Here is a 144,179-nt window from a genome sequence, read left to right on the forward strand (position 1 = left end):
TTTTCTCCTCCTCATCTTTGGTATGTCTGTTGTCTCCTGACATTCTTTTGGTAGCAGAGTTTTAGGGTATAAGCATGGATCCTGACATCCCTAACAAGCTTGGCTCAGCCAACTATCCCTAATGAGCCAATTAAAGGGACACACAATAGTGAAAAGCAGAGAAAGGAGATTTGATGTATCCAATGTAACAACATTGGGAAGAGGAACGAATAAAGAGGTTTGGTCATACACAAAGTCTATCTTTGAATTAGTACCATGAGGTTTTAGCTTGAAGAGAGGGTAAGAGTTATGTATAACTAGGTAATCCTGGTCAGGGTGTGGTTCTGTCCATGACTGACCCATAATTGTCAGTGTCATTGTTCCTGATTCACAGTCTGACTTACAGGTTGTCAGAACTGTGAGAAATCTCTTCCTGAGAGACATGTTCCTCCTTTGGCTTGTCCCAGGGCCTCAGCAGAAGATTCCTGCAGAAATCTAATTCATCAGGGTCCACAGGAGGTACTCTCTGTAGAATATCTTCATTCCAGGAAAGTCACACTTTCTGCCTATGACATCTCATCCTGTTCCATGACTCTAAGTTGCAGGGTTCACTGATGGCTTTCACGTTTCCATCTCTAGCCACACTTCTCTACTGATCTGCAGACTTCCATGTCACATGCGTATGATATATTTACTTAACTGTCGAACCAACAACACAAAGGTGCCTTGCCAATAAGTATTGATTCCTCCCATATCACCCCATACAAGCCTACATCTCCCTTGCTCTCTTGCCTAGGTGAACATTACCACGAATCACTTATAACCAAATCCCAGGGAATGGCCTCCATTCCTTTCCCCTTTATTTTCTAACTCCAAACTAGAAGTGTTTCCTGTAATCTCTATCTCCAAAGTTTAATGTCTCTCAAATGTCCCCTCTTCTCACTTCCTCCAATGTCCCCACTGTAGTCCAAGCCATCATCACTTTTTGACCTGCAACAACCACCTGTGTCATTCAGGGTATTAGTAGCACACTGGAAAGAGTACTTAATGGTTCAGCTATTACACAAGGTGCTGGCAAGGGTAACCAAACAGTCAGGGGAGCAGGAAACACCAAGAGCAGGAAATGAAACAACACAAGGGTAGCCAGCACCTGGTTGATAAGGGAAGGCAGTAGATTCAGGAGTGGTGGTAATGAGGCCCCTCCCATTTCTTCCCCAGCCTTGTAATCAACTAGTGGTTCCTGTGGTAGGTGTGTTTGACCAGAATCCAGTCATCAAAGGAGCTTGGGAGATGCTGTCTGCAGGAGTCAGTCTTCAGGGTCAAAGAAGGACTTAGAATGTCACAAGTCAAAGAGGGAAAGTAGTTAAAGGGAAAAAGCCAAGCCCTTCTCACTGGTCACTTTGTTTCTTCCTATCTTTCCCTCCTCCAATCGCCCAATTTATTTACCACTGAGCAATTGGTGTCCTTTTATAATGTAAATCCAATCATTCTGTGTGTTGGAAGGGTTTGCCTCCAGTTGCTTCTTTTTACCCTCAAAAATCAAAACTCTTCCCATGGCCTTTTATTCCACCCCCACCACTTTTCCCTTGCTCACTAAGTTGTCATGCGTGAGCTCATGCCAGTCTTGGTCTTTGCCTCACTTTCTTTGTGTGCAATAGTCTTCCTACAGCTTACAACTTGGCTTGCAACTCATTAATCATTCAAGTAGCAACATTTATACAAATTACTGGAGATCTTGATGTGTGTGTGTGTGCATGTGTGTGTTTGTGTGTGTGCGTGCTTGTGTGTGTGTGTGTGTGTTAGGGTTTCTATTACTGTAAAGATACATCATGACCATGGCAACTCTTATAAAGGAAAACATTTAATTGGGACTAGCTGATAGCTTCGAATGTTTAGTCCATTATCATCATGGTGGGATATGGCAGTGTGCAGGCAGACATGGTGCTGGAGAAGGAGTTGAGAGTCCTACATCTTGATCCACAGTCAGCAGAAGGAGACTGTCTGCCATACTGGGCATAACTTGAACATTATGTGCTTCTAGTGGGACAGACCTCAAATTCAATCATTGGTTATCTCCATATAGTTACTGACAATGTTGCACTAGTAGGTACACCCGACCTGGCTAGTCAGTTTTGTAGTATGCAGGGTCCAGCAGTGGGCAAGACCATTGGTGAGTTTTTTCCTCGCCAGCGGTCTGCAAAACGTTTTCTAGCACTCTGAAAGCTAGCCAGCAGGAAGACAGTTTTCTGGTCAGTTCCAGATTGATTTTTCTGTGTCTTACCACTAAAGTATGTGTTGTCTTCAGCAATAGGGTCTACTATGGTGCAACCAAGAGCAACGATAGCAGCCTTTGATCTTTAGGGGGTTTCTAGGGCTTTTCTAACTAATAGAGTTCTTTCTGTCATTGTTTCAGGCTTTGGAACCTTTTTTTTTAATTTGGGAGTTTAGAAATCAGGGCTGTAGAATAATTATCTGCCATGTGCAATGTGCAGGGTCAAGTTTCAGCACTGCAAAAAGAAATTATATTTAATTAGTTAAATTTAATTTTATGCATAATAAAATTGTAATTTGCTTGCTCATTGAATTTAGGCCCATATATACCATGTGTAAACAGCACCCCAATCAAGCTAGAAAGCATTTCTATTACTTTTTCATATTTTCTATCAGGCAATTACCCCTTTCTAATAAGGCACTTGATATTTCTATCCTACCGGTGAGTTTTATCTATTCTTGAACTTCATATAAATGGAAGCATGTATTTACACTGGCTGCTTTTCTCAGTTCAACATTGCTTTTGATATTCATCAATGACCTTTTACCTTGTGACACATGGTAAATGTACATGGGACACAACCCAGAGGCCTATCTGGGCTACAGAGATCTATCCAGATCATTGTACGTATCAACAGTTGTTTCCTTTGCCTGATTAGTAGTAACACTTCATATTAATATACCACAACTTTCCCTTTCTCCTGTTGATGTGTGTCTCAGTCCCTCACCTCTTACTATTGAGTATATGAGTAAGAATAATTAGCATTCTTCTATGAGTTTCTTTGCGGATAAAAATGCACTGAAGATTTATCTTGGGTAAGTATCTAGGAATGGAATTGTTAGGTGGATAAATGCAGAACTTTGTAAGGCTATATTGAACAGTTTTCCAAAGTCGTTAAGCATTTTACCTTCCCATAAACATTGCATGAAGGTTCCTATTGCTTCACAGTTTTGCTGTTATTCATTTTCTATTATTTTCTACAGACAGTCTCTTTTGAGTCCAGCCATTCTACAGGGTGTGAAATGTCATTTCATTTTAGTTTTAGCTTGTGTTTCCCTGGGGTTTAATAATGTGGGCCATACTTTTGTGTGTTTTGTGGTCCTTTGTGCATTTCTCTTTGTAGTGCCCATTCAATTCTCTTGTCCATTCTTTTTTTGTTTTGTTTTGTTTTTACGAGATAGGGTTTCTCTGTATTGTTTTGGAGGCTGTCGGTCCAGCCCGGCCTCGAACTCACAGAGATCCGCCTGCCTCTGCCTCCTGAGTGCTGGGATTAAAGGCGTGCGCCACCACTGCCCGGCTCTCTTGTCCATTCTTACTGAGGTTTTGTCTTTGGTATTTTGTTAGTTATATAGTGTAAATAATTTTTACCAGTTTTCATTTTTAATGGTGTAATTTTATGAGGAATACTTAAAAATTTTTTGAGACAGGGATTCACTTTGTTTCTCTGGCTGGCATTGAACTCACAGAGGTCTGATTTCCTCTGCCTCCTGATACTGGGATCAAAGAAGGTATGTGCCACCATGTCCAGCCTAGATTTTATTTTGATTGTTTTATGTATTACTTTTTCATTTTATGGTCAGTATTTCCTGTATCTTCTCTAATAAATTTGTTGATTTGCTTGCCTACATAGTCTTTTTTCCCTTTTGGATTTTCAAAACAGGGCTTTGTTGTGGAACATGATTTGTAGACCAGGCTGGTCTAGAACTCAGAGATCTGCCTGTCCCCACCCCCAAGTGCTAGGATGAAAGTTGTGTGCCACTATGCCCAACCTTATCTATCTATCTATCTATCTATCTATCTATCTATCTATCTATCTATCCATCCATCCATCCATCCATCCATCCATCCATCCATCCATCCATCCATCTATCTATCTATCTATCTATCTATCTATCTATCTTTTCCCCCACTCCATTGCATTCAGGCTAAGAATCCAATAACTGAGTACTGACTATTTTCACAGTACTGTGGTAGATTCATTGACTGTTCACATAGATAGCTTTTGGCCTCCAGAGCCCCTCAAGTTCTCACGCTATGCTATATATAGTCTGGAGAGCTCATAAAGTGTCCTGCTCTAGGACCACAGCCTCCAGAATGGTCAGCTCTTTGCTTGGCTCTGCAGGGTACTTTACAAGGAGCTCAGAATTCTTGGATAAACAAACTGGGTGCATTTACAAATCTTTTGGGCTGTTAATATGCTTTAGAGGAAATAGCAATGTTTTACAATGATATCTACATATTTCACATTTTCCCAGTGAGATAGTATCATATATTCCTTTCATTAACCAATTATCAGCAAAGTTCTGAGAAACTGATCTTTGGATCGATGTGATGACATTTTTAAGATTTGAGAGGAAAATTTTTCATATGTTATTCTAAAAACAAAAAAGCAAACGTCTCATTTCTTCATTTATAGCACTGGAGTGTATTACTTACACTTAATCTGTGTTTAGCAATCTGAAATAGGGCTATAAGAGTGTTTGGATTCCTGGACTTCTTTCACATTTCTGAACTTCAACTGAGTGAGATGAACACATTACCAAAGCAGCAATCTGTAAACAAGCAAAATCAACCCATATTAAGCAATTGTAGAATGTGGGTCAGATAACATTCCAATTTTGAACTGGAGTTCTAGCTAAATTAATGAATCCAGCTAAATTACTCAACTTTCCTGATTCTTGGGCTCTCCATCTTCTAAAACGGAATCAATATGATTGTTAAGATAACCAAATGCATGTAATATGCTAACAAATATAGAGCTTTCCAATAAGAGACTGTGACATCACTCTCACGAATCACTATTTGTTCCCTCCCCACTTTGATTCTGGAGACTGAATTTTACACCTCACACATGTTAGCATTGAGCTACATCTCCAGGTCACCAATCACATTATTTGAAGCAAAGAGAATAATTTTGTCTTCCAATTACAAATTATAAATTACATTTATATAAAATGTTTAAGAAGATAAATGAAATTGAACATTTAGAACAAATGAATCTGCTGAGTAGTACTCCATTGTGTAAATGTACCATATTTTCTCTATCCACTCTTCAGTTGTGGGGTATCTAGGTTGCTTCCAGGTTCTGGCTATTACAAATAATGCTGCTATGAACATAGTGGAGCAGATACCCTTGTTGTATGAATTTGCCTCATTTGGATATATGCCTAAGAGTGTAATTGCTGGGTCTTGTGGTAGATTGATTCCCATTTTCCTGAGGAATCTCCATACTGATTTCCAAAGTGGGTATACAAGTTGGCATTCCCACCAACAGTGGAGAAATGTTCCCCTTTCTCCACGTCTTCTCCAGCATAAACTGTCATTGGTGTTTTTGATTTTAGCCATTCTGACAGGAGTGAGATGGTATCTGAGAGTTGTTTTGATTTGCATTTCCATGATGGCTAAGGATGTTGAGCACTTTCTCAAGTGTCTCTTGGCCATTTTAGACTTCTTTATTGAGGATTCTCTATTTAATTCTGTATCCCAATTTTTAATTGGATCCTTTGGTGTTCTGGAGACTTGCTTCTTGAGTTCTTTGTAAATTTTGGAGATCAGCCCTCTGTCAGATGTGGGGTTTAACCTAGATGCCCCACAACTAAAGAGTGGATAGAGAAAATGTGGTACATTTACACGATGGAGTACTACTCAGCAGAAAAAACAATGAAATTTTGAAATTTGCAGGCAAATGGATGGCACTAAAGGAAACCATCCTGAATGAGTAACCCAGTCACAAAAATAGTTATACTCACTCATATATTGATTTTAGACATAAAGCAGGGCATTGCTAGCCTACCATCCCACCGCCAGAGAGTCTGGGATGCAGGGAGGACCCTAAGAGAGATATGCATGGTAACCTGGAGAAGGGTTATGGGACAAGATCTCCTAATTGGATTGGGGGAGAGAAAGGGAGGGCAGAAGGAGATGGGAGAAAGAGAGGGAGAAAAGAGGAGGGAAGAGGAGGACATGAGAGAGCAGGAAGGCTGAGCCAGGGTAAGAATAGAGGAGAAAAGAATGGGAGATACCATAAAAGAAGAAGCCAATATAAGTTGGAGGAGAGATCTGGCACTAGTGAGATCTTCACTGATATACAAGAATGACACCAACTGGCATTAAATTTACCTTAATTGCCCTCCCATGATAATGAGAATGATGACTACCTTATATGCCATCCTAGAACTCTCATCCAGTGGCTGACAGAGGCAGAGGCAGACACCCATAGCTGGGAACCGAATTGAACTCCTGGAACCCAGTTGCAAAAAGGAGTGATGAGCAAAGGAATCAAGATCAGCCTGGCGAAACCCCCAGAGGCAGCTGACCTAAACAAGGGGGGAACACATGGACCCCAGACTGATGACTGAGGGCCCAGCGTGGGACTGATCCAGACACCCACTCCCACCAAACTTGGGGGTCCTAGAGGAGGCCTCAGCAATGTCTGGAACCTTGGTGAGTAGAGCAGTATTTATTCCTGGCATACAGATGGAGTGGGGGTGGGGGTTGGGAGGTTTGGGGGTGGGGGAGGAGGGGAGGGAGAGAGAATTGAGAGTGACATGTGTAAAAAGTTAAATAAAAATATATGAATAAAAAAGGACAAATGAATCTTGTGGTATATAAATATGATTTTCGTTCTTTTTAAAAAATTCTCTCATATATTATATCTGAACCACAGTTTTTCTTCACCCTCCTCCCCCTCCCAGTCATTCTCACTCCCCATCTTTGCCTCTTCCTTTCCCATTAGAAAAGGGCAGACCTCCTAGGAATATCAACCAAACTGGCATATTAAGCTTCAATAAGACTAGGCAACCCAGTAAGAGGAAAAGCGTTCTAAAAGCAGGTAAAAGTGTCAGATATGATCTTTCTTAGCCAAGATGCTTTCTAAAAATTTAAATTGAATACAATGTCTTTAATCTAGCAGAAGAAATTTCTCTTAGGGTCTTAAGCCTGGAAAACCATGGTTTATCTTATCATCAAGATAAATTTAGTCTTGCTTCTTTTTTCTCTGGGTCCACCAGAAAGTCTCTAGATATGTTTGTGATCCTCTTGTGGTGGCATTTTATTATAGAGTTTTAACTTTATTTTCAGTTTCATTTTATTTTCCTATCCATGTTTTCTCTTGGTCATGAATTCAATCTATTCATAACTCTTTATTGTATTACCTAACTTGATATGACTTACCTCATTTCTTATTTGAACAAAGGCAGGATATAACTGATTAAGCCACCACCTCAGTTACTCAGGAACTAAAAGGAAGGCAGTACAAACCCAAGATGGAGGTACTCTTTCTCCAAGTTATTTTAGAGAGTGAAAAGGAAATGGACTTAGGTTCCTTTTGGCCCACTAGGTGTGTGTCCTAGTTAGTTTTAAATATCAACTTGACACAACTTAGAGTGATCTGAGAAAGATATCTCAATTGAGTGATTACCCCAAATCAGGCTAACCTATGGGTATATCTGTGGGGAATTGCCTTGACTGTCAGTTGGTATGGGAGGGCTCAGCCCACTGTTGGCAGCACCATTCCCTGGGCAGGTGAACCTGGGATGAATCAGAAAGCTAGCTAAGCTTTTGGGTAAGCCCATGAGCCTTTGGGTAATCCACTGTTTCTGTTTCAAAAATCACTTGAGTTCCTGACCTGACTTCCCTCAATGTAAAAGAAAGTAACCCTTCCTCCCTTAAGTTGCTGTTGGTCTGAGTGACAGGAACAACACTAGAACACTAGGTAACTGGGTTGTGAGGCTCTACAACAAGAGGTCTGCATTTAGTCACCAGATTCATGTATCTAGTTGAATATCTTTCAAATGTTTATAGTAAAACATTAGTAAAAGCTAATGTATAATTCCTTCAGCTATTTTTCATTTCTCCCTGATGCCCCATACCTATTGAAAGTTGACAGAAATGAGGGTTGAGGAACCAAGACAAAAAAAAAAAACAAAAGATTCATGCCCTTGGAAAAAGACTTGAATTCCTCACTGTGGGTAGAAAGGCTAGTCTTTGTTTCTCCAAGCCCATTTCTTTCTGTTTTCTCTCTTGCTCTATGGGCCACATTGGCCTCCTTATGTCTTATCTTTTCCCATCTCAGAGACTTCAGAATTTTTTCTTGCCACTGTTGGAAGATTATTTGCTCAGTACTGGCTACACAGAGTCCCTCTTCACTCATGAAGCCTCACCTGAAATAGCACCTCTTAGAAAAGATCTTTTCTGGTCACTCTATGTACCTTCATTTGTTTCTCTTTTAAATGTATTTTCTGTGTTTGAATGTTTTGCCTGAATGTATATATGTGTACCACATGTACGCAGCACCCATGGAGGCCAGAAGAAGACATCACTTCTCTTGGGATTAGAGTTATGGGCAGTTGTGAACTTCCATGTGAGTACTGGGATTGAGCCCATGTCCTCTACAATAGCAGCCAGTGTCCTTAACCTCGGAGACATCTCTCCTACCCAATTGTTTCTTTCTTTCTTTTAAAAAATATCCTACAGTAGAAGTTTTCAATTTGTCTACTTGCACTTACTGCCGCCTTCAGTAGACAGCAAATTTCTTAAACACAAGGAGTGTGTCTGTTTGGATCATTTCCATATCCCCAGTATTGACACTAGCTTAGCTTTTAGATTTAGGCCTAAATGATTGGCACCTGAACCTGTTCCTGAGTGAACACTGCATAATTGGGGGTAGGATGGCGGGGGAGATCCCATGTAGCTCAGGTTTGCCTTAAAGTCCTTTTATAGCTGAACATGACCTTGAACTCCTGCTCCTCATACTTCCACATTCTCAGTACTATGATAACAGGCATGTATCACTCCACCTGTCTGTGCCATGCTGGGAATCAGACACAGAGCTTCAAGCATGCTAGGTAAGAACTCTACCAACAATTTTAATGGTTGGGTTTATTTAAAAGCTTAGTCATGGGATGAGGGTGTAGCTCAATGGTACAGCATTTGTCTAGATGTGCAAGGCCCTGGATTCCATCCTCTCAGCATTGCAAAAACAAAACAAAAATCTATACTTAGCCTGACTCATGACCTTTCCCACTTGAATATGTGTAGAAAATTTGACCTGCAGTGTCCAAGAAGAATCAGGCAGGGAGCATACAGACTAAATTATATTGTCACTGGTTTTCAACTAGAACAAAACCAAGTTTTTGTTCTTATTTCCTAATATACTGATGCAGAATTCCTCTGGCACCTCTTATTGACAGTTATATACCTTAAAAGTTTACTTTGTGGGCACTTTGCCTCTTGAATTATTGCTTTCTCAAATTTCAACTAAGAATTGTGGTTCTGCACCAAATTCTATTAAAATACCTTATATGAAATTATTCAGATCCAGCTTTTGTAATTATGGATTTGATTTGGTCTCTTTGCTGAAGATAAAATGGAGTCATAGAAACTCTGCACTCTTAGGCCAAAGCAAACTGAGCTCTCGCCACTGTCTCTCTAACAATTATGCGCATCACTGCTACAGATCTTATCTGTGCTTTGGAGGCATATAAAGCCTGATTTCCATAAGAATAACACGTCTCCCCATTCTGCCCCCTTTTTTCATGAGGACAGAGGGAGAGACAACAGTGATGTGACTATTATTCTTTTGCCATCTAAGAAAGCGGTCGTTTTTATAAATATGTATCACCTTAGGAACCAGAAAGAATGCAATTTGGCTTTGTGAGATGTATGTTAAGATATATTCATTTATTCATTCAACAGATACCCAGAGAGATCCTGTTGATAGAGCAATGACCAAAACAAAGTCCCTACTCTGTAATTGCATTCTAAGGAGACTCCTAATGGAAAAAGGCCTTCATGAGTATGAGTTTTTAAATTGAGAATGAGCTGAATATGTTTTATTGAATTTATCTGCCAAGTTAGACTCAGGAAACCCCTCATTATTTCTGGTCAAGATTATGATGACACCATCCTTTAATTAAATCTCAACTCTCTCCAGTATATCATGTTCACAGTCTTCAGTATGTCTGGAGTTAAATTTTAGTAACAAAAACTATGTATCAGTAGGCTGTAACAACACAAAAATGATTCAGAATTAAAATTCATATAATGAAAATCTTCAGTCCTCCTGCCCATCCTTACCACACCCTACTTCCGCCCCATAGAAGCAGCCACAGAAATATTTTTAACTGTTTCTTTTAGTTAAACCCACATTCCTTTACAGTGGGGTTTTCTTGGTATTTCTACACTCATCCATTTCAGATATCATCTATCAGTTTCTTGTTATGCTAGAAAAGCATTAGCCAGATGAAAATATGAGAATCTTATTCTAGTTAGTTGCACTGCCTTGTTTTTTACTGTGTTATGAAAGAATACAAACATTTGCAATGTTACAACTAAGTGAATATCATGCATTTTCAAGTGAAGCCATATAATGAGTATTTTTCTTGGCTTATAATATATTGTCCCACGTTCACTTAGCATCTTTCATCTTATTTTCTTTTCCTTTATCTCTCACCTGCACATCTGAACTCCTTCACAACTTCTCTATGCTATTAAATATTCTAACAAGCCCCCCTCTTTTTCTCAAGCACCACCTTTCTAGAGACAACCAGATGAAAATCTAAATCTTGTTCTAGTTAGTTGCTAATCTTGCCTGTTTGTTCTCCAAGCCAGCTGTGCAGTTGCAACTCTGAACCTTCCCCATGCCACTCAGATGCAATCCAGTTTCTTTCTTTTTTATCCAGCATAATATTCTATTGATTATTTGAGAATTCACATAATGCACCCAGATTCTGCTCATTGGCCGGTCCTCCCAGGTGAGACTGGAGAAGGACTCTGTTTTCTTTATGGGGCTGGTCACTGGGAGTTTGACTATGCTCCAGTGAATATATTGGATCCAGTTTTTGAGTCACATTTCTTCCCTGTTCTCGTGTTAGTCCTTGTTTCGCAGCACATATCCTCCAGTAGCCTCTAAGAAGGGGACCTGAGTCCCCCTGCCCTTTTCTCATCATTATTCTTTACATGCCTTACATTCCTCCCCATGTTTTCTCACGAGATTTTTAAGAATAAAGAAATCCCTAGCCAAGCAACAAAACCTAAACTGTCCCATATTCCAGTAGATTTCAATGACAGTTTTTAATGACATCCGGTGCAACTCTAAGAGGAACAATAGAACTATTAGGAATTGCATGTGGGATGGTACACAGATTTCTACAATAGCAAGGCCACTAGCATCTTAACTTACCAAGCAGAGGGCGTTACTACTGTTTAGATAATAAGACTCATCTTATTGGGAAAATGTTTTTTCTCCTTTTTTCTATACTCTGTATGCGTAGTTTGGTTTAGTAATAAATAAAGATTCTAGAAGTCACTGAGTCTCTTGTATTTCTAAAATGATGTCTACACTCATATTTGGTTAGTCTTGTAACTGGAAATAGAATTCTGGACTGAATATTATATGTCCGTATGTTTTTAAAGATTTGTTTATTTTTATTTATCATGCAAGTATATGGTGTATGTGTGTGAGTTCACACATACCATGGCACATATGTTGAGATCAAAGGACAGCTGCATGGAATTGGTTCTCTCTCTATCTTTAAGTATCACGTGGGGATTGAACTTGTATCACCTGGCGTGTGTCGTGTGTGCTTTTACTTGCTGACCCGTGCTTTCAGCCCTCCATTACATTTAGACATTTTATTTATCGCATGTGTTGTATATGTGTGTGCATGTGCATGCACATGTCATGGTTTATGAGTGGAAGTCGGAGAACAATTTGCAGCAGTCGGCTTACTCCTTCCACTTCTGATGATTCGTTGACTTGTTCTCACTTTCCTCCATGTACAGTAGCCATTGATGAAAATGTGCTGGCCATACTAAAAACTTGAGATGGTGGATTTCCAAATTCAGGGTTTGCTTCTACCCCCGTGCACAGTGCTTTTTCAATGTCTGTGAGATAGAGAAATCTTCAAATTCTTAAAGTATGGAAAAATTCCATCACATTTGAACAGATTCCTAGGGATATTTATATACTAGACAATTATCCCATTTAAAATGCACCACTCACTGGTTTTTAGTATATTCAAGTGGTGCGTTTATCACCATGATCATTTGTAAAAACATTTATAAAAAGACTCTTCTAAAAGAAGCTCTGAAGTCATTAGTAGACACTTTCCTACTTCTCCCTTTTCAATCTTCCCTGGAAAACACTAATGTGCTCTCCATCCCTATAGATTTGCTTCTCCTGGATATCTTATTTCAGTAGACTACTTAGTATGTGACATTTTACCTGATTTCTTTCACTTAGCACAATGGTAAAGAAATTCCATCCATGTGGCAATATATATCAGTATGCCATTCCTTTTTAATTTTTATTTTCTGCTTGATCAAAAAATTTTAATCAAGTTCCTGGTCAGCAGTAAAATTGCAGTATCACTGGGATTGACGTGTAAAGCAAGCTTGTTTCTAATTTAAATAAAAAATTATAATTTCATGCAGAGTCCTGGATTGTATGTGTTGAAACTGGGCATCACTATCTTTACTTGTGAGGTGTTGAAGGTGGGACCCATTCTTAAATCTTCTTTCTAATGATTGGAATAAGGTACAGATGTGCCACTCACATTGAAATTATGGTTTGCCCAAATGAATTTATGAGCAGTGGGTGTTTGTGTTATTAGAAGGTCTTCAGTCCTGCAGTGAAGCCAATGATGCCATTTCAGGAGGTACCATATTTTCATCCATAGCCCAGAATGTGCTTTTGCTGTTCATTTCAGTGGCATATAGAACCCACTGGTGTTAGCCCAAATGGCTTGTTGTCCCCCCAAAGTATTTGTTTCCATATTTGTCTTCTTTTCCATTCCCCACTAATGTACTAACCCTTATACTATTTGTCCTGAAGAAAATGTTAAGGTAGGGCTAATGAGGTAAGGGAGGAGATAAAGGCACCTGCCACCAACCCTGGCATCTTCCATTTGATTCATGGGACCTACGTGGTAGAAGGAGAGAGCTGATTGCTATAATGAATTGCCCTTTCACCCCCACATGTACCCCGTTGCATAGGTACACCAACATGCATACACATATACAGTTAAGAAATAAAGTATTAAAAGCCCAGGACCTTTTCCAGCCTCCTTGTCATTCATGTAGCCTAGGATGGCCTTGCAGTTGAGGATGACTCTACACCATTTATCCTCCTGCTTCTACATTCCTAGTTTGGTATTATAAGCATGCCCAATGCTAATAAACACTACTCTAATCATATGAGTATTCCATACTTTTAAGTATTCATCAGTTGAGACACTGGTGGTATTTTCACTTTGGAACTATTATGAACAATGTTTCTCTCAACATTACTTCATCAGACATATTTCTCACTTTTCTTTTGTCTATATAGTTAGACATAGAATTGATTCTTCATATAGTAACTCCATGGGCAGCATTTTGTTTTGAGACAGGGTTTTAATATATATTTGAATTTCTAGAAATAAGCCACCATTTCTGGCCCATAATCAACCTTTTGAGGACCAACTAACAGTTTTCCACATCAGCTGTACCATCTTGCAATTTCATCAATACAGCACACATTCCAATTTCTACATTCCCCCCAGGTGCTAGTGCCTGTGTTTGGTGTTATTTTAGTAGGTGCGAAACAGTTTCATGTGTTTAATGTTTCCTCAGTAACTGGTGATATTGGACATCTCATGTGCTTATTGGCCTTTTGCTTATCACCTTTGGAGAATTATCTATTCTGTTCCTTTGTTGATCAAAGTATTTCTAGAGTAAAATATACAGAAAGTAAAGGTTATCGTTCTAACCATTCCAAGTATACAGTTTAGTGGTACATTAACATCACTGTGCAGCCATCAGAACTCATGTCTAGGACTGCTTTCATCATACCAAACTGACAGTGTACTCATTGAATAAATCTCCCTCCCCCATCCCCTGACAACCATCATTTTACACCCTTTGTGGTTCCTTTTGGTCTATATTTGAGGACTAGCTTTACATGCCTTCAGAAGAAGGTTATTGAAATTTTGCTGGAGTTTGCATTTAATTTTAGGTCAGTTCAGATGTTGTTCCCATCTTAAAACCAGTAAATATTTTGTTCTTTGGACTCAGATGCCTTTGCATTGGTTTAGGTACTTAATCACTTTATATTTAACACATATTTGTATATAATAGATACATACTGTGCTTTTAGAGCCCAAACTTTACATCTTTCCCGTCAAAAGGATAATGATTTTATTATCTTTATGTGATTTTTGTATTGTTACTGTAACATTTGGAATAAGTATTTTTAACAAGAAAGCATTGTTTTCAACCTCTGAGTTTACAATCAAAGGTTGTGACTTTTCAGGTTGTTGTTTTCAGAGATTCCAATATTTTCAAATGACCCATACTGTAATAAGCCTTAAAAATGAGATTATCTCATTAGTGTATTTAGTAATGTGGAAAAAATCAACTTCACTAATGAACTTAACAACATCATAAAATTCCAGATCTGTCCCATCCTATTAGAGGATGGTGAATGTGAGACTTCGGTTGTCTCTGGAACTTGTTTGCTAGTACTTTAAATAGTACTTTAAATATTTAAATATTTAATATGCTCCTTGGGTGAGTGGGTTTTGCTGAAATTCCAATCCTTTTCAAAAGGACATGGAAAATTCCTGGGTGCTGGTATTAACCTCTCCCTTTTTTTAATGGACTGAAAAAATTGAATCCAATGAGATGAAAATATTTTCAAGGGCCAAGATCAGGACTCAGCTGTTACTGTTCTGGGTGAATTTGGGTTTCAGGAGTAGACATGAATTCATACCAACCTCTCAATTAGAGGTTTATTCCTTCATTTTTCTTCATCCTGGCCTTAAAAACATCCCAGCTAGCATTCTTCTCTTTAAATTTCCAGCTCCCCTTATTTTATGCTTAATTAAGGGATAAACAATTTTATTAAAACATCTAGTATACTGGTCAGAATTCAAGTATGTGGTAAATACAGTTTTGTTTTACTTGAAGCAATATTTTCTTTTGTTCTTAAAAAAAGTTTCTATGTTAATCAGGAGTTTAAAATGTTTATGCGCATTTTATACCAACTTATAAAAAGAAATTTGACAGGCTGGGGGCATTTGAGAAGTTGTGAGGTACCTTAGAAGCCAGGGCAAGGGTCTGTGAGCCAAGTTCAGTTTGGAGACATGTTTTATTTGGCCATCCTGATATTTTTAAAATAACCAGAAGTTGCCAGCATCTAAAAAAATCAGATTGTTTCACATAAAAATTTGGGCTCGTGATTTCTCTTACTATCTCTAGCCCTCATTCATTTCAGTGTGTGTCATTCTGAGGTCCCAGGCTGCAGTTTGCTGAGGTCCTCCTCTGTCCCATTACATTCAGGACATGAAATGGTGGCTGCGGGGGTGGGGTGGAGGGACTAAGACTCTGTTTCCTAAGCTATTCATTAATCCCCTTCTGAAGTTTAGAGACTACAACTCAAAGTTACTTGATAGATAATTACTTATCCGTTTCCTAATATTTTTTGAACTCTGATGCCAAGAAAACAGATCGTGTTAAGGAAGGGCTAGCTAACTATTCTACATTTTCGAAGGATTGTCTTGCTTAGATGGCATCGTTATGGATGTATTTAGGTTTTCTATATAATTCATTGACAGAGGTTCTAAAGAAGCAACAGGTAATCAAGTTGGTCATGTTTATACCCAATGAGTCCTTATTTTAACCTGGATTTACAGGTTTAATCTGGCTTCTTTAAGTTTTTCTCTCTTTTTATCTGCCCTCCTCTTTCAAACACCAATGACTTCCTTGCATATTCAGGTTACAAGTAGGCTAGTAAGTAATCCCCTGTCTAGTCTATAGTTATATAATGGGACTATGGATGCGACAAGGTAGTAGACCATGTATCTAGCAGGCAGGAGACCCTGGGTCCCATACACAGCACTGCAACTGCTACAGCAAAAGAAGTACATGTTTGAGCACTTATTAGATAGCAGGTGCTGTTCTAGGTACTTGGGATGGTATAGCACTCCAAAGAGACAAAACTCCTTTTTAAAATTTAAATTAGAAACAAGCTTGTTTCACATGTGAATTACAGCTCCCTCTCCCTCCCCTCCCCTATCCGCCACCAACCTCCAGCCCCCCACCCAATTCCCACTCCACTCTCCAGGGAGGGTAAGGGCCTTCATGGGGGATCTCCAAAGTCTGTTATATCATCCAGGGCAGGGCCTAGGCTCTCCCCCATGTGAACAAGCTGAGAGAGCATCCCTTCATGCAGAATGGGCTCCCAAAGTTCATTCAGATGCCAGGGATAAATACTGATCTAGTACCCGAGGCCCCAAAGATTGCCGAGGCCTCCTCACTGACACCATGTTCAGGGGGTCTAGATCAGTCCCATGCTGGCCTCTCAGCCATCAGTCTGGAGTCCATGATCTCCCCTTCATTCAGGTAAGCTATTTCTGTGGGTTTCGCCAGCCCAGTCGTGACCCCTTTGCTCATTGCCCCTCCTTCTCTGCAACTGGATTCCAGGAGATCAGTTCAGTGTTAAGCAATGTCTGCCTCTGCTTCCATCAGCCACTGGATGAAGGCTCTAGGATGGCATTTAAGGTAGTAGTCAAACTCATTATCATGGAGAGGCATTTAAGGTAGCCTCTCCACTGTTGCTTAGATTGCCAGTTGATGTCATCCTTGTAGATCTCTGGGAATCTCACTAGTGCCAGGACTCTCCTCAAACCTATAATGACTCCTTCTATTACAGTATCTCTCATCCTGCTCTCCTCTATTCTTCCCTCAACTCAACCTTCCTGATCCCCCATGTCCTCCTCTCCTCTCCCCCCTCTCTTCTCCCCCTCATTTTCTTCCAGCTCCCTCTCCCCTCCCCACATGCTCCAAGTCCACACAGGAGACCCTGTCCCATTTCCCTTCTCTGGGGTACCATGCATATCTCTCTTAGGGTCCTCCCTGTTTCCCAGACTCTCTGTGGTGGGAATGTAGACTGGCACTCCCCTGCTTCATGCCTAAAATCCATATATGAGTGAGTATATACCATGCTTGTCTTTTTGTGGTTGGGTTACCACACTCAGGATGGTTTCTTCTAGTGCCATCCATTTGCCTGCAAATTTCAAGATTCCATTGTTTTTTTCCCTCTGAGTAGTACTCCATTGTGTAAATGTACCATATTTTCTCTATCCACTCTTCAGTTGAGGGGCATCTAGGTTGCTTCCAGGATCTGGCTATTACAAATAATGCTGCTATGAACATTGTGGGACAGATGTCCTTGTTGTATGAATGTGCATCTTTTGGATATATGCCTAAGAGTGGAATTGCTGGATCTTGTGGTAAACTGATTCCCATTTTCCTGAAGAATCTCCACACTGATTTCCAAAGTGGGTGTACGAGTTGTCACTCCCACCAGCTGTGGAAGAGTATTCCCCTTTCTCCACATCCTCTCCAGCATAAACTATCAGTGGTGTTTTTTGATTTTAGGCATTCTGGCAGGAGTGAGAGGGTATCTCAGAATTGTTTTTATTCACATTTAAATGGTGGCTAGGGATGTTGAACACTTTCTTAAGTGTTCAACTTAAGTTTCTTAAGTGTCTCTCAGCCATTTTAGACTCCTCTATTGAGAACTCTTTATTTAGCACTGTACCTCACTTTTTAATTGGACCCTTTGGTGTTTTGGAGACTTGCTTCTTGAGTTCTTTGTAAATTTTGGAGATCAGTCCTCTGTCAGGTGTGGGGTTAGTGAATATCTTTTACTATTCTGTGGGCTGCCTTTTTGTCTTGTTGACTGTGTCCTTTGTCTTACAGAAATTTCTCAGTTTCAGGAGGTCCCATTTATTAATTGTCAGTTTCAGTGTCTATGCTACTAGTGTGATGTTCAGGAAGTGGTCTCCTGTACCAATTCATTTTAGGGTACCTCCCACTTTCTCTTCTAAGAGTTTCAGTATGTCTGGATTTATGTTGAGGTCTTTGATCCATTTGGACTTAAGTTTTGTGCATGGCGACAGACAGCGATCTATCTATCTGTAGTCTTCTGCATGCCAGCTTTCAGTTATGCCAGCACCATTTGTTGAAGATGCTATCTTTTTTCTATTGTATAATTTTAGTTTCTTTGTCAAAAATCAAGTGTTCATAGGTGTGTGGGTCCATATCAGGGTTTTCGATTTATTCCATTGGTCTACCTGTCTATTTTTGTGCTAATACCAAGCTGTTTTCAGTACTATAAGCTCTATAATAGAGCTTGAAGTCAGGGAAGGTGATGCCTCCAGAAGTTCCTTTATTGTACAGGGTTGTTTTGGCTATCCTGGGTCTTTTGTTTTTTCATATAAAGATGATTTCAAGGTCTGTGAAGAATTGTAACTGTATTTTGATGGGGATTGCATTCAATCTGTAGATTGCTTTGGCAAGATCGCCATTTTTACTATGCTGATCCTACCTATCCAAGAGCATGGGATATTTTTCCATTTTCTGGTATCTTCTTTAATTTCTTTCTTTAAAGACTCAAAGTCTTTCTAACTTTAAAGCATGGTGGTCTGATAAGATACAGGGAGTTATTCCAATTTTTTGTACCAGTTGAAGTTTGCTATGTTGCCAAGTGTGTGGTCAATTTTAGAGAAGGTTCCATGTGGCACTGAGAAGAAGATATATTCTTTTGTGTTTGGATGGAATGTCCTATGTATGTCTGTTAAACCCAGTTGGGTCATAACTTCTGTTAGTTCCTTTGTTTCTTTGTTAAGTTTCTGTCTGTGGTGAGAGTGGGGTGTTGAAGTCTCCCACTGTAACTGTGTGAGGTCTTATGTGTACTTTGAGTTTTAGTAATGTTTCTTTTACAAACATGAGTGCCTTTATATTTGGGGCATAGATGTTCAGAATTGAGACTTCTTCCTGATGAATTTTTCCTATGATGAATATGAAATGACTGTCTTCATCTCCTTTGATTGACTTTAGTTTGAATTTTAATTTGTTCGATAATAGGATAGCTACACCAGCTTGTTTCTTAGGTCCATTTGTTTGGAGCATCTTACCCAACCCTTTACTCTGAGGTAATGTCTGTCTTTGAAGTTAAGGTGTGTTTCTTGTATGCAGCAGAAGGATGGATTTTTGTCTTCATATTCATTCTGTTAGCCTGTGTTTTTTATAGACAAATTAATACCATTAATATTGGGGGAGATTAAGGACCATTGAGTCTTAATTCTTTTTTGTTTTTGATTTGTTGTTGGGAGTGTTATTGTTTGTGAATTTATCCTGCTTTTTCTTTTGGCAAAGTTGGATTATCTATTGCCTATGTTTTTGTGAGCATAGTTACCTTCCTTAGGTTGAAGTTTTCCTTCCAATACTTTCTATAGGGCTGGATTAGTAGATATGCATTGTTTAAATCTGGTTTTGTCGTGGAATATCTTGATTTCTCCATCTATAGTGATTGAAAGCTTTGCTGGGCATAATAGTCTGGGCTGGCATCCGTGGTCTCTTAGTGTTTGTAGAATATCTATCCCAGGACCCTCTGGCTTTCAGAGTTTCCACGGAGAAGTCAGGTATGATTCTGATATGTTTGCCTTTATATGTTACTTGGCCTTTTTCCTTTGCTGCTCTTAATATTCTGTCTTTATTCTGTATGTTTGGGGTTTTGATTTTTATGTGTCGAGGGGACTTTTTTGTGTGGTCCACTCTATTTGGTGTTCTGTAGGCTTCTTGTACTTTCATTGGCATGTCTTTCTTTAGGTTGAGAAAGTTTTCTTCCATGATTTTATTGAATATGTTTTCTGTAACTTTAAATTGGGTTTCTTCACCTTCTTCTATCCCTATTATTCTTAGATTTGGTCTTTTCACGGTGTCCCTTATTTCCTGGATATTTTGTGTTAGGAATTTGTTGGACTTAAGATTTTCTTTGATCAATGAATCTATTTCTCCTAGTGAATTTTCAATGCCCGAGATTCTCTCTTCCAACTCTTGTATTCTGTTGGCTATGCTTGCATCTGTTGTTCCTGATTGTTTACTCACCTTTTCTAATTCCAGCATTCTTTCAGTCTGTGTTTTTTATTGTCTCTATTTCAGCTTTCAAAACTTGTACTGTTTGAGTTGTTTCTTGCAATTTTTGGTTTGTCTTTTCTTCCATTTCTTTAAGGGATTTTCTCATTTCCTCTTTTAGAGTCTCTATCATCTTCATGAAGTTGTTTTTAAGGTTGTTCTCTTCTGCTTCATTTGTGTTGGAATGTTCAGGTCTTGCTGGTGTACAGTCCCTAGACTCTGGAGGTGTCATATTGGTTTTTCTGCTGTTGAATGTGTTCTTATATTGTCATCTTCCATCCCTTCTTCCAGTGGGTACAGGTGGGGTCTCTTCCTTTCCTGCTGGGTATGGGTCCAAGGTTCTCTTCAGGTGGGTACAAACAGGTCCAATACTCTGATGGGTCGGTCCCATGGTGGGTGCAGGTGGGTCTGAGGCACTCCATCTCCTGGTGGGTGGGAGCTGGATTAGCACAGTGATGTTCAGAAGACTGGAGGTTGCTTGGTGAGCCAGGGTGAGTCGACCTGCCTGCAGTCCCCAGACCAGGAGATCCCAGAGAGGGCAAATGGAAGGAAGTTGGGACTGAGGTGGGCTGGAGCTCACCTCTGCCCTGAGTGGTGGCGGGGGTAGACCCGCACTCTCAGTAAGCTCCTGGTTGCTTGGTCCTTGGGGGCAAGTCGACCTGCCTGCAGGGTTACTTGGTCCTTGGGGGCAAGTCGACCTGCCTGCAGTCTCCAGGCCAAGAGATCCCAGAGAGCAAGACAAAACTCCTTTATAAGGCAATGTGCTGGTGGGAGAGAAGAGAAGACAAACAGATCCATTCTGAGGGTTGAAGTCAGAATTAAGATGCAAACGTGGGTTTCTGTGAGTGTGACCTAGGCTTGGGAGTGTTATTTTGATAGGACAGTAGTGAATCAGTCAGTACTCTTCCAGTGGACAATCCTCTGGAAACAGGCTTACGTGAGGGACCTATAATGTCAGGGTTTAGGAAAGCCACATTGCAAGAGATGGTTTCTATAGAATAAAGGAACTTCTTCAGTCTATATGTACTTGTGGGGTCATGTGACACTCTACAGAAAATAAAGACAGGAAGATGATGGTACCAGTGTCATTAGTGTCTCTTCTCTGGAGTAGATAAGATAGAAGGAAGAGGAGTGGGAACTGATGGGACATCAATTTTTGACTGTGGGCAAGAATTTTGCATGACTCAGAAAGAACTGTGAGTGACAGGTGGTTGTGGGTGGTGAGTGCACATGGACACATGTCGAACTTTCGAAATAGTGTATCAGTTAATGCAGAAACTTCATAACAGAGGTGAAAGCAGTCAATATGGGTCACATCTCCCATCACTGACTTTTCAAAGTGGCAGAGAAAAGGGGATCAGGTCTGTCTGTGACTAAAAAGTACCCCCCATGGCCATGTAAGCCAATAGTAAAGGTACAGTTCAGCACCTCTATGGAAACTTCAGTGCCATGGACAGGAACACATATAATATCAATTGTAGTGGAATACGTCTGGGCCTAAATACCAGTGACCCCCTTTGATTACTGTGGTCTCATCCAAGCTCTACTCCACTGCACCTTTGGTTTCTTCAAATGTAACTTCTTGAAGTTACTGTAAGTAAGAAATGAGATCATTTACCCCTAACATTTTTGATAATGTCAGACAGGGGCATCAACAAAAAATATCTGTTGTTTGTGTCTTCCTTCCTGCTTTGGTTTTTGAAAGGCACAGAAATAAGGTAGTTTAGATTTCTATTGCTTTCCTAGCAATTAATAGTATGCCATATGAGTTGAGTTTTCTAGGGAAGTGACAATAGGAAAAAACTAGACTCCTTCAAGGATGACCGTTTCACATCATGACTTAACAGGGAAGTACCTCTTGAGCAATTCCCAAATATAGGCCGAATCTTGACCAAAAAATGATTCATACTCCTAAATCTTTCCACCCTAGAAAACAAGTCAAGAATTAATTTTCATCCGTTTATGTTCATAAGGGCTGAGCAATAAATTCTCTAAAGCTTGAGAATTCAAAGGCCATTAAATTTGCCACCTCTAAGCATAATTTCCTCCCAGGCTGAGAAGAACTAGGCGTATTCGTACCATAAGCATGTAGGGTAGAGGTCTTCATGCAGTAATCTGGACACAGCATAGGTTCTACCTCCACAAAGGAAAAACCTCTAAATCCCTACTTGGCTCTGGCTCATTAGAGCTCTCTGGCTTCTCTCAGTTCCCACAATTCCATAAAGGTAATATCAGCCTGTACTGTCTGTGACCTTATTTTGAAAAAAAAAACATCCATTGCTGACATTTCTCAGTGGCTTTCATTTCTGAAGTAACAGGGAAAAAATGGCTGAAAATAACACTGCCTTATTCTAATGTATGTATATCCTTGTTTTAAGTTGCCTTTACTACAGTGGTATGTTTGTGTTTAAACAGTCAACAATGCAAATATTAATGGATTAAAAATACTGTTTAATTAAGCAGCTTTTATCAGACTCCATGTCACCAGCCCTATTTAGCAACTGAACTAATGGCGAAAGCTGCTGCAGAATTAGTCAGCACATCTGCCTGTTAGATAGCAAAGAGCAGAGGACGCCTTTTGTCTCCTCATTGAACAAGAGACTGAAAGTGCATCTAATTTTAGCATCTCTAGAGCAGGATAAAAGATGTGAAACACAATAATCAGGAAAAATGTCATGCGCAGTCGAAGTCCACATTCGTCAGAGAAGACATTCTGTGAGGGTGGCAACAGAAGAGGTCTGCCCAGGAGCTAGAATTCATCATCATGAGTGAACACTTTAAATAGTTTACCATTAAAAGACAAACCAAAACAAGGCTTCAGGTCCTAGGGAAACAATACTGAACATTGAGTAGGTGGCAGGGATATTTTTTTCTAGAAGTGATTTCAGCTTTTGACGACATCATTCGTACAATTGAAGGGAAGGATGAGAGAAATGAAAGATTTCTTTCCAGGGTGACCTTTTACTTCCTTGAGAGTCTTTTATTTTGAGAGAGTACTACTAGGTGAATCCAGGTAGCAGGGAGGAGGAGGTGAGCGAGATGCAGATCTCTTTGAATCCAGCCTTCCTGGTATATTTACAAGGTTTCTACTATATTAGGAAGGCAAATTTCCCATTCTTACACAGAGCATAAAAATAATCTTGAGCTTTGAACAGGTGTGAGAATGTATTTTGAAATTTTAGTATTTCAAGAACCTGGATTGGTACAGAGTTCCCTCGATAAGTATTCATTGGTTATGGGGAACATAGCTCAGCGGTAGAGCCCTTGCCTAGCAATCAGCCCTGGATTTTACCTCCAGCGCGACAAAAAGAAAAAATGCTGAAGAAATAAACAAATGGTCTTATGGTGAAACCAAGGTAAAATGAGTATATGCATGACTCTTCCAATATTATCACAGTGATCTATGAAGACTTTCAAAATATATTTAAAAGCCTGAAATTGTCAAATGATAGAGGAAGGTTTTCACAGATCCAAACAGAGACAGCAGTAAGCCAGGAGCAGCTGGTGGTAGGGTTACAAATCCATGAGAATGTTCCTTGCAGTGAGAAATCAGGGCCCAGCATTACTTCTCACTATTCGACCTGCACACCAGGATTTGTCCAGAATTTCAGGCTTAAACTCTAGCTGTTGTGAGACCTCTACCTATTTTTGTGCCATATATATATATGTATACATGAACGCTAGCCTGCTAAATCTTGTGGGAGGAAGCAATGATCTAAGCTATTGGTAGATTGAAGGCCGGAACTGAGGCCATTGAAAATCTACTTTCATGAACATGGTCATGTACAGGAAAATCTCCATAGAAAATTGATTCTCAACAAAATGACAGTTTCCAAGCATGGTGGGCACCATGAAGAGCGACTTACAGGCCAGCATCTGAGGAAATGAACCAAACAGAATGATCTAAAGAGTACTTGACTTTCCTTAAATTTTAAAGTATGGTTTGAATACATCTTAACGTAAATCTTGTGTTTGCAAGATAGAAAATACTATCTATAATATTGCCTTAGTTGGGGTACTTCTATGAAGAAACACCATGACCAAAAGCATGTGGGGGAGGAAGGAGGAAACGGTTTATTTGGCTTACACTTCCACATCACTGTTCATCAGCGAAGGAAGTCAGGACAGGAGTGATCTGGGCCCTCCTCCATCAATCACTAATTAAGAAAATGCCCAGCAGCCTGACCTTATGGAAGCATTTCCTCAGTTGAGCTTCCCTTCTCTCAGATGACTCTAGCTTGTGTCAAGTTAACATAAAAACTGAACCAGGGCAAATATGTTGCCATTTAGGTAAGACTAAAGGGGAAGTACACAGATATGTATCTGCCAATATCTGCCCATAATGTTTTACAGATAAAACTAACCAGAAATTAAGGAAATTGCTTGCCTAAAGGGAGTATTTGCTAATGGGATTCAAGGGATAATTCTGTTTGTTTTTGTATATTTTGTTTTATAATTGCATTAATATTTACATATAAAACAAAATCGAATATAAAAATTTGATTCCTCATAAACACATTTATTTATTATATTACAGAAAAAATACAGGTATGCACCAAATTAAAAACTAACACAGTAACTTGTTGCACAGCACTTTCATTGTGGATATTCAGTGACATATATAGACTAAAAAGAAGCCAATCAGGTTGGGAAGTGGTGGTGCATGCCTTTAACCCCAACACTTCAGAAGCAGAGGCAGGTGGAACTCTGTGAGTTCAAGGCCAGCCTGGTCTACAGAGTGAGTTCCAGGACAGCCAGGACCACACAGAGAAACCTTGTCTTGAAAAACAGATAGATAGATAGATAGATAGATAGATAGATAGATAGATAGATAGATGATAAACAGGTAGATGGATAAGCTCCAAAAGTAGTTCTTTATTGAAGAGTACCATAGTAATAACTGAGCCAGACAAGGAGTGTATCTCTCTCCACCTACATTTTTGTTATTTACCACTTTGTTTTTAGTTGAGATATACTTCACCTTCTGTAGAAATGAATAGTTTATATAAGTTTGGTATAGTGACAAAGTGGTACAAACAGCACCATCATCTAATTCCAGGACATTTTCATTGCCCTAAAAGGAAGGCTGCGCCTATTCATTCTCCATATTCCATCTTCTCCCTAGATATTGGCAACCATTTATCTACTTCCTGTCTCTATGGGTTTCCTATTCTTGATATTTCATATAAATCAATTCAGCAACATACGTAATATCTTGGTTTTATTTTTAATACTTTGAGACAGAGCCTCACTATGTAGCCCATCCAAGGCTAGCCTCAAAGTCAAGATCCTTATGTTTCATTCTGCTGTATACTGAAACAAGCATGTACTACTATGAATGCCTAACTTTTATGGTTTTCTATGAATTTTGTTGTCTCAGCTCTTAGATTTGTTATATACTTGGTTCTTTTTCTTATTGTGGTTAATTTGTTTTCTTTTAATTTTTATGCATATGAGTTGTGGACAGAATTTTCTGTCCCACCTGGTCCTGTAGTTGTTGAGTCCTAAAGAAACACACAGAGGCTTATATTAATTATAAACTGTTTGGCCAATGGCTCAGGCTTCTTATTGGCTAGCTCTCTTTTAAGTAATAACCCATTTCTATTACTCTGGTGATCTCTATGTGATCTTGGCTTACTGGAGAATGCTCGGGCTTCCTACCTTCCTGGTAGCTACACGGTGCCTTGCTGACTCCACCTACTACCTTTCTCTATCTCTATTTGGATTTATCCCCTGGCTAAATCTTGTCTGTCCATTGGCAAAAACAGCTTTATTATCAACTAATAAGGGACACATATATTCACATCATACAGAAGGACATCTCCCATTGATAAATGGCGTGCCTGCATGTACGTCTATATACCACATGTAAGCCTGGTGGTGTTCATAGAAGCCAGAATGGGGGGTGGATTCCCTTGGAATGGAGCTACAGACAGTTATGAGGTGCCATGTGAGTGCTGGGAATTGAACCAAGATCCTTTGCAAGAACAGCTAGTGTTCTATGCTCTTAACTGCTGAGCCATCTCTCCAGTCTCTCTTGATCAGTTTTGAATGAATTTATATGCATGCTAAGAAGAAGGGGTCCAGTTTCATTTTTATGTATATACATATATACAATTATCCCACCACAACTATTAAATTGAATTATCATTCTCTCTCTGTCTCTGTCTCTGTTTTTGTTTGAGCCTAGCTTATTAGCAACGACAAATCCCAGGCTTTGACCCTAAAATCTCCAGTAACACAAAACATATATATCCTTATGGTAAAAGAAAATGTTTAATTTTAATTTTCTTGCAAAGAAATATATCAATAAACCAGGTATGATGCCATATGTATATTTTCTCAGCACTTGAGAAGTGAAGGCAGAATGGTTAGAAGTTTAAGGTTACTTTCATTTACTTAGTGAGTTAGAAGTCCACCTGAGCTATATAAGACCCTGTCTCAAAAAAAGGACATATTACCTGGCAGGGGAGATACCATGAATAGGAAGGTGGTTTTCCCAGGATAAGGTTTCCCATTGCACTGTGGGTGTGCTGATTATTGTGATTTCTCCCAATATGGAAAACGACTAAATCATTTATGATAGTGAGAGACTCTGTTCATGCTCTCCCTACTAAAAATGGTCTATGTCATATGATCAAATCCAGACTCATATGTATACAACGTGTTACATTAGGACAGACCTCTGTTACAGAAGGAGAAAATAAGGAGAACAATGTGAAATATTCAAATGTTAAAGAAGTTAATGACCTATATTTAAGTGCCTGCTTCTGGGTATGAGCTGTAGTATTTAGATTTGACTGGATAGATACAATAACGTGATGTAGCAAATTTTACTATAGAATGTAAATATTTGCAATAGATCGAAAATAGATTCTTGTTTGTTGCTATCTGAAAATGGAGTGAAAGTTTTCTATATATCAATTTATAATATACAGGGAAGGGCATACAGATTGCTGAATTTATTGTAGAATGCATGCCAGCAAAAATGTTTGAAGATACATGAGTTTATAAATTTCCCTGAACCACATAACAAACAGGAGGTCATAATCACACTTGAGCACATGTTTACAGTAGTTTTCTACTATCCCTGAAGGAAATGCAAATCTATGGATTTTAATTTTGTTTATAAATTCTATTTAGTTCAGGAATAAATTATGTTGTTGCTCAGTATTATTAGTAAGGCCTTGTTCTTGGTGCCAAGAGGAGAACACAGAGGAGTAAAATGTGTTACTTAATTTGTAGGAGCTGGAACTTTATAGGGAGATAAACTGTCTTTACAATCTTAACATAAAATCCATGTAATAAGGGCAAGAAGTCTTGATGACAACTTCTGTGGGAAAAGGACTTCTGTGGGAAAAGGGAGAGATTGTTTTGGACTGGGTCATCATGGAAGAGTTCAAGTAGGTTCTTTGTAAAATGGGCAGAATTTGGACTGGAGAAAAGAGAGTAATGAGAATTTATTTATTCACACACCTATCCATTCATTCATGAAGGAAACATTATCTAAAAACATGGTAGTACTTGTCATTAAATGGGCCTTTAATATACTATGTTTGGAAGAAATAAACTGCATAAAAACATTTATGAAACATTTAGGGAATTCTGAAACCTAGCTATTTGTTGACAGTAAGTATTTTTTTTAGTTAATTCATCTTAGATGTGATGATATTGTGCTTTTGTTAAAAAGAAAGTCTTTATCTTTTAGCAATGTGTAATGGGGTAATTTTTATGGGATGATACTATGCATTTCATTTTAAATAGTCCAGAGCGTGTGTTTTGGAAACAATGGGTGTAAGTTTAAATAAAATAAAATGAATCATATGTAGATAATTTTTATAGGAAATGTTTAAAGCCACATGGTGGTGGTCACACCTTTAATCCCAGCACTTGGGAGGTAGAGGCAGGCAGATCTCTGTGAGTTCAAGGCCAGCCTGGTATACACAGTTCCAGGACAGACAAGGCTACAAAGGGAAATCCTGTCTCAAAAGAAAAGAAAAGAAAATGTTTGATACATGGAAGTTTATTATACTATTTTCTCTATTTTGCCTCTAAGAAATATCTTTAAAGGAACTTCCAGGTTCCAAGAAACTAGAGGAAGTTATAAACAGGAAAGACGTGTTACATTGTCCATCATTTTGTAGTGGAAATAGACACATGAAATTACCTGGTATGTCACCATTATCTGCGGTGCTAATGGCATGATCCAAATGCCATGGGATCAGTAGATTCTGTCTGAGATGCTAAGGGGCAGTTTGGAAGAGGGAATGAGGCTTTACTATTTGAGAGAAAGGATTTACCAGACTTTGTAATTTATTGGATATGGAATCGAAAGTAATGGGAATTTTGATTTTGAATGATTGGAGTGACATGTCCACAATGGAGACAGAATATATAGGAGAAATAGGTTGTGAAGGGAATTGGCACAGAGTTCAACCCCAGAGCTCCAGAAGCTGAGCTATTCTGGAAATGTAGTAATGGTAAGGAACTCAAACAATTCTAGCCAGAATGCACTTCAGTGATAAAAATATAGTAAGGGAAATGCACAGACTACATTTCATAGTCCTTCTAGTCTCCAGGGTGATGCAGCATAGGCTCTGAATGCATAGCATGGTTGGCTGGAGAAGTAGATGCACTCACAGAGTGAGAGATCTCCATCATTGCCATGGGGCTTGAAGAACCTGAAATGGATCAAGTGTTTTAAGTCTTAAGCGCTCTTGTGGAAGAGGATCGTGATGCTCAAGAATGACACTTTCAGAAAATAAATCACTAACCTGAAATAAATAACCAACTGGGATTGGTAAAAAGTGATCAACACTCTTCATTTGTTGTTTTGGAATTACAGTTTATTGGATTGTGAGCTCTGTAGCCTCTGTGTTTTATTTTTAAATCCCAACTTCAAAGTTAATTAGCCTCACTCTTCTCTGTAAGGTAGGAATCATAGTATCAAATATGAGAATAAGTCAGATGGTGAATATAAACTACTGATATCTCAGATAACTTCTCCTCCTCCTTCCCTCCTTCCCCCGCCTTCCCTCCCCTCCTCCCTCATTCCCGCCCTCCCTTTCTCTCACAGTGAAGGTCTCATGGTAGGCAGGTACTCTACCACTGAGCTATTTTCTTAGCCCTCTCTCTATCAGTACTTTTTCAAGAGAAGGTGAAGGACTTGATAGTTTTGTGTGTTAAATGCTCCATATTTCCTTCCAACAGGCTTTAAGTTCTACTGAAATTGAATGCCCATTGTAGATAGCAGTTTCTGTCCCATCCGGTCCTGCAGCCATTCAGTCCCAAATAAACACACAGAGGCTTATATTAATTATAAACTGTTCGGCCTATTGCTCAGGCTTATTACTAACAAACTCTTACAACTTAAATTAACCCATCATTCTTATCTATGTTTAGTCACGTGGCTTGGTACCTTTTCTCAGTAAAGCATTCTCATCTTGCTTCCTCTGCATCTGGCCGGTGACTCCCTTTCCTCTTCCCAGAATTCTCCTAGTCTGATAGTGCTGCTTATACTTCCTCACTGGCCGCTGGTCAATCAGCATTTTATTTATTTATTTATTTATTTATTTTGGTTTTTACGAGACATGGTTTCTCTGTATTGTTTTGGAGGCTCTCCGTCCAGCCTGGCCTCGAACTCACAGAGATCCACCTGCCTCTGCCACCCGAGTGCTGGGATTGAAGGCGTGCGCCACCACCGCCCGGCCAATCAGCATTTTATTAAACCAATATGAGTGACAAAGCTTTACAGTGAACAAGAACACTATCCCACATCAACTCCTTTCCTTATTTCTATTACATTAATCAAAACCAAAACAAATAAAAGCCAAGCTTACTCAGTTCTGGGATTTATGCTATCTGAAGCTAGCCTATGATATTTTTTTATCTTCACATTTGAACATTACAAAAATGTTCTAACACAAACACTCCACTTGAAGAACTCTTTTCCTTCTATCTTGGTCATTCAGCAACACTACCACAGTTCTTTAAGTGAAACAATGTGTTTCTGTGATCTCCAGAAGTTGAATTCCAATGTAAGAAGATGAAGTGTTAAGAAGGCGGCAGGGTTGGCTTTGGGTGCAGATTTAGCTGGGGTGATGTGAGAGATGGGGCCAGATGCCTTAGACCTACAGGGAGATAGATGAATGTCTACAAAATGAGGAGAGTAAGAAAGAAAGAAGCAGGAAGGAAGGTGTGGGCAGAGATCTGGTGAGGATTGAAGGAGGACAGGAAAGAAGGAAGGGTGAAGAAATAAAAGGGAAGAAAGGGACAATTAATACCAATTGAGCAATGGGAGGTTCCCTAAGAAAGGATCTATTGAATCTCTGTGAGTTGGAGGTCAGCCTGGTCTACAAAGTGAGTTCCAGGATAGGCAGAGCTGTTACACAGAGAAACAGAGAAACCCTGTCTTGAAAAGTAAGGAAGGAAGGAAAGGGAAGGGAAGGGAAGGAAAGGAAAGAAAAGGAAAGGAAAGGAAAGGAAGACTAACTTCTGTCAGAAGATTTATTCTAAAGACAGACACTTGTGCCCCTCCCTTTGGCTAGCAGAATAGTGAAATTGTCACAATCTTCCTAGGAATCTCATGCTGGGTGAAGGGAAAGGTTGAAGGAGGAACCTGTTTTCCAAGAAGAGAATTCACACTGTTTTGACAACTTATGGTCAGACTGCCTTGCAGGATACATTGGAGCCTAGTGATGTGTCAATGATAGTCAGATCACACACAACCAGCACTGCTTAGCTACACACACCTCTTGCTCTCTATTCCATCCCAATCCTCATGTTAGACGGACTTGAGGGTCACTAGACCTCTTTATTTGTTCCTTTTCTCAATGTGGCTACATAGAGTAAATCTCCTTCCTTTGTCTGCTTTTCACTCTTTCTTGTGTCTTTAATTGGCATAAGCAGAGACAGGTGGTAGAGCCAATCTTGTTAGGACTGCCAGAGCCTAGGCTTTGATCCTAAAATCTCCAGTAACAGGCTCTCTGTCCAGAGCTTTCCATTGGGAATGCTCTTGACCATTTCATTCCGGCTGAGCCTGTGATGGTATGCCGGGAGCTGCTTGAAGTGGAGCTAATTGTTCAGTGCTTTCCCATGATGGCCTGGGGCAGATCTTTTCCTAAGCAATGTGTAGCAAGACTTACTTTGCTAATCCAGAAATACCAAACCCCAGTGATTCTAAGGGCTCAGAATGAGAAAAGAAAACTCGGCTCTGGGTAGCAAGGGGGGGAAAAAGACATTTTGAAAGTATCTATTGGCTCTCTGGTAAAAGAGGCCACCACCTGGTTTATGAAGCATGGGGAAAACAGCAATGTTTAGACTGTTTGCTTGGTTTAAACACACAGCTGCTCCACCTCTCAGCAACATTTGCTTCTGCATAAAGGACCAATTCTCTCCTTTAAATCCAGCCTTCATTTTGTAGCAAGACTTTGGACTCCTTCAACGAACCTTTCTCCTGCCACACCAGATATCCCCTACAGACGATTGCCACCTTCCACACTCACAGCCGAAAATTAAAAATTTCCTCGACCCTACTCATACCCTCTGGTCATTTTCCTTTCTGTTCCTCTTTACAAGGAAAGATTTCAAAGCTTTCTCTAGTTCACCTGCAATTCTCTCAATATTCTTCTATCAAGTCCTTCCCCTTCAGTTCACTGGCATGGTAGTTTTCTCCTGTAATTTTTTTTTTGTCTCTGCTCCTTCTGTCTGGGAAGTTTTCCTTGATTCTTTATATGGTACTGTTTTTATAGCATCCAAAGCTTAGATTAAATGTCACATTCTTACATTATTTGCAACCTCATCTTATCCTGCAGTGTATCTAAATATGATTATTTTCTCGCTTACTCATATTTTCTTGCTCCATTAGTAAGGCAGAGTGTGCACAACTGCGATGTATCTACATTTGGCACAGTACTTGGCACATGGTGAGGGCTCGGCTCGCTGAACTGAAGGAGTAAAAGAATTAGTCACTACGTGAACTCTGCCTGTCCTTAAGTGCTTGAGGAATGAAGGAAGACCCTCTGGATACAGGCTCTTTTCGTTCTGTCCTGCATGTTAGTAATGGGAGAGGGAATCGGTGGGTCTCTCCGCATGATGAAAACCAAGCGGGCTGTAATGGGGTGTGCAGGTCAGCGAGGCCCCCGGAGAGGCGAGAGGCCACCTTGGCTGCCTCTCTTTGTTGCTCCCATCTCCTGGGCTCTGGCCGCGGCTGCCCGCAGTGACTCGTGACTCCCCAGCAGCCCGCCGAGGCCCGTGCCCGCGAGGGAGGAGGCGGCAGTCGCCCCCAGCCCGCCCTCCGCGTGCCCTTTGGACGCTGGCGGGTGCTCAGGAAAGCCGCGCCACCGCGGGCTCGCGGCCACCTCCGGCGCGCACCCGCGCACGCCTTGCAGGCAGCGGGGCCTCTCCCGAGGCGGGGCCCACGCAGCCGCACCCCCCTTCCCGCGCTTGCCCGACCGGCTCCCGCGCGCACGCGCGCGCGCGAGGTTTCCCCGCATCGCAGCCCCCGAGCCACGGGCAGAGCCCAAGCGGACGCGCGCTCCGCCCCGCCCCGCCCCGCCCCGAGTGGGCCGCGCCCGCCCCCGCCCCCGCGCGTGCTCCCTCCTTCCCTCCCACTCTCGTGCGCCCCTCCCCGCGCGCCCTACATCCACCGCCCGGCCGAGGGGGCTCAGTCCGCAGTCGCCGCTGTCGCCGCCGGGCTTTGGACTCGGAGCTGGCAGCGGACACCGGTGCCGCCGCCTAGACAGCTGCACGGGTGAGCATCCCCAGACAGTAAGCCCGCTTTCCCTCCCTCCGCGTGTGCGTGGGTGTGCGCCTCCCGCGTCCCCGGGGAGCCGCAGCGCTGTGCTCCGCAGCCGCCACTCCGGGGCTGCGTCGACCTGCAGGGCTTGGGTACCTGCGGCCTCCGGTCTCGGCGGCCTCGCCCACGCTGGGGGTTGCGGAACCCGGGGCTCCAAGGTCCCTTAGGGTGCGTGCCTCGGCCTCCTCCCCAAGGCTTTCGCTCCCCTGGGGGGGAAGCGGGATTCAGAGGGGGTGGCTCTGGGTCTTTCCCCTGCAAGGATGGTCGGTGGGCGTAAAAGAGGGGGCTTTTGGTTTTCTCACCCAGGATGGCGGGCAGTGGGGGTGGGGCGAGGTGGGGACACCTTTAGATTTCTTTTTTTTTTTAAAGGATAGCAGCAGTTGAGAGTAGCAGGGGATGATGATGACGATGACGATGGGGGGGTGTGCTTCACTGGTTTTCCATTAAGGATGGCGCCAGTTGGGCTGGGGAGGAAGGTGGGACCTGCCTTAGCTCCTTCCATGGAGATGTTGAGGGAGCTGCGTGGTGGTTTCGCCTTTGGGGATGCTGGGGGTGGAAGGGAGGGAGTGCTAGTAGAATAGTGAGGGAGGGAGAGGGCTGGTTGCTTGGTTCTGTTCTCCAAGGGGAAGGGCAGTGATGTGGGGAATGGGGGTGGGGAGAGGGGACTGGATCTCAGCTCTAGCATGGAAGCACGAGGAAGGTTCCAGCATTTAGGTTGAGTCTTGGTTGAGCCTTGGCAAGGTGGGTTAGGAAAACTGTTGGGTGTGACCTTTCTATTTCAAAAGAGCCTGAAATTCCTACTACGTGCTGTCCTGGGCTATGGGGAAGAGGTTTCTGCTTCCGAACTTCCCATTGCTTGGCCTTCCACAACTAGGTGGAGGTTTGAATCAGAAAGGCTAAGGGAAACACTGATAATGCTGTATTATTTTCTGCATTTGGGCCTTTTGAGTTTCTCAGTCTTATTCTGGTTACAAGGACCCCAACAACTAGGGAGGCACATTGGGAACAGGAGACAAGAAAGTGTATGAATGTGATTTCGGATTTGGTGTTTGAATTTCCTGAAGGACAAGAGTGGGACAAATGTATTTGGTGGAAATCCTCTGTACTCTTCATTTAAATTATGCCATAGGGACTATCTGAGCCTCCTTTGATTTGAATTTGGAATAGATCCAGTTTTCCTAATTGGAGCTATCATTTGGTAATTACTTGTAATTCTCCATGTTATCAAATGTACTTGGAGTTTATAAAATACTGGGAATATTTTTGTTATCTTGATTAAGACTGTTTTAATATAAATGTAATGGTCCTTGGAAATGAGAACATTTACAGAATAGCACAAGTTTAAATTATGGGTCACGTGGCATTGGGTAAAGAGTTTGCATCCTCGTCTATCTCTAGTAACCAGCCGCTCCCCATTCCATGCACTTGAAAAAACATCAAGGGCCTGGAGTTGGTAGTTTTGTCTTTAGAAATTCATGCCCATATTTGCTTTTAAAAATTGCATTAAAAAACTGTGGGCCTTAAATGTGCTAGGACTATAATGTTTTCCCATCTTGGTTACATAAGGTTCCAATCTAGCCTACCTTCGGTCTTTAAAAACATATATTTAACATTTTTAAGGGCAAATAGGATCTTTATGCAACAGGAAATTTGATAGATAGGCCATGATTTGTACAAACCACCACACAGTAAGTACGCATTCTAATAGTACCATATAGACTCTGTAACCATTCATGGCTTTTGAAATTCTAGGCTTCCATTCCAATATTCAATTTTTTTAGAGAAGGAAAATATTTTTCCAAGCAAGTCTGGATTTGGGGATGAAACAAAAAAGGTAACATGCAAATTGGTAAAAATTCTTCTTTCATGAGTTCTTTGGAGATAATTGAATATGATTAAATAAATTGATCACTTGAATAAGACACTGACTTTGTTTACTGCAAATGTTAAAAGTAGAAATGTTGAAGGGGAAGTACAGCATGCATGATTAACAAGAATGCATTTACTTATGCTGCAGTGCGTCCCATTCTAACGTTTATGTGATGTGTGTTCTGCATCAGTGCAGTAGTGAGAAAGAACATTATTTTCTCAATAATTTAAGCCTGGTGTTTTTTCCTCTGAGAACTAAGAATGATGAAAATGGTTTTAAAAAATCTCTTAAAAGGAGCAGTATGTTGGTGGGAAAATGGGCCTTAAGTTTCTCTCTAAACAAAAGGAGCAAAGGGAGTCTTTACTTGGCTTTTTGAGAACCTGTTGTAAGATGGGAGGAAAAAAAAGATGGAAGAACTTTCAGAAATTAACAATCTAATGAAATAGTTGTTCTAAATAATCTTAAAGATTTGACTAGTTATCTATTGGGAAAGTAACTTGCAAATCAAGCCTTTGTGTGAGAAGCTCAGCACCAGGCCTTCAGTTTGAATATTTCTTTATTTATTAATTTCTTGTACTGGGGATGGAACCCAGGGCCTCACACATGCAGAACAGGCGCCATTATCATGGAACAACTTCCCTAGCCCAAGTTTAGACATTAAAAACAAATAATTTGTTGAAGGCATGGCAGCTAATCTCCTGAGGCTGTACCCTATTTTCCTGATCTCTTCCTCCTGGTTCTCCTTTCCCCCCTCACCAGCCAGCCCCCTTCCCCCCCTCTAGTGTGCCAGCTTCATTGGCTTTTATAACCTTGTGGGAGTTGAACAAATGTTCCTGCTTGCTTGAACTTTAGTCCTTATCTGGTAAGCTGCTCTCCTTAACTTTTGTCTACACATTACTTTTTGTTGTTGTTGTTGTTAACTGAACTACCCAGTTGTTTGGATTTGGGATAAAAGGGAGTATATTGTTGCTATTTTTTCTTAAGAGATTTTTTTTTCTTTCTGCTCCTGTTGAACATAGCAAAAAAGTTTCCCTCCCTCCCTCCCTCCCTCTCTCCTGCCTTCCCTCCCTCTCTTCCTCTCTCTGTCTCTGTCTCTCTCTGCCAGCACAGTGCCTAAGTAAGTAGAATATATGACCACTCCTTTCTCCAACAGACATTTACATAGTCAGCCCCTCTCATGGAGGCACTCATACCTGGTGCCCAGATACCAAGTATATAAGAAATCTCTCCTGCCTTTCTGGTGTGATTATGGAAAGGTAAAGTATAGACAGTTAATCTGTTGTGAATAATTAAGACATATCTGGAGCCTTTTGACTATCCCCGTAGTAGCTGTGTATATGCTAAACATTCTTCAGTCCTACAAGCAGTGAAATCATTTCTTTCCAGTGCCTTTGTTTGAGACATAGTTTTCATTTTGGGTAATATAAATACCTTTGGATTCAACCAATCAGCTGTGGAAAATATTTACAAAATGTCAATCTTTATTAAGCATTTATAGACTTTTCTTTGTTGTACGAAAACTGCATAGCATCCGTACGGTATTGACTGTACTAAGTAAGTTAAGAAGATTTAAAGTATATGAGAAAATGGTGTAGCTTACGTGCAAATACAATGTAATTATATATGAAAAATTTGATCATATATGGGTTTTGCTGTCTATAGGTTCTGGAGCTAGTCACCCATGGATATTGAAAGACTGTCTTATAGTCTATGGATTTTCTCTTTTAAATTGTTTGTTGTTATTCTTATTTTTGAAGCTGACCTTCAACTCTCAATCCTCCTGCCTCTGCCTCCTGATTGCTGGGAAAACTGGTGTGTCCCACCATGCCTACCTTTCTCTTTTTTAGTCAATGTAATTGTATGTATTTATGAGATACAGTGTGATAAGTTGATACATAGATATAATATATAAAGATATTTTCTATAAATTAAATGGAACATATCAGATTTACTGATGCTTACAATTCACCTTTCTTAAAGCTGTCCTGGACCACGCTGACCTTGAACACATAGAGACCCACCACCTTCTGCCTCTTGAGTGCTGGGATTAAAGGCGTGGCTAAATTTATCTTTCCATTATTGTATAGAGAGTGAGAAGTGGGTGACCAGCCTCCCTTCCTGTGATTTAAAGCGTTTTCTAATGGCAAATTGAGATACCCAAGTTACTTCTCTGTGGTCAGTTTTGAATTATGGTTGGTCATGAGTGATGGAGCCCAGAAGAATGAATAGCATTTAATAGTAGCTTGACAATCCTTTGATCTTCTTCAGGGTACTATCTGAGATCTTGGAGAATCCTTCTGTTTGTGGAATGTGCTGGACTAGAGGTTTTTAGCCCCAGGGAATTTGCCCCACAGGGGTCACTGGACAATGCCCAGGAGATTTTTTTTTCCAGATGCACTTCCTGGAATCTCGTCACTAGAGGCCAGGGATGTTGCTTAAATATCCTAGAACTCATAGGGCAGCAACCCCAGCATAAATGTGTTCAGCCTGAAGTCTCAGTAATGCCGAGGTTGATGTAATTTCCTTTGAAAACACAGGAACACATAATTTCAGGAGAGGAAAGGACAATGGCCGTGTGTTCATGTGACCCTGTAGAGTACTCGGCTGATCTCATTTCGTTAGACTTCAGAGTGGCTAGCTCCTGCCCACCAAAATGAATAATTACAGTAACAGCTTGTGTTTCTGGTGCTCTGTTTCAGGTACTTGCATACATTACATATCTCTTTTTTTGATAAACGAGGAACCAGGTTCAGAGAGGTAAAATAAGTTGCCTTGGAAGTGAAGATGAATATCTTCTGAAGTCCATGGGGTCCCTTGTGGTGGTCACTATTCAAAAATCTTAACTAACAACGTTTTAAATACTATACAAGTTCATTAGTACATACAAAATTTCTCATTTGCAAGTTTTTATAATAAAAATATAGTATGGTATTGAGAAAATTGAAAGTTACTATATGTCCTAAGTACCATTGAGCTTACTTGAGATTAATTAAAATCAGAAGTGATAAATTTGGCCAGGCTTGGAGTAAATAGCAAGGGAAGAGGAAAGGGGGAACAGGGAACCAACGTTAATTGTTTTTAGCTGCATTTCAAGACTTATGCTAGTTGTATTGACACTCATGATCTGACTTATTCCTCTTTGCTCTACAGAATCATGAAGATGTACATTTCATAGAAAAGAGTCAGACTAGATCCAGACATGCTGTTACATTCCTTTAATTCCAGCACTTGGGAGGCAGAGGCAGGTGTATCTCTGAGTTCCAGGTCAGCCTGGTCTACAGAGCGAATTCCAGACTAGCCTGGCCTGAGCTACACAGAGAAACCCTGTCTTGAAAACAAAACAAAACAACAAAAAGAAGTCCAAGACTGCACAACTGATAAGCGACAGAGTTGGCATTTGAGTTAAAATTCCATGGCTAAGCCAATGTCCCTGTCATAAGGGTGGTGGTGAGTTGAAGTGCATGGTAGAGAGAGGAGGGGAAATGGGTGTTGGGTAAAAAGTAATCTTAGGGGTAGTGCTCTGTCTTCAACTGATAAGAATTGAATTCAACTTGGAATTCATTTTAGAGGTCTACCCCAAAAGACTGCAATGTTTATTTTGGAGAACTTTATTCTCTAGCTTACCTGAAATTTCAAGGCAATGCTTTTTTGATAGCCACAAACTTGAGCATTCATCTAGCAACTTAGAACTGCCTTATAGACCTCACTAATGACAGCATCTGGTTTTCTCTTTTATACAATTTGAACATTTATGCTTGCCATGGAAGTTGTCTTTATAATAAACATCATATTCATACTTGTGTTTTCCATTTGGCGGTATTTTGTTTTGACAACTAAATATTTATCTTTTAATGTATTTTGTTTTAAAACATAAAAAGAGGAGAAATTTTTAGAAGCCCAATAACAGTCATATTGTCTATAAAGCTGTGTGTGTGTGTGCGCGCACGCGCGTATGTGCGTGTGTGTGTGTGTGTGTGTGTGTGCATGCTCATGCATAGGCAGAAAAGTGTGGCCCCTCATTTTACTTCATTTACTTTAAGTTGGAAAGGAATTTTAACCATGATTCTCCAGGGCCAGGGTGCTGGAGAAAAAGAACTGTTATTTAGATAAAATGCTTGTTTTGATTTCCACATAGGACTGTCAGCCATAGATCGTGATTATGATAATAATGTCCTGATTCTGACCACAGCAATCAGCCAAGTGCTAATCACCCACTGCGTGCAGGCATGCATGGTGATACTGCCCAGCTTTGCTTTAGTTTAGTCTTTGCTGCGTGGGCTATGGAAACTAGCCTTGTACACGTGAGGTTAGTGAACTGCCACTGGCCTGGATTCCTCAGATTTCCCCCACTAATTGCAGATAGATGGGAGATCTGGGGAAACTTGGAAGAATGCAATCCTTTCTGTAAATCAGTTTTCAATGATAAGGTTAGTACTTCTCTGTTGTAGGAAAATACAGAAAGCTTTTGAGAAGACAACGAAAAGAAGCATATGATCTGCCATCTAGAAGATGCAGTGTTTTGTGCGTCTTCTTCTTTTTTTTTTTTTTTTTTTTTTTTGGTTTTACAAGATAGGGTTTCTCTGTATTGTTTTGGAGGCTGTCGGTCCAGCCTGGCCTCGAACTCACAGGGATCCGCCTGCCTCTGCCTCCCGAGTGCTGGGATTAAAGGCGTGCTCCACTACCGCCCGGCGTTTTGTGCGTCTTCTAAAGATGCAATTTTTTATGGTAGACTCAAGTCATTTGCAAAGTTGCTAACTTAAAAATACTGTCAGGTTTTCTAAGCCCTCAAAAGATCATCTGAGTTACTACTGTTTAGCTGGCGAGTCAGTACATTGCAGTGAGGGGGACAGCTGCTAGGAGTGGGGTTGTCCTCTGACCTGCACCTGTCTGATAAGTAAAGAAGGTTAGAACCCTCCTCAGCCCCCCCACAGAGTGAATCTTTATTTTTTAAGTTTTTTAGGGTTCCCCTTCTCCCCCTGGATTAAGACATTTAAGACATCTCTTTCTGTAGCTGTGTGGCTGCCACGCTCTCCGTATGACCACTGCATGTCGTTTTACCATCAGAGTAACTTTTGTCAGCCCGGATCACTGTGCCCACTTCCCTTTCCTCAGGATCATCCCTGCAGCACATTTTCCAGCCACTACATCCGCCTTTCCCTTATCCATATTTGCCACTGTTGTAATTACACTAGCTCAACTGGGCTAGATCTGTTTTTCCACTATAGATGGTTTCCAGACTACAGGCGAGGTAAGAAGATGTGGTGTTGCTCAATACAGAGATAGCGTTGACAGAACAGACTAAACCAAATATGGAGAGATTGCCTGCACTCTATACATGTTAAGTTGTGAATGAAAAATGTTCTTTTCTTTCTAGGTAGGTACCAGCACATGGAAAGGAGTATGTACTGATGGTACGGATACTTACTGCTGAGGGATATGAATTGGAACAAAGGAGAAAATTGTCCCTTTGACTAGGGGTGTATTTTCACAGCCTTTGCTCCTGTTCATCACTATGCCCGGTAGTAAGTATTGTGTATCACCTGCAAGTGACTAGCTCCTTGTACGTTTTGAAAGTACAGTGACTCATCTGAGAATGGATTTCCCTTCCATCTTTTGAACTATGATAGATAAAAAGTACACCAAGAGTCATGTAGAGTTTTTAAAATGCAGCAAAGCTTTTTAGTGGGAGCAATCAAAATAAGTCTTTACTGCTTGTCAAAGTTATTTTATGCTTTATTTGACCACATAAAGCAATAGCACATGTACTCTTAAGATAAAAATATTCCTGGGACATTCTAAGAAAAGGAATTTGTAGTATCCATGAGGTTGTATGTTTTTATTTTTATTTTTTGAGACAGGGTCTCACCATGAAGTCCAGGCTGGGCTTGGATTCCTCCTGCCTCAACTTCCCTGTTGTTGGGAATTTGGCCTTAAGCTACTGCACCTGGAGCTACATGGTTTTTAATTTAGATTTTCTTACTCAAAAAATGATAGCTGAGAATACAGAAGTGTTATTGACAGCGTTGTTTTGATGAGTTCAAATAAAACTAACTCTGTGCTTTAATAGTTAGGAAAGCTTGTCATTCACTTCAGTCTTAGAGTATGGTTTAGTCTGGTGGTTCCCGTTCGGTTTGAAATGTATGATTTGTTAAGGTTTGGCTTTTCAGTGAACTATTCCAGGTCTAGTTTTCTGCACCATCCCTGTTTGTGAACCGGATTTTTAGCATCTTCATGTTACCAGTTATCTTCACTTTCATGTGAATTTTTCTCTAGGCTTGTCAGAAACTAAGGTACCAGGGTGGGGGGGGGGTTGGAGAGGGAGGAAAATAGGGAGAGAGTTTTAAATTATAAAGTTGCTAATTTTGAATGAACAAAATGCATGCTTGTCAACAATTTATAAACAAACAACAACACAACAAAAACCATACCCTGTAAATGATTGTAGGGTTCAGACCAGTTTCAGATGCTAGCAGAGTCCCTTCTGTGTCATAAGAGATTCAGACCCTTTGAGAGGAAGAACTGAGAAGTTTTCCAATGTAGCAGATACATCCCACTAAGGAAAGAAGCCATGATGTGTGTTGGTGCACACCTGTAATCCCAGCACTTGAGAGGTAGAGGCGGGAGGGTCATGGGTTTGAGGCCAGTTTAGGGTACACAGCAAGGCCCAGTCTCAAGAAAGCCAAATCTAGGAAAGAGAAGAAATCAAGCCTCCAAATTAAAATGATGTGATGCAAGTTTTGTGTAAATAAAGTCTCCTTTCTGGAGCATCATTTCTATGTGAGAAATGATAGCCATTTAAGAGCTCTAATTTGATGAGTTGTGACAAATGTATACACCCACGAAATGACTCTTTTTTTTATTTAAATTAGTAACAAGATTGTTTTACATGTCAATCCCAGTTTTCTCTTCCTCTATTCCTCCCCTGCCCCCACTGACCCCTTATCCTATTTCCTTTCTGTTCCCCAGGGAGGGTGAGGCCTTCCATGGGGGATCTTCAAAATCTGTCATATCATTTAGAGCAGGGCCTAGGCCCAACCCCATGTGTCTAGGCTGAGAGAGTATCCCTCTATGTGGAGTGGGCTCCCAAAGTCCATTCATGTAGTAGGGATAAATACTGATCCACTACCAGAGGCCCCATAGATTGCCCAGGCCTCCTCACTGACATCCACATTCAGGGGGTCTGGATCAGTCCTATGCTGGTTTCCCAGCTATCAGTCTGGGATCCATGAGCTCCCCCTTGTTCAGGTCAGCTGCAAAATGACTCTTAGAGTTGGTATATGCATTTCTCACCCCTCAAAGCACCTACAGATGTGTTTTATGTGAAAATCCCTTTCCAAAATGACTTTAGAAGTTTGTGTATCTTCCTGTATACAAAAACCAGATTAAGTCCAAGACAAAATCTCATTCCCTGTATTTAAAACAAAGTAATATTACAGAGGAATCCTGGGTGTGTCTTTTCTGAAACACTTTCCTGATTACCTCCCACCAAACTACTTAATAAATACTTTCATTGCATATTTAGATGGAATGCAAACTGCAGCCAAGAGAGAAGTAATTGTGTTTCATAGAAGAGCTGTATGTATATATTCTTACATAGTTTTCTTGGAAAGTAAAATGCTCAAGAATAGGAAAAGTGAACTGGGGCTCTTGATTTAGTGGGAGAGCACTTACTTTAGATTCACAAACTACCAGTTCAATTCCCAGCATTGCCAAACAAGCATAACAAGCAAAAAAAACAAAATCCAGGAAATGAAACAATTGAAAATTTGCTTCAAACTTATTCATGAAACAAAACAAAAAGAGAATAAAAGATACTTATAATATGGTTATGTTACCAATTGATGGCTTTATTTTCTGAGAAACGCATCAGGAAATTTTACTACTATACAAATATCAAAATATACTTGTACAAACTTAGATGGTATGGCTTCCTAAACATCTACAGTGTGTGGTATAGACTGCTAATAACTAATAACTTTAGTAGCAAATAACTATAGAGCATCTTATACTGGATATTGAAGGCAATTGAAACAGAATGATAAGTACTTGTCTATCTAAAGAGAAAAGGTACAGAAAGGGCCTGGAGAGAGATACAGCTTAGTTGGTGACATACTTGCTCTATAAACCTGAGTATATGAGTTTGGAACACCAACACCTATTTTTTTTTATTAGAAGAGCTGAGTGTAGTGGCACATGGCTTACAATTCCAGTATTCGGGCCAGGGGAGGAGGGGAGACAGGCAGGTCCCTAGGGTTTGCTGGCCATGGAGTCTAGCTGAGTCAGTGAGCTGCAGCTTCTCTGGCCTCTACATGTTTGCACACTCATGCACACACACAAAGAACAAAACATTCCCGGTCTCAGGGTTCTTTTCAGCTCAGGCGTAATCAGGATTGGAATACCTATAGCATGGTATTGACTGACATGTTAAGTGGCATATGATAGTATATCTGTATCTTCAGGTACACATTGATAGACACACATCCAGTCATTTTATAGGAATAACCTATGAACCCTCCAATAGATTTGGGGCTTTCTGTGCATAGCCTCCATACCCTGTTTGCACATTGATGTGTAGAGCAGGCTTTTGGGCATATTCAGTTTTTTCTCATCTGTATTATTGAATTAATCAAATAATTATTGAAGAAGTCGGGGGCTGCTGTAGTCAGGTGCAATTTATCCCTTTGTTACTGTCAGAGAACTTCAAAAGTCAGGAAGTGTTTTTGCTGCCACCCTAGTGATTGCTGTGGTCCTGGTCTGTGCCCACTCCCCTACCACTCCTGCTTTGCCCCGTGGCTGCCCTCTCTGTCTTCCTTCCTGGTTTTCTCTTGATTGTCTTTCCTGATTCTCTGAGCTACTTCTGCATTGCCTCTGCTGTCTCTTAAAAAAGCCAATTTCATAAATGGCTCCAGACAGAGTGGGAACCCAATAGAAATTCCAGCATCTTTGGGGCTGTGTTTCCGACTTTTCATTTGGGAATCCAATAAAACTTTCAGAATGCTTTCAAGTTTGGGGCTACACTGGAGGTTGTACAGTCGTGAAAGGTTGGTATTCAGAAAACCAAAGCAGTATATTTCCTGTGCTACTTTACAAAGGTTTTGGAACAATGAATCAGTAAAACTAAAGAAAGAATTTATAGTATTCCTGTGATGCATCCTTTAACATTGTTTAATCAGTTCAGTGCTCTTGAGGAATAGGTATTTATTGTTCTTCAGGGTGTACTGAAAAAATGTTATCCCACTCTTTCAACATTTGTCAAAGCATAGCACAAAGCATGGACCCTAGTGCAAATTATAGTCAGTAAGATAGATTTTAGTTGATAATAGTGTATTAATATTGTCCCATCAATGGGACAAATGTACTATACTAATGCAAGATGTTCAAAGTTCAGTTCCAGGGCCCCATCCCTAGAATGCAAGAATCTACAATACTCTAGTCCCTTATATAAAGTGGAGTATATACATGCATATGCCTATACCTATCCTTCTCTATGTTTTAAGCCATCTGTATCAATTGTAACATTGTTTGGAATAATTAAAGTAGAAAAATCTGCATACTCCTCACATACGTAATATTCTATTCCGAATATTTCCCATGCAAAATTGGTTGAACCTGTAGATATAGAGCTTTATCTGGAAAGACTGGGGAGGATAATGGCATTGGCCACAGGGCAGGTATGTGACACCATCTTCTTGTTTCCTTTATGTTTATTCATTTGCTTCTTGCTATCTTTTGGCAGCTCTTAGTTTCTTCCTCCTTTTATTTCCTCTTTATCCTTAGTGTGGTTATTTGGGGATTGTCTATCGAAGAACAAGGAGGGCCCCTGCCTGCATGAAACATACCAAAACTACCAGTGCACTGCACTGTATAATTTTCTAATACTCAGAACTTTGTTGCTGTAGTAGCGTCTTCAGAATAAAATGGTAAACGTTGTAAACTTTTTCTGACATAGAATTTGAAAGCAGAATTGTGTCACCTTGTAAACTTAGTTATTATTCCTGCCATGTTTCAGACCCCCATACTTTTTCTTTATGTTTGTCATTGTTAACATAACAGATAATGGCAGCACACATGTGGTTATGATTTACTCCATGGCTAATTGATTGCAGTGGAGCTGCCTGTTTGCCAGTATGCAACTTGCCAACCCCAGCTTCTGACAAGTATGAGGCTGAGTAGATCATAAAGCCAAATTAACGGATGCTTATTCAGTGCTCACTTTAAAACACATACACATAGACGTGTAACATATTATGGAGAGTAGTAAAATCAATCTCTCCAAGCAAGGAATGTTCATTACAATTGGAGACACTGTTAGCGGTATAGCAGAGATGTGCTAGAAAGTATTGAACTGGGCAGGGCAGGGAGTGGGGAGAGTCAGGAATTTTGAACCCTATCCAGAGGATCATTTGATTCTCTGAGAAAATAATCCCTCCACTTAGGCTTCAGTTTCTAAAAAGACAGTTTCACTGACTCGTCCTAAGACATTTGTGCATGTTTCAGAAGATGCTACATTTTCTTTTGTGTAAATGAGATGTACAAGTTTAAACATCCCTAAATGCTCTGGTGTCAGGACATTTCATATTTCAGATTAGGACTTCTTGAGTGGTGACATCTAAACAAATATTCCAAAATCTTGGCCAGAAACACACATCTGAAATGCCAGTAGTTTTAAGATTTCAGAGAAGGGGCCAGCACTCAAGGACAGCAGTTGGTAGATGTACCTCTGGTCTACATAGTGAGTTTTAGGACAGCCAAAGCTACACTGATAGAATCCTTTCTCAAAAAACAAAGCAAAACAAAACAGATTTCAGGGAAGGGATGCTCAACCTATAGATATACTTATTATTTGTTTTATGGTGCAACTATTTATATCATATAATCACACTCATTATGACTACACATCAGTGTTTCTCCATGTGGGGCCCTTGGACCCTGAGCACAGGGCATCACCTAGATTCTAGGTCCTAAAAGCTTGTTAGTATTTCAGGTTCAGGAGTTCTACCCAAGCTGACTGAATCAGAAGTACCGGGGATGGGACCGCACCACCTGTGTTAGAATAAGGGACCCAGTCAGGTAGTTCTGATATCTACTGAAGTGTGGCAGCTATGAGCTATATGAACTTTGGGCAGTGACTCTCAACTTTGGCTTTGTGTAAGATTCACCTAGGGAATCTTCGTTTGGGATAAGACACTGTATTATTCTGTACTGCTATAACAGACTACCCAAGACTTGGGGGTGACTTAAAAAGAACAAATTTATTTCTCACTGTTCTGGAGGCTGAGAAGTCCGTAATGAAGGTACCAGCACATCTATTGCCTGGTGAATACTGCTTACCATTTACAGCATGGCATCTTTTTTTTACTTTTATCTGCATTTATTTTATGATGCAATTATTCCCCTGCCATAGTTTCTGCCTCTTCAGTTTCTTCTGGGATATCTTTTTCTTCTGTGCAACCTCCTCTTCTGGCTTTGGAACAATCTGTTCCTTTTCCATGAGGATCATCTCGATGTGGCAGGGGGATCTCATGTATGGGTTAATCTGGCTGTGAGCTCTGTAAGTTTGTCAACACATCTTAGGTGCTTTGTTCACGTGGATGTGCTCGATGACCAGAGAATCTACGTCTAGACCCTTAAGCTCAGCATTACTCTCTGCATTTTTAAGCATGTGCAGCAAAAATTCAGCACTCTTTTTTGGCCACCGACCCTGTGTCGAGCCCCACTGTTTGGCCTGGGCGCACCTGCCGACTCCACCATTGTACGGCCGGAACGGCACGCATTGCTTCTTCAAAGTGCCATCCTTCAGGTATTTGGTGGCTTTTCAGATATGCATACCCTTGATGGCCTGGGCAGTTTCACGGGTATTCTTAAAGTGAACCTGGAGATTTGAACCTCTTGACTTGCATGACTTTGTAGGGTTTTCTGGGTCAAGAGAGTAGCGAACCATCTTCGCAGGTTACCTCAGGTCGCTTACAGGAAGAGCACAGCATGGCATCTTTATGCTGCATTCTCTGGAATGAAGGGGTGATGTATCTTCACTTGAAGGAAGGTGAAAGGCCTAGGGATGAACTCTGTCAGCCGTTTTGTAGGGGAATTAATCTGACTCACCAGGGTTTCATCCTCCTTGATTAAGTCATCTCAAGAGCTTACCTCTCAATGTCGTCTTGTTACTTACACTTGCAAACGGACTCCAGAGAGGGTCAGGAGAGCTGAGAGAGGAGAGAGAGGAAGGGAAAGTCATAGGGGTGTCCTTGACCATTGTGCAGTCTGAAGAGGTCATCAAGCCCCAGTCGTGGTCCTGCTTGGGCAATACTGGGAAGTGTGGCCAGGCACACTTGGAACATTGGAAAGGTGGGCTCAGTGGAAAAGGTACTGTATGGGGGAAAGGCAGAAAGGCCTTAACACCGCAGTGGAACCTCTTGTAAGGGCCTTAATTTCTTCCAGCAGGGAAGAGCCTCCGTGCTCTAATCCCTTAAAACAGTGGTTTTCAACCTGAGGGTTGAGACCCCTTTGGGAGTCATATATCAGATACCTAGCATATCCGATATTTACAATTCATAACAGCAGTGAATTACAGTTATGAAGTAGCAACTAAATATTTTCATGATTGGGGGTCACCACACCATGAGGAACAGTATTAAAGTCACATCATTAGGAAGGTTGAGAACCACTGTCTAGACCATCAACGTGAAGAAGATATTATGCCCAACATTAAAAAGACTGATAGGGGGCTGGAGACATAATTCAGTGGTTAAGAGTACCTATGTTGGATTCCTAGCACCTCCATGGGGGTTCACAACCACCTGGAGCTCCAGTTCTAGGGGCTCTGACAACCCTTTTTAACCTCCTTGGCATCAGGTACACTGGTGGTTCAGAGACACACATACAGTCAGATACATAAAATAAATGTAAAAAAAATCTGTCATTGTAATCAAGCAGCAGTTAACAGACAACACTAGGACTGTGAAAATACTAAGAAGTCCTAAGGCTTGTTCATGAAGAGATGGCAGCGTTTAGTGGTGGTTATGGGACTGACAGTCTTAGAGGAACTTTGGTGCAGGAGTTGCTCTCTGGCTTCCAGGAGGATCAATGCTTGGCACAGCTGTCGGAATTGTCACATGGGTTCTGTAGAGTCCTTTGTCCTTCACACCTTTCATTTAGCTTGAGTTTGGGGAGTGGTCTACAGAGATTTATATAAAAATAGAAATTATACTTGCCCGAAGAACTACCCATAGTTGTCATGTCAGAGGGGGGAAAATGCTGTTTTTTTAATATGAAAGAATGCTTGGAGTTGTGGGAAAGTTATAAACTTGGCAATGACTAATTCAAGCCTCTCAGTCAATTAAGTGAATTTTTATTTTATCATTTGTTTTATTTGGGAGCCACTGTGATGTCATTGAAAGAACATCAATCTTATTTTTAAAACACAACAAAAATATCATTGAACATTAGGGCAAAGGACAAGAATGCTAAGGGTTTACCTTTTGACTGGAGCACATATTTGTTTCTCCATTTTGCTTCCTGGATTTCACTATTTGACCTATGCTTTTGTATGCATTTTTTTCTGAGTGCCTAGTTTCACATTTATTTTAAATGGTTCTTGAAATTTGTAAATATTATTGATGTTTTAACATTTCTGTAAAAGTGAGCAAATCTATTTTCTTCTTCTCCCTTTTGGCCCAAGGTCTCTGGATTTGTATCAAGCCATGGCCATGGAAAGAGCTCCTCGGTCTTTAGCCTTGGAATTAGGAATGGCAAGGCATGCTTTTCACACTTCCACCTTTGCTGGTTTAGAGGAAAGACACAGCTTATTAACTGGTTTAAAAACCTATCAAGACAGGCTTACATCTATTCCAATGCAGAGTTTTAAAATGGCTCATTGCTCTAACTTTGGGAAATCTGTGTGCTTTTTACTTTTTGAATGAAATGAAATCTGTGGAAAAATCTGAACTGATTGCAACTTTAAATGTAGCACATACAACAGATGCCTTTAAAGAAGAAAAGGCATCTTTCCCCAAACTGTATAATGAAGCTGCTTATTTTCAAATTGTGAAGAAGCCTATGAGTACTTAAATGTAAAGAAGAATTGAGGAGATAACTCAGTGGATAAAATTTTTGCTACACTAGCATAATAACCCAAGTTCAGATCTCTAGAACCTGTGTAAAAATATCTGTGCAAGACTTCATGTCTGTATTCCCAGTGCTATGCAGAATGGAGACAGGAGGATTCCTGGGACTTGCTGACTAGCCAGTCTGACCCATTGGTGAGTTCTGAGTTCAGTGAGAGACTCTGTCCCAGAGATTAAAGCAGTGAGTTACTGAGTTACTAAGGAAGACACCAAGTATTAATTTCAGTGTGCGTACTCACAAGTGAGTGTACCTGCTCACATCCCCAAACTAAAACAAACCCTCAATTAGACAGTACAGAGGTTAGCATAGTCATCCATGATGATGGGATGCAAATTTGTGAAGTGTTCGTAGTTCTAAAAAAAATAAAGAAGTGCAGAAACTTGTAAGAAATGATTTTATAGAGTACAAGAATATATTATAAGATATACTGTAGACCTATTCTTAATTTAAATAACAAAACTTAGTGTTACATTTATATAACTAAAAATACACTTTAAATTTTTCTTTGCCTATTAAATTAATATATTACTAAATAACCAGTTACATTGCAGGTATAATGTTGAAGTTATTAAAATAAGGCATCTTTTATTTGTACCATTTATCCAAGTAAATTGTTTCTGTTCTTCTAGAGAAAAGGAGCCAGAAGACATTTCAGCTATATTTATTATTTCATTTTATGGTAACATTGAAAATATGTTTTGAGTGATACATATGCTAGTGTCTCAGACTCACATATTAGTACAAGCAGGGGAATAAGTAACAGTAGGGGGAATGGGAAGTCTGAGCCTATGGTTACCATCACAAATGTTTTTAATTAAGGGGATGCTTAGAGTTCACCCCTCTTTGATTTCTTAGGTGGAAGAGAGTGAGTATCCTGAAGAACATGATTAAGGGGTGGTTGCCATGACAGTCACTTCCAAAGCATCTGAAAGGAAACAATGAATCCATGGAGCCCGTCCATTTTGATTGATTCAACTGGTCATTTAAGTTCATTTAAACAGCTGTTGTCTCTGCATTTTAATTTTTCATATAATTCACTCAATTGATTAGTAACTTGGGGATCCTTTAAGCTTGGCTGAAATTAATGATAGGTCTTCAGTGTCTATGGCCAGAATACTTTCTTTAAACCTGAAGTGTCTTAAGCATCTCAAAGAACAAAATGGCATTTCTAATTTGACTTACTAATTTGTCATAATAGGTAAGATTAGCATGATTTATTTGAAAGTGTAACTAATCCTAAAGTATTTGAGTTTTGATTTTGGTTACTTTGTTGTCATCAGATTTACCCAGAGTTTGACTGTCGTTCCGTTTTTAGTCTTTGTTTTGCACAGTATTGTTGCTATCAAAGCCATGGTTATCGTCTACATACTGAAAAGTATGTACAGATAATGTCTACTATATCTTTATCCTCATGTCCCCATCTAATGTTAAGTGGAACTTTTACAGAGAAGAAAATGAAATGATGCAAATACAGTTCAAGTTTCACTGTAATATTTCTCATTGTTACTGATGGAAAAACTGAATTATGGAAGAAAAGACAACTCCATCTGGCTCTGTTGAGTTCCCCAGTCTGAGTCTTTCTCTCTCCTGCCCTCTGGAGGCTGTCAGGGAACGTGAGATACAAGGACTTCTGAAATGGATACCCTGTATCCTGGTCTGGTTAATAGGAGATTTTCAGCAACATCTGACTGGTAGCCCCTCCCTACCCAGCAAGAAATTTTATAGGTAGCAAGAAGGCATTTGTAGGGTCAAGATCTCAGGAGGGAAGCTACCTGACTCTTTAAGTAGAGAACCAGATTCCTTTTGAGTAGCATCTAGTATAAATTGCATCTGGCTTCCGGGACAAGGGTAAGATGAAATAGAATTTTGAAACTAGGATTAGGAGTTCAGGTTTGAAATTAAAGTTGGGTTGAGTCTAAAAGAAGAGTATATTTGGTATCAAGTAATTTTGGGAGCATAATAAATTATTCCCCAAGGTGATAGCATTTTAAGTGCTTGTCTACTGTAAGAAGTGATGACGGTGTAGCTAATGTTCTATGAGTAGCAGGTGTGCGTGTGATACTCATTTGGTTGTGTACCTTTGTGAAGTTGCTTACTATTAGGATAAGATAGAGCCAGTGTTTCACCTCAGCCCATCTGAATCTGGCAGCCTGTCTGTAAACAGCTGTGACATGCTGCATTCTTTCACAGCTGCGTGAAAGAGTGTGGCACCTTCTAGAAACACCAGGTTTCATGAGTGGAGTATGGGTGAAAGATGAGATTTGTGTATATACATGCCATGCTAGAAATAGGAAAGAACGGTTTTGTGGCTGCCATCATGAAACATTAAAGTCCTCTAGCACAAACACAAATGTAATATGAAATAAATAACACAATATTTTCTCTTGTGTAGGTGGGAAGAGGTAAAAGGCAGTCCTCTGAGTTCATTTACTTATTTTTTTTGGGGGGGAGACATGGTTTCTCTGTGTAACAGCCCTGGCTGTCCTGTAACTCACTCTGTAGACCAGGCTGGCCTCGAGCTCACAGAGATCTGCCCGACTCTGTCTCCTGAGTGCTGGGCTGGGATTAAAGGCATACTGCACCACTGCCTGGCCTGAGTTCTCTTTGAATATTAGGTCTTTACCACTGACAGTGTTCTTAACTGTACCAATCATCATTAAGATCTCATAAACGGATAAATCTATAGATATCTATATTAGTATATAGAAGTAACTGCACCAGGTCTTGTCTGGCACACACACAAAAATTAAATCTGTGGTCACTGCCTGTTTGATAATCAGCCTGGAAATGGTTGCAGGGACACAGGCAGGATTTCAAGCCTGATTACAATCCTTGGTTTATGTTTGTCCCATTGAAACTTCCTGAGAGATTGTTCTGAGTGTGGGAACAAAGCAGTTGGCGGCTGACTGTGGTGACACATACCTGTGATGCCAGCAGTGGGGGAGGTGGAAGCAGGGGGATCCTGAATTTGAGGCTAGTGTGGATCACACAGTGTGAACCTTTCTCAAATAAACAAAACCCAAACAGGATCCTGCTTAGGGAGTTGTTATTTACCAGGTTCTCTTTACAAGTGATACAAAGGTACAAGGTGGGGATGTGTATACCAGGAGGACATTGTGTTATGAATTATGTCATGGGTGGCAGCAGCCAGAGGACACCTGCTTCCTAGTACCACAGCACCACTCACATTGGGAAGAGCCTGTAAACTAGCTTGTGTCCTAATCCTGTTGCTGATGGGAGATAACTTTAGTGGTCACAGGGTACCTCATCTCCATGGTAACACCTAAATATTCCTCTGGTAACTTATACTCTATATTCTGGCTGGATCAGAGCCCTCCTGTGGCAAAATAGTCTAAAGATGTTAAAAGAGAAAGGAAAAAGGCTCAACTAATTAATCTATTCTAAACGACTGAATCATTTGTTTTGATTACCCGGGTGATTGCCAAATGTTAATTTAAAACTGAAATAGGCCATGAGCTCACCCCCCTAACAATGCTGAGAGTTCGAGCTAATACAGCTTGATAATGAGGGAGTGGGATCCACTGCCAGGGCTAACGTTATATGATAAACAGACATTTGGAGAAATATGCAGACCATCTTGACTATTTTCTGTTAACTCTTCAGGTTATAAATACAAAGGAGAATGTGTTGCCATGAGTCTTTTCAGAGGAAGATGGTGTATTTTTATTTGTGACTTTTCTTCTAAAAAGGTAATTTGCTATTGCTTTTTTCAATTTAGGCAACCGGTAGCTGTTCTTAGCTGTGTCCAGCCCTTCCGGAACACATCCTGTGTGAGGTAAGAGCTACTAATTGCTACAGATTCTTATGCTGATCCCTAACTTTCCAATTTGTGGCATTATACAACAAGCTTTATTTGTCTGAGAAGTTTAAGAAGGTTTATTTTAATTGGCCCAACCAATATCACTGCTTACCCTAAATATTAGCTCTCTGGGGAATGCCTTTTCAAGCAAAAGCCTCATTTGCTTTGACTTGGAGAACATAAAAGTGGATGTGGCGGGCACCACAGAACTTGAGAAGGTTTGCCCGAAAAGAAAGCCGTTCATGCTGCAGTGTGAACAGTAGGGAGCAGAGCAGCTGCATGGAGCAAACGCTGGGAGGAGTGGAAGCGGACTCCTGATAGTGACTGCAAAAGTTTGTGCTAGCCAAGTACTTCAAGCCCCGGGAAGCTGTGTTTCCTGGGTGGAAGGAGTCAAGTCACTGTAAAAAGCTGGTAGTAAGAACACCAAAGAGTGTGTCTGCTGGGCCTCTACAACATGAGCCAACATGCTTTTTCTAGCTTGCATTCAAGTTTAGAAGCGACCATGTTACGCTGGTCTGTGTATCGATGCTGTCCAGACCTTTCATTTAGCACACACGTTAGCTAGATATCCTTTGCTTCCTTAAGCTGGTGGCTGATTATGCTCTGTGGTAATCCACGTTTCCTTATTTCTTCCCTTGAGAGAAGGAGCATCCATCTTTGAAAATAAAAGGAGGGGCATCTACGAGATGTCTACTCCAGGTTCAATGCAGAAATGACTGCTTCCTCTTGTCCCCAGCTTCTGTATTTACAAGAGAGACATGATATTCATAAGTACCGTACCTGTTGAGATTGCCAGTGTCATACACGAAAAGGTTGCTGTGTTGGTACCTTCCATCTCTGCCTAGGTAAACCTGCTTACTGCCTTTCCCCCTAAATTATTTTTAATCATTACAGAAACAAACAGGGTTATATTGCCGAATCTTGTGTTCATTCTTCCTTTAGTCTGCAGAGCCCCACTCTGTGCCAAAGGTCAAACTCTTGGGATCCAATATCCTCAGGTGTAGGGCAAACCTAGATTATTTTCCCTTTTCCAGATAAGGAGACTGAAAACTGTTGTATAAATTATCACCTTGCTAATAATATGGAGAAGGTCATCCAGGCCTTGCCTCTTCTCTGATCCTTGATGCCTGCAGTTTCTGCTACTTCTACAGTAAGCCGGTCTGAGCAAGGATACTGGTTGCAAATATAGCTATGCCTAGGACCAAATGCCTGCAGTGAACAGGGATGGAGACTCTGCATTTCACAGCTTACTTTTTAGCATCTTTTGGGTGAATTAAACCATTATACAAAGCGGAGTTTGCAATGTCCATAGGAGGATAGTTTAATTTTTAAAATATGTCCATTTTCAAGCTTTCCATGCCATTTTTCTTCCACAAAGTTTACAATTCTAGGCCTTGACATTATTCTATTTGGCTGCCTTCAGTTTACAACATTATTTGGAGTACAGTTGAACACAACATACTTCTTTCATAAAAAATTCTAAAGATTGTTTTATGTGTATGGGTGTTTTGCCTGCATATTTGTCTGTGCAGTCCCTGTGGATACCAGAAGGGGTTGCTGGATTCCCTATAGCTGGGTTTACAATCCCTTGTGAGCTGCCATGTGGGTGCTAATCAAATCTGGGTCCTCTAGAAAAGTAGTTAGTACCCTTAGTCACTGAGCCATCTCTCCAGCTCTTACATCGTTATTGTTAGCAGACACATGAGCGGGGCTAAATATGAGTACTCTAATTTGTACTGTGGAAATGATAATATTGTTAATGAATTGGATACATTTCACATTTAGGAGTTTTGTATAACTGCCTTATGGTTATTTTCATTATTGATTTGGCAGTTTTTAAAATATTCACCAAACTAAGTTTTCAAAGACAGTAGTCATAGTGATTTGATGTGTGCCATCGATTTTGATGTGATTGATCTTCCTGGAACCTACATAGTCAGCATACGAACCGGCACGGATGGATTACACAGACTTGGAGAGTTAGAACTCTTCAGCCTAGAGCCAGGGTCTCAAACTGATAGCTAGGCTGGATCTGGCACGCAGAGGTGTTCTTTTAAAATGCAAGTGAGTTGCCAGCCTTGAAAAATCGAGAGATTTCACACTCTTAAACATCCACACTTCCGTCTCTTGAAATATCAGAAGTTTTGGCACTACAAAGCCTATGTTCCCATTTGGCTCTAACGGCTGCAGCCAAATTGCTGCTGTTCCTTTGGGGAGAGAGCACAGGCTGCCAGACTTGCCACAGCCCCTGCTCTCTCTGTAGTCTTCTTGACACAAAGGATGGGAGCCTGCTGCCATACTAGGACACTGTGCTCACACAGCCACAAGGCTTTTCAACTTCAGTTCAAGCTAACATTGTGGGTGCAAAGTTCAGATTGTCCTTTCTTGCATGACATCACTTTGCTTACTTTTCTGGCCTGAGCCATTTTAAGGGGGTGCTTTAAAAGAGTGGAAGGTGAACCCTAACAGGGGAGGAATACTTTACGGTGGTACATGCTTAAGAAGAGGAGCATCAACATATACGAGGGCTTTGTTTTTTTTTTTTTTAAAATAACTTATTCTGTGGTCTCCCTCGGTGCTTCTCAAACTTGAATGTGCACATTGTGACACAGGGCTGGAGATCCTTCTTGTCACACTGCTGCTCTGAGTCACAAAAGGGCTTTACTCTAAAGCAGCCCAAAGATGAAAAGGCTCGTGCAGATCCATTGTTTTCTTCTTTGGCTTGAGAGAGAGAGCAGGATCCTCTTACAAAGGCTTTCTTGGGATCAGTCTTTTTCACATACAACCGAGGTCCCTTCTGATTGCAACAAGGTAGCTTAAAAACACCAGTTTTACTATAACATACTGCATGTAGAGAATGAAGAAAACTTGTATGAGTTTTTATTCTAAAATATATGCTTCTAGTAAAAACGGTATTTATATTAGGGCAGAAGAATTATAAAGTATGAATAAGAACTTTATCAGAGAACATATTTATGTGGCTCTCAGAATACTTTGAACAAAGACCACAGGAAAAGACTAATTATCAAATCCCAAGGTGTGAAATAACCATACAAGTTGTAACAAAGTAGAAAAGTCAGAAAAGACAGACCAGCACACTCATATATCTCCAACTCTACTGTGGAAAAGTGTAATTTTAACAAAAAGGAGGTGGTGCCCAGACAATTGGCTGCATATAGGAAAAGGTAATTTTTGTATTATGTACAGAAGTTGTATAGGTAATGAGGCGGTCTGCATAGGCCTGGCATGAGGTAGATGTTCCAGAACTACTGGCTCAACAAATTCTTCATGAGGTAGATGGGTAAAAGCCATTCATATGATATCACAAAGCGAGTAGATACATGAAAACACATCTAGCCTTAGTGATATTTAAAGACAAACAGCTGAAACATTAACCAAGTATATGCTCACCCTTAAAACAAGAGAAACAAAATAAAAATCTGATGCTAAGGTAGCTGCCTTCTTTGAGTGACATAAACTAACTTGTAAATGATGGCAGTATATGGCAGAAGTCAAATATTAGTACTTTCGAGTTTTGCAATCCTGTGTGAGGAAATGTGTTCTAAGAAACAGATTGTCCCAAGAAAAGGAGAAAAATGACATATGTTTTAGGTATCTATCACTGTGTTACTTGTAAGAATAAACAACTAGAACCTATTTAAGTGTCCAGCATTAGAAAATGGTTCATTTATTAAACAGGTACAGTCTTGTTCAATATTAGCAATCGAACCTAGGGCCCTGTGCATGCTAGGCAGGCGCCCTACAACCTTCTTTTTACTTTTATTTTGAGATAATCTCAACAAGTTGCCCAAACTGCTCTTGGAACTCACTCTACAGCCCAGGCAGGCCTTGAGCTTGTGATCCTCGTGCCTTATTCTCTCAAGTAGCTGGGATTTCAGGCCTGAGGCTCAACAAATAATTTCTGGTTAAGTAAATTTTGATGGATCTGTTGTGGAAGGCTATGAATTTGTTAAAAATTTGAGTTTTCAAGTTTCTTTATTAATATTAAAGAATATAGCCAACAAAAACTTACTAAGATACAGATTGCAAAATTGTGTGTCTGTATACACATATACACACACACACACATTGTGGTTGTAACTGCAAGGTGGTATGGATTGGATGCATGGACAAGAACTGGAAGGCACATGGACGAATGTAAGTATCGTTTTACTTGTGGTTTCATGAAGCTTGTTTATTTTAACATAAGCTTGTGCTCCAAGGATGAGAATCACAGAATATTCCTGTTTATCACATAGTAGGTAACTAATTGAAACAAATTATCATAGGTAGACTATTCCTGTTTATCATTTAGTAAGTAAATAACCAGGAAGCATAATGTCCTTTTGGTCTTGGCTAGAGCTTAAATGTGGAGTTCCAGTGATGTAGGTCTTTGTTGTGCATTTTGTCCCATTAGCTCAAATTCCTTTTTCTCTTCTGTGTTCTTGGCGACGTCCATCACAAAGAACACATACTTTGTTTTAGAGCTTCTTGATGTGGGCCAGTACCAAGCAGGGGATGAGTCTTCATGTCTAAAGGTCCAGTATACCCTAGAGAAGAATCTTACTTATGTTCTAGCCAGAGGGCAGTGTCTAGCCCAGCATCGCCACTCCTTTGCAGAAGCCTGCGGAATTCACTTTAAGGTTAATGGTCTTTTTCCTTCAGCTGTGCTCTCCGTTTCAGATGTACTTGTTTTCCTTTTAATTAGGTCAGTTACTTCATGGCTGTTTTTCTTTTTTGACATGGTTTCCTCTGGCTTTGGCACCACATATTTTCCCCATATGTCATTGCCTCTAGAGCTTCATGTTGCAATCATTTTTCAAGGGGAATGGAGAGCACATTGCTGGGTGGGGGGGACTCTTGACTCTCTTGCTTGTCCTTTGCTTGCATGAGCAATTCATATTTCTTTTGGGTCTAGTTCTGTTTGGTTTTGGAGTCTTCACAGTTGGATATGTTTGGACTAAAAGATACTTAAGTAAAAATAATGGTAAGTCAGAGATACATCTGGCAAAGGTGCAGCATGTTTGTTAAGGTTACTGGTTTATTTATCTCCTCTGTCTCTATGGTGACTGAATCTGAGTCTGGGATTTAATGGACTTAATTTTGACCTTCTGTAACATCTCCTCACTTTTCCCAGCCTTTTACTGAAAGGAATTCATTTTCACTTGAGGAAAGAAATACACTTTACTTATAGAAGGAGTCTTAACCAGACTTTCAAAGGTGGTCTCTCTAGAGTCTTTGTTTTTTTTTTCAATTTAAAAATTATATTTTTAAAATGTTTATGTAGATGAATATTTACTCATTCTCTCTTTCTCTGTGTGTACATGTGTGCATGTGTACATACCATGTGTTTGTTTGCTTGTCCTCAGAGACCAGAAGAGGGAATCAGCCCTGGGTAGTGGAGTTACAGACTGTGAGTTGCTGTGTGAATGCTGGGAACTAAACTCAGGTCCTCAAGATCATCCAATGTTTTCAACTGCTGAGCTATCTCTTCAATCCCCCAAATCTTTGATTTTTAGTCTTCAGAGTACACATCATACTTTACAGCACACATATGTGTTCAGTACTACTGGTGTCCAAAGAGTAATTTTCTTTTCTTGGTTTTTTTCAAGACAGGAGTTCTCTGTGTAGCTTTGGAACTCACTCTGTAGACCAGTCTGGCCTCAAACTCACAGATACTCACCTGCCTCTGCCTCCCAAGTGCTGGGATTAAAGGTATGTGTCACCATTTCCCAGCAGGAATTGTTTTGGTGAAATAAAGTATCATCTAGTCATGTAAATGAACTGTCCTTATGAACAAATTATAAAAGAGCTCATTATACGGATGCTAAATAAAAGGGAACATTAATTATATACAACACACTTTGTTTTTAAAATTATCTCTTATAAGATTATAAGTTTACTATATCTCAGAGTTTAAATGTGTTAAACTACACCATAGAAGGCCATAAGAAAGGTTTAATTTAACCAGAATTCCCATGGAAGTCATCTTTGAATACTGATACTCAAATCTATCATTTCTTCTGCACCCTACTCATGTGAAGACAGAGTGTCTGTCTTTGGAAGCTGGAGCCAACCCATGGTGGACCTCAGTTAGTTTAAATGTCATATAACACTTTTCAGTCTCTTTTGTATGGTTTCAAGACATTTCAGAGGAATTCCAATTTCAGGAAATACAATAGTTTATCCAAAATAAAGTCAGAGTATATTACTGTATTTAAGTCTGTATAGTGTGTTAGTCTACTCATGAAAATGTCAATTTTAAGTCCTTTCACCTTCTTTAAGAACAAAGTCACATGTGAATTTTTCTTAAGACCCAAGCATAGCAATTAGAAAATGATTAATAAAGTTTTCAACAAAGACTGTAACAAGGAAAGCAGCCTATGTTCTTCTGACCTTACTCTGCGTGCATAAAATTATAATAGAGTTCAGATATATCGTCAAGTTCAACTCAGGTCCAGTACTAATTGGTAAAAACAAAAACTTCATCTGAGGTATCATAAAGTCTCCATAAGCGCAGAGGTTGTTTTAAGATCTTGTCTATCATCAACTCTTCTATTAATAGGTCAAAGCCTTAAGAAACAGCAACAGATGCACACTTGGGAAAGATTCACACTTGTGAGATGAATGTTAGATACCCCGTAGTTTCTGGATTTGAAACCTTGACTCACATGTCTTATAACCAACTATGAACTCTGAAAATGTATTAGGTCAAGTTCATAGGTACATCCTATAAATATCGTTCTGGCCAAATCATGAGAAACTTGTCTGAGGTCAAACCTTTTAGGGAAATCACTGAGGCCAGCAGCCCCCAGTAACACTTAAAATGGTTCTGCCATCTTCATTATCATTATTATCCTATCAGCTTTATGCCACATGTTGAAAGTCAGTGTAATGTGCTTATAATTGTTATAATTTATGTGTCTCATTACTTCCTTCATATTTGCTTAAAACAGCACTGAGATTGAAGCCCAGTTTCAGGAATTCATTTAGAAGAGTAGCCACATTCTCTTGTCCTGTTAGCCAGATAATCTTCACACACCATAGACCATCTCTCACTGAGGATATCCAACTGGTGAATAAGTAGTTTCTTATATTGTTCTTTACCTGAAGAGAAAAGCTATTGTGCATAGGTAGTTTAGTGTTTATTTGTTTTTATTGAGATTTTGTGCATCTCCTAAACCATGAGATTTGTATGTGTGATATAACTATTTCCATACATTATTCCGAACTCTGAAAAATAATTTATTCAAAGTATTCCACATGTTTCTTTCCTAAAACCAGTAGAGATTTTGTGAACAATGGTGAGCATTTACATACACAATTGTTAGTGTATACTGGTTAGGAGATTCATAACCCATTTTGCCTTTTAAACTTTTTGTCTGTATGGATATGATGGCTATTCATGGTTGTGATATTTTGCCTGCATGTATGTTTGTGTATATTGTGCCCACAAAGGCTAGAGACATCAGATTCCCTGGGACTGGAGTTACAGATAGTTGTGAGCTGCCATGTGGGTGCTGGGAATGTAACTCAGGTCTTCTGAAAGAACAGCCAGTGTTCTTAACTGCAGAGCAATCTCTCCAGCCTCCCCCTATAATGGTGTCCTTTGCACCTTTTAATGATTCAACAGCAGACTAAGTGGAGATGATGCTTCACCCTTTGCATTGGCTCATGTGACAGGTTTAAACTGGGAGACGTTTAAATGCTCCAGTAATTTAAAACCCAATACATGTTCCCAACCCTGTCTTCTGCAGTGTGTCAATCTTTATAAACTACACAGATTCTTGACCTGACTCTTGGCCCTCTCCTGAGTGTTTCCCTTTCCCCACTGGAACTGTCTAAATCATAAAGAGTAAAGAATTTTATTGAGGTTTTCCATCTTAGATTGCATTCACCTGTCTAAATCATAAAGAGTAAAGAATTTTATTGAGGTTTTCCATCTTAGATTGCATTCACCTTTCCACAGGAAACTGGAAACTCCCAGGAAACAACACTCCTGGTAGTTCCTTAGTTCCTCTACATCATTTTTTATCTAGTGCCAGGAGCATGATAGACATTGACTAGTGTTAAAATGAATTGAATGAAAGCTATTATATCACTTATGATGCCATTGCCTGGTATTACACAGAAACATCTCAGTATCTTTGTTTCACTCCCTTTTCCTCTAGTAGCCACATTATTGACAACACTGTAGATTTCTCTTGCATGGAAAAGCATATCACCACCCCCATTGATTTTATTAGGTTGTTCAGAGAGAAAACAGGAGGATTCCAAAAGTGGACACTAGTTCATATCACCCGAATCCTATCATTAAACCTTTTACTACATTTAGCATATCATATCATCTGTCTTATATTTTTGGATGATTTAACCCTAAACAAGGTGGCATATTATAGTCCATGGATTCAATTTTGACATGTTAATGCTGTTATCAGACTTGGCTGAAATTTTGGCATTTATTTTGGTGGTGGCTAAGAAGAGGTACTAACTTGAGTGTGAAATATGCACAATGTTCAGGTTCTAGGGATTTTATTTCTACCAGCAAGTATACAGACACAATACTGTTCTCTTTCCCACCATGTTTCACGATCACATTTTTGTACTATTGAGTCATAGAAGGCCAGCCTAGGAAATACAGTGTTTTTTCATATGAATGAAACCAGACAGTTGGGATGGAGGAGCGTTGCTGGTTGCTTTTTACTCTTTAGCTCCTTTGACTCTTTGGCTCTTTTGGGAGCCCACCACCCAGCTCCCTTATAAATACACAGAGGTTTTTTCTTACTTATAAATGCCTGGCCTTAAAGCTTGGCTTATTTCTGGCCAGCTTTTTTTTTTATTAAATTATTCCATCCCTCTTTTGTCTCTGGGCTTTTGCCTTTCTCTTTCTGTATGTCTTTCTTTTTTCTTACTCTGTCTGGCTGGGTGGCTGGCCGCTGATGTTCTCTATCCTCCTGTTCTTGCTCTTCTGGCCTCTTTTGTCCTCCTATTTATTCTCTCTTCCTGCTGACCCTGCCTATTTCTATTCCTCTCCTACCTCACCATTGGCTGTTCAGCTCTTTATTAGACCAATCAGGTGTTTTAGACAGGCAAAGTAACACAGCTTCACAAAAGCAGCATAGAAGAATGCAACACATCTTTGCATCATTAAAACAAACATTCCACAGCATAAAGGAATGTAAGAAATCTTAAATTAATATTCCACAACAGGAGAGTAGCACAAAATGTTAGTCTTAGGTATCACAGTGTGAGTGTCTGTGGGAGGGTGGGGGGGAGATAGAGGGAGGTAGAGTTAGTTTTTGAAGTGGGAAGTCAAATCAGCAAGTTACCAGTGAGGCATCACTTTTTCTATGATGTCTACAGTGTGGTTAGGGATTATGGTATCTAAACTCCATGGATTTAATAAGTACTAAGGGTACAGAAAAGTCATTTTAGTCTGATTTTTTTTTTTTACATTATAGTCCACAGAACTCTGGAATTCGCATACGTGTTTTAGAGGCTGGACCAATAGTTGACTTACATTTTAAAAATGTATTAATTATCTTTTAAAACGTAAAATAACAGACATACCTGACTGTTTTATAGTATATTTTAACATTCTTAAGGTACACTTACTGATTGACTTTAAATAATAAAATAAGTAAAGGTTATTAATGTCAACCTAAAAAAATTGACTAGCACATATCAGTCATCCATCAATGTCAGTGTAGCATTTCTGTTGGGAGACTAAAGACAAAAGGTCTTCAGAAAGGCCATTACACTAAAGCCATTGGTGTTAAGGTATTGGCCTGTGAGAGCTGATGTTACATTTGGGTTTCCAGTTACAGTGAGCACTTACCCATCTGTTATATTTAGTTTCTTCTAGTGCCTTCAGGGATCTGGGAATGGATGAGTATACACTTTAAATTTGAAACAGTCATAAAGGGGGATATGCAGTTAAGAAGTTGAAGGCTGGCTCAGATGGTGCTATTAATGGATTAGGAAACTTTGTTAAAGTCTAAAAATGCATGTGTGCAACATGGCTGTTCACTATGAGATTTTTAGTAATTCTCCAATGTGCCAGTAAAGTCTACAAATGAGTCTGGCAGAGTCCTTTCCTTTGGAAGTAGTGGTACTCACTCTGCTTCCTTCCTTCCAGATACTACTTGCCCATAGTCTTAAATACCTTTTGGAAGCCATGGTCTGCTTGTGTAGATTTGCAGTCAAGTTTTCACATTTTTCCATACCCATATTTTACTTCCTTGTTCTTTTTTTAAAGACTGGTCTCATAGCACAGTCTTGCTTTCATGTTACTGTGCAGTTAAGGGTGACCTTGAACTTCTATTCTCCCTGCCTTTACCTGCCTAGTGCTGGGCCTACAGATGCGTGCTAACAGTTTTATGCCATGCTGAGAATTCGATCCAGGATCTTGTGCATGGGAGACAAGTACTCTACCAGCTGTGTCCCAAGAACTATATTCCCATAAACCTCTACCAACATTTGACTATTAACATTTTCACACTTGAATTTTTTTCAGTGACCACTTGTACGCATCTTGCATGTAGTCCACCAGTAACGACATTTTATTCTGCTTGTTTATGCTGTGTTTTACTTGGGGATGTATTTCAATGCAAAACTAGTGGATTTCTTTGGCAGTTAACTTCATATATATTATACACTGTAAGTCTAGCTTTTTGAATGCTGCACTAATGTGCCTGAATTGGCATAGCATGCCCTGAAAGAAAGATGTAAAATAAATTCCTCAACTGTACTTTTGAAAGTAAGTTTTTCTGGAATTCTGGCATAGAGCTGGGGGAAAAACAACATTGACTCATTTTAAAACTTAAAGTCTTTTTGTGAGTCAGCCTCTGCTGACTTCTGGTTAAAGTCGGATATACCTGCAGTTTTTATTTTCACCACTTAGAAGCCAAATCACCTCTCACAGAGAGGTGGGGCTATCCGTAAAAGAGTTGTTGTCATCAAGATTGGTCCTTCCCACCTTCTCTGTTGCATCTGGAAGGCAGGAGAGCAGCCAAATTGGTGTGTGTTGGATTCAATCCCCAGCCGTGGTCTTAAAATCCAAGTGTTAAGTGCAAATAATTAAAACAGGACTTGGTACAGTTGGAGTAGAGTGTGTGGGGTGGGCAGGAAAGGTTCCAGTGCGTGACTTGTTGTACCTGTTTATGCAGAGAGCTCTTCCTCTATTCCAAAGCTGTGTAGGTCCCTTCATTCTGTCCCCCAGATCGGCCCATGGGGCTGACTGGGCATATTTCCTTCTGGAAGTCTTCACTAGCACTCTTGAGGTAGCTGGCAGGAAGACCCTTAAAAGCATTTCTAAGCAGTTTTCCCTGCTCCTGTATGGGCTAATTCTCTACTTTCCACTTTGGTTTTGGCTGCTGTTGCTTGGGTTGAAAAATAGACTTCTGTTGTGTCAGCAGAGAATGAATTTAAAATAATTATGTATAAGGAGCTATATAAACTTGACCAACTGCTCCAAGACAGACACATGACCCTTTACTGCTGGAAAACCTCATTGGCATGGTGGGATAATGTGCACTTGAGTCTTGAAAGAGACTATTAGGTTGCAGCATTTTTGATTCATCTACCACTGACTTGCCCTTTGAGCTCAGAATGTGACTGACTTGTCCTGTGATGGCTTCATAATCACCCCTAATAAAACTGATTTACTGTATATAGTGTAAGAGTTAATTTTTGAGCTCTATCTGGTTTCTCTTACAGGTCAAATGTAAGAAAGATTTCATTAGAATTTAGGTATGTACATTAAGCTTTCAAATCAGATTTATTTTTACCAATAAAAGTTAGTTTGTATAGAAATACTTCATATTCTGTAGTTCATATGTACAGTACCACTCTTAATCCAGTGATGTTTCCATAAACGAGTTGAGCAGATTAATGATATTAACTATAAGACATATGTTTAAAGTATTTCAATCTTGATTACACTATGTGATTTTGGTCTGTAGGAAGGTGGGAAGCATTCTGGATTTATGCTTACAACAGGTGACAGTACTTGAGCTTCTATTCTTAGTTTGACCTCACCCCTTCTCTTAAGGCAAGGTATTTAATCTAGTGTCTTGGTTCATCCATCCCCAACTCCTGCAGTGCTGTTGCATTAAAAGAGGACCTGGTTTATATTTGCTAGCATCTGAGGATTTAACATAGAAGGTGGCACAGAAGTTCAGATTGCTGGGTGCTGGGTGTCTGTTTGTGTGCCTACTGACAATCTTGACAAATTACTAATTACTACATTTAGAAAGTTACAGCTCTGGAGGGAATTGATATTTGATATTGTTGTTCTGTGTGTTCTAAGTTACCATCATAACAGTAGGAAAATAAACTCTGTCCTGGCGGTGTTACAGAGGGATTAATCACTTCTTCAAGTCATTGCTAAAGCCTAGCCTTTTTAAACTACAGAGAACAGAAGTATTCCTTCTTTTAGTGCCTCTTCCCCCAAATAAAAGTCGTACAACTAACTTTAGTTATACTTCTTCACTTGTTTAAGTCTTCTCAAGTTATTTTATCTGTAAAGAATGAAGGATGGACCATGTCATTTAGTTAAAGCAGCTAAAAATACCCTATACAAGTATGTAGAGAGTGCTTTGATTTGTACATCAAAGCCAAGAACCAAATTATGTGAGCTTGCCTTTTATACATTTGTTCCCAGCTACTTGTGCCTTTGCAAAGACTCAGATGTCATCTAACTACAAGAGGATTGGAATAGTTCAACTCTGTGTGAAACTGAAAAAATCTGTATTACTATTTTCTAAATCCAATGAACTTGAAAGTTCGGGCTGATATGCGGGAGAGGATTCTTACCACAGAGATGCTTGGTGTTTTCTTAATGGTTTGTCTCAAGGTTTTGTGCCATGTGATACATGTGACTCATGTGAAAAATGAGAATATCTACTTAGAACAAAGCCTGATTAACTTATGTATTGATATTAGATCCACAATATTGAGCACATGCCGTTCAATAAAATGATTCTGTAGGGAAAACAGGACAGCTATTAATATCCCCATTTCATCGTTGAAAGCAACTCGGTAGTTCAATCATTACATTTGTGGAGAAATTGATTTCAAAACTAATGTCTCAGCTGGGTGTTGGTGGCACACGTCCTTAATCCCAGCACTTGGGAAGCAGAGGCCAGTTTGGTTTACAGAGCGAGTGCCAGGATAGACTCCAGAGAAACCCTGTCTCCAAAACCAAAGCAAAACAAAAAAGATGGGTGTCTCTCCTCTAGGTATAACACACTAAAAGCCAGGGGGAAAATACTCATTACTCTTACTTTTGTTAAACAAAAACTTTAATTGAATTTAAGTTCAATCTTGTTACTTCAATCTAATTGTACTAAAATTTAAATTGATTTTTCGTTTGTTTTTGAGACATCCTCAGGAGGTTGTCTGAGCTTGCCTGTTACTTGCTGTATATACTGAGCTGTCCTTGAAAGTGTGGTAACAGTCCTGCTTCCAGCTCCCAAGTGCTAGGATTATAGGTGTGTACCATCAACTCTTGCTTAAATGACCTTGTTCAAAAAGATTGAAAACTAAATGTCTTATTTTACATTCCTGAATTCATGTCTTCTCTGTACATTTTCTGATCCAAAATGGTAATTTATATAAGTGTAAGTATCTATTTGTGGCATTAAATGGGGAGATCAGAGTAATTAGGTTTTCCTGCACTTCCATAGTCCTGGTTTGCTGCAACACTTCACATTAACATCTAGCAAAAATAGCCAGCCTGTGTACTTTTCAACCAACTCCCTCAGAGGCACCCACCACTTCTGGCTCTTACAACCTTTCTACCTCCCTTCTCATACATCTCTGAGCCTTGAAGGGGAGGTGTCTGATCAAAAACATCTCATTTAGATTATGCTGATTTATAAACATCAGTTCTTCTCTTACAACCCACAGTGAATTTTTGTAATGTTTGCTGTGAAATTGAAGTAACGAGGCTGGTGACATTTCCTTTCCTTGTGTGTCTGTAGAAATGGGTTAATCAGTCACAAATAGCCAAGGACCTTCTATCTCTTCTTTTAGTTACCTATGTGACTATTTAAAAAGCAAGCGTCTGTTTCAGAAAGTACTGAACTTTGAGGCTCTAGGACTCAAGGTCCTATGTCTTTGAAGCAGGAACAATGGCAGGCTGAATTGAAAACTTTCTGATAGAGTTGAAGATTCAGTGACAGACTTACATAATGAACAGGGCTGTTACTTTGTTTTCCCAGCATGCAGTTTAAGGTCAGACGTGTGACTCAGAGGTGTGCACTTTCTTGGTAGTATGCATCAGTGACATGTCTCCAGGCTCATCCCAGAAGGGCTTGTGCCCAGCTCAGGTTGCTCCCATTTAATCCCCAGCTGTGAGGACACTTTAGAGTTTTGCAGCCTCAAGACTTAATGAACACTAAGGCAGCCTCTTGATTGAGAAGTAGATCCTGCATTGCCAGTAATCTTTCATGGTGTGGCTTTGCATGATCATGTGATATGTACATGGCCAGTACAAGTGTTTTACTAAGTTGGATGTTTTAAATTAATTTAAAATCAAAGACAAGGACCTCTGATTAATGTAAAGAATGCAGACTTGGGATCAAAAGCCATTTCCTCTCTGTGTGGCTTATTAGGTAAATGTGATCTTAGCATAGTTGGCATAAAATTTCTAGGTGGCATCTTCTCTTTATGCACAGAAATAATCTGCCATGTCACTAGGCCTCGGGAGCTACCTGATCCACTTGAGATCTCCATTTACTTCTCTCTCTCTCTCTCTCTCTTTCTCTCTCTCTTTCTCTCTCTCTCTCTCTCTCTCTCCCTCCCTCCCTCCCTCCCTCCCTCCCTCCCTCCCTCCCTCCCTCCCTCCCTCCCTCTATCTTTCCTCCCTTTCCCCCTATCTCCCCTTCTGCTTCCATCCTCTCTCTTTTGGTTTTTTGAAACAGGGTTTTTCTGTGTAGACCTAGTTGTCCTGGAACTCGCTCTGTAGACCAGGCTGTCCTCGAACTCACAGAGATCCACCTGCTTCTGCCTCCCAAGTGCTGGGATTAAAGACGTGTATAGCCAGTGCCTGGCTCCTCTCTTCCTTTTTTGTAATCAAAACTCCCATCCCTTTAGTGCAGCCAACTTCTGAGCCACTACATTTTTACTTGGTACACCCCATCTTTTTTTTTAGTTTTCTTTTTTATTTTAATTTTAAATAGCTTGTTTTACATGTCAATCCCAGTTCCCTCTCCCTCCCCTCCTCCCGCACCCCCCACCCCCCATCCTCTCATCCTATTCCCACTCCCTTCCACATAGGGGATATCTAGAGTCTGTCATTTCACTCAGGGTAGGGTCCAGGCACTCCCCTAAGAGTCCAGGCAGAGAGAGCAGCCCTCTTTGTGTTATGGACACAAGATGTCTGTTAGTATTCGAGGGACAAACACTGATCCACTGCTCAGGATCCCATAGGTTGCCCAGGCCTTCTCACTGACTCTCACATTCAGGGGGTCTGGATCGGTCCCATGCTGGCCTCCCAGCTGTCGGTCTGGGGTCCAAGAGCTCTCCCCTGTTCGGATCAGCTGTCTCTGCTGTTTTTGCTAGCCCATTCTTTGCCAATTTGCTCATCGCTCCTCCCTCTGTCGCTGGGTTCCTTGGGTTCAGTTCAGTGTTTAACTGTGGGTGTTTGCCTCTGCTTCCATCAGTCACTGGATGAAGGCTCAGAATGGTTATAGACATCAAGTTCATTATCAGGAATGGGCTACACTATTGCTTAGCTTGCCAATTGGTGTCATCCCTTTAGATCACTAGAGGTCACAATGGTACCTAATCTGTCTTCTAACCTATGATTCCCTCTTTCCCCTATGCTACCCCCCCAGTCAACCTTCCTGTTCCCCCATGACCTACTCTCTAGAACATATATTTCTTACTGCAATATTTGCTGTACAAAAACACTAGAAATAAATATCTGTAAACATTGGACTTACCTACTTAGTTGTGGTATATCCATGTGGTTGCATACTATATACATATTAAAAAGGAGGAAGTTCATTATGTACTAACATAGACATTTCTCTAAACATAAATATAAATTCCAACAGAATAAATAAAAAATACAAAGGCAAAGAGCAGAATATATAATAAGCTACCCCTTGTCTTTTAAAAAATTAATTAAAATATATATCTCCCTCTTCTCATTGTAACTCATCGCATGTTGACACCCCCGAACTCCCTCTCAAATTCATAGCCTCTTTTTAAAATTAGTATTGTTATAAAAAGATTGAAAAGGTAGCAAATACTTAGCTACCTACTTTTTATATGCCTAGTTTGTCTCAAAACATCAGAAGACAACAGTAGCTGGGCATGGGAATACATGCCTGTAATTTCATCACTCTGGAGGCTGAGGTAGGAGGAGCATGAATTTGAGGCCCTGGGCTACATAATGTGACTATGTTTCAAACATTACCCCCCCTCAAAAAAAGAGGAGGAAGAGAAAGAAGAATATAACCAATGGTTTTGTGGTTGTGAATTCACAGGGGCAAGTGCTGAAATGGCTTAGCAGGTAAAGGTGCTTGCTGCCAAGTCTGACCACCTGAGTTTAATTCTTAGTACTCACATGGACAGAACCAATGTCCTCAAATTGTGCTCTGATCTCTGCATGTGGACATACCAGTAACCAAAGAAACAAAAGGAAGAAAACTTAAAGGCACATACGTAAAGAATTCTCATGCAAAAAGATACTCAAGTAGCATTACTAATACTTGCCAAAAAGTAGAGATGACTCAAATGTGTCTTCTAGTACATGGATGAACAATGTATTATGCATCTATATCATTCAGCCCTGAAACAGTATTGATTGATATTATAACATTATTGAAAATACCCAATGGAATAAAAATAGTGAAAGATATCGGGCACAATAATACTTGTCTTAGAGTTCTGACTGCTGTGATGAAACACCCTAACCAAAGCAACTTATTTTGCTCACGGTTCCACATAGTACCTCATCATCAAAGACATTGATGACAGGAACTCAAGCAGGTCAGGAACCTGGAAAGCATGAGCTAATGCAGAGACTGTGGAGGGGTGCTGTTTACTGACTTCCTCCCTGTGGCTTGCTCAGCCGGCTTTCTTAGTGAACCCAGGGATAGCACCAGCCACAATGAGCTAGACCCGCCCACATGAGTCACTACTTAAGAAAATGCCTTAGTCAGATCTTATGGAGGCATTTTGTCAATTGAGACTCCCTCCTTTCAGATGACTTTAACTTGTGTCAAGTACACCACATATATGATACTATTTGTTGCTAGTGTTTCTTTCTTGCCAGGTCCCACTGCCGCTTTAGCCCCAAATAAGCACACAAAGACTATATTAATTATTAAACTGTTGGCTGGTGGCGAGGGCTTCTTAGTGGATAGCTCAGTCTTAATTATTAACCCATTTCTATAAGTCTGAGTATTTCTACGTGTTCTTATCTTACTGGAGAAGGGTCTGGACCTGTTACTTCTTCCTCCACTACATGGCTTCTCTTGAGACACCACTCAGTCTACCTTTCCCAGAATTCTCATTTCCTAGTCCCGCCTATCTTCCTGCCTCTATTGGCCAAACCAATAAGGGAAACATATATACGGAAGGACGTCCCCCATCACCTATTTATATAAAATGTCCTGGCAACTCCATAGAAACAGGAAATAGTGTGCTTGTGAGGGGATGGCCTGGGTGTGGGGAGGGTGCTGGTGGTAGGGAGCAAAAAGAGTGACTGCTTAGAAGGCCAGACTTCTTTGGGAGTGGTGAACATGCTCTGGAGTTAGATAATGTGGATGGCTGTATAACTGTGAGTATGCTAGACACGTTGAAGTATGCACATTAAAAGGGTGGAGTATTTTTTTAGGGAGTGAAGCATGTCAATTTATTGGCATAGTCAAATTATCAGCAAGATAGGTGGTCTTATACCCAGGAGGTAAGGTTGATTTCAATTTGCCATAACATAATAGGTAAAAGGGTGAATTTTTTTTAAATATTTATTTATTACATATACAGTGTTCAGCCTGTATGCCAGAAGAGGACACCAGATTGAATTGTAGATGGTTGTGAGCCACCATGTGGTTGCTGGGAATTGAACTCAGGACCCCTGGAAGAGCAGTCAGTGCTCTTAACCTCTGAGCCATCTCTCCAGCCCAAAAGGGTGAATTCTTATGCTGTTATTTTTATGGTGTATTTTATCTGAGTAGATAAAGACCAATGTGGTGAAGTCTAGAACTTAGAAGCTTTAACAAATGCTGTGACCATGTAAAACCATGCACAACATTCTTGAGTTTTCACCCAAGAAATAGTATCATTCTGAAATATTTCCATATACTACTACTGAACTCCAGAAGACTTGATGTCTTTTAGCTACCTGTACTACCAGTCACGATGAACCTTTTCATTTTGTAGAAGAATATTGTTAACCTGAACGAATCCCCAATTGGTGGAAGTCTAGGTAAAATAAATAAGGCATTCTTAATGACACAGGGTTGAGTCATTATGACTGTGGACCTTCCCCAAGCTCTGCTACTATCGGGGTCATGGGCACTTACAGAGTAGTCTAGGGAAGACATTGAGAGTAGTCTGCCCTTTCCTCCAAGCTGATCCCACAGCTATCCCCTGCCTCTGTCTTACTACTTCTTGGGCAGGGCTGTACATTGTTCCTGTCCCTTTCCTTGTGTTCTCTTGGGTTGAGCTGGGTCATGTGATTTAAGGAAGGGAAGTGTTAGCTTTAGGAGTCTTGGGTGATCTCTATAGGCCTGACAATATAGCTTGTCTTGTTACACCTTCTTTCTAGATCATTGTGGACTGCTGTCTAGAAGGCCAGGTGCTACCATTTCATCTGTTCTGTCCACAGGTTGGTTAGAAAATTCTTCTTGCCTTTTAACCCAGAATTCATCTTGGCATAGACATATGGGATTGACTTCAATGCATATTTGATCACATACAGGGTAAATGGTGTATATTTCTAACACTTGAGGCCTTAGACCTTGTCATATTTACCCAAGCTGTGATTCAAGGCAACTATTTCATCTGAGCTTCTGAACCTGTGCTATACATGATTTAATAAAATAGGTCGTTCATACCTACATCCCTAGCATTTATTGAAAATTATCTTACAGAATGCAATTGTCCATCCTGGAGATGGTTCATGGCTATGGAGTAATCTCTTTTTGTTGTTAGGTCTCAGAAATCAGCTTAACTTAAATTCTGAGATGTGTGTGATACAAAGTTAACCTGCCTTATTCATTCATACTCAGAAGTTGTGTTGGGAAATCTGTTAACTCTAGGCAAGAAAGGCCTCCTCATCCACTTTGTTAATTGAGCTCTTTTTTGTAGGAAGGATGTGGGAAAGACACTTCTAGAGTAGGCAGGTGCCCTTGTTCTACCTAGCCTTTCCCTTGAGAACCCAAAGAGCTTTTGTTCCCATGTGGTCTCTCTTATTTGTTCAGAAACCATTCTTACTCATGTTTGGATATGAAGCCCTCTCCTTTGGGCTGTTTTGGTTCCAGCCACCCTCCATTCCTCTTGAGTCCTGAGGACTTTCAACTTTGCTCCAAGTTCTCCAGTTATTTGCAGGCCCATGGTCTTTCAAACTGGGCTCTTAGCCAAGATCCTGAGCTCTTATCTCCTTTCCACATACCTCCTGTGAACTGGTGAACTTAATAAGTTCTACTTGCAGGAAACTGATGTTTGGGACAGCTGCATTTTTACAGTGTCATTAAATAAATAATATATAGTGATCGCTGTGTGTCAGTCACTCTCCTGACTTTATTTTTTTCATAAGAATGATATCACATAGGTCTTCATCAGAATTATGTCACATGGGTACTATTATTATTTCCATTTTGCAGATGAGTAAGTTGAATTACAGAGAAGTTAGATAAAAAGTTTTTCCATGTCATACAACCAGAAAGTGATCAAAGTCATGTTCATCTCTCAACATTGTGGCTCCAGAGTCCATTCTATTAGTCACTGCACTATGTTCACCTCAACTTTTTAAAATCAATGTGCCCATATTAAATTTGGAGAAAATAACAATTATTTATCTTCAAGATGATGTTAATTGTTGAACCAATCTCATGTAAAATTAAGCCTTGAATTTCCTTTATGGAGGGATTTGAAAAATTATGTGTAATTCATGTCACAATTTGAAGTTAATGAATGCATAAAATAATTACTGTTAATTACTCTTTGTCTCATTATTTAATACCTTAAGCAACCTGGATTTATGTACATTAGGTACACATTTCACATATTTGTTCTTTGTTCACATATTGTTACACTGCTTGAAAATAAACATAAAGTGGATCTGGAGAGGTTATTCATGATTTGAGAGTATTTGTTGCTTTTACAGAAGACCTTGGTTTTATCCCTAATACCCACATGGTGATTCTCAACTGTCTGCAGCTCCAGTTTTAGGTATTCTGATGGCATGTTCTGATCTCCACAGATATAAAACAAGCACATGATAGACATGACATACATGCAGGGAAAACATTCATATACATAAAATAAAAGTTTAGAAAACAAGATGGGCTGAAATTAAGGTTAATGTAGCAGTCTTTCCAAGTGTATGTCCTTCTCTAGCTTCTGCTACATTAGACCTAGTTAAGAACCTTATGGGATATTCTAATGGAATGTACCCAGGGTCTTGCTTATGTGTAGGCCTGTGCTCTGCTACTGAGTTCCATGTCCAGCTCTGCTGTTCACCTTTCTGTGAGGCCTGTTTGCTGACTCCTGTGTTCTCATTATTCTCTTCAATGTACTTGCAAACTGCCATAGAGAACACATTGCTTGACTCCGACTCCGGAAGATTTGAAACTACTCACTCTTGTTCTTTTTTTTTTTTTTTTTTTTGGTTTTTACGAGACAGGGTTTCTCTGTATTGTTTTGGAGGCTATTGGTCCAGCCCGGCCTCGAACTCACAGAGATCCGCTTGCCTCTGCCTCCCGAGTGCTGGGATTAAAGGTGTGCGCCACCACCGCCCGGCTCACTCTTGTTCTTAAGTGTCAGCAATTTTGGTAGACCCCATGTTCCTTCCTTCAACCCAGTCTTTCTGTCTTAGAGCTCAGTGTCAACTACCACTTTGAAGTTGGCCAGAGTTTATGGTCTTGTCAACTAGACTCTTGCTGTCACATTAGAGAATCCATCATGTTTCATTCCCAGGTCCATTCATCTCCATTGATAAATAGGAAAGATAAGGAACCATGATCATCATTTACTATAAATTTTATCCCTAGGTTTTATGCTATAATGAGCAAAGACCCTTGTTGTAATCATCTTGATTGGATATGAGGAACAGTGCCTTGAGTTGGAAATAATTTTCAACATGATCATGAAACAGTCTACGCAAATGAAAACACCCCCAGACTTGGCCCATGATATATTTCAATCCTTCCAAAATCTCTGATCTCATCATGTATAGATTGGCAGTCAGTGAGGACAAGCTACCCATTGGGGCAGTAATCTGTTGGTAGACCACACACCAAGATCACTAGGTCAGTTTTCACAAAGTAGTGCCTGGCACGGCAGCATAGCTCTTTCCACAGAAAGTTATTCTTGTTTGCTCTCAACATGAGTCACTGTGGGCTGCCACTCTCTTGGATGTGCCTGTAAGTACTCTTGGGTGGAGTCTAGATCGAGACACTTGTAGGGCAAGCAAAGCAAATAGAAGTCAAGTGAGCTTTAGCTCTCTGATTTTTCAGTTTGCCACAAATCCAGAGTGGTTCCATTATGAAAATAGTTAACTCCAGCAACTAACAAAATAGGGACTTCCTGAGTGACATCCAGATCACTTCTTGGTCTTTCTTCCTATCAGCCTCACACTCCACCACATTAAGTTCAGATTCTCTTTTGAGCAAGCCCTACTTAACCATGCATGAGTTTCTTCAACTTCAACATTCAGTTCAGCAGCTATGCTCTGCTTCCTGGGTGAAAAGAAGAACACATAATATTGTAAAATATTCACCATAACCTTTTAATAAAAAAGGTAGATTATATGTCATTAGTCTGAATATTTTGCACCAGAAGGAAGGTTCAGGAAGAACTATGGCTCTTTCTAATCAAGGTATTCAATCATAGTTGTCAGCACTAAGGATAAAGGTATGAGGGTTAGGGTTGTAGCTCAGTGGTAGAGTGCTTAGCCAGCATGTTCAGGGCCCTGGATTCCAGCCCCACTACCAAAGAAAGAATAAAGGCATGGGTACTTTATTTGACTTGTTATTCTTCCCTTTTAGGATGTTAATCAGCTGGGCAAATGGTAGACAGGGCACAGAAGGCTTAGCCCTCTAACATCTCTCAGAAGCTTGAAAGGCCCATAACAGGTGGACTTGGTGAATGCCAGGGCTTGGAATGATTGAAAGGGTGTTTTGAATCATGGCACATGGCAACATGGAAATAAAACAGATATATCACAAGTGGCTGGTAGAAATAGACTAGGAGAGAATTTTAACACCTAAAATATGACAAAGATTTATCCCTACCAGTAGTGTCTCATATTCATAAGACATTTATTTTCCCTTGATCTGAGAGTCTATATTTATATTATATATTTTCTTCTGAAATCTTTCTGCATTCTTATTTCCTTGTTCCATTCTAAATGCACGCTCTGATACAAAGACTTTCTTTAATAGCCATATGTTCAGTGATATTCTAATGGTGTCTTTTGGTGAGCGTCTCACCAAAAATATCCATGGGATGTGGTTTTTGGTAGTTTCTGTAGCTTTGTGAGGGTCTTTAAAAACATGGAAAATGACAGACTTTAGGGACAAGAAACTGTAAAACTAGTGGTAATCATGAAATGACATTTCCAAAAATCAAATAACAGACCATGGCATATAGTTCTATTCGTAATCTCTGAGTGAGTATTATAAAGAAACCCTAGGCCGTGGTGAATAGCAAAATAAATTACCTTCAATAGACTTACTTGGCATTTTCAAGTTGTCTTGCTATTTATAGTCTTCTTTTTGTGTATCTTACATCATTTGTAATGAGTCTTCCCCTTTCCATAGCTGCTGTTGTCTTTTCACTGAGACTCTGAGACCCTTTGGGTGAACAGAATTCTGGGTTTTCATTTGACTCTTATGTTATGAAGTGGCACTTGTGTGGTCCCAGAGTGTTCCTTCATTTTGCTCTTTCATGGGTATGCTGCGAATTGTGACATTTAAGAAGTGACATTGCAAAATTGGACATGTCAGTTGGCAAAAGGGCTCTTTCAACCTTAAAGATTGCCAGGAACCCGAGATGGCTGAGGCTGCTCTGGACTTATTTCTGGCAAGAGTACACAGGGCAAAAAATACTCTGGACAGTTCACCATTGAATCACATCGTATCATAGTACATGACGAGATGCTTTAATCTTGTGTTTAGACTAACTAAGGAGAAATGGTGGAGGGAGTTGTAGCCTGATAAAATTATACTGGAAGAAACTTACCAGTGCATTAATTTATTGGTAGTAGGAAAGAATGAAATAATGTATAAAAGTTCAAGATGAAACCACCAAGACTCCATTCCAGGTTGTAATCAGGTTCTTGCTTTTGGCCATGATTAGTACCTTTAATTGTTTTAATAAGTTTTCAGTAGTTTGGAATTTTTCTTGAATAAAAAGAAAATGAAGTAAGACAGAAGGCTGACCAGGAGTTACGATGTGAAGGAGGAGGAGCTCTTGAGATATATATGGGCCAAGTGGGTCACCACATTTGATGTTTGACTCTTGGGTTTCCCCCATTTGAACTTTGAAGTGTGATCCTCCCAGTGGCAGTTCAGAGGTCGAGTCTAGGATTATATTGAAGCATAAGGTTTCTCACAAATGGGATTCCATTATGATCCTACATTTTGTCTTGCTTGAGTTAAAATGCTAGATACCATTAAAGTATGTTTGCAATTGACATCTCAGAAGAACCTCGCTGTAAAGGGCTGGATGAAGTACCACTCTTTCACACTGGCTCTACATCACACATTTTCCCCTATTTTCCTGCACACCCAGAATTTTAACTTCAGGCAGTTTTTTTTAACTCTATCCCTTCCTTTGCAACTAGTGACTCCCTCTATCCTGCCCTATAATATCCCTTATACCCAGTCTTTTCTCTCTGTCCCCATTGCTAGTACCTCATATTCATTTAGCCCTGCCATATGTATTATCTGGTCAAATGCACTTCCCAGCCTTTAGACTTTTTCTTTGGATATCTACCCTTATCACTGCTTATATCACTCAGATCTTACACTTCCTTTACACCAATTGAAAAAAGGCTCTTTGTTTTCTGGCTTTTCTGCTTCTACCTTTGGTTTCATCATTTCCTTATCACTCTCCTTTTAACAGCCTTTTCCCAAGCAGACTTCATCCTATTTCTTGAGCACGTTTCATATTCCTCTCATAACTTGACCCATATTCTATATTTTTCTTGAATGAGCCCTCTCCATTCTCTGCGCAGTACAGTATTCACTATTCAGGAATCAGTCATGACTTAGATTCTATGATGTCTATCAAGTGTTTTCTGATCCCCATCTTGATAGGATTTCTGTCAATGATAATGTTAACATTGTGTATCTTTCCTGTAACACCATGTTCTGCCTTGCATAGAAACAACTATATATCTATCCAGATAACACTTCACATTAAGGACCACATTTTATTTTTACTGTCTAGCAAATCACTTTGTAGTACATGGTAGTAGGACATCTGTCCAGGTGTTGATCGTATAAGAGAAATGAATGGATGGGTAGTGTAATCGTGGATGGATCCCAGTGAGAAAATAAAATGCATCCATGGATTGTTGGAAGACAAGGATGAGTAGATGATAAACTTTGAAGTAAATGGTCTTGAGGGTATCACATGCTAAAAGGGACTGAAGGAATTTGTTGCCTAGCACTCAATAAAAATTCATTCTGGTCTGACTAGCACAGGATAGGTGCCAAAGAGAATTGTTCACTATTTGCTTCCCCAACAGTGGAAACAGTACAACTTTGTAAACAGTAGAGTTATTATTGAAGAGATTGTTATATCATACAGTTAATATATAACAAGATCTACTCAAATGCCAGTGAAGTTAATGCCTGGGTGTCTGCTAAGTAACCATCGAAGTGTCTGAACAATTGAGCCAAGATGGGACAATTTATTACCTGTTCTTACTGTGAATTTTTTTCTTGTGGAAAAGGACATTTTTAAAATTTCATTTTCTTTTTTATCCTCATTTTTACTTCTTTTAGAATCTCATACAATATGTCTTGGTTATATTCGCCTTCCTCTCTGAACCCCTCCTAAATCCAACTCCCTTCACTCTGTGTTGTCTGTTTTGTAACCCATCAAGTAGTTTGTGTTTCTCATATACTCTTAGATGTGTGGTCTTCTACTGAAGCATGGTCAACCTTCCAGGGCCCATATGGTTAAGAAAAATGACTCTTCCTCTCCCAGCAGCTATCAGTTGCTAATAGCGATTAATTAAGCTAGTGGTTGGAGTTGCTATCCACCCTACCCTCTCTGTGCTGGGATTTTGTCTGGCTAGAGCCTGTGAAGGTTTTGTGTATGCTGTCTTGACTACCGTGAATTCGTGTGTGCAAATACCTTGCTATACCTCGAAGCACTATTTTCCTTGTGGTCATCCATGGCACCTGACTCTTAAAATCTTTCTTCCCCCCTTCCACAGTCATCTGTGAACCTTGGGAAAAGGGGTGTGTAGTGAGAAATCCACATGCATCTGTTTAAGGGATAACAAGGATTTATTAAGATATGAAAGGAGGAAATACACTCATGAATACAGGATATGGTAAATCCAGTTGCAGAGTCCTTGGAAAGCTGTGGACTCATCACACACTGCTTCAAGTTATCTGACCTGGTGTTCACCACCCAAGAGAGTATGACCCCTCACTCCTTTCTTTTTAATAGGTCATGTCAGCAGGTGAGAAGCACCACCTCTATCAGGCCAGACAACTCAAGATCATGGGTAGTGTGAATACCCATTACAAGGATGTGGTGTAAAATGTCTCATTTAGGGCTGAGCATTCTTTAGTCTTAGTCTCTGCACTTTGACCATTTGTGGGGTTTCTATGTTAATCATCGTCTCCTGGTAAAAAGAAGATTCTCCGATGAGGGTTGAAAAATGTACTAATTCATGTAATGATAATCCTTTAGAAGCCTTTTTAATACTATTCCATATAGCAGAGTAATAGTAGTATGTTCTCTCCTCTGGTTTATGACCTGTCTATCCACAGATTCTTAACCCTAATAATGGTACCAAATGTGGATTTTAATCTTGTGAAGTGGGATTTAAATATAATCGTAAAGTGGTTGGGTACTCCCATAACATTCATGCCACTATTGCCCCAGTGGGTGTATCTTATCAGGACAGTTGTTACTGTAGTTTCCAGGGTTCATAGCTGAGTAAGACTGATGACTACTTTTCTCCTCTGGTAGTGTGCCCTAGTACCTCCCAGCACTATGAAAGCTAGCCAGTAGGGATAAAACTTTCAGATGAGTACCAGTTTGGTTTCTCAACATTCTATGACTCAGGTATGAGGTATCTTCTACAATAGGGTCTTACATCAAGTTCTATAAGGTGCCCAGGAACACTGACAATAAATAGACCACAATGCTTTTAGTTTGTTGAAAGGTTTAATTTTGTGAGAGTTGACATTAACATTGGGGGTCAGTGTCCAAACAGACTACAAGTCTCTTAGGAAAGCTGAGTTACATAGTCGGTATATGTTGCAAGTAGAATAATAGTAGTAGGTTGAACACCCAGATCATACTGGCTTGTCATTATTGACTAACTAGTGATTATAAAGTAGTTATCCTGTCTTTGTATATTCTCTTATATTTGAAGCAAATAGACCCAAGTATATTTGCTAGCTTCATGAAGCCATATGTCCATAGTCTCTATTTGCTTTTCAAAATGAACAACACCTGAATGAACTGCCAAGTTGCTATAAAATCTAATCACAGTGTCAAGCTTGAAACTAGAACTGATGTTCTATAAGACAGCATTAGGTACACGAAGCTTGTTGACAGCACTGTTAAGAGGGACATTTTAAAATACACTGACTCTACTGAAAGGAATGCCTCACTAAAATATAAAGTTTAGGATTTGTAAAGGTTAATCACCTAATAAAGTAAGAACGTTCCCTCTAAGAGAAAAGCGTACGTTGATTTTAGGGGTGCGGTATTGTTGTAACTAGTCAGTCTGTTATAGTTTAATCATCCCGAACAAGGAAATGTCTAGGAGGGTGTGGAGAGCACAATGCCACGTACCTTATTTTTCTAGGCTTATGTTTTTAACTAAACAGCCTGAATTTTATTCTTATGCCAGTCTCCAGCTAACCAAGAGTAGGCAGAAATTTCAGTTATCTTTTTGTGTAACTTTTCCTTGAAAACTTAAAGGTTGAAAGAACTGGAAAACTCATTTGCCCACCTGTAGACATCCCATTTGCATGCTCTATGCTTCAGGAACATGAGCAACAGCACAAGCACCGTCCTAGCCCGGCCTGGAGCACACAGACTAGTGGTTGTTAAGTAGCTAACCCAGGGCCTGGCCCAGACTGAAGGTTTTCTCCTTCCCTTAGCGGAAATAACTAAAGCCAAAGCCACTCTTTTTTCTTTTCTTCCTTTTTTTTTTTGAATCATGGTTTCTCTGTGGCTTTGGAGGCTGTTCTGGAACTTGCTGTGTAGACCAGGCTGGCCTCAAACTCAGAGATCCACCTGTCTCTGCCTCCCAAGTGCTGGGATTAAAAGCATGTGCCACCACCACCCAGCACCAAAGCCGCCTTTTAGATTCCAGATGGGCCTGTGTTTTGAGGATTAATTGACACTTTTGGCTTATCTTAACATATTCCTCTAACGCATTGCTTTTGAACACTTCCCAGGAGCTGGGTTGTATTCTAGATCAGACCACCAACATAGAGCAGAGGGAAGAATGAGAAAAAATAAAAACACAGAAGTGGCTTTGATGCCCATTGTTAGAAGGGCTTTAGTACTGAGGGAACATCAGATTGGGAAAGAGTAGCAGGGAGAAGATGGGAGCAGGGAGTTGGAACTATGTGGGTAGTCAGAGACTTCATTCTTGGGAATGTCTTGGGTAAAGACTTGAGGTGGGGAGGGATACAATCGGGAGAGAGGCTTTGGGTACAGGTAACAGTAAGGAAGTCTGTGAGGTGGGAGCCAGGAAAAAGGAAAGGTTCTATGTGGACTTTGAGGCTTTTCTTAGAACCTGCTCACAGTCGCCAACTATCCAGCCAGTGATGGCCTGTGGAGCTACATAATGCATGATGGTTGATATCTGTATTCATGTTTTGTCATTGTCCCTGGCAGCAAAAACTGTAAGACAGACCATCTCTACTGTAGATGTAGCAGGGTTGTGCATGTGTGGGACCTGTACCATTCCATTCTGTCTGATGCTGGGGTTAGAGTGGCTAGAATTACTCTGCATTTCAGTGATCTGCTGTTTGCTGGTACATAGCCAGGAAGACATTAATTGTCTTTAATATACTTAAGCTCTCTCATTGTAGTGTCTATCCTCCTTTAATTACACTAGTAGTGAAAGTCCATCTCCTATAGTTACTTTCATCATTAGCAGGACAAAAATGCATTATTTATAGGACCAGAGGCAAGCTCCTGTGGCATATAAAGTGAATTAATAAGGTTGGCTCAGCATTAAGCTATGTCAGAGCTGAGTCCAAATTTTATTCCGGTACAGGGATGACTTTCTATGTGGCCTCTCTGGCTCTGAAGCTAATTTGGATGCTGAGTAGCCCCACAGGTATTTATATGTAGCGTTTGGTATTTTTACTGGGTCCTATTCTTCTCCCTTGGATCACCTAAAATGGTTAAGAATTTTCTAGTGGGATTAAGGTTGTGATCTCAGGGGAGGGGTGGGACATCTGCTCTTGGTTATTTTTGTGTGAGCTGCTTCCCCTTAAATGTATGTTCACAAATGAGCCACAGCGTTATCATCTGGGCTTGAGAGAAGACGGGTCTAGGTACTGCTCCTGAACTTGGCCTCTGAGCCATGGCTTCTCAAAGACACTCAGGTAAAAACTCACTGTTCTCTCTCTTATCTTAAGGACAGTTGTTTCAGGCCAGTGAATCTGTCATTTGTCTAAAGATAATTTTGGATTGAATGATTTTAGTGTTGTGTAAATGGTAAGTAAATCTGTTCTCATGCTGTTTCAAAGATGAAAGTGTTCTTTCTCAAGGAAGTTAGCTTAGACATTTGATTTTTTTAAACATTGTTTTACATTTTCAGGATGTTATATGAAACTTAAGGGATGATGTCAGGAAAGAAGTTTGATTTTGTTGTTTTGCGGGAGGGTTATTAGGAATTTTTGGTCATTTATAAGGCTGCTCTTTAGCTCTACAGTGCTTGCAATCTAACTTAAGGTGTTTGGGAAAGGTAAACTGAATAGAGAAAGGAAAGAAGGATTATTTGTAACTAAAAACATCCCCAAAGGACATAACACATCTTTCCTTTTTTCTGAACAATATTCTTACTTTTCTAAAGAAACAGTAATAGGTCTCTCTTATAGAAAATATGGTAAAGACCAGGAGTGAGAGTTTTCCACATCTTTTATAGCCTGCCATTAGGGAGCCTTTTGGCCCTAAAAACAAGATGCCTGTGAAATAAGGGCTGAAGGATGGACACCCAGTTCTGTGAAGTTAGCCTGCTGCCTGTGTCACTCCCCAAAGCCAAGAATGTAGCTGTTGCTCTGTTGCCCTCTGCCCAAATAACAGTTCCCTTTCTTGGAGCTGATGAAGTAAGATAGATGGGCTGGATCCAAACACTTGGTCCTGTCTCCCAAATTCCAGGTTACGGGACAAACTCACTACTGATGGTTATTTTTGGAAGTTATTTTTTTTGAAACTTGGAATTGCCTGTTTATTTTGACAATGGGAATATTTTTGAAGAAATTACCTTTTTGATATCTTAATGTACATATGTTGCAATGGAATTCCCCACTTTAGTTCATTAGTATGTAATTCCTGCTTTGTTTCTAAGAGTTCAAAAGCTGTTTGATTTTTCTGTAACCTTTCTTTCTGTAACCCACAGTAACAGTTTTACAAACATGGTCGCCACATGCCTGAGATTGCGATTATCTGCCAGTCAGCTAAGTTGTCCTAATGGACCTTGACTACACATCCACTGGTAGAATGATTTACTAATTAAGGGTCAAAACAAATGGTTTAATGGGTGGTATTTATGGTATACCTAAAAATGTTACCTAAGTTGTTAGGTAATAATAAAAATAATAATAAATAATAATAATATACTAAAAATAAAAGTAAGTAATACCTAAATTGATAGAACATGTTACATGATTTTTCAAATCAAGAAATAACAGTTTGCATTGTGTTAAGTTCATTGGTTTATAGAAGCAGAGAATAGCTAGTTCCATAGAGGAGAAAAAAGCCCTCATAGAAAGAAAATCAATGTTGCTCTGAAATGGGCTTTGGTTGATCAAAAACTGTTCAGATCTTTGGATTTGGATTCAGTTTTAATGGCCATCCTCACAATCAGAGGACATTTTAAGGAAAAATGTCTATATTCAGCATTGAACATGCTTGTCTGTAAAAGCATCAGTTCAATTCCTTTTACTCTTCTGCTTTTCAAGTCATGGCCCAGGATGTAGAGAGAGTTAAGATAATTTTTTATATCCTACAGTTACTAATTCTTTTCATCAGCTAACTGCTCAGTAACCCTCTTACAGGCCAGGCCCTTTTGAATGCCAGAAATGGAAATTGAAAGTGAGGGGAAGAGGAGAGGAATCGAAATGGACTGCCTTCTTAAATCACTGAATGGGGGTCAGAAGATTAGGCTGAGGGTAAAACCAAATGTTCCATATTCTTTTATCTTTTAATTTTTATTATTTAGATAGGTTACATTCCAGCCACAGTTTCCCGTCTCTCCACTGCTCATAGGCCCTCCTTCCAGGGATATCCACTGTCATAACAAATTACAATAAGACTAGACACAAACCCTCATCAAGACTGCACAAGGCAACCCAGTAGGAAAAGGGTCCCCAAAACTTGCAAGAGAATCAGATACCCCCCACTCCCATTGTTAGGAGTCCCACAAGAACACCAAACTGTACACAACAGTAATGTGTAATGCCGAGGACGTAGCTCAGACCCATGCAGGCTCCACGATTGTCTTCGGTCTCTGTGAGCCACTATGAGCTCTGTTTGGTTGATTCTGTGGGTCATGTTCTTGTGATGTCCCCAGCCTCTCTGGTTCCTAGAATCTTTCCTCCCCGTCTTTTGTGTGGTTTCTCTGGCTTGGTAGAACCAAATATGACTGGCATAAAAGTCAATTAAATGATTCCTAATGATGTTCTGCTGTACTCATAGATTCATGCTTAGACCAACTGTCATCAGAGAGGCTTCATCCAGCAACTGATGGGAGCAGATGCAGTGACCCACAGCCAAGCACTAGGCGAAGCCAGGGGAACATTTTGTATTCTTAATGACTGCTAAATGACTGCCTATCACTTTTCCACAGCTGGAGAAATTAAAAAGACATGTTCCATGGCCACTGGTCACAAACTTTCTTCCTATATGAAAAATAGAACATGCTGAATGTAGTATACCTGACATGAAGATAAAATTCCACAGGCAGAGTAGTAGTAGGCTGTTACTTTGTCTGGTGGAAGAACAGAAGCAGATATGTTTTTATTTAACAATACTGTATCCAGCCCTTCTGACACCAGACAGAAACTAAAATGCTCTTATCTGCACATCAGTGATCCAAAAGAGCTTTTAATTTTTTACCAAATGTGGCATTCAAGAGAACTTGCTAGTAACATTGAATCATTGTGTTCATGTTCTATTTTTAAGCCAAAAAAACCCACTTGCTGAATTTTCTATGACATTTTATAGACTGCTTTTCAGCTGTGACTCAGAAGCTCCATCTCCCTGAGTCTATTAAGGTGTTTATTCCCAAATGTCTGATGACATGTCCAGGTGTATTAGCATGTCTGTGACACAAGTGTCCTATCCATCAGCCCAGGCTTTCATTTGTTGACTGTCCTCAGGAGTGCAATATGTCCTTTTCTTTGGAAGTCAACGTTTATTGCTCTGGCACTGATGTGCTGCACTGAGCAATGAGCAGGAGAGGGAGAAGCTGGCTTTCGTCTTTCATCTGGGTGGTGCTCAGTGTCTGTGTTGTTAGAGAAGCCAGGCAAAGCACGCAGAAGAAAGCTGCCTACATAGAGCAACCATGTTCTTCTCGAACGTTCATTTGAATCACTTGCTTTGAGGGACAAATAGCCATTAGCAAGTTCCTACTTTGTTTCTCGGTGTTAGTTGAATAGGTGTATGATTACATTTGAAGCTAGGTCTTTTTTTCTTTTGTGTGTGTATACATCTGTGTGAGAATGCTTAAACGTGTGTGTGTGTGTGTGTGTGTGTGTGTGTTTAGAGGTCAGGGGTCAGTGTTGGGTGTTTTCAGTCAGTCTCCACCTTATTTTTGGAGACGGGATCTCTCACTGAACCTGGAGCCTGACCAGTTGAGCTAAACTGGCTGGTCAATAGAAACTTCTGGGATTGTCCTGTCACTCCTTCTCAGGCACATACCACTGCAGCTGTCTTTTTATGTGGGTGCTGGGGATCCAAACTCAGGTCCTCATGCTCTCACAATGAGCGTTTTACTGATCCAGCCACCCCCAGGCTCTTTAGACCTTTTATTGAGACATTGAGGTTTCTGTAGGCATGTTTGGTGTAACTCAAGAATTTTTTTTCTGAAAGAGGAAGCTTCCTTGTTAAGAGAAAAATTATGTATGTTTTGAAGCAGGTATAGAAAGAAAGTCAGGCTGCCACCTTAGGATAGATAGGTAACATTCGATCATTCAGCCACATTTGTCACTGTATTAAGCTAAGCATCCAGAGTTGTTTTCCTTAAATGCATTTATACCAAAGATGCCGTAGAAAAATCATGACAATTCATATGACTAGGAGGTATAATTTGGATTTCAGGATCTTAGGATGATGGGAGGTAAGGTTTAAAATCAGGACATAGTATTTTGCATTATATAAAGTCCCTTCATCTGTGAAAGCAGAAGAGAATTTGGTTCATGAAAGAGAATTTTTTTCTCAGAAGGAAAATCAATATTGCCTAGAAATGGAGGCTGAGATCATTGGATCAGAATCCATTGTGAATGTCTGCCCACACACTGAAGGGCTAAAAGGTTAGCAGGGCTGACCTTTCTCCACCTCTCCGCCATCAGGGCACACTGAAAGATTTTGATATGAAAGAAGGTCGTAGACTAGGTCCTTGGGCTTCTATTATAGCGGCAGAATTTTCTGTGACAGAAACCTCTCTACCATGTACAAATGAACTGAGGTTAAAATTCATCAGAGAAGCGACCCTCCACAAAAGAAGCATTAAGGGAGGCAACATTCTAATCACACGTAGCAAAATGTTCATTTAATGATGTATGATCTTCCCAAGTTAAAACCACCATAGGTCAAGGCAGATGTGTCTGGAGGTTTGCAGGGTATAAAAGGTTGGACATTTCGTGTACGTACAAACTGCTAAAGGGATAAAATTATGTCCTTAGAGAAAAATGCTAGAGAGTATGAGATCAGCAAGAGTAGAGAAAGCTCCATTAGAGAGGTTCATTTTTCTTTCTCATCTGGTGATTTCTAATGAAGGCGAGGCAGGGGAGGCTGCAAGCTTTTCTCCTCCCATGGATTCGGAAGTACAGCTCCAACTTTCATGGTGCCCACCACTTAGGACATTTATTCTCTTCTAAGGATCTTTGTGCGGGCATTGGCGTTTGTCAGATGGGTTCTTGGCATCATTAATTCCTGTGAATGTCCTAGGCTTAAGCATACTGCTGATATTTTATACATGCCTATCTCACCAGTAGGAGTATTAGTCCAGTTTTGTAGTAAGGCACATGCTGTAGGGTTCAGGCAAATGAGGTTGGGTTTCGCTTCAATTTCTTGCAAAAAATTATTAAAGTTCATGAATTTGACATTACTAACATACTTTAAGTATGCCACCTTGTTTGTGCATTAGGCAATAAAGCCAACATTCCTAGACGTGCTATTTTATCTTGATTAATAGGTGTTTCCACACATAGAAATGACTTAAGTCAACTGCTAAAAATCAGTCCTAAAATAGTCCCGCTGAAACCTGTTTTTTCCAGCTGTATACAGAGTCTGGGCTTAGGTGTACTGTCATGGGGAATCTGAGGTGGTACTGATTTCTCCTGCTTTTAAAATACAAAAATTATACTTCCAAAAGTGAAAACTTAAAAGCACTGAGACCCGAGGCCTTTCTTGTTGGTGCCATTAACCTAAACATCATCTAATGTCTCCTTGGTATGCTTTAGGACCCTGTGTTAAAGGAATGATAAGGAGATGTGTGCTTTCACTAATGGGGATTTTCAATACACTTTGGTACAGGCATGTCCAGCCTGCAAACCACAGACCATATGCATCCCAGAATAGCTACAAATGTGGCCTAAGACATTTTTAGATCACAACATCATGTCATGGTGTCAAAGGGTTGGAACATGACTCCTGGATACTTCCATGTCCATCAGTGAATTGCGGATTCTTTTATCATTTGCATGCCTAGAAGCTGAGCAGTTCATGTTCTATAGCTATGGGACTGAGCAGTAAAGACCATGGGATTGGCTCTGAAAATGGATGCTCTTAAAGCAAGGGAGGCTTGGCAGGTACCTCTCTGCTACTATAAACCATAGTGTAGCTATCTTTCTCTTGAAAACCTCTAGATACCAGCTAGCAATGGTGGCTCATGCCTATAAAAATGTCAACATTTAGGAGGTCAAAGTAGAAGTTTCACCACAAGTTCAAGACCAGCCCTGAGCTACAAATTAGACTTTCTCTTTAAGAAAAGCCAAAACAAACCACTAGATACCTAGAAAGGGACTTTGCTGTGTTTTCTAGCATTTTTTCGTTTTGTGTAACACCAAAACCTGTGTTTTAACCATAAAGTTAGAACTCAGCAATATCAAAAGATAGGGCTCCTTTTAGGTGCTATTCAGTGCAGTTCTTGAATAGAGAAATATTTAGAATCTACTACTGCTTTTCTAGACATCAAAAGAGTGATAGTAAAAAGAAGGACACAACCCAGTAAGAGAGAATGATTGCTTTTCAGCTGTGACCTAAGATGATAGGGTTGTTGTGCTATGCACATTCTGTTGCCTTGCCATTGGTACCTAGGAGCTACTGATGATTTGAGTTCCCCGTAGTTACTCTTTCATTGTATTTATTTTGCGGCACCAAGGATTAAAACCAGGGACTCGTGTGTGTTAGACAAGAATCCTGCTCCTAAACAGTATTCTCAGCCTTTTAACACTTAAAAAAAGAGAGATGACAGTTTCATTAAATTGCATAGGCTAACTTTGAACTCGCTCTGGAGCACAAACAGGCCTTGTACTTGTAGTCCTGTGTCAGTGTGTGTAGCAGGGGTTGCAGGTCTGTACCATCAGGCTGACCTGGCATATCCCCTTACTAAAGAATCACTTGGTTTCTAAAATCAGCTTTTAGCAAGAAAGCTGTGTTGCACAGTTTCCACATGGCAGAAGAAAAACAAGAATCTCGTGTGAGATGGGAGAGACCAGCTAGAACAAATGGAGAGTGATTCTCCACAGGCCGTAGTAGCCACAGATATTCCTGTCTGTAGGCTACAGGGAGTTGACCAGATACCTCACAGTAACTGTGGAACTCAAGGAGATAGACTTGGCTTCCTTGTGTGTGTGTACTTTACATCTAACCTAGGCACACAAGGGAACCTCCCTGGCATTCTTCCCTATTGGCTTGACAAAGATAGAGAGGACTGTGCCAGGCAACTGTTGTTGTATACAGATGTCACTCACTTATTTCCTGTGTCAGCTCTCTGAGCTGAGGGGTCTGGGCGGTGGGAGTGCAAAGCACAGGCTGCAGAGACTGACTGACGGGTCTGAGTGAGAGTTCTTCAGCCTCAGTGCTAGCCGCCCAGGCGGGTTCCCAGACAAAGGGTGTGGTTTCCTTAGCTCACTCTCTGCTATTTGGTTGCCTGTGGCAACAGGATCCAAACAATTTGAACATGTGGTTGTATTTAAAAAAAAACCTGGGAATGGAACCTCAAGCAGGAGCTTGGGGCCATTCAGTTGGTGGCAGAGCCGTGGTGAGTAGCAGGCAACTGCTCTTTCTTCCCCCATTCTTTCTGCGAAGCACACAGTGGATGAACAGTGAGTGAGTAGGCTCGTGCACTGCTAACACAGATTAAGTAATTGCTTTCTATTTATTCATGTAAATTCATTTTTTAAGTGGGAGAGGAGACATTAGCACATGTGTAAAGAAATTGGGAGCTAATAGAAACTCAGATTTGGTGCTTTCCGGGTGGCAGGATTCTCTAGAAAATGACTTGGCAAGGGGGGCTATGGAAGGCCTTACCCGGGTTCTGGGACTTGGCAGGCCTGCTATATATGATTATCTAGGGCCAGAGCTGGGGGGCAGGTGGGGAACAGAGGGAGTTTGTTCATGTGAAGGCAGTGGAAGGAGGAGGGTCTTGGAATGATTAGTTTAACCCTTTGCAAACTCAGTTTCCCAGATTATACTTGAAACTTGGGCTGTTTAGAACAGCAAATAAGCCAAAAAAGAATACTTCAGTGAATAGGCGACTCCTCACTGGCTTGACCTGAGAAAGATTTGACTTTGATGCATTGCAAAATTGCACCTTACTGTGACAAATAATTCATATTTGCACAATGTGCCTGTGCCAGGCTAGAATGCCACTTCTGTAGCCCTGTTGCCCAGGCCCCAGCTGTCAGTAAAGTATCTGGAACAAAACTTTTGGGGATCTCTTCAGGGACTGAATTGCTTTGGCTGAGTTTCAAGTCCACTTAAACATTTGAAACAAGTTGATGAGGGTTGTAGGTGTGCCTGGTGGTTAATGACTTCTGTTCTAATTAATAGAACTGTACAGATGGGAGGGCAATGGGGGGCCACCAGAAAATATCCACCTCCACAAAAGCTGATATAGTATGGGGTAAATGCTAGGGACGCTACTGGCTTGCCACGAGCTGGGCATCCAGGAGCAATGGTCCCAACCCATGCTGTGCTTCTCCTCTGGAGCTGTCTGTGCTGGTCAGTAGGGCAGCACACGGACTAGTGCTATGATGCACGGGGCACACCTGCCTTGCCCAGGAATCTTTGTCTTTTCCTGTCCAGTCTCACCTTTCCATTCGCCTTTCTGTTCCTTGTCAGTGGTAACAATGGATGTATCTCCCAGAATCCCTCTGTGTGGTGACCTTAGCGTAAGCTCTGGTCCACTTGTCCTCCTCAGTGTCCTCTGTGAGTCAGCATAGTGATTTCTGACGTGTCCTCAGGGAGTCACTGGCCCTTGACATGTGGCACTTAGTGTTCAAATCAGAGGTATTTTCTTCCTGGGAGCCACAGTGAAGTGTCAGTTGCCTTGGCACTTGGTAACTAGCCAGGCTTAAGTGGAAGCTGGGCCCTGAGGACTTAGAGGGTTTTCTTAGCCGCACAGGCGCCTCAGGGCCTTCTGTGGCAGAGCGCCCTTAGTTTCCCCTTGCTCATTTGCCGTGCTTGCTTGCCCTTCCAGGTCCCTCCAGCTACAAGGTGGGCACCATGTCTGAGAAGTTCGACTGTCACTACTGCAGGGACCCCTTGCAGGGGAAGAAGTACGTGCAGAAGGATGGCCACCACTGCTGCCTGAAGTGCTTTGACAAGTTCTGCGCCAACACCTGCGTGGAGTGCCGCAAGCCCATAAGTGCTGATGCCAAGGTAACTGCTGTACCTGAGGGGGAACAGGGCAGGCTGGGCTCATGTGTTTTCTTGCAGCCTTGCCAGCAATGCCGCCATGTTCGAGTTTTCCTCCTAGCAGCCTTAAGTACTTGACACAGGTTCTCTGCCTCCCAGGGCACTTCTGAAGTCTTTAGCTTACAATAATATTGATAATAATAACATGGGCTTTGGACTACATGGCCCACTACGGCCTATGCCAGCTCTTGCATTATACAAGTTGAATGGCTTTTACCTAAAATGCCCAGCAACAGAAGTGTTTGAGTTTGGATTTTCTTATTTTATAATTCTTCCACATATTTAATGAAAGATACCCAAGTCTAAACATAAAATTTATTCACATTCTATTTATTCTCTGTGTACATAGCCTGAAGGTGATTTTACACAATGTTTTTATTTTTAATTAAATATAATTTTATCATTTTCCCCTTTCCTTTTCCTCCTTCCGACCCCTTTTGTGCATTTCCCCAGCCCCTGCACGCTTTCTCTCAAATTCATGGCCTTTGGCCTCCCTTCCTTCTTTGTTGTTCCTTTTTTAAGTAATTGTGTGTGGAATGACATTTATGGGCTGTAGCTGAAGGTACTGGAAGGGTCTTGTTTTCCCTAGGGACACAGGATAAACTGTGTTGTGCTTTGACCTTGTGACTATAACCCAGCACATGAAAGCAAATGTGCTTTTCTTGTGAGCTCTGTTAACCCTCAAAAGCTTCAGATTTTGGAGCATTTTGGATTTCAGATTTGTGATGAGGGCTCTCCTACCTCTACTCTTATGCCCTTTGGGAACTATGAGGCTTGCATCTACACTACAGTATTCTTCCTGTTACTCCTAAAAGCACTTACCACAGGGCACCCCCGCATGGAAGGGGCTGACATCTGAGTGAGTAGTTACCCGACCCTGGAGAACCTGGTATCTGATGGTAAGGCTACTGTCACTGTGCCCAGTGCCCCTCACAGTGGCCACCCTGCTCTGCTTGATGTCCAGGAGGTGCACTATAAGAATCGCTACTGGCATGACACCTGCTTCCGTTGTGCCAAGTGCCTTCACCCCTTGGCCAGCGAGACCTTTGTGTCCAAGGATGGCAAGATCCTGTGCAACAAGTGTGCCACTCGGGAGGACTCCCCCAGGTGCAAAGGGTGCTTCAAGGCCATTGTGGCAGGTACTGGCCCCTTCCTACCCTGAGGGTAGACATGATGTGTGCTTGCTTGTCATGGTGGGGCTAACATTGCTGTGAGCTGCTTTGAGATTTTAGCATATATATGTACACATTTGCATACATGTATATATGCGTACATATATATGCTCACAAACACGCACACACTCGGAGACTAAAGAACACTGGCGAGAACAGTCTGTGGCAAGAGAATGAAGTGAAAAGTATGTAGCGCTTTCTCCTTTGGGTGTAGTAAGTGACTGATGCATGCTTTTTCCTCAGGCATCTTTGGGTTAGGTAGACCTCCCTAGTGAAACACTAACTCATTGCAAGGGTGGAGGTGGGGGGTGGGGGTTCAGGTACCTCGTCCTAAGGAATACTCTCAGGATCCCTACCTGTGACAGAACCCTGGGTTGGCATGACTGCAAGCAGTACACAGGGGTAGCTTGAGGGAGGCCACTGACTGCAGGGCCTGCATCCCCTCACCTCCGGGGGTGGGCTGGGGAGCTGAGTGGATGCAGCCCCCTGCAGAGCCTGTCAGTGGGGCTATCCGATTGCTTCCCTCTACAGGAGACCAGAACGTGGAGTACAAGGGCACCATCTGGCATAAAGATTGCTTCACCTGCAGCAACTGCAAGCAAGTCATTGGGACCGGAAGCTTCTTCCCTAAAGGGGAGGACTTCTACTGCGTGACTTGCCATGAGACCAAGTTTGCCAAGCATTGCGTGAAATGCAATAAGGTATGTTGTGGCGATTCTGCATCGAGTGCCGTTCCCTGGTGTCTGACAGTTTGCAGAGCGCTTGCACACACACTATCTCATTCCATCCTCGTGATAGCCCTGTGACGTAGGAATTATTGTGTCCATTTTACAGATGAGGAGCCTGGGGTTAGACAGCAGTGCCACAGCTGATTCTGGTCATCAGTGTGGGTGCCCCTCCATTCTGAGCGGGGCATTCCTGGCTCTGGAGCCTGCCTCCTCCATTTCACTGGCTTCTGAAGAGGCTCACCTTCTCTAGGCCTTGGTGTCTTTATCTGTAAATTGGGGATAATAATAGCACCTGCCTCCCATGGCTGTCATGGTGATGAAATGAGATACTGTATACCAAAGCACCCAGCGCAGTGCCTGGTTGGTGAATCTGAATCCCGGTGCTACACTCCCTGGTCTAGGCCATCTCATCTGGAGGAATCACTTACCAGGATCAGCCCTGGCATGCCGAGTGCTTTGTGTGTGTCACCTGCTCTAAGAAGCTGGCTGGGCAGCGTTTCACCGCTGTGGAGGACCAGTATTACTGCGTGGATTGCTACAAGAACTTTGTGGCCAAGAAGTGTGCTGGATGCAAGAACCCCATCACTGGTAGGCTAAAGAGTCCTTGCTAAGTCTGCCAGGCTAGGTTTTGCGCATGGTGACCATCTCTCATTTCCTGGCGTCGGTTTCATCCATAAAGGCCCCCAGACAATGCCCTTCTGCCCCTACCATTGTGGCCCCAAAGGCCCCTGCAAGTAGTTCGGATCATCTCCCAGGCCAGGTTAACCCTTACAATGCAGAACACTTACTGACTACTGTCGACCAACTAACCATGCCAGTTTACAAGCCTGAGGGCAAGGCACTGCACGGGGGGGGGGATTGGGAGGGGGCATGGGGTGGGAGGGGCTAATGGTGGGAGAGTGGGGAGGAGGGGTGAAAAGGGAATGGGGAGGGCTAGGGAGGCTGGAAAGCTAAAACCTGGCGTTATGTCACCCCATAGTGGAAGGCTAGTGCAGAGGAGGGGGCCAGCAGGGTCATTTTTCTTGATTTCTCATCGTTGTGTTCAGAAGCAAAGCTAATCACTTCATTCCTCATCTTGCGGCCGCGATCCACGTGCCCTGAGCCCTTTCCCTTGCCTCCAATTTTCCCATCTCCCGGGGAGCCTTGAAATGCACATTTGAGAAGACTTTTGCCATCCTCAGGGAAAAGGACTGTGTCAAGAGTGAGCCACCCAGTCTCTAAAGCTAGGAAGCCCCCAGTGTGCCACGGGAAACGCTTGCCTCTCACCCTGTTTCCCAGCGCCAACCTCCGGGGCAGGCATCCGGGTGGAGAGAGGACTTGTCCCTCGTGGGTGGTGGTTCTTTATAGAAAAAATCGAAGCTTAGCAGCTCCTCGAGGCCCGGTAAGTGTACACCCCACAAACAGCCCAAGTTTGCCTCCTGGTGGCCACTTTGATGCCACGGCCCTGCCTTTAAAAGACATTGGTTATGTCACAGAGCTATAGTGGTGGTGGCATGGGAACAGGGGGTCTTTAAATCAGGGAAGCCATTGGCTGAGCTCTGGCATCTTTTCAGGTTCTTGACAGCCATAGAAGGGTTGCGGCGGCGCGGGGGACAGTGGCGGCGCGGGGGACAATGCGCGGTGGGAGACAATGCGCGGTCGAGTAGAGGGGAGCAGAGAGCCGGGCAGACACTGCCTGTGTGCCTGTCGGCTCTATGATCGGGCAAGTTGTCATTTTATCTCTGACTCCTGAATTCCTCATCTGTCTTCATTCAGCTGTCTCTCTGTTTTCTTGTGTTTTTCCACAGGGTTTGGTAAAGGCTCCAGTGTGGTGGCCTATGAAGGACAATCCTGGCACGACTACTGCTTCCACTGCAAAAAATGCTCCGTGAATCTGGCCAACAAGCGCTTTGTGTTTCATAATGAGCAGGTGTATTGCCCCGACTGTGCCAAAAAGCTGTAACTCGACAGGGGCTCCTGTCCTGTAAAATGGCGTTTGAACATGTGTCCTTTGCTCACTCCCCCTGTTCCATCCATAGGGGAAGAGTGGGTTTTCACCTCTAAAGTCACTCCTCTCTTTTCTCCCATTTTACAGTATTAATCAACAAGGGCACACAATGATCATATTAAGATTTAGCAAAGAACAACCTTGCAGCAAAAATAATTTCTCTGTCGCTGCAATGGAAAAAACAAAAACTTAGATTGACTCTTCTGCATGTTTCTCATAGAGCAGAAAAGTACTAACCATGTAGCCACTTCATGATGTAAGCAAGAAGCATAGGTGATAAGGCTCCCACTGAGATGCCCTTCGGGGCTCATCTGGGACCCACTGTGCAGTCACATGACTGATGTGCAGGAGTTGTAGCGGCTGCTCCAACTCAGCGCTCACCCTCTTGTGTGAGCGGTAAAAGAACTTGCCAGAATGCATGGTTTAACTTCATCAACTCTGACCTGCCCTTTGTTCTTTTGTGCTTTCACACGCCTAACACAAATTTCCTGAGAATTAACATTTTGAACTTAGCTGTAACTCTCAACTGACTTTTCCCCCATACTAACGTTTGACTTCCCCATGTGGCATGTTCTCTGAGCGCTCCTACTTTAAAGCATGGAGCACACAGGTGATTTGGAAAGTCCAAGCACATCTGAGAAAACGAGCCTGTTTCAGAACAGCATCGTCACAGTGATTACTTCTGGAAGCTTAACAAAACTAACCCTCCTGTCCTTTTTAATTTTAAAAAATATTGTTTTGTTTTAATTAATAGTGAAAATAGTTTATGGGTTTGGAAACTTGCATGACAATATTTGAACCTCCTCAGACGTTCCTGCAGTTTTGAAATTCATCCTATAGAAGAGACAAAAACTCTAGAGGGTTAACTGAGCAGGCACAGGGCTGTCATCAACAAGAATGCAACATTTCAAAACTATGACAAGTGGAATCCCTTGTAACATAGTTGTCTGCTCTTTGTGTTCAAGAAGACTGCAAAGTCTCTTTTCTTATGATTCTTAGAACTGTCCCTCAAGAGTTTAGCTGGGTCTCGGGGGCTTTTGGGGGTGGCCAGCATACTTCACAGGCAGAGCTGGTTTTCTACCTCCTGCTTCTCTGAAACGCAGGATACCTACGTAACTGTATTCTCCATTATGATATTACATATATAACGAGACAATATCAAAGTAAACATGTAATGAAAATACATACTCATATGTTACTGTAGCAGTGGTTGTAGATGCCAACACCTCATTTCCACATTTTGTCATTAGCTGTTTCCATCTAACGTTTCAGTGTATCCTTCCAAAAATAAAGCTGCATAGAAAGAACAAGTCTCCTGTCTTTCTTCTGCCCAAAGGAAGCACGTGACTGTAATACGCTGCTTCCGCAGAAACCCAAGGATATACTCAGTTCAACGCACTGTACAAGCCTGTAGCACCACTCTGGTCCAGTTCAAACAAAAAACAGCCTCAAAGTGTTCCCTAGGTTTCCACATTCCACGAAAGACAAGAACTGGTGATTCTTCCTTGGGCAGAACAGCATCGGCAGGGAGGGAATGCAGATAAGGAGGCCACTTGAAGGAATCCTGGTTTTCCCTCACTTCCTTCCTTCCTTTCCCTTTGGCTCTCTAGTGCCTGGAATCCATGTGCCTTTGTATCTCCACCTGCCCTTTCTGTCTGCATCCTCCTCTTGCTTTAGGCCTGTGTCTCTTGTTGAGAGCTGGAAAAACGAGGGAGAGGCTGGCCTGGTATACCGTGCCTCTGTGTAGCTGGAACACCTGAAGCTCCTAATCTTACGCATCCACCCTCCCCTAACCTAGAGGTTATTTTAAAAGGGCCCAAGGGGCCAACAGCAACAGCAGTGGCAATGGGTCTACGTCTGCAAGCTCTGCTTGTCCTGCTCTCAGTGTTGAAATTCTGTCCACCACTCCTTCCCTTCCCAGAGTCCCAGCCCCCTCCCCAGCGTGAGTTATTGGAGCCTCTGGCCCAGTGTCCACTCTCGTTTTTCTCAGTCCCTTCCTCGCTTCTTTATTTTAAGATAATTTTATTTCATTTGCATTGGTATTTTGCCTGCATGCATGTCTGTGTGAGGGTGTCATATCTCCGGGTTACAGACAGGTGTGAGCTGTCATGTGGGTGCTGGGAATTGAACCCAGGTCTTCTTGAAGAACAGCCAGTGCTCTTAACTGTTAAGCTATTTCTCCAGCCCTGTCCCTTCCTACCTTTACTTCCCTTGAGTCTTCACTGAGCTCCGCTGCAGCCATTCTCTCACGGCTCCAGCTCTATTATCCGTTCTGTGCTTCTACTGCACTTGACCTGGAAAACCTTAGCTGCTGTCCAGACTTGTGCTAAAGAAATGCCATAGAACCACCTGTCACTTGTTCCACAGTCTGCAAGAATGCTCACCCTCCACAAAAACTGCCTTCCTTACCCAGGCAACAGGGGCACTAGGCACGTGTCTCTGAAACTGTTTGCCCTTGACACTGAACTTCAGAAGCAAACACCTGTCACACCAGGTGCAATCCCCTCAACAAATCAATGCTGGGCCCATTTTCCAAGTAAGAAAAATGCAAGTTCAGAGATTAGGCTTGCCTAAAGCTACACAGCTCATTGGAGAGAGGCCATTTTGCATATACTACTAATATGTCAATTACAACACTGCATTGTCACAGAAATGGGCACATTAATAAGGAAATTCATCAGGCCATCCACCATGTTTATTGCATGACAGGGCTCAGGAGAATGGGGTTACATATCTGGTTACTATGCTGCCAGTTGAGAGGCATTGTCAGGATAAGAACATAGCCATCTACTGCTAACAGGGTGATGCCTCAAGCAAGGTTGCCTGGGTTCAAATCCTGGTGACAACTAAGCTGGTTCTCACTTAAAAGTAGGTAGAATGGCTCATTTCCAAATTGTATGCATATGATATGATCACAGGAGAACTTAGTGGGGTGACTGGAACTATGTAAATATGTAGTCAGCATTAGCACCAGATGCTTTGGTGTCTTCGACCTATTTTACAAGTCCCACTACAAACGCATGAAGCATGTGGAGGTTAATCCAAGCCACACAGACTTGGATTTGGACACTAGCGCCACCACTTTCTACCCACACACACCTCACAGACATGCCGTGAGGACTGCAAGTGCAGCCTCCCTGGAACCCGGCACTTGGTACATTGATGCCAGGCTTCTATGGCTGTAGTGCAGCTAGGGAAGTAGGAAGGAGAGGAGCGGCTAGGACTCGTGCAGAAATAGGAATGCCGGGAAGGAGGGCCTGGCCACTGCTTTGACTAATTGGGGAGGTCTCTGAAAGTGACACAGCACTGACTTATGGCACTACCTAAAATTATGTCTCAACACATAATCTTATGTCTGTGGCTCTGGCCACAGAATCCAGAGTAAGTGGCCTTTGGGGACACAAATGCCCAGGGATTGTGCTAACAGTCCCTTCAGCCAGTTGATAAGGAAGAAGGTCCAGAGGAGAGGCAGCATGCAGTCACACAGCAAACGGGCAGGCCCCTCAGCTGGGGTTCCAGTCTTTCTCTGCAGTGCCCATGCTGTACTTTGGGGGATTCTGGGCACTGAGACTGTTAAAAGCATCATTCTACATGATGTGACCATGGTAACAAGGGCATAGGAAGTGTGCTGCACTGAAGAATCTGTGTTCCTTAGGGGACAAGACATAATAATAGAAAGGACAGTATGAAGAGACTAACACATGGGAAGTGGTCTTATGAAGTCTATCTCCTTGCAGCTGTGAACAGAACACAGTGGTTCCAACAGGTGGATTGATGTGACCTGGTGCCAACAGGAATGAAGTATGTCTAGATTAATCTGATTTAAATATATATAAATGCCATAATGTTAGCAAGAAATAGCTCAGGTAGACAAGGACATTTGTCACCAAGCCAGATGGCCTGGTTTTGAATCGCAGACCCCACAGAGTGGTAGACCTCACTCCTATAATTTGCCCTCTGACCTACGAGACACCCACCCCCAACCACACTGTAAATAATGTAAAAAATTAAAGCTCTAGAATATTAAGCAGGGAATGACGGCCACAGCCTTATAAATACCAGATCACAAAGACTAAGGATAAATAAAGGCCCAGGTCTATTAAAAGCAAAAATAGTGAGGTAAAAGCATGACTAACAGATTGAATTAATGAATTGACAGTAGACATTCCTGTCATCTAGCGTGAGTCTCCCAGAGTGTTAGGATTACAGGCACTGCGCTACGATGCCTGCACAAACCGTATTTTAAGAGTAGAACCTTGGAGTCAGGTGGTGGTGACATGCATCTTCAATCCCAGCACTTGGGAGGTGGAGGCAGATGAATCGCTTTGTGTTTGAGGCCAGCCTGGTCTACAGAGTGAGTTCCAGGACAGCCAGAGCTATAGAGAAATCCTGTCTCGATAAACCAAAGGAAAAGAAAGATTAGACTCTCGAGCCAGTGAGATAATTCATTGGGTAAAGCATTTGCTATGCAAACCTGATAATGTGACTTTGGTCCTTGGAACACAATGTAAAGGTAGGAGAGAAATGACTCCACAAACACACTGTAACATACATGTTCCCACGCTCAAATAATGATGATGGAAGCCAAAAATAATGCACACAAATCAGGACATAGGTAGTCACAGCGATGCAATGAAGAAATGTATATATAAGAGCATACAAACGGCCTCAGATTTATAGAGAAAGTGGGGGGGGGGGGGGGAAGCCGGGCGTTGGTGGCACACGCCTTTAATCCCAGCACTCGGGAGGCAGAGGCAGGCGGATCTCTGTGAGTTCGAGGCCAGGCTGGACCGACAGCCTCCAAAACAGAGAAACCCTGTCTCGTAAAACCAAAAAAAAAAAGTGTTAAAATTTGGGGAGATAGCTGGGTAAAGTGTTAGCCTCTTAAGCTTAAGCTTAAGACCTGAATTTGGTCCCCAGCTCCCACCTAAAACCTTAGGATGTGCTAGAGTCATACTTGGAACTTCATTTCCAGGGAGGTGGAATGAGCATATCCCTGGAACTCGCTACACCAGACTAGCCTAATCAGTAAGCCTCAGGTCTCAGTGAGAGACTCTGTCTCAAAAAATAAAATGAAGGGCTCCTGAGGAATGACACAGAAGACTGATCTCTGGCTTCCACATGTATATATACACATGTGCATACCACCACACACCTATACACACATGAACATATGTATGTCCCCCATAACAGTTGCAAAAAATGTTGCATCAGAGGAAAATACCAAATCTAAAGGTTAAAAGGGCCAGGGGTGAAGGGAATGGGTTTCTAGAGAATGTTTTGAAACAAGACGGGGGGATGGTGACACACCCTCATGAATGCATACTTGGGTTAAAATGGTGACTTCTTTTTTTTTAAAGATTTATTTATTTATTACATATACACCAGATTGAATTGTAGATGGTTGTGAGCCACCATGTGGTTGCTGGGAATTGAACTCAAGACCTCTGGAAGAATAGTCAGTGCTCTTAACCTCTGAGCCATCTCTCCAGCCCCCTACAATGGTGATTTCTGAGTGAAGTGTCTCGAACCTGTAGCTACATGGGAGGCTGAGTCAGAAGGCAGCTTGAATTCATAAGCTCACAACCAAACTGGGCAACACAGCAAGATCCAGACTCAATAACTAAATAACAGGATGGAATTAATATATGATTATTATATTTTTCCTGTAGTAAAAAGAAATCAGCAAAAAACGCTACCTTAACAATGGGCCTCAGCTATAACAGTTTAAGTGGTAAAGAATAAAGAAGACCGGGGTTCTGCTGGACATTGGTGACACACACTTTTAATCCCAGCACTCGGGAGGCAGAGAGAAGTTATCTCTGTGAGTTCGAGGCCAGCCTGGTCTACAGAGCGAGTTCAGGACAGCTGGGTCTACACATAGAGAAACCGTGTCTCAAGAAACCAAAGTAAGCAAGCAAACAAATAAAAAGACCAGAGTTTGAAGATACATTTTTTTGCTCTAAACCTGGGACTCTGCTAAATCTCCCAACTAGATGAATAGGGATAGATGAAGATGTGATTGTTAGACTTGCCAGTGGCCTGCATTCATAGTTCGCCTGACACTTGGTATCACCTTTATTTTATGTCACCACCAGTATATTTCTATTATAGCAAAAACAAAGCTTTTTTTCTGAGACATTTATTTCATATGGCACATATTTAAGAGAAAGTATTTTAGCACATGACATTTGTATAGAAAAATACCAAAAGCTCATCTTTTAGAATGATTGCCTTTTGCTGTCTACATTTAAGAACCAGTATCTAAAAATAGATTTTAAAACCTGAGGCATCCCGCTCTAATACATAACAGGTAGCAAAGGGACCAAGCATCAGAAAATGTAATTATTCTTTTTGGGAATGCAAGATTGTTGGCTAAAGAAACATTGGCCTATCTTAAACCATTTGTGATCAACAATGAGGCTTGTTGGTGTTAGAGCAAGCAATGTGTGTTCTAGTTTTATGGAATCACCTCTGAGTGCAGATACATGTGCAAATTCACACGAGTTTATGTCCATGTATCTGGCACCGGACCTGAAGAATAGCACTGCTCTTGTCTTCACTTGTTACAAGTGCCTAAAAAACTTGAGCGAGCACGCTGGGCGGTGGTGGCGCATGCCTTTAATCCCAGCACTCGGGAGGCAGAGGCAGGCAGATCTCTGTGAGTTCGAGGCTAGGCTGGACCGACAGCCTTCAAAACAATACAGAGAAACCCTGTCTCGTAAAAACCAAAAAAAAAAAAAAAAAACAGCAAGCACATTTTGCTTATATGTCTCAAGCCTGAGTGTATACTGAAGGACAGGCCTGGGAGGCAAGGCAAAAAAGGTTTAAGTACACAATATTTAAGGGAATTAATCGTACTCTGTACTGTTGCAACAGAATAATGCACATTTTGTGTATAAACTGTTCTAGGTACCTCAAGATGAAACAATGATGAGATCATGAAAGAAATTGATGGACTAAACTTACATTTTCTGGTTCTGGCATTTGGAGGTATCCGCACTGGACAGGGGTGAGACCTGAATTAAAAAAATATCCATACATATAGGCAATAAAGCGGTGCTGTTCCACAAACTTTGGTGTCTCTTAGGAACAATCAGACACAACTATAGTGAGCACTCTGAGTTCCTCACACAATGTTATGCTTTCTACAAGATCAGATTGCTTCTAGTTGTTGAAGAAGTGTCACTTTGAACCAGAATCAACTATTTTAGGTCAAATAGATCCTGGAATAGAGACACTGCTTTAATAGGATTTCTGTGAGGGACTGAAAATGATCATTTAATGAAAAGATCCTTGAGGAATTCCTTGACATACCTATTGATAGAAACCCAAGAAAGAGACAATAGAGATTTTTTTCCCCAAGGAAAACAGAAACCTCTTTACTTAAAACTCTCACTAGAGAACAAGGTGATAGTAATATATTCTTAAGTAGGTATTGAGGTTGACTACTAGATGGGATTTTTTGTTTTCCTCTTTCTTCCTTTTTTGATGGTAAATTCCTTTGCCAGTTTCAAGTATGAAGGAGACAATTTTGGCCTTGGGAGTTTTAATACAGAGTGGAAGAAGACGATCAATCCCCCAGGCTCCATAGGGTTTATACATCTAGTCAGGGAAAAAAGAAAAGATTAGTAGAGTAGGTGCTCTTCTCTAAATGCTCCCCACATCAACACCTCAAGAGCCTATCCTGTTTTTGGCCAGGGTAGCTGATTTTGTTATTGCATGCATGCACGCGCGTGTGTGTGTGTGTGTGTGTGTGTGTGTGTGTGTGTGTGTGTGTGTGTGTGTGTGTGTGTGTGTGTGTTGCAAGTGCGCCTGTATGCATGCTTTTGTCCTGGTGAGTGTGGAGGCCAGGGTTAGCTGTCCAGTGTCTTCTATTGGTTCCTTGGCTTTTTAAAAAAAAATAAGGGCCTCACTGAATCTGGAACTGACTCAGCTTACACTCACTGTCCAGCAAACCTCAGGGGTCCTGTCTCTGCCTCCCCAGTGCTGATATTACGCCTGGCTTTTGACATGGGTTCTGGGTCTAAAGGTTGCCCCACAACCATCTTCTCAACCTTGATAACTTCTTAAAGAGACAAACAATAGCCCTTTGGTTTGGGAAACAGGATGAAAGACAGATTGTAAAGACCTGCTCTCTGCTCTCCACTGCACTTGTCTGGCAGCCAGAGGAGCAGGTGCTCAGAGGAAGCCAGATTTTGAAAAGAACTTATATTTTATATGTGGCAGGAGATGCAGGGCATAGGAATCATTATCAAGTTATGTTATTCTCTCAAATACAACTTAATGGAAAATTCTTCTAGATCATTCCTACAGACTCACCACTATCATCTTCCTCTCCTCCAAGTGCCATCCTGGAACAGCCAGAGGCAAAGGGATTTGCAAAATCAGTTGCTCTTTCAGTTACATGAAGGCAAGACAAAACCTTCGTCAAAGGAGCAGAAACAGGTTGTTTGTGGTCCAAAGGTGCCTGAGGACTTTGGCAAGTTGTCACAGAATACTTTAAATTTTGGTTTTTGCTACCAGCAGTGTTCTTTATGACAGGTGATTCAGTGATGTGACTAAGGTCTATGATTTTGTCACAAACCCACTCCTGATTGGTGGTGACACTCAGAGAAGATCGGATGGTGGGGTCCCTTGCTTTTCTGCTTCTCACTGTCCGGGTAGATGGTTTTCTGGTAGGTGTCCTGGAATGAAACATTGTAGTGAGAACCCTGGCTGTTCCAAAAACCATGAAAGGAGCTTTATCATCTAACTTCTGAGGAGTTCCTTGGATATAATAATACAGCTTTCCACATCCTAGAATGAGAAGGCTGGAAGGGACCATACAGATCACAGAACATGCTGGCATTCAAACTGTATCCTAGACAGTGCTAAGGTACCCTGGAAATCAGGGCACAAGAACATCCGAGCATGCCCAAACCCAGGTAGGTGTGTGTGTGCGTGTGTGAGTGCGCATGTGCTTGTACATGTGCCTGAGCTGTCAAAGGAGGATACTTGATATTCTTCTCTACCAATATCTATCTGAACCTGGAGCTAAACTAGCAGCCTGAAAGCCCTAGAGATCGTCCTGTCTCTAAGACCCAATCCCATCATCACTGGGGTTACAGATGGGCATGTGGCCATACCTGGCTTTTCTTGTGTGATGCTGGGATTTGAACTCTGATCCTCATGCTTGCACAACAAGTGCTCTTCCTCACTGAGCCATCACTCCAAATCCCTGTTGCCTTTCTTAAAGTCAGTTAAGGACACAGATGGTAAGGAGAAACTAGAGAACTGGTGCAAGAGTTGAGTGTGGTTCCTCCTTTCAGCCTGAACCAGAGCCTAGTCTCTTAGTAGACAACTACTCCAGTGGACCTCAGAGCTTTAGAATTCTTTAGGCTATCATCTGCGCAGTGTTCCTTTTCAACAAATAATTATACTCTCCAGACTTAACCTCTGAGACTGTTTACTCATATGTGAAATGAGAATATGACTATCAGTCTATGAGTAACAGTGAAAATGAAAAGAGGTAGTATCTTCACTTTTTGAATATTGAATATTCACTCAAGAAATGAAACCACATTCAGTCACCATGTAAACCCAAGCAATTTGGTGTCAGATGTATCTTGGTTGAATTGGCAAATAAAGCCTAATTCCTCTGTGTACCCCAGTTTGTTAGTCTATAGAAAATGGGGTTGCTGGTGGTGCATACCTTTAATCCCAATACTTGGGAGGCTGAGGAAGACAGATCTTTGTGAGTTGGAGACCAGCCTGGTCTACAGAGTGAGTTCCAGGATAGCCAGGGCTACACAGAGAAACACTGTCTCAAAAAAAAAACCAGACTAAACCAAAACAAAACAAAAAAAGATGAGGGGAAGCTGGGTGTTGGTGGTGCATGCCTTTAATCCCAGCACTCAGGAGGCAGAGGCAGGTGGATCTCTGTGAGTTTGAGGCCAATCTGGTGTACAGACTGAGTGCCAGGATAGGCTTCAAAGCTACACAGAAAAATCCTGTTGTGAAAACAACACCACCAACAAAACAAACAAAAAAGATGAGGGGATGATCCTGACCCAGCAAGACTTCTGTGGGCACTATTTTGTTTCCATTAAGTAGGGTGCTTGAAGTAATGATTGGCATATGCAAACTAATTTCTGGAGCAGTAATATGTATTGCTGAGGATTTTAAGAATGTCATTCATACTTCTCCCACATTTATTTGGATAAATAGGTACTAAGTGGACTCACTTGGAACCTTTTGCTTGAGATGTAGAGGCCTTTGGGTCGTTTGGTTTGACAACTTTCATGTTCCCATTAAAATATATTTTCTTCTCTGCATCAACCTCATCAGATCCCGCTTGCAGAAACACTAGCTTTTGAGACCTTCTCTTGGAGTTTTTGTGAAACTTTTTGAGTTTGGTAGATGACGTTTTCATTCCTGGAAAGGGGGGGGGGAGAAGATAATTAAAGCTGGAACTTCGATAACAAAGACAAGAGAAATCAAAACCTCCCATCCTGGTGTGATAGGATGTGAGTGTGGGGGTGGAGTGGGGTGGGGTGGAGTGGGGTGTCCCTGCCTAAGGCAAGAAAGGCCAGGCAGGCAATCCTCTGGGGTCCCGTCAAATCTAAGCAGCCTCAACGTGACAGGCCAGCTGAGCGACTGTCCAGCATGTACATTAATTTGCCTGACTCTTAATTCACCGGTGGTGATGGGGAATACATCTTTAAGGACCTTCTTTGCTAATATAGGCTGATGGGTCAAAGGTCAGGGTTATTCCTTGCTTCCTGCCCTTGTGCTTGTTTTTTCCTTTGAGCCTGGTTTTACTTCAAACGTCCTTACTGCCCTCCTCTGACTCAAAAGCACACCCAGGGGCTCTAGTCACTGTGTTCTGTGTACATCTTCACAAGACTGCTTAACTCCAATAATCATTTTGGTAGTAGCACTGTTTGTGTCTAACATGTGTCTAACCATGAGGAGTAAGCAAACCTGATGGAAGTGTCTCAAGGGAGTCCTCATCACTTTCTGTTTCACCTTCATCATCAGCTTCGTCCTCTTCAGATTTATCAGCTATTTCTGAAGCCTATGGTTAGGAGAGAAAGTCATAGTTATATGTATTTAATCGTCCTGTGTTAGAATTCAAGGAAGTAAGAAAAGACTAGACTGATGGCTAATTTGTGAATAAAGGGTAGAAAAAACACAATCTCTTTAACTGACTTCATGACGTGCAGGTGGCCTTAATTCTGTCATTCAGCTAGAGGGACACTTGAGAATGAAGTGTTTCCTTGAACAAGAGTGCAGAGCCTACAGCCCTCAAATCACATTCATCCCCTGCTCAGAATGCTAGTGATGCCAGCGTGGGGAAAGTCAGCAAAGAGCTAGGGAATGTGGAGCAGCTGCTGATGTAAAAGGCCTTAGGCCAATGAGCTGAACGAGCTTTGAAGCGGTGACTCAAATGACTTTACAGAAATGAAATTTCTATCAGACGTTGCCCTGCTCCTTGATGGTGGCTGGGGATAGCTATGACCCATAACAAGAGCAGTTTCTAACTGAATGTAAATGGCTCAGAATGTAGAGAAAAACAAGTCTTACATGCATGTGATGTATTCAGAAGACATGCCAGGAGAAGCAAATAGAAAACAGATGCAAACAGCAGTCACTCCAGGGGTAAGGTCTGAATTCCTTTGCTGAACTGAAGAACTCTGGTTCACCAAAGATATTAAAAGATGGGAACGCATACATCCAAAGGACTGCTACTTAGAGTAGGTAAACACTCCTTTAAATCAGCAAGAAAAGGTAGGTGACAAAACAGGCAGATAGGCAGATGAGGAAAGTCCAAGTGTTCAGAAGGTTATCAGAAGATGTTGATAAATTCAATATTAACATCAGGATCCTTCTTCCAGCAGAAAATGACAATAATAATAAGCATGGATTGGGAGAGGAGAGAGCTACAAATATAACAACAACAACAAAAGCAGGATCTACAACATTCAAGGAACTATCTAAAAAATTAGGAAAAAGACAAGTCAACCCCAATGTTTTAGGCAAGAAGACCTAAGCAAGCATTTCACACAGGAGAACATGAAGGCAAACTAGAGTTAGAGAAACACGCTCTGGGCTTTTAAGGACCAGGAAAGCACAGATGTGACACCATACTTCATTACCACCATTCTGGTAAAAATGAAGAGATGCCAAGAGGCAGAAGGAAGAGGAGGTCACATGCACTCTGGTAGGAGTGGAGACTACCTTCGAGGTATTCACATCTGTCTTCCTTGTCCGCTTCATTATTTCCTCAACCCTCTAGTCAAAGAGAAATACAAATGAAAATGTAAAAGAGACTTAAAAAATAGTGGCCCTGAAGCAGTTGATTACTCCATTTTACAGCAGGCAATGCCTGTGACTGTCCCCAAACCCCAGACTTAACCAAAGTCTCAGGGTAGCAGCTGGGTGTCTCTTCTGTCCCTGGTTTCAGTTATAAAGTTCTGTCCTATCACAACACAAACACGCAAATGGCAATTCCTTGTTCCAGTTTTCAGGGTTAGACTATTTTTATCAGTTAGACTAAACACATACGAGATCTTGTTCCTAAACTAACAGAAGGCTGAGGAAGGGTACACTCCAGGGAGGGGTGAGAATTCTCTCCATTGGATAAGGTGAGGAGAACTGTGGCTGCTGGCTGCCTCAGAGTGACAGAGACCTGGCCAGGCAGGGATTCCTAGATGAAGCACATGGAGTTGCATAAAATGAGATCCTACCTTGCAAACAATCCAAACACTGGCCTTTCCAAGAGGCCTCCACTTCTTCCCAACATATGTAGTGCCGACTCCAGCTCAGTTTAGAAGAAACTCTAACTTCCACTAACCTTCGTTATCTTGGACTCACCCTGCTAAAAGGAACACTGACCCTACAGGTTCCAGATACTGAGAAATGGGTATAATGTCAACCATGAAGTACAAAATACTACCGAAAAGAGGATAGTGCTGTAATAGAAATCAGCACTTTAGATAAGCAACCACAGCGGGCAGACAGCTGGGGACTAACGCATACCTGATTGAGGATTTTCAGAGAAATATGTTGATAACTTGCACCCAACAATAGCACAAAGCACATGAAACAGAGAATTACCTTTTTCCTTTCTAATCTTTCTTGCAAATTTTGTTGCATAATTCTTTCCTGATCTTTCTTTCTGTTTTCCGCACTATCCTCAGATTTCATCGTGGCATTGTCCCATTTCTAAGAAATTTGTGCAAAAAATATCATTAATTTCAAAATATCAGAATGACAAGAAATTTTAGCTTAAAATCAGTGGTCTCACCCTTCCTAATGCTGTGACCCTTTAATATAGTTCCTCATGTTGATGGTCTACACAGTGGTTCTCACCCTTCCTAATGCTGTGACCCTTTAATACAGTTCCTCATGTTGTGGTGACCCCCAACCACAAAATTATTCTCGTTGCTACTTCATAACTGTAATTTTGCAACTGTTATGAATCATAATGTAAACATCTGTGTTTTCTGATGGTCTCAGGCAATCTCTGTGAAAGGGTCCTTCGACTCCCAAATGGGTCGTAACCCACAGGTTGAGAGCCACTACTTTAAAAGCATGTGTTTTTGAGTTATTAACACAGCAAGGAGTCAACTTTCTTACATACCTTAAGATCAATATTTTAGCCGGGCGGTGGTGGCGCATGCATTTAATCCCAGCACTAGGGAGGCAAAGGCAGGCGGATCTCTCAGAGTTCGAGGCCCGGCTGGTCCGACAGCCTCCAAAACAATACAGAGAAACCCTGTCTCGTAAAAACAAAACAAAACAGAAAAAGATCAATGGTAAATTTTGTAAAGGTTCTCTGCCAAGGAATACAAGTATACACAATCATTTAAGGAGATTACATGTAACCAGTTCTGATGAATGATATACTAAGTCTGGGAGTATCAACTGGGTTATGGCAATGTGGGCTCTGGAAACTGTAATGTTGAAGTGCAGCCAGAGAATTCTGTGTCTGTTCAGTGGCCCAGATGGCTACTTTGCGTTGCCAGTGCGCTTTCTAAGCAGATTCTCTTGCACAGCAGAAGTGCAAGGCTACGAACCTGTAGCTGTTGTCTCTGGTTCTCTGGTGGTTCCAAATGTCTCTTTGTCAGATCTTGCTGCTCATCTTTGTGTGCTGAGAGTTCTTCTTCTGGGACTTCATCCATTCTCTCTGCCATACACTCTGATTTCCTAGCAACATCGAGGATATTTAAATACCTTTAATATTTTTCTTAGCAGCTAGCATACATGGTTTACAGGAATATGGGAGCATTTATGGTGCAATTGCTTGGGTATATTAATACAATTACATTTATGGAAGATTTACTATATTTTCTGTGGTTCTTACTATCCAAGAGTTATATTTTAATCCCTCCCCCTTTTTTATTTTTTCAGACAGGGTTTCTCTGTAGTTTAGGAGCCTGTCCTGGAACTCACTCTGTAGACCAGGCTAGCCTCAGACTCATATAAATCTGCCTTTCTCTGCCTCCTGAGTGCTATAGGCAGTACTATAGTATTCCTTGCCTGCAGTGGACAGGGGTTTACATTATAAGATACAACACATAATAGGTTTCATGATGAAAAAGTAAGAATGTTTCAAGTTCAAGTCAACATAGCTGGACCTGAAATTTGTTGTCAGGTACACCTTCTAGGACTAATTCAGACTAAATTAGACCCTGGTGACATAGAAATGAACCTCAGTATCTGTGTCTGTCTGCCCGCTCCTAAACCCTGTCCCTCTGTCTTTTCAGTGAAGGCAAATAGAAATATCATGCGGTTGTGTAGGTGCTGCTGCTGAGATGGAATCTTGGTTATGACCTTGGTGTTTTTTCTACAATGTCCTAGCATACTTTAATGGCTCTGGATGTATGGATACTGAAAAGGATATGTAGAGATGTTACCACTCTGCTCAGCCAGTTATAATACCTTTCTATTTTTTTCTCTTTTTTTTGGAGGGGGGAGAGGCGGGGGTTGAGACAAGGTTTCTCTGTGTAGCCCTAGCTGTCCTGGAACTCACTCTGTAGATCAGGCTGGCCTCAAACTTAGAGGTCCATCTGCCTCTGCCTTATGAGTGCTGGAATTAAATAAAGGACTTTTCTTCCTTTCTTTCTGTACTTGACTAGAAAGCAATGATTGGCTTCTCACCAGAGAAAAAGTTAATTACTGTTTTGAAACTTAGAATTTGAGGGCAAAATTTCAAAGTTTGGACGCCCGCAAAGGTTTAGAGATGCAAAGGATTATTCTTTGCTCACCTTTGTTTCATCTCTTTCTGGATTCCTTCTTTCTCTTGTTTGCCTTTTTGTTCGTAAGCATCATGGTGTGTCTCTACTGAAACTTTCATGGTCGCTTCACTGCTTGGCATGCTTTTATTGCCAGATTCTAGTTTAAAGAAGCATGTAAAACAATTCATTAGGGAGACTATTTTCTCTTAATCCCACAAAAAATAAATGAGCCACCCCAAAACATTAAAAAATGAGCACAAACCAAAATTAATGACATGCTACTTAGGGGAATTGTTCAAAATGACAACTCCTCCCTAATAAAAGAATTAGCACGTTGTCTCTTTCAAACGAGTGCATATTCAGATATTCAAAATGTAGTGATGTACTTCTATTTGACTTAACTATTTAGAGACAGGTAAATCAAGGACTAATAGGAAAGATTAAAATATGTTCAGCCACTTTGGAAATCAGTATGGAGATTCCTCAGAAAAATGGGAATAAACCTACCACAAGACCCAGCAACTCCACTCTTAGGCATATATCCAAAAGATGCCCATTCATACAACAAAGATGTCTGTTCCACTATGTTCATAGCAGCTTTATTTGTAATAGCCAGAACCTGGAAGCAACCTAGATGTCCCTCAACCGAAGAGTGGATAGAGAAAATGTGGTACATTTATACAATGGAGTACTATTCAGCAGAAAAAAACAATGGAATCATGAGATTCGCAGGCAAATGGATGACACTAGAAGAAACCATCCTGAGTGAGGTAACCCAGTCACAAAAAGAGAAACATGGCATGTATACTCTCATATATGGATTTTAAGACATAGATCTGGGGAGTGCCAGCCTACAATCCTATGGCCAGAGAGTCTGGGAAACAGAAACTTCATTTAGTGGCTGATCGAAGAAGAGGCAGACTCCCTCAGTTAAGTACTGAGCTGAACTCAAGAAAGCCAGTAACAGAGAGGGAGGACTGATGATCAAAGGGATTAAGACTGGGCTGGTTTAACCCCCAGAAACAGCTGACCAGACAAAGGTTAACTCTTGAATCCCAGGCATCAGCCTGGGAATCCAGCATGGGACTGATCAAGACCCCCTGAATCTGGGTGTCAGTGAGGAGGCCTAGGGAATCTATTGAGCCTTGGGCAGCAGATCAGTACCCATCCCAAGTATACACACGGACTTTGGACTCCCATAGAACAATGTGAGGTGCACTCTCACCCTGAACTCTTGGGGAAGGGTCTAGGCCCTGCCCTATATGAAATGACAGACTATGGACACCCCCATGGAGGGCCTCACCCTCCCTGGGGGAATGAGGGGATAACGGGGGCGGGGGCTGGGGGGAGAGCACGGGAGGAGGGGAGGGAAAGGGAGAGCGACCTGGAACTGACTTGTGAAGCAACCTTGTTTCTTATCTAATTTTAAACTGGAAAATAAAATAAAAAAAAAACCAACTAAGATAGCTCCTTCAAAGAAGAGCAAAAAAAAAAAAAAAAAGAAGCCATGATTGTTATTAAACTAAGGTATATTTTACATGGATCTTTCTATCTCTCCTCTCTCCTCTCTCTCTCTCCATATATAACACACACAAACACATACACACACACACTCTCTCTCTCTCTCTCTCACTATTTTCTGTCCTGTAACTCACTATGTAGACCAGGCTGGCCATAAACTCATCTGCTTCTGCCTCCAGAGTGCTGGGATTAAAGACATGTACCATCATACCTGGTTCCACATGGAGGCATATTGTAATATTAAGTTTATACAGCTAATTTTGTTGTTTTCAATAAACTATGTAGAAATGAAATTTCTAGACACCAAGAACGACTAATTTGTAACAAAAAGATCATTTGATATGGGAAATTCACTGAGATTTCTTATAAAAACAAAATTCCCAGTTCATTTGAGACCAAGTAGCATTGACATATAAAAATGCACATTACAGGCAAAGTAACAGTGTGTACATGAATACAGCACAAATCAGGACATGCTACATATCATGTATTTGCATGGAAAGTGGCCTATAGCTGATAAAAACTTATTCAACCACATGTAGCTGGATAAACTCTACAAGAACAAGTCAATATCTGAGCTGGAGGGGCCTACACGGTTCATAGTCTAGCCCTCTCATCCATCTTAGGCTTCTAACAATGGTTCCAAAAATAAAATTTCCAAACAGAGGGGTGGATAAGCAAACAGAGAAGAAGCATTCCAGTGGACCAGTGCTTGGTTAATTCTCTATCTAAAAGAAGGATAACTCCGCGAAGTCCCATTAATTAGGGGATAAAATTATGATTCTTAAGTACTTCACGATTTTCGGAAAGAATTTACCTGTGCTGATCGTATGCTTTTGGATGATTTCTTTTTTCTTTGCGATCACACCTAATGCATTTGGCACATATAGGATATTCTGCACTGGGGTTATTTTATATGATAGAGAAGTCTTCGCTGATAGTCTTGATGAGACTGGTAGAGGGGATGGAGGTCGGATCTTTTGACTCTGCCTGCTGAGAAAAAGTAACAAACATGTGCTGATAACTTTTCAATGTATAATTATAAGCAATGCAATGCAATGCATTGATACTATAAGGTAATTATAAACTGGAAAGTTTCATAATGGAGAAAGTAAAGCTACTTCACTCTCCCCATTTGCAATTGTTTACCTTGCATGCTATATTATTTCATTTAGGAAACACTGATAGGGCATTTGTTCCAGTAAAATGTCTATCAGAAGTAACTGCAAATAGGTTACTTACATAGCCTTCATGGGAGAAGGTGGGCGCCACCCAATTGTGGGAGATGATGGCCATTTGTAACATGGTATCTGGGATGGTAGTTGTTTCTTGGTGATAAGATTTTCGTTTCTTTTGTCCACTTCTGGGCTCTGAACATACTAATTCAATAATAAAGAATTACTAGCAACTACTATACTATACCTACCTTTTCATAAGAAAATAGTCTAAATAAGATAATTATAGTCCCTGAAACCTCCAATTTTCCTTTAATTCATGAATATTGGATACTTTATTCTAGGCTAATAAGTTACACAATGCAAGTATATCAGAGAAATACATTTTTAAAATCTTCTACTTGAAAATCTAATTCCATTTATAAACCTCACTGAATGGTTCAGAACATTCCTCTCAAACCTCAAAGTACTTCACATTAATTGTTTACCAAATCTCTGGAGTCTCTCCCTTTAGCCTTGGGAGGTGTTTTCATGTCATGTGTGCCCTTTCTTCACTTGCCTGAGGTGAAACTTCCACCATCACCTCAAAGAGTGCTTACACACTCAACTTAGGTGATGCTTCAAAATTTGTCTAGACTGTGCTTCCACTCACCTTACACAGGCCATGATTACACACTCACCTTACACAGGCCATGCTTACACCCTCACACAGGCCATGCTTACACACTCACCTTACACAGGCCATGATCACACACTCACCTTACATAAGCCGTGCTCACACACTCACACAGGCCGTGCTTACACACTCACACAGGCTGAGCTTACACTCACGTTGTCTAGACTGAGCATCCACTCACCTTACACATTCTGTGCTTACACACTCACCTTACACAGGCTGTGCTTACACAATCACACAGGCTGATTTTGCACACACACACCTTGCCTAGGCTGAGCTTGCACACTCACCTTGGGTGATACTTCAACATGAGTCTCAGGCTGAGGTTCCGCACTTGCCTCAAGTTTTAAGTCATCCATGCTCTTAGATATATCTATATTTCCTTCTGAGGCCACAGCACTTGCTGAGTCCATACTTAATTCTGTTGAGGTATCTATGCCCTCCTCAGGTGAGGTATCCATGCTAACAATAGGAGATATTTCCACACTTGTAAAGGAGGATGATTCCGTGCTCAGAACAGGGGATGAATCCTTGCTCACAACGGGCGATGGTTCAATGCTTAAAGAGGCATCCATACTCAATGTGGGGAATTCTTCAACACTTGACTCAGTGTGCCTTGTTGAGTTTGCATTATTGAGTATGTCAATATTCACCTTGGGGGAAACGTCCACCCTATTTTCAGAGATGTCCTTCATGTTCTGGAGTGCTATTTCCAGACTAGTTGTTTCCACATGAGATGGTTCATTCACGTTTGCCAGAGACAGTGCTTCCATGTTCATCTGGGGTGCTGTTTCTACATTCATCGTTGCTGGTCTTTCCACATTTTCCTGGATGGGTGTTTCTACTTTCTTTGTTGGTGTTATTTGTAATTTTGTTGGAACTGGCATTTTTACTGATGATTTACTGAACATTGCGGAAGACTTTGGCTCATCACTTGTAAATACTGGTACAGTCACATAGCGGAAAATATATTTGGTCATGCCTGTAAGTGAATGAGGACAGAGAAAAATTCCATATAAAGGTAGCAATTTGACTAGATAAAAAGACTCTGTGTACACAGTATGAGAATAGAGAAGTGCAGTGTAATAGGAAATTATAGGAATTTCACACAATACACTTCACTGTTCAGTATCCTTGACATAGAACTATCTTGAATTTAGTATTATAGCAGTAACATCAAGAATAGAGCTCCTGTAATCATAGTGGGTTCTACAAATGAAAATAAGCTGACCCTGGAAAGTGGATACATTTCTATTTGAATCACATTGTATTTCAAAATCTCAACCACATTTTTAAAAGATTTATTTTTATTGTATGTTAATGAGTGTTTGCCTACATGGCTGGTGCCCTCAGAGGCCAGAAGAGGAAGTAGGATCCTCTAAAACTGGATTTGCAGACACGTGGGTACTGGAAACCTAACCTGGGTCCTCTGCAAGGGCAGCAAGTGTTCTTTACTGTCGATTTCAGTTACCATTATCAGTGATTATATAAAACACTACATACTTGATTGTTTTAGAACAGAATCAGCAAAGAACATTTTTTCATTCAATCTAAAAAATATATTAAAACCAGACATGAGAGCAGGCGAAAACATTCATTTTGAAGTTTCACATACAAATAAATGGAAGAGTGATCACTAGTAATATCTGTCTTGTGACTGAACTAAACTTTTATAGATATATAAAGATGTCTAAAGATAAAGGCCACCACATAGCACAGTAACACCAAGGAAGCAATGCAGGATATATCAGGAATATTTCCCTCCATGTGTCTCTATGGAGCTCACACATGGAGAAAAAGATGGCTCATAACAATTCACTTTTGCAGCAATTTCTGCAGATAAAGACCTCTGGCAGACAATGGCCATGTCCACTGACAAAAATTGTCTGCCAAATGCTACCTGAGATTGAACCAAACTCTCTTGTTAAAAGTGATTTTTTTGGTCAATATTTTGCTCCAATAAATCTTTTATTTATAAATATCCCTAGCGCAAATTGGGTTTTTTCCCAAAGGATTTCACCTGAATCAATTAAGGCAGGTCTTCCGGAATAGAATGGATCATTATGTACACTGCTTAGTTTTTATTCACAACTGACGCAAGCTGGAGACACCTGGGAAGGTGGGCCTTCAGTTGAATAATTGCCCTGATCAGGTTGGCTTATGTGCATGTCTGAGGGTCACTTTCTTGATTGCCGATTGATATAGGGTCTGATCTTCAGAAGAAGTGTATTTGAGCAAGCCGGGGGGGTGGAGGGGGTGGGGGGAGATGAGCCAGTAAACAGTATTCCTTTGTGGTTTCTGCTTCAAGCTCCTGTCTGTGTTCCTGCCTTGGCTACCTTCTATGATGGGCCCTTTCTTCCCTAAGATGCTTTTGGTAGTGTTTTATCATAGCAACAAAGAAGCAAACTAAGCCGGTGTGAAAGCAGGCAGGAGGAACATGAAAGGGTAGGGGGAGAAAGGGCTGTCAGAAAGAAATCACTTTAAAGCTGGGTGGTGATGTTGCACCTGGGAGGCAGAGGCAGGTGGATCTGAGTTTGAGGCCGACCTGGTCTACAGAGTGAGTTGCAGGACAGCCTAGGCAATACAGAGAAACCCTGTCTCAAAAACAAAACAAAAACAAACAAAAAGAAAAAATAAAAAAAAGCATTTTAAAACTAGGCATAATAGCAGAGGCCTGTAAAATGTCTGTTCTCAGGAGGCTGAGACAGTAGGATTGTCCTAAAGCTAAGGTTATCCTGGACTAGGCCAGGACTACAGTGTGGGATCTATAAGAGGCAGTGGGGAGTTGGGCGGGGGACTTTGAGATGGCTCAGTGGGTAAAGACACTTGCCACTAAGCCTAGGGACTTGAGTTCAGTCCCTGGAACCCATATGGTAAAGTTGATTCCCACAAATTGTCCTCTGAGCTTCATACACACATTGTGGTTTGTGTGCACATGTATATATACATGTATGCAATCAATCGATCAAATAATAAATGTAAACATAAAAAATTACTTTAGACAAATATTTCAATAATAATTATGATTTTGGATTTTATGTGAAATCAGTAGTAAGAAAAAAAGGGCAACAGAGTAAAGCTTTGCTTTAGCTAGGGCCAATCTTTATAATTTCCAAATGAAAATTCATGATGTTTAAAATGAATGGAACCGGGCGGTGGTGGCGCACGCCTTTAATCCCAGCACTCGGGAGGCAGAGGCAGGCGGATCTCTGTGAGTTCGAGGCTGGGCTGGACCGACAGCCTCCAAAACAATACAGAGAAACCCTGTCTTGTAAAAACCAAAAATAAAAAATAAAAAAATAAAATGAATAGAAAAAGTCGTCCTTCAGTACAAATCTATTTATACTAACATTAATTTATTTCTTCTGCTTTACTCTAGACTCTGTCATGTAGTTCATTCTTTAGTTCAAGAAGGGATAGTTTGGCTTGTAGTTTAATGACTTTTGAAAAGCTTCTTTTATTTTGAGACTATAAGATAATTTCATCATTTCCTCCTCCTCTTTCCTCCCTGCAAACCTTTCCATATACCCCTCCCCTCCTTGCTTTCTCAGATTCATGACCTCTCTTTTCATTAATTGTTGGAACATGCCCATATACATATACAATGTTCCTAAATGTAATCTGCTCAGTTCATATGATACTTGTATGTGTGTTTTCTTAAACAACTTTTGAAGCAACATGAAACTGAGCTGAACACTTTTCTTTAAACCAGCACTTAAGATCTATACTTAGAAATAACTACTCACCAGGCGTGGTGTTCATGTGTTCCCGATCAACACTGGGATATAATTGGTTATCTTTTCTATTCAGAGAGGAACTTCGTTTACTTTCTGTTTTTCCTAAACATCAAGTACAAAGGAATATTACTATCCTACAAACTGTTAAAGATTTCAGGAGTGACTCACTCACTTTATTAAACACTTTATAAGATTCTTTTCAACTCTTACTTTAAGAATTTTTAAATTTCAGATATTATGTATAGTTTACAACCCTAAACCGAAAAATGTACTCATTATCTTATTTGAGGTGAAAATAGTTACTTAGAAAATGATGAAAATCATTAGCCAGGAGTGGTGGCACACAACTTTAATCCCAGCACTTGGGAGGCAGAGGCAGTAATATTTAATTTTAGATACAATCCATAATGGTGTCTAAGAATAATGGATAATTTAATAACTATTTTAAAACCAAAACCCATTTATAACTGATATACATGTCACAAGGTAATACAACTATAAGAGAAAACAATTGGCTTTGTATAAATATTTTATCTGAAATATTCTAGCTCAGGATACTAAGGGGTACCCATTAATTAAATAAGAAATCCTTCTCTTTAAGACTTGTAAAATCAAAGCTGGGTATTGGTGGCACACTCCTTTAATCCCAGCACTTGGGAGGCAGAGGCAAGAGAATCTCCGTGAGTTCAAGGCCAGCCTGGTCAACAGAATGAGTTTCAGGACAGCCAGGGCTGTTACACAGAGAAACCCTGTCTCAAAAAACCAAAAAACAAAAGACTTGTAAAATCAAGAACACATTAACACTATTGTGCCACGTGGAAATTCCTTTAATTGATAATCTGATGAACTCAGCCCCAGAATTGTAAGTTTACCAGTCATGTGACTAAGGCATCTACATTTTCATTGACATACTTCAAGAAATATAGAGTATTGTCAATAGCTATTATGAATCAGCCTCTGCCTTGTCACTGCTGGAATTATGAATGTATACTGCCACAACTGGATTGTAATTTTAAGTGTGTTCTGGGAAGCAAATTAGGGGTTTAGAGCTTACAAGGCAAGTGCTATCCTGACTGACCTAATTCTACAGCCTAACAACAATGAAAAAACAAGCACTGGCTAAGCTGACTTTGTAAGTATTTGCCATTTTTGTGCCGATTGTAAATTTAAATAAAGTTTAGTATATTCTGATATTATTCTATATTATAATCTATTATAAAATCTCATCTGTTCCGCTTTGGTAGGTGATAGAAATTTACTCTGTATAATGTTTCCATTTAGAACATAAAGATGAGATTGTGTTGCAGATACAGCCGTCTACCAATAACTGACAGTTAAAAATGGACATTAATGAATTTAAATTTAACAATTATCACTGGGTGGTGGTGGTGCATGCCTTAAATCCTAGCACTCAGAAGACAGAGGCAGGCAGATGTGAGTCTGAGGATAGTCTGGTCTATGGGACAGCCAGGAATACACAGAGAAAGCCTGTCTCAAAACCCCACCCCCCATTAACAACTGTATTACTTACCAGATTTGTCATTGTTGATCATGCTGCCCTCCCACGACCACCTCTTCTGGCGATGATCAACGCGGTTGCATCGTTCCATTGTACGAGACAGAGCAGCCTTAAATTTTTCCTATTTAAAAGAAATTGCCAGACCATTTTATATGGTTATTATATTACCCCAATTTTAAAATATTGTTTCTAAAACTAATCCCATCACTGTATTTCTTTTCTCTGCAGCAAACAGAGCAACTTCAGGGTCAGAGGTTTTCTGTCATTTCCTAGCAGAACTGTTACACAACAATAGCATCTTAGGCCAAAGAGAAATGTGTTAGCTACTTACAATGTCCATGTACCAGGCTGGGACTGGGCCTCACCTCCACCAGCTCTTCAGAGGTGGCTCCCTTTTGCCTTCTTTTCTCCTGCCATGTCTCTGATTCCCTTTCTGTCTGCACTGACATTTGCTTTTGTTACACTCTGTGTTTCCTCTCAGCTTCCTCTTTTCCTAACATGGCACTGTCTTGGACTGTCTCTGGCCACCAGGGACCCTCCCTCGCTCTGTATTGTTTCCCATTTTGTTTATTGATTCTCAAAACATCTTTAATAGTTCATTTTCTATCAGGGAATTAGCCTTCCAGACGGGACCTGTCACAGAAGTGGGGTGGTAGGTTTGGGGTCTATAAAGACCTGCATGAGCAGGTTGTAGAGAACAATTTTGAGCTAACCCCAAAGCAAGGTACATTGTGAATTGCATTCTAAAGGCCAATAGAGTTCAGTTTCTGGACCTTCACGCCTCCTCTTTCCTCCCTGAAATTAGTGTTTAAGCACTTGGACTGAGGGCAAGGAAAACAGAAAAAAACAGGAAAACATGAGGCTGTTCCCTTCCTTTCTACACAAAGGGGCTAAACAATATTTTAGATACACACAATTCCAACACTAAATGAACGAACTCTGAAGTTCATACTTTGTCTTCTGCCTGTTTCTGTTTTCTTTTTTCTTCGGCAGATACTCGGCGTCGCTCGTCCTTTTCCTTTTGTTCCTTCAGTCTGCGGTGTCTCTCTTCCAATTGCTTTTCGTACTGCAGCTTAGCCTTTTGTTGTTTCTCGAGCAGTTGTTTTTCCTTGTTGGCTGAAATATTCCAAGTGCATTTTCATAGTGTTAAAGCCAAGACAAGTTTTCCACAGTAAACACAAAGAAGGAAAAGCATGTTAATCTATCTCATTATCATTCTCAAGATAACATAACCTGGTTCAGTAAATAACATGTACAGTTCAAGTATGTAAACATTCCTGGCCACTAAAGAACCACTTTTCACAAGGTGGCCACTGAACTGTGAAGAACTGGCATTTCTAAACCAGATGACTCCTGGCCTATTCAAACTAAAATTCCAAAGTAGGAAAAAATGTTTTCTTTCATGCCATATTTTTGCTAGTTTGAGCCAAAATCAAACTATCAGAAAAACATGCTGTGTTTTAAAATATAAATGAAAGCACAAATGGCTGGGGTCTGTGTTTTGCTTCATTCTATTCTCAAACTTCCTTCAAAGTCCTCATGTCTCTAGACGCTGTTAAACAAGCAGGTGTCCCATGAAGACACTTAGACGTCTACCCACTATGGAAGGGCATGCTTCACTATGTTCAAGTTTTCTCTGATTGCAACTGGAGGACCCATATCTGCACAATTATAAACTATTCTCCCTAACATTACTGCTCTCTGCCGCTACAATGAAGATCACTTAGAGCATTCCACCTGCATAAATTTAAGCATTTGCTTTGTCAGTTGATTTAGATCAAAGAAGAAATACATACAGTTGAAAACATGCTCCAAAGTTTTAAAAAGTCTTAATTCATACCAAGTCCCATTTTCACTGAAATCTCATCTGCTTGTTTCCACAAGTGTTGAAGACAATTCCAGGTCTCAATTATCAGATAACTGAAGCTAATTCTTCAAAAATTAAATAATTTGGTCACAGTTTCTTCATGGACCTTCTTGGTATGGTTCAGTAAATGAACTTAATTTAATATGTTTTACATTATAAAAATTACAATTTATCTGCCAGGCGGTGGTGGTGCATGCCTTTAATCCCATCACTAGGGAGGTAGAGGCCGGTGGATCTCTGTGAGTTCAAGGCCAGCCTGTTCTGCAGAGCGAGTGCCAGGGTAGGCTCCAAAGCTACACAGAGAAACCCTGTCTCGAAAAAAAACCACCATTTACAATTTATCATATAAACAGATTAAGCAAAGTGATTAAAACGAAGTCAGAAATATATAACTTATACATAAAGGGAAATGTTTAACATGCATACCCTCCTGCTGGCGTTTCTTCTCTTCTCTTCGTTCTTTGGCTAATTGCTGCTTGATGTCATTTTTAAGGACAGAGCAATCTAAAACTACAAAAACATTACCTATTAGTATAGAATTTCTCTATTTATTTAGATTTTCTAAGACAGGAATTCTCTGTGTAGCCCTGGCTGTCCTAGAACTCACTCCATAGACCAGGCTGTCCTAGAACTCACGAAGACCTGCTGCCTCTGCCTCCCCAGTGTTGGGATTAAAGGCATGCGCCACCACCGCCCAGCTTATGGCATCAGATTTTAAGGCTACAGCACTGATATATCAACACATCATTGAAAATATACCAGGTGTACATGGCGCTCTCTTAGTAGTAACTGCAGAAGGATTAATACCACGTTTACGTCGCCGTTCTTCGGCTAGTTCTTGAGCCACAGCAACTAAAACACAGGGAGTTAAGGAAAAGGCCTTAGATATTAATGGTTAATATGAGGACAGCAACCCACAATCATTTGTCATCGATGGTAAAGGAACAGTTCATTTCTATGAAGTAAAAACATTACTGTTTAATCTTGGTCAACTAAAGATGGGTTAAGTACTTATGATGTTCAACAACACTTCAGTAAAGAGTTGAAAGCGTACGGTATTTGTGGACACAAAGACAATTCCAGATGTGGATGGCAGTGGAGGTACAAGAGCTTGTAGGTAAGTAACAAGTCAGGGATTAACAGCTTTTTAAAAAGCATCAGACAAAATACTACACCCTTTTTAAGAGTTTGCAAGAAATTGAAAGGGAAAATTTTTGTCAAAATAAGAAATTAAGAATTTGGTTGGAGAGGTGACTCTGGTTATGAGCATTTGCTGCTCTTGCAGAGGACTCGGTTCAGTTTTCAGCCCTTGGCATCAGACATCTGTCTAAAATGCACAGTTCCAGGGACCCTGATGCCCTCTTCTGGCCTTCATAGGCACTGCATACTAATGGTGTATTTACATACATGAGGCAAAACATGCACATGCATAAAATCAAAATGTTTTAAAAATTAAGAATTTATAGACCCAAATCTAGAAGTGATGTACTAACAGATACTCAGAGATTGAGTCAATTTTTATAAGACATTTAGAAATCACATCAGGTACTTTCTAAGTGTATATCAAGCCTGAACCTCTCCTATGGGAGTGAGACTCAAGCACTTGGAACTGTTTAAAAAGTAGCTCATTTTCTTTCTTTCTCTTTCTTTTCTTTTTTCTTCCTTCTTTCTTTCTTTTCTCTGTGGTAATTGGGATTGAACTCAGGGCCTCTAATATGCTAAGCAATGTACCCTTCCCCCATGGAGCCACACCCCCATGCCCTCAGCACCCCTAAGGTCTATTCAAATGCATTATGAAGACACAGGGACAGTCATGAAAACATGTAAGGCAAATACATAAAAATTGTACCAAGTATATATGCTTTCTGTCAACATGCAGAAAAGTGTATCAATTGAGGAAAAGAGAAAAACTTAGTGTACATTAAGATGGATTCTAGAGGATTCCTGAACCTTTAATTACACGGACAGCTGCATCTAAAATTCCACACAATCCTGGTAAAGGGTCTGAAAAAGACTGAAAACTGGGTGGTTTATTTTTATTTATTTATTTGTTTGTTTGTTTATTTTAGACTTTTCAAGGCAGGGTTTCTCTGTGTAATAGCTCTGGCTATCCTAGAATTTGCTTTGTAGATCAGGCTGGCCTTGAACTCACAGAGATTCACTTGCCTCTGTCTCCCAAGTTATGGCATTCAAGGCGTACACAACCACTTCCCGGTTAAGTGGAAAAAGCCCAGCAAATATGATTCAGGTCATACCTCACAGGTCTGGTTATTAACTATTAAGAGACAACTAAAATAACTAAGATGCTAGAGGGATTGCTCTAGTACTCACAGAGTGAATGGGTTCTGTGATGTTGGCTGCATTGGAGAAAAGCTATCTGGGATTCATTTGAAAGGGTAACCTTGTAAGTGACCTTGCCACTGCTGCCATAGGGATCATCAGTTCGGAAAAGAAAAAGGACTTGGTTGTAAGGCCCAGGGACCTAACAGTTCAGATAAACTATGACCTAGTTAAACTTAAAGATTAGATTCTTCTCTGCCTTACTCATAATTCAACTACTGGCATTTAAGAGCACATTTTCAAGCAGACTGTACAATCCTAAATATTAATACAAATACCAGGTTATCCAATACAGCATACATTCAAGCAGTAGAAGCTGCCTAGGATTTTTTAGTTTGGGATTCTGGATGCTAGGCTAACTTGAAGGTTTCTCCAGCTCCAAAAGGCTGATAATCTGCTCTCAGCCTCAGTAGTTTTGCCTGTATTTCTAGGACTCAGTCTAAGTATGCCGTACTCAGCTGAGAAACCATGTGTGAATATAAACAAACAAAAAGTGAAAAGTGGCAAGTTAGTTCCAAAGGTTTTCATGTTCGGCTGGCTGAACAGTTTTACTTTAAAACAATTGTGTAGAGTTGTGTAAGACATGTGTTCTGTTAAAATGAGTAAAGTTCTTTAGTATATAGCATTAGCATACTGTAATGTGTAGAAAACCCACTAAGCGCATGTATGTACATCTGCTGTGAGTTCATACATATATACATTTATAAAATACATGTATGTAAGTTGTACTGTACATCCACAAGAGGTTATTTGTTCAGGAAACTCTTTTAACTCATGCAGTCAGGATTCCAGCAGGAGACAAAATTGACCTTTTAGCATAAACATTTCACTGTATCTCCTTTACTCCTACAGAAAATACTGGGAGCGGGAGGGCAGTTAAACTGGTGCTTTGTGCAAATCCAACGTGGTGTTTTCAACCTAATGTACAAGAGGCAGCTAGGATGTAAACAACGGATCAGGATTAACCCCCCGCTTTTTGCATGGCTTAAAAGGTTTTATTGTTTGAATTGCTGCAAATGCAAACGACTGCCTCATAATTTTAACGATTTTCCAACATTCAATAAACAAATAATGAAATAATGTTAGGGGGTAACCTTCAATATACTGGAATACACGCTAGATAATTTCAATTACTTTAAACTAATACCAGGGAGCTATAAATGTCAATAAACAGTATAGTAATTGATTGCAAACTCTCTAGAGTCTACTTATTTTGCCCCTATGGAATGGTAAAAGTGTACTTGCTTCTGACACTTTTTGGAGAGTTGATTCAAAGTGTTCTTCAGTAACATGTGGTCTTTGAACCTCAGCCAATCTAAATTAACCTTTTAATTACAATTTAAAACTCCCTAAGGATTTTAATAGCAATCAAAATCATTTTATTCACAGGCATATTTGGGGAAACTAGACGGTTAGCAAGCTGAAAGCAACCAGAAAGAAATACTACCTCCTCACACAATTTCCTGAATTAGGCAGGTGCTGCCAAAATTGTTAAGATTAACACACCCTGCCAGCTTTCCCCCTCCCCGACGGAAAAAGTTTGGGTCATAGGACCTGTTGAAGAGAAAGCATGGCTAGGTGCAGATGCTCATTCAGTCCAGCCTAGGAACAAAGTCACGTGCTACTGCAGGACAACTTTGCAGAGAATCAAGTCTCTTCCCAACTTTCTAAGCCCTGAGCCCCAGTTCCCTCCTCCCTTGACCTTGACGTGGAAAATACCAACATCTTGGGATGCAGGGAAACCCCAAACTTCCTGACCCTGGCGGGACCACCCCGACTGCAGCTATGCGATCACGCGCCACCACCCACTCATCCCTGCGTTTTCTTGCAGTTCACGGATGTCGCTGGTCCCTGACGGCAGGCGGGGCTGGAGCCTGGGTTCGATGGCACCCGCCCGGCAATGGCCGTTGAGCCATTGACAACCAGACCAACCATTTCTCCTCCACGTCCAGATCATCCGATTTTTATTGTCCCATCCCAGCGTGTTCAAAAAGATGAGGGGACCACAAACCAGATAGGACGAGGGGGATTCCCCACAGAAAAGTTGCCCAGCCATGCCATTCTGCTGGTCCTTGGGAGTACAGTAATCCCACTGCCCCTGAGGGTCGCTATCTCCTTGGAGGATTCCAAGCCCACTCACCCAAACGTTCTCGTAGACCCCGCAAAGATGTATTGCCACTGGTACCCGCAAAAGCATGGTCGGCCATCTTCGGAGCCGAGTTAAGAACCACTGATGGTTCTTGGGCTGCAGGGCGCAGGCGCCGCCTCTGCCTCCGCTGGGGCCCTGGCTGGGACCCCGGGGGGCGGGGCGGGGCGGGGCGGGGCTTGGGGACTCCAAGCTCTGCCCCGAGACCCTCAATTTAGGCAGCATTAGCTCTCACATGCCATGTCGCTACACCAGCTGGACAGCAACTAACTTTGTCTGAAGAAACTGTTTCTTATATTCGAGGCTCTATCGTGATGCGTTCTGAACACCAGCCAATCAGCTGCCTACTTGGCTATTGAACGCTCTTTTCCTCTTATCACCTCTACGTAGGGGTATATTTCCGTATTTCCAAGTTCATTTGGATCGTTTGCCAAGCATCTTCGTGTACTATGAGTTTACTACCTATGTGAAAAGCCCAGTTTTGGGGAGAGAGGATGGGAGGAGGTAATAGATAATGTGCCACCTGACACATGGTTGTAGGAAGGCAGGCTATGGTTGAGGTAGCAGGTAAGGTGCAAGAACCTCTATAGGACGAGTTCAGTGAGTCCTCAAATGTTATGCGAGCTATAAACTGAAGAAGCTAACAGTGGCTACCCATATTATACTCTGTAACACGACATTTATCATTTGTAGCAATACATAAATTTATTAGTCCCCCTACTATCCTATGAAGTATGTACCACTACTGTCCCCACCATACAGACGAGGAAACTAAAGAGAAAATTAAAATCATTTGTCTAATGTCACACAGTAAGTGACAATATTGGAATTTGGACCCTAAACTTTTCACTAGAATAGACATGTGCTTTTATTCTTATATAAGATAGTTTCATGAGAGTGAAGTAGGGCGGTGGTGGCACACACCTTTAATCCCAGCACATGAGAGGTAGAGGCAGGTGGATCTCTGTGAGTTCAAGGCCAGCCTGGTCTACAAAGTGGGTTGCAGGACAGTTAGGGCTGTTATAGAGAGAAAACCTGTCTCAAAAAACAAAAACAACAACAAAAAGGCATAAAGAGGCTTCTTCAAAGGACAGAAAACACAAATGGCCACTAAGCATTTAAAACAACTATTCAAACTCTCCAACACTTAACACAAATGACAGTTACCACAAAACAACATGCTGTACCTCTGAACACACACACACACACACACACACACACACACGATAGAAAATAAGTATTGAAGGAAATGAAATCAATTATAGCATCAAAGACCTACTTCTCAGCAAGTACAGTATTTTGGACTAGATCCATGATAGTAGCCATGATTATTAGTATGACACATCTATGTTAACGACATTAGTAAAGCACATGCATGCACAAATAGACAGACAATATGGCAAAACGTGAAAGTATTTTTGTCGTTTCTTATTTTTAAAAGGTTAAACCTAAGTCTAGCAATGAAGAATCGTTCATACAAATCTAGGCTGACATAAGATATAATGAAAGATTGCAAAACCAGGGAGTTATTCTGTATCACAAGAGACTAAAGAGACCAAATGCAATGTCTGAACGTTGCTGAGGACCTGGATTCAATAATAGCTTTCAAGGTACTTATCATGGAATTGGAGATACAGCCCTGTGGTAGTTCTTCTTGTCTAACACACATGAATGTTCATTCCCCAGCACTAAACATAAAAAGGCATTCATAATTGAGACAATTGGGAAACTTTGACTATGAATTGAATAATAAATAACACTAACAAGTCCACATTTCTTGGTTGTGAAAATAATGTTGTAATCATATAGAAAAGCCCCCTTTTCTTAAAAAAGAGATGCTAAAGAATTTAGGGGTGATGATTCAATGTCAGATACATACTGACAAGCATTAGGGAAAATTCACAAGACAAATATTATAAAATGTAAAAAAAAAAAAAAGAATTGAACTTGGGTCCTCTGGAAGAACAGCCAGTACTTACTCTTAACCACCAAGTCATCTCTCCAGTCCAGGTTTTCTTTTTCTTTTTCTTAATCTAGAGATTGACTTCAGCCTAGTTTTCCCTGTCACCACTTTGGATTTGGAAATTGCATGGAGGGCAGAACAATAGATCATCTTACAGTGTTTATAGCCTCTTGAGGCTTTAGGCTAGCCAGCATCCTGGAAAAGCAGGAAAGACATTTACAAAGAACCAAAAGCAGAGAATGTGTGAAGAACTAGTTGGATAATTAAAATATATTCTAAGAGGCTGACTGAATGAGAAATTAGCAGTGATTGGGGGTGACCAAATGAAGGCTTTAGTCTTGAGATTGAGACGGAAGGTAAACACGCCTTCATTGTAGCCCATGGTAGCTGAGTGAGTTCAACTGTGCTCCAATCTCCCCAGTTTTCAAACTAATTTAGGGAATCTGACTTTTTTTAGACAGAGTTTCTGTGTGTAACAGCCCTAGTTCTGTTTGATTTGTAGGCCAGGCTGGCCTGGAACTCACAGAGATACACCTGCCTCTGCCTCCCAAGTGTTGGAATGTCAGGAGTGTACCACCATTGCCCTGCCTGGAATCTTGATTTTAATGCAAAAAAAAACCTCATTTAAGTATCTGTTCATTTTTATGTGTATAAGGATCTTACCTGCATGTATGTCTTTTTACCATGTATGCGCAGTGCTTGCAAAGGCCAGAAAAAAGATATTGGGTCCTTAGGACTGGAGTTAGACACTTGGTGAGCTGCCATGTGGGTTCTGGGAATTGAACTCGGGTCCCCTGGAAGAGCAGACAGTGCTCTCCAAGCCCTGAATCTCTTTTTTTTTTTTTCGAGACAGGGTTTCTCTGTGGCTTTGGAGGCTGTCCTGGAACTCACTTTGTAGACCAGGCTGGCCTCGAACTCACAGAGATCCGCCTGCCTCTGCCTCGCGAGTGCTGGGATTAAAGGCGTGCACCACCAACGCCCGGCGAATCTCTTATTTTAAAATGATGACATTTACAGTTTTTTAAAAAAAAACATTACAGGGTACATAAAGTTATCTAACGTTGTAACCGGTGTTCAGAATTTCCAATTATGTCATTATTTAATGTTTGACTAGAAATTCAAACAAGGTCTTTGTTTCCTGAATTGGTATGCCCCTACATTTTTTTTTTATTTCTTGAGACAGGATCTCACTTTGCAACCCAGGCTGCAACTAAATTTGTGATCCTCCTGCTTCCATGTCTTCAGCACTGGGATTATAGTTGTGTGCCACCATGCACGGCACTGATATGCACTTAAAACACCTTTAAATCTACAGCTAACCTTTTGCTGTAACATCTTTGATAGACTCCTGTGAAATCTAACTTTCATGCAATGAGGTAAGTCATTCAATTATACTTTTACTGACCACCTACTCTGCCTATAAAGGAGATCTAGAGGCAAGGAAGGAAGCCCTTCCCTCCAGGGTCTACAAATCTCAAACTGGCTCCAGCTAATGATTCATTCCTTGAGGCCAGAACAGTCCCAATGGAGCCCCAACTATGCTGTACATTTCTCAGAAAAAGATTGGAACTGAAGGCTGCCAGCTTAAGGAGAGCAAAGTTTACTCAGGAGCCAAAACAGACTGAGAACTGGCAAAGAACCCTGGCAGGGCCTCTCCTTTCTTCCCTGAATTTGGAAAGTGTGTATTCCCTTGTGAGCAGAAGAGAACTGGAATCCTTCTAATTTTTTGTCTCTTACTTCGCTATTTCTTCCTCTCTAATCTTGCATTAGCAGGAAATACATTCAGAAAAAACACAGCCATGATATGCCTAAGAACTGTTAGTTTCTTTTTCCTCCCAGTTAAAGGTGAAGTCTTTAAAAATTGACTTCACATTGAATAAATATCCAGAAAAACTTACTATGATACGTTTGCATTGAAGCTGCTGCAAGTTCAGCCCTGTCCCATGACTGGTAAGCTTTACCAGAGATGTGGTGGTACTTTCTAGCCATCCTAATTACCAGTTAGCTTCATCTACAGTTGGGACTAGGCTCTTGCCCTAAATTAGATACATAGGAAATGATACTTCATTTTGGTCTTGTCTTTTGCCCCACCTGTTCCCAGGCTCTTGCCTTTGCCCAAATCTATTTATACTACCTTTCTGCCTGCATTACATACTTACTTCTGGATGTGGAAATTTTCCACTTGACTGATGGCAGTAACTGTAACCCCCATCTCCAACTGACCCGTCAGATCCCTGTCCTCTTTACATGTATTGCCAGAGGGGCCCTGCTTTCCATTTTCAGTCAACTCTCCTCCTGCACCATTGCGTTTTAGAAAGTGCCCGATATTTCCTGAAATGAGGGCCTGATGTTCATCTCCTGAGCTCATCAGGGCAGGGAAAGTGAAGTTAGGAGAAGGGGAAGAAGTGGTCATTAGTACCATCAAGGTTAAATGGAAATGAAAAGCTCAGAGAGGAAGGGTGTGGCAGCAGTGAAGGTCTGCTTGAGCTGTAGGTAAGTCTTGCATACTTGTCGGGAACTGGCAAATACTGCCATTTGTGGAGTACTTGGTGGCAGGCACAGTGCTACACGTTTGCTATGCATTATTTCTCATAATCCTTACAGCAACTTAATGCGCTAGCTTCCATCATCATTCCTGTCTTACACACAAGACAGCAGGCACAGAACGATAACTAACTTGCCCAAATTAGCACTGAAGTGACAGGGTCAACATTCAAATCTATTTATCTGTTTCTAGGGCTAGCAGTACTAAGCCTCCTAATTTCTCAGTTGGAAAGTCCTAGGGTACACATGCTTCCTAACGCACGCCTTCCATTTTTGTCTTGATTCAGTCCTTACACTGGGTCCTGAGCTTATTCAAAGTTGCCAAAGCACAACTGCCTCATAACCTATGATGGAATTAACTCAAACTACTGAATAAGAAATGATTAAAAATAAGAGTTTAGCATACATCTGGCAATAGCAATGGAATCAACTCTTCTTAAGGAGCTCTCTTCTAGAAAGGCTTAGTTCTAATACTGGACCTCATTTCAAAATATGTGCATGAAGGAAAATTAGCACATTTATCACACTGTTTATCCTTCAAGGAATATTTGCTGAATAAATGAAAGAGAGTACTGAAAACCTCCTTGGATACCAAAGTGGAAGAAATGAAAATATTTGTGATGGACTCTTGGGGTGTTGAAAAGGTCTAGACTTAGAATTATTAAGGGGCAAGAAGATGGTTTTTTCGTCCATGTTTCCCTTAACTTCAAATAAAGTAGAATAAACAAAGTTATTCTAAAAGCAATTCTGAAATATAAAGGAAGGTTCATAGGATGCCAAGAAGAATAAAGTATCAAGGAATGCCCTTAAAAGGCATGTTGGAATTTTTAATAGAGTTAAAACTTGGTTAAATACAGATGGAAGAAAAGAATCAGGATATGTTGTTAAGATACATGTTGTTGGGCTCCATGCTTATAGCTGCTCGTACTGTAAATGTTGTCATTTATATAACATACATTCCTAAAGAAGGGTACTGAATAATGCCTAGTGTTGTGTCATTTACTTCATAGTACCGTTACACTTTGGCATAGAGAAATACTAAAAATGTGAAGTGAATACATATATAATGCTTTATATGTCCTGAATATTTAATTTGTTTTTTTCCTAATAGCTGGCAGAAACTTCACTCTGGAGTGCACTAAAATCCAAGGCATCACCATGACATCAGAAAGCAAGGAAGCACATCACAAAGTAGGCAGATGAGAGATGCCTCATATACAAGATGCCTGTGGTGGCATCTTGTGCTCCAGGATCACTGAGGAAGTGTCTGATACAACACACACAACACACAGGCTTCCTTATTTTTGTCCATCACAGTGCTGTCCCATGCTACGTACATTTTCAAGTGAGATATCTAAATGAACAATAGGAAAGGGAAAATGCTCATCTCACACATAGGAAGTTAAAACAGAAAAAACTCCTTCCTGTGATTCCAGGGGAACGCCTCCCTGAAGAAGCCTTGGGTCAAGTTGAAAGTAGATTACACCTCATCACCCTCAGAACTCAGCTTAGCCTTTATCTATCACCATCCCCTGCTCCAAAGATGTCTGATGCCTTCGCAGCAAAGGGAATGGCTTATTCCTTTAAGCATTGCTAGATGTTTAGAAGCTATGTGAATGAAAGGAATCCCACCCATGTTTATATGTTCTACTTCATAAATCAAGTCCTGTTGTTCTAGAAAGTCATCATTGGGAAACTTTGAGACTCATGCTGAAACTGGTTTCAGTGTTACAAATGTAGCTTTTGATAATTTCCATTTGCAAAACTGAATTGCCAAAGGTCTGATACAAGTCTGCAGCTGAATGGCTTCACTGGAAAATGAGTTGTTTTTACAGGGTCAGTTTGAGGATCTATTTTGAGAACACGTAATTGGGGAGACAAACAGGCTCAGGATTATAAACCAACTTGTGTCCACACTCTCCAGGGCTTGGGGGGTCTGTTGCCATGCACTCCTGAGCAGCTAAGACTATTTTTCATTGATAGGTTCCCTTGGTCTCCATGTGCAGCTGGGGTAAAGGACTCAGTAACAAAATGGAGCAATACTTCTAAGGCTCCAGTTGGCTTCACAGCCAAGACTGCAAGGAGAGTTTGTAGAAGACCAAGGGCAGAGGAGGAAGGAAAAGAAGGAAGGCGAAGGTTTTCTTTGAGTTAGTGGGTAAACTAAACGTATTTCTCTCCTCTCTGGAAAGGTGTTGCTTTACTTTCAGCTATTACTGTTACTGGTAAAGACTGATCCTAGAAGGTCTCAGCTAGGAAGGAGTGTTAGGGCTACCATTTTAGTTCTCACATTTTCGTTTGAGATTCAGGGACAGGACTTGACTCAAGTTCCTATTGTTGAAACCCAGCTCTCCTGATGTCCTTTCTAATGCGGTCTTCTATTCACATATGAAGGGCTGTCGAAATAATCTTTTGAAAGAAATGTAAAATGAGCATTACCCCTTGCGGTTATACTGGCAAGGAACAACCAGGCAACCCAGCTGGGATTTGACTAATGCTCACCTGATGAAACTGAGCAAGAGTTAAGAGGGAAATGCAAGGAGATGCTGCAAGGGTGTCAAAGACCTGCTTCTGGCTGTCCATCAAGCCTTTCTGTAAAGGTTCCCAAGGGCTGGCCCTTACTTGCTATTCTAGACTCATTTCTCTTGGCTTCCTCCCAGGCACTCACCTTGGCCTGAAACTTTTTGCATCTCGATCCTTTCCCCTCCCCCACCTCCCAGTCAGTATTCAAAGACAGGAGAATTTGATTCCTAAACTCGGGATTTTTCCAGCACATTGAGGAACCAGAGGAAAAGAGTCATTAAAAGCAGTGCTGGCAGCCTAAACCAGGCGAACTGAACTACTAAATCTATAAATCCATGGTGGGAAGGGTAGATGGCCAAACACCAGTGTACCTGAGGCTTCATGAAAGAAACAGTGCTTTTGAGTGAGTTTTTCAGTCCTGGAGGGCAAGTTCTTGTATGAGTTTTCCTTAGTGGTCAGTACAGTGCTTTCTGTGTGGTTTATGTTCAGTAAGGCTTTGTGGATGATGATGAAATTTGCTATTATAATTAAGTCAATGGAAACCATTCAGTCTTTTGGAACTAACAGTTATTTCTCTTTTCTTTGCCTGCTGTGGGGGTGGGGATGGGCAGGACCCAGTTTTGATTTCTTCTGCATAAGTGTGTGCTAGCATCCTGTTGATGGGGTCCCTTCAAGAAGAAAGGTGTGAGAAATAAAAGCACTGACTTCAATCTTGGTTCTGTAGACATATTTGGGTAGCTTGCTCTGTGGTGTTTTCATGATTTAAAGTGACCCAGTGTGCATATTTAACAGGAGCATGGGCCCCAGCATACCTCGCACTTCAGTATGTTTCATTTATGTCTCAATTCACGGCCTGCTGGGAAATAGTTGGGTAAGGCAGCATTTAGGGAACCTCTCAGTTCCTCGTCTGTTATTTTCTCAGCCTACAGTCTTCACACATCTTCCACTGTGAGCTGGGATTTGGCCCTGGCCCTGTGGAATTGCCATAAGGCTGACTACAGGGGAAAGAAAATCTGAAATGTGAAATGGCTTTGTTCAAATGTGAGTCAGGGATGTGTTCTGTTTATAGAAGGAGGAAATGTCATTTGGAGGGAATTGGTTCAGGGAGAAATGCTGTCATTATATAAGCATTCAAATTTTAGTAACAGACTAACAAGGGGAGTAGCATTGGCTGGCTTGTGAAGGTCCCAAAGGTGTCTTTTATCCATTGCAGGGTGATGAAAGGAGTATAGGCTTTAGAACCTAACAGTTCTGGGTCCAGGACCAGTTGAGCCACCCAAGGACAATGTGGCCCTCAGTCTAGGTTTCTGCATCTGTAATGTGAGAGCAATGACAGTTGCTTGTAACAGTTTCACTGGAATTCTAAGCAGTTGATGTGAAAGATCAGGATCCATGTAAAGTGGCTGGTGGTGATAATAAGAGTACATATTAGAAGACAGAAATTAACTTCATTTGCATAGCTTCACTTGTTTTTGACAATATACTATGAAATCAGGGGAAACATCTCCTATCACTATTATTTGAATCAGGGTCTCAATATGTCTCCCTGACTAGCCTAGAATTCTCTATGCAGACCAGGTTGGCCTTGAACTCCCAGAGGCATGGGGCACCATGCTCAAAACAACTATTACTATCAATGCTAATATAGAACGTAGCTCAGATTGAACTAACTAATTCTACCTCCTAAACCTACCCTGATAGGAGTTTCTAGAAAACATTTCCTATGGCTCCCTCACCCCCCACTGCCTTAAAAATCTTCCTGTGGGGATTGAGTTCTGGGGATGTTTCACCTGGCCATCTGCTAGGAAAGACAGGAGGCCTAGAGAGCAAGCATTTATAATGCAAATAGTTGCTCAGCACTTTTGCAGTGGGAGACAGGAGGTCAAGTTTTTCAGGCAAAGAATAATAATTGTTGGTAACTCTCTAACAAACAGGCTTGTTTTGGGGGCAGATTGCAAATAAGAGTCATTCACAAGCTGTAATCTTTCTTAAAGAAAAAAATGCTGTAATTTCCCAGAGAGCCAGCACCTCCCTCAGCTCCTGGGGAAGAGAAAGCCTCCTTTACAAACAAGACAAGCTAGAGTCTGTTCACAAGGGGCTGTGGCAAAGCACTGTGGGCCTTCTCACAGCCCGCCCCTGCCCCAGGCTTGTCTTCTTGTGTAGAAGCCAGAAATCAGAACAAACAGACTCTAAACAAATGGATCTCCGCCAGCACTACCACCAAGGAGGCATGTGAACCTTTCCCTCACCTTCTTACAAACCGAGGCAGCCTTCCTTACACACGGAGACAGCAGCCTTCCTTACACAATGAGGGAGCCTTTCTTACACACTGAGGGAGCAGGCTTCCTTACACACTGAGACAGCAGCCTTCCTTTTTTTATTTTTTTATTTTTAAGTTTAAATTTAGATTAGAAACATGGTTGGTTCACAAGTCAGTTCCAGGTTCCTCTCCCTTTCCCTCCCCTCCTCCTGTGCCCTCCCCCCAACTTCCCCATTATCCCCTCATTTCCCCAGGGAGGGTGAGGCCCTCCATGGGGGTGTCCATAGTCTGTCATTTCATATAGGGCAGGGCCTAGACCCTTCCCCAAGAGTTCAGGGTGAGAGTGCACCTCACATTGTTCTATGGGAGTCCAATGTCCCTGTGTATACTTGGGATGGGTACTGATCTGCTGCCTAAGGCTCAATAGATTCCCTAGGCCTCCTCACTGACACCCAGATTCAGGGGGTCTTGATCAGTCCCATGCTGGATTCCCAGGCTGATGCCTGGGATTCAAGAGTTAACCTTTGTCTGGTCAGCTGTTTCTGGGGGTTAAACCAGCCCAGTCTTAATCCCTTTGATCATCAGTCCTCCCTCTCTGTTACTGGCTTTCTTGAGTTCAGCACAGTACTTAACCAAGGGAGTCTGCCTCTTCTTCGATCAGCCACTAAATGAAGTTTCTGTTTCCCAGACTCTCTGGCCATAGGATTGTAGGACAGCAGCCTTCCTTACACACTGAGACAGCAGCCTTCCATACAAACTGAGGGATCCTTCGTTACACACTGAGACAGCAGCTTTCCTTACACATGGAGACAAAAGCCTTCCTTACACACTGAGACAGCAGCCTCCCTTACACACTGAGACAGCAGCCTTCCTTACACACGGAGACAGCAGCCTTCCTTACACACTGAGACGGAAGGTTTCTTTACACACCGAGACAGCAGTCTTCCTTACACACTAGGACAGCAGCTTTCCTTACACACTGAGGGAAAAATCTTTCTTAAAGTCTGAGCGAGCAGTCTTCCTTATACACTGAGACATCAGATTTCCTTACACACTGAGGGAGCCTTCCTTACACACTGAGACAGCAGCCTTCCATATACACTGAGACAGCAGCCTTCCTTACACACTGAGGGAGCATTCTTTACACATTGAGACAACAGAATTCCTTACATACTGAGAAATTAGACTTCCTTACACACTGAAACAGCAGGATACCTTACACACTGATACAGCAGCCTTATTTACACACAGAGATAGCAGCCTTCCTCACACACTGAGACAGCAGCCTTCCTTAAATATTGAGACAGCAGCCTTCTGTACACACTGATACAGCAACCTTCACTACACACTGAGACAGCAGCCTTCTTTACATACTGAGAAAGCAGCCTTCCTTTCACACTGAGATAGCAGCCTTCTTTACACACTGAGACAGCAGCCTTCCTTACACACTGAGATATCAGCCTTCTTTACACACTGAGGTAGCAGCCTTCCTTACACACTGAGACAGCAGCCTAACTTACACTGGGACAGCAGCCTTCCTTAAACACGGAGACAGCAGCCTTCGTTACACACTGAGACTGCATACTTCTTTACACACTGAGGGAGCAGTCTTTGTTGCACACCGAGAGAGAGCAGGCTTCCTTACACACTGAGACAGCAGCCTACCTCACACACTAAGGGAGAAGCCTTCTTTACAATCTGAGGGAGCCTTCATTACACACTAGGACAGCAGCCTTCCTTACACACTGAGACAGCAGACTCCCTTACACACTGAGACAGCAGACTCCCTTACACACTGAGACAGCAGCCTTCCTTGAGACAGGAGGCTTCCTTACACACTTAGACTGCAGACTTCATTACAAATTGAGACAGCAGGCTACCTCACACACTGAGGGAGCAGCCTTCCTTTCACCATGAAACATCAGCCTTCTTTACATACTGAGGTAGCAGCCTTCCTTATTCCCTGAGATAGCAGCCTAACTTACACACTGAGACATCAGACTTCTTACACACTGAGGTAGCAGCCTGCCTTACACACAGAGACAGCAGCCTTCCTTAAACCGGAGGCAGCAGACTTCCTTACACAGAGACTGCATACTTCTTTACACACTGAGGGAGCAGGCTTCATTAAAAACTGAGACAGCAGCCTTCCTTACACACTGAGGAATCAGCCTTCCTTGCACACAGAGAGAGCAGTCTTCCTTACACAATGAGACAAATCCTCCTTACACACTCAAGGAGCAGACTTCGTTGCACACCAAGAGAGAGCAGGCTTCCTTACACTTTGAGACAGCAGCTTTCCTTACACACTGAGGGAGTAGACTTCCTTGCACACTGAGACAGAAGCCTTCCCTACACAGGGAGACAGCAGCCTTCCTTACACACTGAGACAGCAGTCTTCCTTACATACTGATAGCAGTCTTCCTTGCACAATTCGGAAGAGCCTTCCTTACACACTGAGGCAGCAGCCTTCCTTACACTCGGAGAAAGCAGCCTTACTTACACACTGAGCAAACAGCATTCTTTACATACTGAGGGAGTCTTCCTTACACACTGAGATAGAATACTTCCTTACACACTGAGATCACCCTTACTTAAACACTGAGACTGCAGCTCTACTTACACACTTAGACATCAGCTTTCCTTACACACTGAGACAGCAGCCTTACTTACACACCGAGACAGCAGACTTCCTTACATACTGAGAATGCAGCCATCCTTACACACTGAGAGAACAACCTTCCATACACACTGAGGAACAGCCTTCCTTACACACTGAGGTAGCAGCCATGCATAAACACTGCAACAGCAGCGTTCCTTATACACTGAGACAGCAGCCTCCCTTACACACAGAGAGAACACCCTTCCTTACACACTGAGGGAGCAGCCCTCCTTACACACTTAGACTGCAGACTTCCTTATAAACTGAGAGAACAGCCTTCTTTACACACTGATACAGCAGCTTTCCTTACAAACTGAGGTTGCCTTCCTTAGACACTGAGACCACAGCCTTCCATATATACTGAGACAGCATACTTCTTACACACTGAGACAGAAGCCTTCCTTAAACCCTGAGGGAGCAGCCTTACTAACACACTGATACGGTAGGTTTCCTTACACACCGAGACAGCAGTCTTCCTTACACACTAGGACAGCGGCTTTCCTTACACACTGAGGGAGAAATCTTTCTTACAGTCTGAGCGAGCAGCCTTCCTTATACACTGAGACATCAGACTTCCTTACACACTGAGGGAGCCTTCCTTACACACTAAGACAGCAGCCTTCCATATACACTGAGACAGCAGCCTTCCTTACACACTGAGGGAGCATTCTTTACACATTGAGACAACAGCATTCCTTACACACTGAGAGATTAGACTTCCTTACACACTGAAACAGCAGGATACCTTACACACTGATACAGCAGCCTTCTTTACACACTGATACAGCAGCCTTCCTTATACACTGAGACAACAGCTTTCCTTACACACGAAGACAACATCCTTCCTTGCACACTGAGAGAGCAAGCTTCCTTACACACTGAGGGAGCAGCCTTCCTTACAAACTGAGGGAGCGTTCATTACACACTAAGACATCAGCCTTCCTTACATACTGATAGCAGGCTTCCTTGTACAATTCAGGAGCAGCCTTCATTATACACTGAGACAGCAGCCTTCCTTGCACACAGAGACAGCAGCCTTCCTTACACACTGAGCAAACATAATTTTTACATACCGAGGGAGCCTTCCTTACACACTGAGATAGAACACTTCCTTACACACTAAGATCACCCTTACTTAAACAATGAGACTGCAGCATTACATACATACATAGGCATCAGCTTTCCTTACACACTGAGAAAGCAGCCTTCCTTACACACTGAGATAGCAGATTTCCTAACACACTGAGACAGTAGACTTGCTACACACTGAGAATGCAGCCTTCCTTACACACTAAAGGAACAGCCTTCCTTAAAAACTGAGACAGCAGCCTTCCTTGCAAACTGAGGGAGCAGCCTTCCTTACAAACTGAGACAGCAGCCTTCCTTACACACTGAGGAAATAGCATTCTTTCCATACTCAGGAGCCTTCCTTACACACTGAGACAGCGTACTTGCTTACTCACTGAGGTCAGCCTTACTTAAACACTGAGACTGCAGTCTTACACACTTAGACATCAGCTTTCCTTACACACTGAGACAGCAGCATTCTTTCCACACGAAGAGAGCATACTTCCTAACACACTGAGGGAGCAGCCGTCCTTACACATGGAGACAGCAGCTTTCCTTACACATGAAAACATCAGTCTTCCTTACACACTGAGATAGCAGCTTTCATTACACACTGAGACAGCAGCCTTCCACACACACTTAGGGAGCCTTCCTTACATACTGAGAGAGCCTTCCTTACACAAGGAGACAGCAGCCTTCCTTACAGACCCAGACAGCTACCTTCCTTACAGACAGAGATAACAGCCTTCCATACACATTGAGACAGCTGGATTCCTTACATATTGAGACAGCAGCCTTCCTTACACACTGATACAGCAGCCTTCCTTACACACTGAGACAGCAGCCTTCTTTACATACTGAGAGAGCAGCCATCCTTACACACTGAGACAGCAGACTTTATTACACACTGAGACAGAAAATTTCCTTACAGTCTGAGGGAGCAGACTTCCTTAAACACTGAGACAACAGTCTTCCATATATACTGAGACAGCATCCTTCCTTACACACTGAGAAGGCAGCCTTCCTTACACACTGAGGGAGCAGTCTTCCTTACATACTGAGAGAGCAGCCATCCTTAAACACTGAGGGAACAGTCTTTCTTACACACTCAGACAGCAGCCTTCTTTACACAAAGAAAGAGCAGCTTTCCTTACACACTGAGACAAGAGACTTTAACACACTGAGGGACTAGCCTTACCTAAACACGGAGACAGCAGCCTTCCATACACACTGAGACAACAGCCTTCCTTACACACTGAGAGAGCAGCCTTCCTTACACACTGAGGGATCAGCCTTCGTTACACACTGAGACAGCAGCCTTCTGTACACACTGAGGTTTCCTTCCTTACACACTGAGACAGCATCTTTCCTTACACACTGAGACAGCAGCCTTCCTTACACATGGAGACAGCAGCCTTCCTTACACACTGAGACAGCAGCTTTCCTTACACACTGAGGGAGCAGCCTTACTTACACAATAAGACAGCAGCCTTCCTTATATACTGACAGTAGTGTTCCTTGCACACTGAGGGAACAGCCTTCATTGCTCAATGAGACAGCAGCCTTCCTTACACACCGAGACGGCAGCTTTCCTTACACATTGAGGGAACCATCCTTACACACTGAGACAGCAGCCTTCCTTACACACTGAGACACTAGATTTCCTTACACTCTGAGGCAGCAACCCTCCTTACACACTGAGGGAGCAGCCTTCCTTACACACTGAGGGAGCCTTCCTTACACACTGAGACATCAGCATTCCTTGCACACTGAGACAACCTTCTTTCTAACACACTGAGGGACCAGCCTTGCTTTCACACTGAGACACCAGCCTTCCTTACACACTGAACAGCAGCCTTCCCTACATATTGAGATAGCAGCATTTCTTACACACTAAGTGAGCCCTCCTTGCACACAGAGGAAACCTTCTTTACACACCGAGATAGCAGGCTTCCTTATATTCTGAAACAGCAGCGTTCCTTAGACAATGAGAAAACAGCCTTCCTTACACCCTGAGACATCAGGTTTTGTTACACACTGAGGGAGCAGTCTTCCTTTCACACTGAGACAGCAGACTTTCATAAAAAATGAGGGAGCCTTGCTTACACACCGAGACAGCAGCCTTCTTTAGTCACTGAGGTAGGAACCTTCCTTACACACTGAGACAGCAGACTTCCTTACACACTGAGAGAGCAGCCTTCCTTACATACTGAGACAGCAGTCTTCTTTACACACTGATACAACATTCTTCCTAACACACTGAGGGATCAGCCATAATTTCACACTGAGACGGCAGCTTTCCTCACACACGGAGTGAGTAGCCTTTCTTACACTCTGAGACAGCAGCTTTCCTTACACACTGAGAGAGTCTTCCTTACACACTGCGACAGCAGCTTTCCTTACACACTGAGAGAGTCTTCCTTACACACTGCGACAGCACCTTTCCTTACACACTGAGAGATACTTCCTTATACACTGAGACAGCAGCTTTCCTTGCACCCTGAAGGACCAGCCTTCCTTACACACTGAGGGAGCTGCCTTCCTTAAACTCTGAGAAAGCAACTTTCCTTACACATTGAGATTTCAGCATTTCTTGCACAACGAGGGAGCCTTCTTTACACACTGAGATAGCAGTCTTCCTTACACACTGAGACAGCAGGCTTCCTTACACACTGAGACCACAGCCTTCCTTACTCACTGAGACCACAGCCTTCCTTACACACTTAGAAAAGAGCCGTCCTTACACGCGGAGACAGCAGCTTTCCTTACACACTGAGGCAGGAGACTTCCTTACACACGGAGACAGGAGCCTTCCATACACACTGAGGGAGCAGACTCCCCTACACTGAGAGAGCAGGCTTATTTCCTCACTGAGAAAGCAGCCTTCATGTCACACTGAGGGAGCAGCATTCCTTACGAACAGATACAGCAGCCTTCCTTACACACTGAGACAGCAGCCTTCCTTACACACTTGGGAGCAGCCTTCCTTAAACACTGAGGGAGAATACTTCCTTGCACTGTGAGATAGAGGCCTTCCTTACACACTGAGACAGCAGACTACCTTACACACTGAGACACACGTGTTCCTTACACCCTTAGGGATCCTTCCTTACACACTTAGGGAGCAGGCTTCCTTACACACTGAAACAGCAGGATACCTTACACACTGATACAGCAGCCTTCTTTACACACTGATACAGCAGCCTTCCTTACACACTGAGAGAACAGCCTTCCTTACACATAGACAGCACCCTTCCTACACACTTAGACACCAGCATTTCTTACACACTGAGACAACACATTTCCTAACACACTGAGGTACCAGCCTTCCTTTCACACTGAGACAGCAGCCTTCCTTACACATGGGGTGAGGAGCCCTCCTTAGACAGTAAATAGCAGCCTTCCTTACAAATTGAGATAGCAGCATTTCTTACACACTGAGGGAGCCTTCCTTACACACCGAGGAAGACTTACTTACATACTGAGATAACAGGCTTCCTTATACTCTGAGACAGCATCCTTCTTTACACAATGAGATAGCAGCCTTTTTACACAGTGAGGGAGCAGACTTCCTTACACACCCAGGCAGCAGTCTTCCTTACACTCTGAGACAACAGCCTTCTTTACACGCTAAGGTAACAGGCTTCCTTACACACTATGAGAGTAGCTTTCCTAACACACTATACAGCCGGCTTCCTTACACATTGAGATAGCAGAATTCCTTACACACTGAGGGAGCCTTCCTTACACACCGGGGAAACCTTACTTACACACTGAGACAGCAGCCTTCCTTACACACTGACACAGCAGCCTATTTACACAATGAGACAGCAGCCTACATTACACACTGAGACAGCTGCATTCCTTACACACTTAGGGATCCTTCCTTACACACTTAGGGAGCAGTCTTCCTTACACACTGAGACAGCAGCCTTCCTTACACACTGAGACAGCAGCCTTCCTTACACACTGAGACAGCAGCCTTCATTACACACTGAGACAACAGATTTCCTTACACACTGAGGGAGCCTTCCTTACACACTGAGACAGCAGCCTTCCTTACACACCGAGACACCAGTATTCCTTACACACTGAGACAACACATTTCCTAACACACTGAGGGACCAGCCTTCCTTTCACACTGAGACAGCAGCCTTCCTTACACACGGAGTGAGCAGCCTTCCTTACACACTGAGACAGCAGCCTTCCTTACACATTTAGATAGCAGCATTCCTTACACACTGACGGGGCCTTCCCTACACACTGAGGAAGCCTTATTTACACACTGAGGTAGCAGGCTTCCTTACACACTGAGGTAGCAGCCTTCCTTACACACTGAGACAGCAGCCTTGCTTACACACGGAGACAGCAGCCTTCATTACACACTGAGACAGCCGTGTTCCTTATACTTTGAGGCATCCTTCCTTACACACTGAGGGAGCAGGCTTATTTACACACTGAGATAGAAGGCTTCCTTACTCACTGAGACCACATCCTTCCTTACACACTTAGAAAACAGCCGTCCTTACACTCGGAGACAGCAGCCTTCCTTACACCCTGAGGGAGCAGCCTTCCTTACACACGGAGACAGAAACTTACCTTACACACTGAGGGAGCAGCCTTCATCACATACCGAAATAGCAGCCCCCCTACACACTGAGGGAGCAGCTTTTCTTCCACACGGAGACAACTGCCTTCCTTAAAACTGAGACAGCAGCCTTTCTTTTCTTTTTTTTGGTTTTTCGAGACAGGGTTTCTCTGTGGCTTTGGAGGCTGTCCTGGAACTCGCTCTGTAGACCAGGCTGGCCTCGCACTCACAGATATCCGCCTGCCTCTGCCTCCCGAGTGCTGGGATTAAAGCCGTGCGCCACTAGACAGCAGCCTTTCTTATACACTGAGAATGCAGCCTTCCTTTCACACTGAGACAGTAGCCTTCCTTACACACTGAGGGAGCCTTCCTTACACACTGAGACAGCACCTTTCCTTAAACACTGAGACAGCATCCTTCCTTACACACATTGAGAGCAGACTTCCTTACACATTGAGAAAACAGTCTTCAAACACACTGACGGATCAGCCTTCCTTACACAGTGAGACAGCAGCTTTCTTTACACACTGAGGGAGCAGCCTTCCTTACACACTGACACAGCAGCCTTCCTTACACACTTAGACAGCAGGTTTCCTTACAAACTGAGGTTTCCTTCCTTACACATTGAGACAACAGCCTTCCTTACACACTGAGACAGCAGAATTCCTTACGCACTGAGGGAGCATCCTTCTTTACACAATGAGACAGAGGCTTTTATTACACACCGAGGGAGCAGTCTTCCTTAAACACTGAGACAGCAGCCTTCCTTACACCCTGAGACAGCAGACTTCCGTACACACTTTGGGAGTCTTCCTTACACACTGAGGGAGCATTCCTTACACACTGAGTGAGCCTTCCTTACACACTGAGACAGCAGCCTTCCTTACACATGGAAATAGCAGACTTCCTTACACACTGATGTGTAAAGTGAAGACTTTTCCTTGAGTGAAGCCTTCCTACCAGCCTTGTTCTACAGCAGCATCAGTACCAAATAAACACACCGGAAGCTATATTAATTATGAAGCTGTTGGCCTTTCTTGTTTCTTACTGGCTAGCTCTGACTTAAGTAATTACTCCATAATTGTTAATCTAAGTATTTCTCTTACCGGAGAATAGTTCCGGGCTTCCTACCCCATGGCGTTACATCTTGACTCTCGTGTTTCTCCTACCCAGAGTCCTCCTGGACTCCTAGTCCCACCTATCTAGATTTCTGTTGGCCAGCAGTACTTTATTGACAAATGCACAGGACTTCCTCCCAACATCTCCTCTTTTCTGTTTAAACAAAAAGAAAGGTCTTAACTTTAACATAGTAAAATTATATATAAAAGAACAGTTATCAAGTAAGAACATAGTTACAATATTTTGTCTATCAACATTTAGCAAGATTTAAAGAAAATATCATCTATCTCATTCTTGTGAGTCCAAAGTCCTATATGTAGCTTATCTTTTATCATAACTAAGGAAAAGTATAATTATAACTATCTGTCTTCAACTCCATCAAAGACCACAGAAGGATAATATATAAACACTAGGCTTGACAAAGACATCTTACTACCTGTTCAGTCACCCAAAATTCCTCTGCAATGTTGGGGCATCCATCTTCATCCCATAGGCCAAAATGTGTCCAGAAGATTTCTCAGCAAAGTAGGAAATTTCAAACTGTCCATCTACATTGGCAGTCTGTCAGTCATTTTTCTTTGTCCTGCAGAAAGTCTCGTAGACTCTTCCATGAAGCAGGAACCCTGTAAGACTGAGTTCAGCAGTCACTTTCCTGTGGGTCCTGCATGTCCACTTTATACAGCAACAGTTAAACAGTCTAGGAAAGAGCAGTTTCTTGCCCAAATGGCCAATCTTGCCATGTTGAAAGCAAACTCCATAACGAGTTTCTTC

General features: G+C 41.4%; 2 protein-coding genes, 1 non-coding gene and 1 pseudogene across 14 annotated transcripts; 2 read left to right on the plus strand and 2 right to left on the minus strand.

The window, feature by feature from the left end:
• Window positions 1-26,666: 26,666 nt before the first annotated feature.
• LOC121140120 lies at window positions 26,667-26,824 on the plus strand. The gene has a single exon (XR_005876952.1). It is a non-coding gene; the product is annotated as a U1 spliceosomal RNA (small nuclear RNA).
• Window positions 26,825-32,825: 6,001 nt separating this feature from the next.
• Window positions 32,826-95,786, plus strand: Fhl1 (four and a half LIM domains 1). Of its 8 annotated transcripts, none has more exons than XM_013123996.3 (8): window positions 32,826-32,963; window positions 52,742-52,798; window positions 90,375-90,556; window positions 91,557-91,731; window positions 92,296-92,465; window positions 92,894-93,080; window positions 93,674-93,873; window positions 94,280-95,786. In XM_013123996.3, the coding sequence occupies exons 3-8, from the start codon at window positions 90,401-90,403 to the stop codon at window positions 94,361-94,363; spliced, it is 972 nt and encodes a 323-aa protein (XP_012979450.1). In that variant the 5' UTR covers window positions 32,826-32,963; window positions 52,742-52,798; window positions 90,375-90,400; the 3' UTR covers window positions 94,364-95,786. The 8 variants fall into 8 exon arrangements, with proteins under 8 accessions (XP_012979450.1, XP_005084570.1, XP_005084569.1 ...); XM_005084513.4 differs by lacking the exon at window positions 32,826-32,963 and adding an exon at window positions 33,113-33,176; XM_005084512.4 differs by lacking the exons at window positions 32,826-32,963; window positions 52,742-52,798 and adding an exon at window positions 81,681-81,831.
• LOC101839242 lies at window positions 46,235-46,834 on the minus strand (annotated as a pseudogene).
• Window positions 95,787-100,533: 4,747 nt separating the features above from the next.
• Window positions 100,534-124,874, minus strand: Map7d3 (MAP7 domain containing 3). 5 transcript variants are annotated; one of them, XM_021235579.2, is made up of 17 exons: window positions 124,679-124,873; window positions 120,958-121,050; window positions 120,625-120,708; window positions 119,284-119,447; window positions 118,344-118,452; window positions 116,822-116,914; window positions 113,366-114,057; window positions 112,467-112,603; window positions 112,042-112,214; window positions 109,734-109,860; window positions 108,543-108,672; window positions 107,581-107,688; window positions 106,702-106,755; window positions 105,445-105,538; window positions 104,706-104,895; window positions 102,802-103,166; window positions 100,534-102,084 (listed from the first exon to the last, which is right to left on the minus strand). In XM_021235579.2, the coding sequence occupies exons 1-17, from the start codon at window positions 124,743-124,745 to the stop codon at window positions 102,077-102,079; spliced, it is 2,688 nt and encodes an 895-aa protein (XP_021091238.1). In that variant the 5' UTR covers window positions 124,746-124,873; the 3' UTR covers window positions 100,534-102,076. The 5 variants fall into 5 exon arrangements, with proteins under 5 accessions (XP_021091238.1, XP_040600583.1, XP_012979444.1 ...); XM_040744649.1 differs by having other exon boundaries at window positions 112,042-112,217; window positions 121,006-121,050; window positions 124,679-124,869; XM_013123990.3 differs by having other exon boundaries at window positions 112,042-112,217; window positions 124,679-124,866.
• Between the last annotated feature and the right edge of the window lie 19,305 nt (window positions 124,875-144,179).

Source organism: Mesocricetus auratus, unplaced genomic scaffold, assembly GCF_017639785.1.
Source record: "Mesocricetus auratus isolate SY011 unplaced genomic scaffold, BCM_Maur_2.0 Super-Scaffold_100003, whole genome shotgun sequence".
Lineage (NCBI taxonomy): Eukaryota > Metazoa > Chordata > Mammalia > Rodentia > Cricetidae > Mesocricetus > Mesocricetus auratus.

Excerpts from the sequence above, each read along its gene's own strand:
- Map7d3 (XM_013123990.3), bottom strand. The coding sequence starts at position 124,745 with ATGGCCGACCATGCTTTTGCGGGTACCAGTGGCAATACATCTTTGCGG. Across the intron at positions 112,604-113,365 it reads ATGTTGAAGTATCACCCAAG|TATGTTCAGAGCCCAGAAGT; the intron begins GTGAGTGTGCAA and ends TTATTGAATTAG. Across the intron at positions 109,861-112,041 it reads AAAGCATACGATCAGCACAG|AATCTGGCAATAAAAGCATG; the intron begins GTAAATTCTTTC and ends TCTTTAAACTAG.
- Fhl1 (XM_021235578.2), top strand. The coding sequence starts at position 88,884 with ATGGAACCTCAAGCAGGAGCTTGGGGCCATTCAGTTGGTGGCAGAGCC. Across the intron at positions 88,999-90,374 it reads AAGCACACAGTGGATGAACA|GTCCCTCCAGCTACAAGGTG; the intron begins GTGAGTGAGTAG and ends TTGCCCTTCCAG. Across the intron at positions 91,732-92,295 it reads CTTCAAGGCCATTGTGGCAG|GAGACCAGAACGTGGAGTAC; the intron begins GTACTGGCCCCT and ends TTCCCTCTACAG.